General features: G+C 46.5%; 2 protein-coding genes across 16 annotated transcripts; one reads left to right on the top strand and one right to left on the bottom strand.

The window, feature by feature from the left end:
- Window positions 1-726: 726 nt before the first annotated feature.
- On the top strand, window positions 727-38483 carry DCAF15 (DDB1 and CUL4 associated factor 15). 3 transcript variants are annotated; one of them, XM_053296473.1, is made up of 13 exons: window positions 728-938; window positions 4465-4562; window positions 4707-4842; window positions 10945-11051; window positions 11878-12014; window positions 12461-12631; window positions 15060-15638; window positions 20186-20277; window positions 29506-29634; window positions 31704-31789; window positions 33631-33735; window positions 36583-36698; window positions 37729-38483. In XM_053296473.1, exons 1-13 carry the CDS (start codon window positions 822-824, stop codon window positions 37782-37784), a joined length of 1929 nt encoding a protein of 642 aa, XP_053152448.1. In that variant the 5' UTR covers window positions 728-821; the 3' UTR covers window positions 37785-38483. The 3 variants fall into 3 exon arrangements, with proteins under 3 accessions (XP_053152450.1, XP_053152448.1, XP_053152449.1); XM_053296474.1 differs by lacking the exon at window positions 728-938 and adding an exon at window positions 1652-1945; XM_053296475.1 differs by lacking the exons at window positions 4465-4562; window positions 4707-4842 and having other exon boundaries at window positions 727-938.
- A 1583-nt stretch (window positions 38484-40066) lies between these two features.
- On the bottom strand, window positions 40067-119501 carry RFX1 (regulatory factor X1). Of its 13 annotated transcripts, XM_053297550.1 has the most exons (23): window positions 119476-119501; window positions 106064-106392; window positions 90128-90237; window positions 89682-89765; window positions 79259-79351; window positions 70483-70578; window positions 66293-66388; window positions 65324-65707; window positions 63588-63682; window positions 60986-61191; window positions 60834-60946; window positions 58934-59115; window positions 57271-57390; window positions 56904-57019; window positions 55017-55135; window positions 53165-53274; window positions 52133-52284; window positions 51689-51786; window positions 51181-51330; window positions 49798-50006; window positions 49487-49640; window positions 48339-48384; window positions 40067-44993 (listed from the first exon to the last, which is right to left on the bottom strand). In XM_053297550.1, the coding sequence occupies exons 1-23, from the start codon at window positions 119484-119486 to the stop codon at window positions 44827-44829; spliced, it is 3240 nt and encodes a 1079-aa protein (XP_053153525.1). In that variant the 5' UTR covers window positions 119487-119501; the 3' UTR covers window positions 40067-44826. The 13 variants fall into 13 exon arrangements, with proteins under 13 accessions (XP_053153525.1, XP_053153522.1, XP_053153526.1 ...); XM_053297547.1 differs by having other exon boundaries at window positions 60834-61191; XM_053297551.1 differs by having other exon boundaries at window positions 53207-53274; window positions 60834-61191.
- Window positions 119502-122276: the final 2775 nt, after the last annotated feature.

Raw genomic sequence — 122276 nt, 5'->3', positions numbered from 1 at the left:
TACACATGCAGCAATAAAGAAACTGAATGGAGCGGCTGATTTTACCGTGTCCTCTGAGACTGAGAAGGCAGGTGGATCACATTTTTGAACGCTCTCTTTTTTCTTGTTGTTAAAGCGCCCTGCAAGTAGAACATTAACACAGCATACTCCGAGTAGGTTGGCTGGGTTAGAACCTTTCTTCGTAATGCGTTTGTTTTCTACTCGCAGAGTGGAATATTTATTTTAAGCGGAAGCGGGCATCCAGAAAGATGGTTCTCATCCCATGCGGTGTATAAAGTAGTACCGTCCATTCTATCATCACCTCATCAGGCTTGTCTTAAAAATCTTCATCCGGCTGGCTGGTGCAGCAGCCCTCCAGAGCAGCATGTACAGACGCAAACCTTGTTGCCACAGCAACATACACACCGTCGTCCTACACTGGGCGGGTAGCGCTAGGGCTCCGGTGAGGCGGGCCTGACGTGTGTCTCTTTCCCTCCCAATAGCAACCAGGCTATTTGTAAACTGAAAGACGATCCCGCCAATCGGCACTGAGGAAAAAGACCGACACGCGTGGGTGCGGAATTAAATATTGTATTGCTTTTGCTATCACTTTCCGCTTCGGGGGCAGGGAGGGTATAGTCGGTGATTGATGGTCGCATCCGCCAATGGTGACCTTAAACTCTACGGAGATCCGAGGCAAGAGCCAATAGGCGCCCGTTCACGTGTGAGGGCTGGCCAGTAAGCAGAAAGTGGCGGGCGGGACCCGGCGCGAACGCTTGCCGGAGGGAAAAGAGAAGGGGAGGGGGTGCCGTGGCGGCGACCAGCGGAGTTAGTGGAGGAAAATGGCGCCGAGCTCGAAATCGGAGCGGGGCGGCGCCTCGGGTGGAAAGCGGAGCTCGGCGGAGTCGGGGCGCGGTGGGAGGAGGGAGCACGTCGTGAGGCAGCTGGAGCGCGTCAAGGTGAGCGGGCGCGGCCTGGCCGGAGGGAGAGAGAGGGGAGGGCAGGCAGGCAGGCAGGCGAGGACCACCAGCGCCCGCGCTGCAGCAGGGGTGGCAAAGGATGGAGGATGTCAGGGAATGCCCCGCTGGTGGGAAGGGAAGGGAAGGGAAGGGAAGAGGGGGCTGCGTGGCCCCGGGGGCGGGGGGCGGGCAGGCGGGCAGGCAGGCAGGCAAGGGGGTGGGGGGCTCGCTCACAGATGGGGGGCTCGGAAGCGAGCGAAGGGGGATGGAGGGCTGCGTGTTGCGGTCCTGCTGGGAAGGATGCTCGGGCCAAAAGGCGAGGGAGGAACTTGCTCTTCTCCCAAGTATCATGAGGAAAGGGGCATGTGTGTGTTTCTTTGGGCGGGGGGGCGGCGGCTATATACTGGAAGCTGAAAGGGCTTGGCCTGGTGGCGGGCGAGGGGCGGGTGCGCGGTAGCCGGTGTGTGCCGTCTCAGGAGGCCGCTTGGTGCCTCTGAAGACTTGGGCTGCTGCTGCTGCCGCCGCCCTCCGCGGAAGCTTCTGCCCCAGGGAATCTGTTGAGCTCGAAGGTGCCACCAGATCCCGGGTGGCTTTTGCTGCGAAGGGCTAGCACGGCAGCCTCCCTGGAGGAACTGGGAACGCCGCGGTGAGGTGGCCGTGAAGGGAAGCGCGAGTGGGCCGCCGGGAGGGTCGCGCTGCTGTTTGTGTGGTCCTTGGGGAAGTTGGCACATGAGCAGAAGAAGAGAGGGCGGGTGTGTGTGTGTGTGTGTGTCTGTTTTAGTCAGAGGAGGCCTTTCGTCGTGCTGCTAAGAACACTTGAACCAGAAATGGGATATACATTTATCTTTCGAAGTAAATTGGAGAAGTAGTGGGTGTGAGGCACTATATGTAGGGGCCTCAGGCTATGTAGTGGTGAGAAAGGACCTTTCTTTGGTAGAGCGTGTGAGATGCCGTTAAAAATGGAGAGGCTGAAACAAAGAGTGTAAACTGGAAAATGTACCTAAATGGTAAGTGTTGCAGGATGTATGGAAATACTAGGAGAGCCATGTGTGTTGAACCTAGGTGGGTAAGGGTAAAAATCCCTGCTCTGCCATGGTGCTCTGGGTAACAATTGGCCAAGCATTCTTTCTCCGCTTAAGCTGCCTTCCAGGATGCTTGTGAGGTTAGTAGCCAAGGGAAGGGGCTGTGCATGCTGCCCTGAATTCTTTGGAGGAAGGCAAGATAAAATGTAGTAGATAATAATGTATTTATTATTAAATTTATACACCGCCTTTCATTAAAAAACAATCCCTAGGCGGTTCACACAGAAAAACTAAAATAAGACTATAAAAATACACAATTAAAGGTTGTGTGTCTGTTAGGAAGAAAGGGTGTGTGAATGGGGGGGGGACAGTGGTAGAGAATGAGAGGGGATTGATGCTGGGAGTAATAGGCAGGATATAATTTTGGGAGGATTTGTAGTACCATGTGTATGTGCACACATGCCTCATAGTGAGTTGCACTGAGACCAGCCAACAGGGGCATTCAAATTCAGCCTCAGCGGTCAGCCTTGGTTAAACGATTAGCCAGCTCTGTAGAGGGCTTCATCATGGATTGAGTGAATTCCAACTCAGTTGCACTCTCTTGCCTCAGTGGTCCTCAGTAGCCATTTTCATATGGAAAATATGAAAATGCTGCTATATGGAATATAATGACCAAATACCAAATGGTGAACAATGAAAATCAGAGAAGGAGAGGAAATTGTGCTTGTATAATCTTGGTCCCATGTGGAAACTATGTTGGCTTTCCTGAAACTGGACCTTAATGTGATTTTATTTTGAGGATACTCTGTTTTGTAAGCTGCTTTGACAGCTTACAAAAGGCAGAATATGAGTTTTCACATAATTTCCTTGCTAGATCAAGCCCAAGGTTCATCTAGTCCAGCATTCTTTGTCCAGCCAAAAGATACCACTGGAGCTGACAATCAGAGCTTGTAGACAACAGCTCTTCCCTGGTGTTTATTTCCAGCACCTGGTATTCAGAGGTATATTGCATCTATTCATGATGGTTCTATTTTCTGTGATGGCAAATAGCCATTGATCAAGCTTGTGTTCCATAAGCTTGATGAATGTGTCAAATCCTTCTTAAAATAATCTAAACTAATGGCCTTTACCACATCTTTTAGTACTTAATTCAGTTTGTATACAGCTGAACCCTGTTATCCACGGGGGTTCCGTTCTCTGCTATAACCGCAGATAATGGGACATTGTGGCAATGGGAATGCAGGGGCGTTAGGTTTCTGGATGTTGGGAAATACGCAAAAAATCCCCCTCCCAAACAAAACAAAACAGTGTCCTATGATGTTCTGAAGGTCTCCAGCTGTCCAGGAATGCTCCCCACCTGTGCCAAATTTCCAGTTTTTCCATGAAAAATCATGGGGAAATGCTTTTTTAAAAAACCAAATGAGCCACACAATGGCTTCTCTTTAGAAAATGGTGGCCAGAAATAACCTCTGAGGTGATTTCTAGCCATCCTGAAACCGCGGATACGTGAGTTATAACCCTTTTTGTATCAACAGATAATGAAGTCAGGTGACAATTAGGTGGCCGTGGATACATGGAACCATAAATAGCAGTACTGCAATTAACAAGTTTGACCTGTATCCTGAACTTATTACCAGTCAATGACATTGGTTGCCCCTGAGCTTTAGTCTTATATAAGAAGGAACAACATTTCTTTGTCTATTCGGTCACTATTACTTTTTGAATCTTACAGATGGAGAATTAAGGCTGACGGGGGGGGGGGGGAACTATTTGCCCAAATCTCTGAGTCCATGATGAGCTGGAACTTGAACATGGCAAGTTCCTTCTGAATAGCTTCTCAGTTGTTGTTGTTGACTTGTAACCAAAGGCCTGTTATGAGATGGATGGAGATGAGGAAGTATTTTTAGTATGTCCTTCCTGGACAGTGTGGATTCTTAAACAATACTGTACATTGAACAACTGAATGTTGTGTGATAGAGGAGAAGAAGTCTGGCAAGTGTCTTAGTCACTCAACCTTGAAAAGTACTATGGTGTGTTTAACAATTGGATGGTAGGGAGGAATATGGCAAGTGTAATGTAAGTCCCAGAAGAGTAAGACTACTGACGAAAGGCACTCCTTGAATTGCTGGTACCTACCATTAGAAAGGGTTGCTTTTTCTAGTGATCATAAGGTTCTCTTATGGTTGAAAATTGTCCATTTTAACTAAGCCCACACCTGTTCCTTTATACCATCCTGTGATAATTAAGAGAGGCAGTGACATTCATATCGAAACAGAAAGGTGTGGCTGATCTGCCCAAGAAGGCCTGCTGTTGGTTGGCCCAAATAATTGCATCACTATCACTGCCTGATGTGTATGCTGTTTTTGTTTGAGCATCTTGGACTTTCATGGGACCTGGATGTGATTTGTCTGTGTTTTCTCCATTTTGTAGCTTCTTGTGTATTTTAAAGATAGTCTTGAGCTCTTTAAAAGAACCTCCTTTGATGACTTTGACACCCTTTGCAGATCAGTGGACAGCTGTCGCCTCGCCTCTTCCGTAAACTGCCACCGAGAGTTTGTGTCTCCCTGAAGAGCATTGTTGATGAGCATTTCTTATGTGCAGGGTAAGGTTATGGTGTGTTATCAATTTTTCTATGAGCTGTCATAGTCCTGACTCCTTTGTAGAAGAGAGCGGTTTCTTGCACATATGGACTGTATGTATGAGAGCCCTGTTGTCTGAGGTCTGCTTCATTTGTTTTGTACTGCAGGCACATTTTCCTTGGCTTCTCTAAATGCGGGAGATATGTGTTGTCCTACACCAGCAGCAGTGGTGATGATGACTTCTCTTTCTACATCTACCATCTTTACTGGTGGGAATTCAATGTCCACAGCAAGCTAAAAATGGTATGGACCATGCCTGCATGTGATGGAAGTGGGATTGAAAGAGTCATTCTTTTCTGTGATCATGAGTTACAGCAACTGACTTAGCCCATGGCATCAAACAAGACTTGGCCTGGCAATGGTGGACTGTGTGGTGGACGATTAGACAGTTTTAAGTAGTGGACCTGAAAGTTCAGGGAGGGAAGACCTTACCCTAAGGTCACAGGATGACTTAATCCTGAGGTTCCAGGAGGAAATGGCAAATGTCATCTTTGTCTGCTATGGAGTCCTATCTAATAGCTGAGATGTTCTACATTTGTCATGTGGGACACAATAAAATAAGGTATGGTACTCCTACCTAGAAGCCAGTAGAAGATGGTGAAGCCTTGACTCCTCCTCCTTGATCACATGAGGACTGATTGCATCTTGGTACTGAAGCTTCTACTAGCTACAGTATCACCATGTGGCTAATGAAGAGACTTTGCAGAGACCTTACAGCAGGCCTGCTCAACTTTGGCCCCCCAGCTATTTTTGGACTACAACTCCCATAATCTCTAGTCACAGTGGCCAATAGCCAGGGATTTATGGGAGTTGGAGGTCAACATCTGCAGGAGGGCCAAAGTTGAGTATCCCTGCCTTACAGTTACAAAGGTAGGTAGTGAGGTCTGATGTCTTGTGTAGTTTGTGTTTTGTTTACTTTTTGGTTGGTTGGATTTTTGGTAACAGATGCCTTGTTTGTGATACAACCCATGTGCATTTCTGGGATACTTGTATTTATCACCCTGTACCTAGATCATCAGTTACAGTTGTGAGGATTTTCTTATAAGACACTGCTTTAGTGTTCTAACTAGAATTCAAAATGGATAAGGAAACACTTTTTGAGCTCCTTTGTTTAAATATTTTCCCATCAAATTTTGCATGCGAAGTCACTGCCTCCAAAGCCATCCTACTTTTAAACAAAGTTTACATGGACATTTAGCAAAATATAGATGAGTACAAGCATAAATCTAAAAATTAAATATAGCATTAACTTTGTATTTTTGCTTGCCTGCCTGTAAGCCAGTTAATAGAAACAGAAATATAGGAATATTTTATATATTGGTCAAGGTATTTTAAATATACCTTGGAGTGCCTTTTAACAGCTACAACTGGTACACCAGCTGTGACCCTACTTGGAGAAACCAGATTTTTACCTCAGTCGCTCCTGCTTTGGTAGCATCCAGATTGGACTACTACAGTGTGCTCTATGTGGGGCTGCCCTTGAAGACGGTTGAGAAGCTTCAGCTGGTTGAGAATGCTGCTACAAGGATGCTTGTGGGCACAAGCAGTTTCATGAATGTCACACCCATCCTGCGGCAGCTTCATTGGTTACTGGTCTGCTTCTGGCCAGATTAAGATGCTGTTCTTAATCTTTAAAGCTCTACATGTATCGGGCCCAGGGTACCTGTCAGACCACATTTGCCCATATGAACCTGCCAGGGCCCTCCATTTGTCATCCCAGGCCCTGCTCATGGCCCTGCCACTAACAGAGATCTGGTTGGTGGGGACTAGAGACAGGGCCTTTTCAGTCGTGGCCTCTCGGCTTTGGAACGCCCTCCCCAAAGAGGTTTGCCATGGTTCTTCCCTCAGTGTTTTTAAGAAACAAATAGAAACATCTTTTAAAATATGCTTTTAAATGTTTTATCTGCTGCTTATATCTGGTAGGTTCTTTAGTTTTTATAGTTCTCTGCTTTCACTTTTTAAATAACTCTTAATTTGAAACCTTTTTTTTTAAAAAAATGAAATTTTGATTGTCGTTTTAACCTGGGCTTTGTGTTTAGTCTCATGTTTTAGTATTAGTCTTATGTTTTACATTGTATCTGTTTTATTAATGTTGTGAGCTGCCCCGAGCAGTAGTGTACTGGAAGGGCAGGGTATAAATATTTTAAATAAATAAAATATTTCGAATATATGTATATACTGTTTTTGAACTGGAAAAACATTCACAAAATGGTTTACATAGCAAAAGAAATGAAGAGATGAATCCCTGCCCCAGAGGGGCTCACAATCTAGTATGTGCATGGGGAGGGCAATAAGGAGGAGGAGAAAATAACATTTGCAGAGAGAAACCTCTTTTAAGGAGAGAAGAGATACAATTGCTTTGAACTTTTCAATTTTTTGGAAACTTCCTTAAATAATCATGAATAAATGATTGCAGTTAGTTTTCTATATATTTAACATACAGGTGAAACTCGGAAAATTAGAATATCGTGCAAAAGTCCATTAATTTCAGTAATGCAAATTAAAAGGTGAAACTGATATATGAGACAGACGCATTACATGCAAAGCGAGATAAGTCAAGCCTTAATTTGTTATAATTGTGATGATCATGGTGTACAGCTCATGAAAACCCCAAATCCACAATCTCAGAAAATTAGAATAATTACATGGAACCAAGAAGACAAGGATTGAAGAATAGAACAATATCGGACCTCTGAAAAGTATAAGCATGCATATGTATTCAGTACTTGGTTTGGGCCCCTTTTGCAGCAATTACTGCCTCAGTGCGGCGTGGCATGGATGCTATCAGCCTGTGGCACTGATGAGGTATTATGGAAGACCAGGATGCTTCATTAGCGGCCATCAGCTCTTCTGCATTGTTTGGTCTCATGTCTCTCATCCTTCTCTTGGCAATGCCCCATAGATTCTCTATGGGGTCAGGTCAGGCGAGTTTGCTGGCCAATCAAGCACAGTACACTATATACTTTTCAGAGGTCCGATATCGTTCTATTCTTCAATTCTTGTCTTCTTGGTTCCATGTAATATTCTAATTTTCTGGGATTGTGGATTTGGGGTTTTCATGAGCTATACGCCATGATCATCACAATTATAACAAATTAAGGCTTGACTTATCTCGCTTTGCATGTAATGCGTCTGTCTCATATATCAGTTTCACCTTTTAATTTGCATTACTGAAATTAATGGACTTTTGCACGATATTCTAATTTTCCGAGTTTCACCTGTAACCTTATGAAAGAATGCTAACAATTTTTTTCCAGCTTGACATATCTTAGATTTCTGATTATGCAATATAATCATTTAGCCAGGAACCTTCGATTAAGTTTGACATAGTGAATGGTCCACCACCCATTGGCAAGTGTTGACAAGCCCCAGCCAAGGTGGGGTCTCCTCTCACAATTGTGCCGTGCTTCTGTGGCAGTCCAAGGGCCTCAGAAGTGCGAACAAAATAAGCACAAGCCTCAGCCTTCCTGTTGAGCTGAAGAGCAGGGTTAGAACTTTTCTTTCTTGAATAGCACTTCTAAAACACCTTGAAATTACAGTATGACAACAAATAGAGATGGTTGGTGATGGCTTGAATGCAGATACTGGTGTGTGTCTGTGTGTGTGTGTAGATCTGGGTAGAGTTCTGCATATGGAATGCCTAGGTCACTCTGCATAACACTTTGGGAATGGGTATGATTTCTCTTTTCAGGTGTTCAGAAACAAGATAACTGAGTTGATAAATGAGTACTAAGACTATTCAATTGGCTTGAATAGTCCTAAAATCTTATTTAGGAACTACGATGGCCCCACCCCAATATTTCAGGTTATCTGTGCCACAAACTGCTAGGTATGTATAGGCAGGGAGGATAGTCGAAATGTATGTATGAATTACTAGCATCAACTTGTTTACAAAATTGTCCTACTTTCACTATGAGTTCCCCTTAAGAGAAGAGGCTTGTTTGAGGTGAGACAGCAGGTTGGAGCAGAGCCAAGACTGGGGAGACACATGGGCCCTTTCAGCTTGCTGATTCTTTAACTGTAAGCCACAAAAAAGGGTGATGCAAATCACCCATAAATTTTATGCAAATGACACCATAAAGAGTGCAAAATGTATTCAAACTAAAGTTCCAGTGCACTTTAGCTTTGATAGTCAGTGGACCACCTTGAATCTAAGATGGTAGTAATTACTGGGAAGCACCTAAAAAGTAGATGCTGTACAAAACAGATAGGCACTGCCCAATGGGCATACATTTTAATGCAGACAAAACCTGAAATTGAAATGTTTTTCCTTTATAGAGGAGGATATTGTAGAACAGTTTCAATTGACTTGTATATTGATTAGGGCTGTGAACTTATTAAAAAAAAATCTGATCTGATCGGATCTGATTTTGAAAATATCGGAATTCGGTTCTTAGGCCCCGGGGGTTGTTGGATGTCAGGTCAGAGTCTATTTCAGGTTGGAAATCTGACTTAACCCTGGATTGTTCCATATAGAAGTCAATGTGGAAATGTAAAATAAATAAAGAAAAATAAAGGGCTGGGCCTAGGACTTCAAAATTCAGCACAGGTGACATACAGGATGGAAGTACTCTGTGTAGTGAATTTGAAGTGAATTGGACAATCCTTTGATTATTAATGTGTGTTTTTGTTTAACCAGATGCTCTTGTGCAAGAGCACCATTCTGACAATGAGAAAATGGTGCTCTTGTGCAAGAACACCTTGTTAAAAAACAACAACCCACACACTAAAAATCACAGGATTGTCTGATTCACTTCAGATTCACTACAGAGTCCTTGCACCCTGTACTTTGTCTGTGCTGAATTTTGAAGTCCTAGTCCTAGCCTTTTATTTGTCTCATATATATATATCCCTTTTGACCTTTATGCAGAACAATATGATCTTTGGTTTTCAAAAAGATGGTGTCCACCATTTTGTGCTTCTGATAGTCTGACATGAATTCTGATATGAATTCCAACATGAAATCTGGCAATTCCAATCAGAAATTGGGGATCTGGTATCGGATTGGAATTTGACTGATTTTTTAACTGATCGCCTCAATGTTGGATCAATTCCGACTTTGCACAGGCCTAATATGGATTCTTTCCATGCATTGGTTTCCTATGAATCCATCATGTCAAGCAGTGCTAGTCTTGCTTAGGGGCGTGCACGGACGGCAGTTAGATCCGAGGTCTGAATTTGGAGTGGTCTGTGGTCCAGTGGACTGGTTCAGGCAAATCTCGAACCAGTCTAGCAGTTCAAGGCGGGGGGTGGGGTGGGGGATGGTGAGCAGCACCTTTAAAAGTAAAGCCACAGGTCCTTAGTGATGCTTTACTAGCATCATCGCTGCTGCAGGCAGCTTTCTGCAGAGGCAGTGCTGCCCCCAGCTGTCTGCCTGAAGCGTGGCTCTGTCACCCACCTGGCCTCCATGCATGCATAGAGGCCAGGTGAGTGATGGAGCCGCGCATGAGCTGCTGGGGGGGTGGAGAGCTGCCACTACAGGAAGTTGCCTGCAGCAAGGCAAGGTGATGCTGGCAAGATTCTACTGTGGCTTTACTTTTAAAGGTGCTGCTTGCCACCACCCCTACCACCCCCGCCCAGTGCTGCCTCAAACCACCAGACCCAGTTTGAGATTCGGCTGATCTGGGCTGCTGGACCGTGGACCAGTCCCGTGGTCCATGCACACCCCTAGTCTGGCCTAAAAGAATTCCATTCTATTTAGATATGAATATAAAGTAGCCATTCTTACAAATATAGGAAACAGTTTTGGAGGAGGAATTGGTTCACATAAAGGCGTCCACTACTTGTCCTTGAATCAGTACTCCTAAATATGCCAAAGAGAAACGACTAGCCATTTGAAGGGCATTTACCCCCTGCTGCTGGGATGCAGAATTGTTTTCTTTCACTGCAGTAGTTTTGCTGTGCTTGTGCTTCTTAAACCAATGGAGACTATTGCTTACCACCTCATGAATTCTGGAGTAGATGGAAATTGCGCTCATGTATCAGATCAAGTTTAGTCCCACTTAACACGCCCAGTGAATAGTGGTAATACAACAAGCAAGAACAATATTTGGGTTGCACTAGCTAGCTATTACTAGTGCCTGTTTGAAATCTTTTCATGTAGCTACATAGGAGAACAAATATTCCTCCTGAAGATGGGTTTTGTATGTGCTATAGGGCATTGGAATTCTCATTTGTTAGTCTTTAAGATTTCTGTGCCTCTTTTAATTTTTTAATTTTTTTTTGCATTTCCTATAGTAAATCTCTTGTGGTCCCACCATGTCCTATCCACCCATCTATTTATTTATTATATTTATATACTAGCTGATATATGTGTATCTAGCATGTGTCTTGTCCCTTCTTCAGGTACGTCAGGTTCGATTGTTCCAGGATGAGGAAATCTACAGTGATCTCTACCTGACAGTATGCGAATGGCCTAATGATTCCTCCAAGGTCATCGTCTTTGGTTTCAAGTATGTTTCTTTGAAGCTTGCAATTTCATTTTTAAGATTATGAATGTGATTTCAATCCCCTGACTTTTCCACTTTCCCATGAGAAGAAGGAGCTTGTTTCATTTGCTTAAGGCATTCTGGACTATTCCTTTCTGAAGATCTAAGGGAGGCATTTTGGGGTTATACGCTGACGAGAAGTTCCGGAAATGATGTGATGACTTCTGAATTGCTTGACTTTTCAGTGCTTTTGAAGGAGCCTGGGGCACCTTAGTCTGGCAGAATATGAAGCGGGTGATGCTTTGCTAGTTTTGTGCTCCTAGATGAAATAAATGTATAATGGAGAAAGTGGTCATGGGATTTCAGTTTAGGAGGATGTTCTTTTTGCTGTTGTCTCTAGTGTGACTCCTTCTCTCATTGGGTTGCCTAGCTAGTTTCATCACTGTGACAATATAATTAGAGAAATGTCCTTGTGTCTAATTGCAGTTCTAGTCTTTGAACTGGGCTAGGAGTGAGCAATAATCAGTTTTTGGCTGCATTTAAACTGGAGATAAATGTTGATAAACTGAGGGAGATATTTTAGCTCTGAGACCGTCTGATATTTATCTTCTGTTATTGAAGACTAAACCTGCAATCTCCAGCACTCTTACTAGGGAGTAAATGCCATTAAGTTTGGTAGGACTTAACTTCTGAGTTTGAAAGTATTTAGGTACATATTATAAAAGGCTTATAACAAGGTAATTGAGCAGATGTTGTCCTCCATTTGGATGCTAGAACTGGCAGGTGGGTGGGCAAAAGTATTTGTGGCCACCTCTGAAAATGACTGCTACTGCCACCTCTCTCCTGGTAGCACCCGTTCGGCCAATGGCCTGCTCATGAACATGATGATGAGTGATGAAAACCATCGGGATATCTACATTAGTACAGTTGCCATGCCTTCCCTTGTGCACTGTCCCAACTGCAGGGACATGGCCATTGCACATCCAGGTGAGTGAGACAAAACTGGCAGGGGGGAATCTTTTCTTGCAGTATGCCCAAAATTATGGAAAACCTTAGAGAGACCTGATAAAGTATTAATAGGATAGATAAGAAATATAACACTTGCAGCCTGACTAGGGGAAATAACATAAAGGTTCCTTTTTGTGAAGCCAATAATTGAGAGAAAATGAGAATGTTTGAGAAATAATTTCTGTCAACAGCTTTGATGTACACTTTTAATTTTAGAGCCTGTCTCATTTCAAGGCTCAGTATGTAGTTCATTCTGGAGAAGTGCCTGTTTCTCTCACCTGGAAGTAAGAGTGACGCTGTGAATCCTTAGGAAGAAAAGCACAACTCTCTGCTAAGGATTTTATGGAGGGCAGCTTCTTCCTGATGAATGTGTACAGAACCTGTCCTATGTTGGTGTTGATGCTGTTTTGCATTCCCTCTCCTAGGTGACCCCAATGCCAAATGTCTGCAGCATGGTTTTATGCTGCACACAAAGTACCAGGTGGTGTACCCTTTCCCCACATTCCAGCCAGCATTCCAGCTCAAGAAGGACCAAGTGGTGCTGCTCAACACTAGCTATTCTTTAGTAGCCTGCGCTGTTTCTGTCCATACATCAGGTAAATGTCTGGGCGGGTGTATATGTGTAAATAAGGGAGGATGTGGCAGGAAGGTGCTGAGATAATCTGCTCAGTCCCCATCTGAGTCTGTGCAAGGCTTTTTAGAGGCTGAGGGATACTGGTGGCCAGTCTGGTTTGTGCTCGGACTGTCAAACTGGCCCAGTTCGTGGAGGACCGGTTCACAATCAAATGGTCTGTGCACATCCCTAGAAGAGGGCAACCAAGATGACCAGGGGTCTGGAGCACCTTCCTTATGAGGCAAGGCTTCAGGGTCTGGGGCTTTTTAGTTTGGAAAGAGGTGACTATGGGGCAGCATGATAAATGTGTATAAAATTATGCATGGAGTAGAGAGAGTGGTCAGAGAAACTTTTTTTCCTTTCTCATAACACCAGAACCAGGCGTCATCCCATAAAACTGAAGGCCAGGAAATTTAGGGCCGACAAAAGGAAGTGCATTTTCACATAGGACATAATTAGTCTATGGAATTCTTTGCCATGGGATGCGGTGATGGCCACTAGCTTGGATGTCTTTAAAAGGGGCTTAGACAAATTCGTAGATGACAGATCTCTCATTGGCTACCAGTCTGGTAGTTATAGGCCACCTCTAGCCTCAAGAGGCAAGATGCCTCTAAATACTAGTTGCAAGGAAGCAACAGCAAGAGAGAGGGCATGCCCTCAGTTCTTGCCTGTGGGCTTCTCAGAGGCATCTGGTGGGCCACTGTGTGAAAAAGGATGCTGGACTAGATAGGCCTTGGGCCTGATCTAGCAGGGCTGTTCTTATGTTCTTGCCCAGGAAGCTCCTTTTGTTTTTCAAAGCTGAACAAAAGCCCTATTGTAATAATCTGTTTCAGTGCTGCTGTGCTTTTATGGGCAATCACCTGCAATTTTCAAAAATTTTATTTAAGCTCTTTACATTTTCCTTCTGTTTTCTTTGTTTATTGCATTCACCATGTTTCACTGAAATTTTTTGTACATGTCTCGCTTCACAGCTGTATCCAGGCAGCACAAAATTCCTCTTGTTACTTGGTTTATCTCACTACTGACAGTGAAAGCAGTATATCAGAAAGGCTTATTTAATCCTAGAAACTTGTGTTCAAACTAAAAAGAATTTTGTGTTTGCCTGAATACAGCATATCCAGGTTGCTAATGAGGTACATCAAAGAACATGAAAAGGGGCGGAGTTGGGAAGGGTGGTGAAGATGAAAGGACTCCTCTCATGGTGAGATGTGAGATGGCATCAGCTTTCTTAATCTGTTAGAATCATTTGAGAAACTGGTTCCACAGCTTTTATAGTCCTGTGTCGAGTTCAGGGCTTCCACACAATGAATGTGGAGTCCTTTAGGTGGCTTCAAAACTTCCTTTTCCTACAGTTCTTCAAAACTGGGAGCTTCTGTCCTCTGGGGTGAATTTCTGTGGAAGAAAACCAAGTCCATATTTGAGTCTTCTGGGAGAAATTGATTAGGCTGCTTTCTGAAGAGTAGGTCCCCATGCCAAGCTGGCACTTGCGTCTTATTCCAACTTCTGTTTTGGAGTGCTGTATTATACTAGAAAAAAATCCATCACTATGATGGGTTTGTGTGTTTTCTGTATTGCAAGAACCTTCTGCAGCGGGTGGGGGGATGAGATGCAGCCTCTTTTGAGATCTCTGTGATGGTTTCTGAACCACTGAATGCCAGGAGTTGGGGGTAGATAGATTTTGGCTCCAATGTAACGCTGCCTCCAAGTGCAGCACTCCCCTCACCTCCCTACCCACCCCCCCGAATGAATGACAACTTTGCTTGTGAGAGAAAATAAAGGGATGTACCTGGACAACATTGGGATAAAGGGCTAAATGTACTCCCTACCTCTGGTGACCCAGCTATCAAAAAAAAAAAAAAAAGGACTGATCATTTTTGGTTCATCTTGGACTGTGTTTCTTGGTCAAACGACAATATAGACCATAATAATTCAAGGTAAAGAGTTGTCTAATAGCTATTTGCAGCATTAGTCCATGTAGCCCAGTACTTTCCTCTCTGGCTTGCAAATCCTTAGGTGGAAATGTCAGGGATTGAACCAGAGAATGATGTTCAGTGTGTGTGTTTGCTCTGCCACTGAACAGTATTAATTTATGGGCTTGCTTGATTATTGCGTTCTCTCTGTCATAGCTGTGAACTCTGCATAAGAGAGGAGACAGGCTTGAGGACTGGCCAATTCTGAATCCCAGCTGGTCTGTGGGAAGAGGTGGGGGGAGGGAAGCTATCCTATAAGCATTGTATTATTTGCATCTTACCACTACATCTAGTCTCCTTCCAGAATGGGAGGAGAATCCAGAACTGATATCTCTGGTCAGACTAAGTTGTTTCTGGTGATTAAAAATGTTGGTGCACACTGCTGTAGAAATGTTGAATGTGCAGTGGGTTTTAATTGTTTCCTTTGCCACTTTCTTCTAGAAGACAGCAACTTCTGCCAAATCCTCTATGATAGGAGGAGTCAGCCCTGGTCCTCTGCTGGTGACGTTTGCCATACACCTGTTGTCTCGCAGTGCCCCATGGGCTCCGAGGAAGGGCCGGAAAGAGAGAGCTGCTCTTGCCGGAGTGCAGCTGCATTACAGCAGCCAGTCCCTGTTCCTCCACAGGACACAGAAAACCACATCTCGCCTGCTGTAGCTATGGCAAAGGAATTTGTTGCGGACATCTTCCGAAGGGCCAAGGAAGCAAAAGGCACTGGCCCGATGGAGGAGGTGGCAGGCAGTGGGCTGGAGGGCCTTCTGGACTTTGATGGGGCCCTCGGCCAGGGCACTTTAGCCTCTTGTAGTCTGGGGAAGAATTTGGGGTCTTGCTTGCATGACAGTGGCACTTGCAGCTCTGCATCTCCTGGAGCAGACAGCACTTCTGACATGGGAGGGTCCCCCAAAGACTCTCCCATTGGCGACACTGAGCTGGAAGGTCAACCCGCTGAGCCAGGCTATGTGAACTATACCAAACTGCGCTATGTCCTGGAGCCCAGCGATCTCTCTGAGGCCGAGGATGGTGAGTGTTCCTTTTAAAGCAAAGCTTATGTAAGGAAGGAGCATGTTGTAGGATCTGAGCTTCTGACATCTGGATCCACAGGCATAAGCCGAGAGGCCCAATAGCAAAACCTCTGTGGTTCTGCTGCTGATGCCACATTTTCCCCCGGTGTGCAAAATGTGGCAGCCCACACTGCTTTTGGCTTTTATTTATTTATCAAATGTGTATGTCGCCCCAAACCTCCGTCTCTGGGCGGTTTTGTATGTACAAGGGAAAGCTGCTCTCTTGCCTGTGAGCTTTAGGAATGTTCCTTATGCTGCCCCATTGTATAGCTGCAATCAGTTATTTACTTGATATGCCACCTCCATTCCTGTGGGTTCCTCCTAGACCAGGGGTTCCCCACAGGTAGAGTGGTACTTGAAGGGCTCCTGAGGGTACTCCTGCCTCCTTGTGTTACAGCTGTGCAGTTTGTTCCCCATCTGAGGATCACTGGCTTGAAGCCGATGCATCCTCAGCAATGTGTCCACTCTGGAGGAAGTAGGAAGAAGACCCTCCTCCTCTGTTCCTGATTGGCTGGCTACGTGCTGAAACTTGGCTTACCCCTCCCCTCAGTTGACTGACAGGCTTCAGAAAATTAGCAGAGTACTTCCATTGAAATAAATGGGACATTAATTTCAAAATCATTAATTTCAAGAAGACTGCATATGAATAATTTAGTGTAGATGAGAGCTAGTGACTGTAATAGCCTGTTGCCATAACTGTAACACTTAATTTTTATGTATGTGTATGCATACACAAATTTAAATGTTAGTTATGCGTTGGGCTACTCCAGTCACTGACTGGTTTACGTCCAGATTATGTTACTCATAAGCAGTCCTATTGAAATTAATGGGATACTGAGTCAGGCTATTGGTCCATCTAGCTCAGTATTGTCTACCCAGACTGGCAGTGGCTTCTCCAAGGTTGCAGGCAGAGTCTCTTTCAGCCCTATCATGGAGATGCCAGGGAGATAACTTGGAACCATCCGCTCTTCCCAGAATGGCGCCTCCATCCCCTGAGGGGAATATCTTCCAGTGCTCACATATCAAGTCTCCCACTCAAATGCAACCAGGGTGGACCCTGCTTAGCTAAGAGGACAAGTCGTGCTTGCTACCACAAGACCAGCTCTCCTCATCTAATAGTGAGGAGTTCTCATGAGTAACTTAGTCTGGATGTAAAGTAGTGACGAGAGTAGTCTGTCTCATAACTATAACTTTAAATTTGTGTATGTGCTTGTGTGTGTGTGTGTGTGTGTGTATATTCTAAGAAGCCATTTGCAGCCAAGCCGGAAAAGGGGAAGGGGACGGCAGGGAGTTCTCCTGCCGCCCTCTTGCAATGGGAAGGGATTCAGCAAGAAGGGGGCGGCAAGGGTCTTGGGGGCGTCAGGGGGTTTGAAGGGGGCGGCCGCCAGCCGAGCGGGGTTTTGAAGGGGGCAGCAGGGAGATATCCTGCCGCCCGATTCTGTATACAAAAGGAGGAGCCGCCGAGCGGGGAATGAAGCGGGCGGCAGGGAGATATCCTGCCGCCCGATTGCTCAATAAAATACGGCACGGTTGTTGGGAGGAGTAAGTAAAGCCCCCCCCCGTCCTTATTGGACCCCCCCACCCCAGTGCCGGACCGCAGCTCCGCGGTTCCGTGCACATCCCTAGTAGTAGCCACGGGGGGGGGGGGCGGGGGGGCGCTGTGCTAAGTTCAATAGGAGAGTTGCTCTTCCCCTTCTAAACTGAAGAGCCACACTCTTAAAAAGAGATCTCTTTACCCAGTTAGCAGAGGTTATGCAGCCGAGTGTGTTTACGTCTGCATCTGTAAGTATATATGGGCCTCTGTCACATGCACGTGTTCTTTTACCTGTGTCACGTGGGCATGCTTGGGCCCTTGCTAAGGCTGTGCTGCTTCTGTACTAAACAATTAGAATTTTGTATGGCTATGTAAGCTCTGTGACTTGTTACAAGGGATTACTCACCAGGTGCATTTGGTGTCTTGCCCACTAGAATGATCTGCAGCAACTGAAGGTTTTGTCAGTCTGCTTGGGTGCTCTTTTAGTGGGTTCTGGTTGCATTAAATGTTTACGTTTCTATCTGTTGCTGGACAACTGCTTTAGACTGAGATCATGAGATTGTACACTTTATTTTCCCCGCCCCACATCATGGACCTGGCATCTCCCATGAGTAAGAAGTTTGAATGAAGTCTTCACCAGAACTGTGTCTGCTCTGACTTTTGCAGGTTTCCATAGGAAGAAAGGCAGGGGCAGTGGAGCACACAGATGTGAGGATTAATGTAACTGTTTTTCCATGACAGTGAGAAAACTGTGGAACATGTGAACTGAGCAGTTCAGTTAATCTGCTGCCATGCACCTAGCAAGCTCCATTTCTGAGCCTTGTTGAAAGGACAAGCAAGTGGTTTCTGAACCAGATTCCATTCTATATAGTGTTACTAAAAAAGGTTATTTGGCTGGGGGAAGGCATTCTGTGTAAATCTACTCTGAAGAGCAGCCAGAGGTGCAGAAGCACTTTGATACGCTACATGTTGAGCCTTGACATCTTTCTGCTAAATGTGGGTAAAAGTAAAGTGTGCCGTTGAGTCAGTGTCGACTCCTGGTGCCCACAGAGCCCCGTGGTTGTCTTTGGTCAAATACAGGAGGGGTTTACCGTTGCCATCTCCGCACAGTATGAGATGATGCCTTTCAGCATCTTCCTATATTGCTGCTGCCCGATATAGGAGTTTCCCCTAGTTGGGGAAACATACCAGTGGGGATTTAAACTGGCAACCTCTGGCTTGTTAGTTAAGTCATAATCTTAGTTCAGTTCCTTCCCAGCCATGTCCAGCTGGCTCTGCACGTCACTATCTGTAAACCTTGCCTACCGCACAGTGCAGTTGTGAGACTAGGTGACGAGAAAATGATTTAAAAACGGTTATAGAAAAATGCTACAGAACGGATCTTTTATTTTATCTCTTCATTTTTCTGAATTGTAACTTGTCCTAAGCCTTGCAGTGGGGCCAGGGATCCAGAACCCTGGGCTTAGCTCACTAGCCAGCCTTTATTTGTGGTTGCCAACAGTCTTCTCTTCCCTCAGATCCTTTTCTGGCACATGGGCTTAGGAAAGAAGTGGGCCTTCTGTCATTTGCACTGGGGTAATACCACTGGAGGTGGTAAGAACAGTGGGGGTCCTCTCTTGCTGCTCAGGAAAGATCCCTGCTGTTTCTTACCTTCTCAGAAATGGCAGCAAAAATTAGACGTCTAGGGAGATCTGTGTGGTGCTGGGTGTCCTGCTCACGAGAGGGCTGGGGGCACTTGCCACTGGGGAGCTGGCAAGTGGATTTGTAGATACCTGGATAGGACAGGCTCTAGAGCGATGATGGAAATATATGCAGCTTCCTGCTATGGGCTTATTTTTATTTACTTAAAAAAAAAACCCTTTTACTCTGCTGTTTAGATCTGATTTGATGTAAGCCAAGGTGGCTTACATCAAATAACATTTTTTTAAAAAAGATTTCATAATAAAATAAACACTCCGAATTAATGTTACTGACTTGTCCAGAGCCAAATCCTTGCCAAAATAAATAGATGTTTGCTCTTCACTAGCAAAAAGGAGGAGGCCCACTTTTGTCTGAAAGTTAGGTTGGTTGGAAAGTACAGCTTTAGCCTTTGGGATGCTGGAAGGGAAGAGACCAAAATATTTCTTTTCGAAGCATGCTGTTCCCGGAGTTTGGGTTTTGACCCAAACCTTTTGTTTTGTACGTATTAAGAAGAGTGAAAATAAGTAGAGCCTCCTGGACAGTCAGGGGCGGATTAAGCCTGTTGCCGCCCCCATCACTTCAGCGAGGGTAGGGGTGGAGGGAGAAAGCCCCCCTCCCCCCTTAAAAATTGCTGCTGTTCATGGCGGGATAAGTGGGATGAGGGGAAAGTTCCCAATTTTAGCAATGCCACTGCACGGGTGGCGAGGGAGAGCTCTTTCCATCTCCCCTCCTCCCTCCCAAATGACTGCACGTCTCACCTGCAGTCCGTCCATTATAGGCCTTTTTCCACGTGTTGAGAAAGGCCCATAATAGACTGCAGATGTGGCCTGCAGTCATTTGGGAAGGAGGAGGGGAGATGGAAGGAGCTCTCCTTTGCCGCCATGCAGCGGCATTGCTAAAAGGGAAACTCCCCCCTCAGCCCCTTACCACCCTCCCCTCTACAGCCACTGCCACCCTGTCTCCTGCGTGGCATTTTAAATGTAAAAAGGGGGGGGCTTTCCCCTCGCCCCCCCTCCCCACAGCCACCGCTGTGTAGCCTTCACTGACCTTATCCTGCTGCACACAGTGGCGGTTTTTAAGGAGAAAAAAGGGGGGCTTCCCCCTCGCCCCCAGAGAGGGGTGGGAATATTTGAGGAGTGGCAAAATGTGTTGCTCCTCAGACTTTGCCTCTGTAGGCATGTGCCTACTCTGTCTCTGCGTAAATCTGCCCACTGTGGACATGAGGTCTGTCTCGAAATCAGTTTCTTTTGGCTTTCTGTGTAGACTTAACCTAATGCTGTGTTTCCTTTCAGAGTATGAGGATGACAAGATCTCCTTGCCATTTGTTGTGACAGACCTGCGGGGAAGAAACTTGAAACCTCTGAAGGACAAGGCTGTTTGTCAGGTGAGAATAGTTTATGGGCATCCTTGCAGAAGACTATGATGCTCTCTTAATGGGGGAATTACGAGCCTTCATGTCACCTAAGTTAGAGATGCAGGTTTTCTGGAAATTTTGGTTTGGAAAAATTCCCCTAGCAAATTTCCACCTCACTTGCATTCATTTTTTTCTTAAAAACAACAAAAAACTATACAAATTTTCCTGATGCCCTAAATAGATTGTGATCTGATTTGGCATGTTTGAACTATTTATATGGTTAAAAAAACCAACCACCTCCACCATATTAATTTCCCTTCACTGAATCTTTGACTTTTTTTTAAAAAGTAGTTAAGTAGAAGTTTTAGAAATGAAAAATTTTCTAAAGAGAAACCAAGAATGGTAAATTTTTTCACCCCACATCTCTGGGTTAGATGATAGAAGGTATAAAACGTATATGATCAGACAGGTGCTGTGCATCATTTTGGTATCAAGATGGTGACTTCTGGAACAAGAGCTGGATTCCAGCTTGCCAGATCCTGGCCCCCAATATCAAGCTTGTGATAAATACGGTGCATTACTGTTGTGCCAAATTTAAAGTGGTCTTTTCATAGGAAAGCAATCCTTGGCTCTGTGTTTAATTGAGGGTCATGGATTCTGAATTCTTAAGTGTAGGCTTCTTAAAAACATGTTTATATTAAATTCAGATGTCAGTTTGCCACCCAGCCAAAGAGAAGCTTACTGCAATGGTTTTTTGAAAAAGAGTTGGCTTTTATCAATCCCAGAAGCAGTTCTATCCAAATTCAGGAAAACCTATATTATAGGTGAAATGCAAGGCAATATGCAAAGAGAGAGGGAAGCATAGTGCAATGTCAAATCTCTTCTTACTACATTAGGTAGCTGTTGTTTGAGGTTATGGGGTAGAGAAACAGTAGACCAGAATGCTCTTCTTGGTTGCTGAGGCCAGGGACATCTCATGGGTTATCCTCTCTCAAGAGCTCCAGGCAGGACAGAAAGTAAATAGTTTAAAAACTGAGCCACACCCACTAGAGCCTGAGGGGGATAACCCCGCCCCAGTTCTTTCTGTCCTCAGCAAGCTCCACGGCAGCGTTTTTCTAGCTCTCTCTATTTTCTGCTGATATTACTTCTCTAATGGACTTCCTTAACTACAGCATTCCGTTCTCCAAATCCTTTTTTCTGTCTCTGATCCTTATTGCTTGCTATTACCTGAAAAGAAAGAAAACCACCCTTCTTTCGTCTGTTTCTCTCCCCACCCCCACTTCTCTCCCCCCCATCTCCTCTTTCCTCTCCGTTGCTTGGAGCCAGGCAGAGAGGTACAGAGCAATTTCTCCAACAAGGGGAAGAGATTGAGTGTTTTCGGCCTGGGAGGCTTCAGGGCCTTTTGTAGGCCCCATTGGCGCAGGCTGCTGCAAGCCCTGCATAGCAAGGCTGCTTTTCCGACCTCCCGAAAACCGCCCGAAAAATTTGCCAGCAGTGAGTTGACGGTCCGTGATCGGCCGTCTCTCATCTATGGGCTACGGAGTCCCCCCTGGAAGGGCGTAATTTTACCGCGTCGGTGACGGCCGCTCTCGAGCCGCCCGTCCCGATCGTCGAAGGGGCCACGTCGAGTCTCCTGCCCTTGGGCTGCGAGACTCGCACTACCGCGGCCCGGCGCGCCACGCTGCTGCAGGCAGCTTGAAGTGGCTGTGAAGAGCGCTTTGGGAGGCTCCCTATTGCCAATGCCCCACCAACCTCTGAAGAGATTAGGCGGCTTGGCGAGCTGGCTAGCAACCTGACCAGCAGGGCAGTAAGGTCATCACAGGCATCTTCTGTTCCTAAGATGGCGACGGTTGCGAAGAATCCCTCCATTTTACCTAAAGGAGCCGGGAATGTAAAAGGGAGACAGTCTCTAAAAGGGCGGGAAAAGCCTAAGACTGTGATTATGGTGTATGGCCAGCAGGGGGAGTCTGCTGCAGAGACGGGGCCTAAAGCATCCAGTTCTAACTCTGCTGTTTTACCTAAGTCTGTGCCGCCACCTGAGTAGCAAGCATGGTTTCGCAATGCAATCATTGGCACCATCTACCAGGTTAGGCCCCCTAAGAGGAGTAAGAGATCCACAAAGGGGAGAAGGCATAGATCACCCAGTGTGAGCTCCTCACCTAGCGAGTTTGTCAGTCCTTCTCCCAAGAAGGCCAAAAGCAAGCTTAAGCATAGTGAGCTGGGCAAGTTGGCTGGCAAGGTGGCACGGGACCATTCCTCTGATGCTTCCTATCAGACACTGGGGGCCCTAGGGGTTTACTTGCACCTTAAAAAAAAAAAAAGTCATTGCAAACTCAGAGAGGCCTAATCTGCCTTCTGACCCTGAAGACCCAGTTAATGCAGGGGGAGGTTTTGATCCGGACCCAGAGACTCCGTTAGACAAGGATGATGGGGAATAGTCTGGAGGGGAGGACACTGGTGATGCCTCGATGTCACAGCGCCTCTTTGTGGCAGAGGACTTCAGCCCACTCATGTCCAGAATTATTAATACAATTGGACTGAAATCAGAGGCTGGGCAGAGTTCTGACTCTTGCGCCAAAGGGGACTTGGTCTTTCCTAGAGCACGCCCCAAGGACATGCTGATGCCCATGCCAGAGTTGTTTGTGGATGTAGTCAAACAGGAATGGTTGACACCAAGCTTCCAACTGCAAGGCTACGTCCATGGCTGACAAACTTTATTCTTTTCGGAAAACCACTACAGATATGTTGAGGACACCAAATGTGGATGCCCAGACTTCGCAATTGGTGTCGGATTCCCTGGTATCTCGAGAGGGTGAGGTTTCTCTAAAAGACATAGCTGACAAGAAGGCCGAGCTGTCATTTAATCGTGTCATGAGAACGTGTCCCTGGTGATCCGTGCAACAGCGGCAGCATCCAGGGCAGCCCGTGCCCCCTTCCTTATTATAGGTGGTCAGTCTTCTGAGTGATCCTCCAGGGGACCCAGTTCAGATGTGACAGCAACTATTAAAGATCCAGAAAGTGCAGGCCCTTATGGCCGATGCCAATCTTGATACGATTAGATTCTCAGCGCAAGTGGCGGCTTCATCATTTGTTGGCAGACGCCACTTGTGGCTCAAAGTTGGACAGTTGGTTCTACCTCTAGGCTTAACCTCGCCACCGTCTCTTACGACGGCAAGAAGCCTTTTGGTGAGTCTGCCCTACAAGACATTCTTGTAGAGTTGTCTGATAAGTGAAAGACACGATGCCTTCAACCAGTAAAAAGACTGATAAACAGCCTTTCAAAAGGCCCTTCCCTTTCATAGCTTCTGGCCCTTCATGGGCTGGGACAGAGATACAAAATTCCAGAGGGGATCTTGGAATCGTCAGAGAGCACCCTTTAGAGGGTTTGGTACCTACAAACAGCAAGCTGCTCAGTCAAAGCAGCAAAAGCCACAACAATGACTTGAAGCATTTCAGGCTTGGAGGGCATTTGTCTCACCTCGCCCCAGCCTGGGAAGATTCAACCTCAGACAACTGGGTTCTGCAGCTGATCCATCAAAGCTACAGGATAGAGTTTCACTCCTCTCCCCCTGCTGCTTTATCCCCACTCCAAGGTCAAAAGCATTCTCAAAGCATTTGCTGATGGTCCAGGCGATCCAACACCTCCTGGACATTGGGACAGTGGAGCCAGTGCCTCTGGCACAGGAGGGAGAGGGAGTCAAAACAAAACAACAACAAAACAAAACACTTCTATCCTATTTACTGTCCCAAAAAGGGACGGCTCAAGGAGAGCTGTTTTAGACTAAAAAATTTTTGAACAGATGGGTCCGCAGAACTCATTTCCAGATGGAAACTCTTAAGAGCAGTTTCAGAGGCACTCTTTCATCTGGATGTGCTGGCGTCCATAGATTTAAGGGAGGCCTACCTGCATCTTCCTATACACTCGGAAAGCAGGCAGTACCTTCGGTTTTAATATGCTGGAAGGCATTTTCAATACAGCAGCCCCTCATGTCTCCACAAAGTTGTTGGCGCCACTGGTGGCTCAACTCCGTCAGAAAGGGATTCGTTTATTTGCATATATAGTCAATTTGTTGCTGCTAGCAAGATCTCTCCCAGAGGCAGAACGGGACATGGCCCTTACCTATCGGGAGAACCATGGTTTCATCATAACTACTGCAACACTCGGGAACCATAGTTTCATCATAAATGGAGAAAAGAGTCAACTGACACCATGCCACAGACTGCACCATTTGGGGGTAATCATAGTTACCTTAGTGGACCGCCTCTTGCTTCCACCGGACAGGTTACAGACTATCCAGACAGAGGTTCACCTGGTTCTAGCGAGTCCAAGAGTTCCTCTGGCTTCCTTGTCAAGACTGCTGAGCTTGATGGTGACCGCACCGGACTCGGTTCCGTGGGCTTGACTTAATCTGCATGACCTCCAGTGGTTTCTCCTACCCCACCAGAAGGCAATCGTAAGGAAGTGTAGACTGCTTCTGAAGTTGCCACCAGACCTGCGTCGCTCTCTCCGCTGGTGGATCAACTCCAACAAGCTGAATTGGGGAAAGACCTTCTTGGACCCACAGATGTTCATCATAACAACAGACGCAAGTGACAGGGGCTGGGGAGCCCACTGCCTCAACCAGTCGGCGCAGCGGCTATGGAACAAGGAGGAGCGTTCTCACAACATAAATTGGAGGGAACTCCGTGCAATTCACTTAGCGCTACTAGCATTCCAGGAGATCATCCAAGGCACCAACGTATTCGTAAAGACCAACAATACGACGGCAAAGGTGTATATAAACAAGCAATGGGGGACCAGGTCCAGGTCACTTCACCAGGAGGCTGTCCTTCTGCTGTCCTGGGCAGAGAGCAACCTTCCTTCCCTGATGGCACACCATGTCAAGGGAGAGCTGAACCTGGTTGCAGACTGGTTAAGCTGGGCTGACATTCAACTGGGGCTCTAAATCCATCAGTTTTCACCCAGATAACAGAGAAGATGGGCATGCCCGAGGTAGACCTCTTCATGACTCTGAAGAATGCGCAATTACCAGCGTTTATGACTAGATTTCCATGCAGGGAGGCGATGGCAGTGGATGCCCTATTCAGTCCATGGCCAGACACTCTCCTTTATACGTATCCTCTGACACCTCTGTTGGCCAGAGTCCTGCAATGGATGTGTCTTCGAGCAAGAGTACTCTTAGTGGCACCATTCTGGCCCAGGAGACCCTGGTTTCCAGAGCTCCTCCATCTGGCGGTGGAGCCACCTTGGGAGTTGCCTCAGACCCCGGACCAGCTCCATCAGGGTCCAGTTTTACACCTGGATCCATGTTGGTTTCGGTTCACCGTTTGGAAACTGAGCGCTGAGTCCTGAGCCAACATGGCTACACGGAGGGAGTTCTCAGCGCTATGCTGGCATCGCAAAGTCCATTGACAGAATTTATCAATATACATGGCAAGCACTCCTTCACTGGATGTCATGCAACTCCGTTCCGAAGGGCACGGCTAAGTTATGTCATCTCCTGCTCTTCTTACAGGAAGGGTTCAAGAAGGGACTATGTCCAAATACCCTGAAACGGCAGGCGTTGCCATTGGTGGAGTTGCTCTCAGCAGAAAAGGGCAAAATATCTCATTCACATCCTCACCAGTCTAGGTTCTTATGAGGTGCCTCGCTGATGTCACCTCCAACAGTGCATAGGTTACCCTCTTGGGAACTACATACTGTCCTCAAGGCATTGCACACTCACTCTGGTGAATCTTTGGCAGCTATTCTGATCAGGGTCTTATCGTTTAAATTGGCCTTTTTTGGTGGCCATCACTTCTGCAAGGCTCATCTCGGTGCTGCAGGCGCTGTCTGTAAAACAAGTCATATCGTATATTTCAGAAAGAGGCCGTCAGGCTCATTCCAGACCCCTTCATGAGGCCAAAGGTGGCGCCCCCCTTCCACCCATCGCAAGATGGGTTCCTACCTTCATTCTGCCCCAAACCCGTCCATCCTATGGAGCGGAAATGGCACAAGTTGGACGTTAAGCAATGTCTTAAGGTCTATATTAGATGCTCAGCCTCATTCAGATTGTCAGACGCTCTGTTTGCATTCCATGGGGGTCCCAGATTCCTCGACCACGATTGCAACGTGGATTATAGCGTGTATATCGATGGCCTACGAGGTTCAGAAGTTGAGGCCACCAACGCATCTCTTTGCACATTCTACAAGAGCAGCAGCAGCGTCAGTGGCGTTTTCCACTAATTGAAGAGATCTGCAAGGCGGCCACCTGGGCGTCGCCTTCCACTTTCACCAACCTTTACAAGATTGAGGATTTCGCGTCTGCCCGGGCAACCCTTGGCAGATGTATCTTGCAACAAGTTCTTCCTCGCTAGTAGACCAGAGTGCTCCCACCCGAGTTGGACAGCTGTGGTATGTCCCATGAGATGTCCCTGGCCTCAGCAACCGAGAACGGAGCATTGGTTTCACTTACCGTGAAGGCTTCTTCTGGTTGCTGGGGCCAGGGACATCTCGCCCCACCCAGTTGTGATTTTGCGCTCTGGTCTACTTCTGTTGAAATGGTGGAGACTGACATTTAGTTCTACAGTTGGTTGCTACAATCAGTGATTTTGGACTCTTTAAACCTGTTTATTCTGACCTGCTGTTTTCTACTGTTTTGTATTGCCTTTGTCCTCTTATGTCTCGGCCCCGAAAGAACTGGGGCGGGGTTATCCCCTCAGGCTCTAGTGGGTGTGGCTTAGTTTTTTAACTATTTACTTTCTGTCCTGCCTGGACCTCTTGAGAGAGGATAACCCATGAGATGTCCCTGGCCCCAGCAACCAGAAGAAGCCTTCACAGTAAGTGAAACCAGTGCTCCGCTCCCTGCTGTGCTATTTTTTTACAGGTTAGGGTCTTTTGACATGAGGGAGCAGTCAAATATAGTTTTCCCCATCTACATTCTGAAGTTGTACAGCGTCTGAAAGCAGAGAGATGGTTTTTCCAGGAAAAATTCTCATGCAATTTTCCTTATTTATTTATTTGTCGAATTTGTACACCACCCCAAACTTTCGTTTCTGGGTGGTGCATGAATATTTGCATAATAATTTGAACTGACATTTATTGAGGAGGAAAATCAAAAGGTGCTTAATGTGATTTAAATGTTCTGAGAGAAGTTCAAAGCTTTATGTGGAAAGAAATATTTTTTAATTGAAATTCCCAAGCTTACCTAATACTGCGTTGGTATCCATTCATTGTTAATGAATTTTATGAAACCATTTTTAACAATTAAATTTCAACTCTGCACTTAAAGGCTGAATATGCATTTTCTAAATCTTTCTAGCTTGTATGGATCAGCCAGATTACACAGCAAGTCAAACGAGCAATGCACATCCCTAAGGTGTGCTTCCCCAGGGACTTGCTAGCAATCTGGTCAATCTGTGTGACTGCCTTTTTACATATTTTATAGCTGCAGTGTAATACCCCATCACAGAGAAGGGTTTTTTGGCAGCAACCACACCGTACTCAAACATCTGAAGCTTGCCTAAAGGAGTCTTGGAAGGGTAGGAACACTTTGTTCCTCGCACAGAGATACTCCATTCACTCAGTGTGCTTTCTGAGCCTCATGGAGCTTCACGTCAGAATCTGGCTAGTTTGTAGGCCAGTCCAATGTACAGTTGCTGAATTTTTTCTTGCTGTCAACTCCTTAGTGTTGGTGCTCTTGATCTACAGAACTGACATACTTTTGGCAGCCTTCAGCACTGCTGATTTTGAGCTCATACCAGGAGAGAATAACTAGGAGAATCAGCTGTTCACCCCCATCTGCAGTATGCTTGCCTCTTGTGGTGATCATGTCTCCCACCTGCTCTCCAGTGTTGTTTGCATTGTGTTCCCTACTTTGGGCCAGATGGAAGCTACTTAGATACTAAAGGAGCGAAGCAGGTTCTCTGTCCTTCATCAGTGAGTGGTTTGTGATGAGACACTGAATTCTCCTAATAAAGCTTCTTCCTATGATTAAATGTTACTTTAGATTAGTAGGCATTTGCAAGTAGTCTGAAAGGCTCTGTCACTGACTCCTTTGCTTTGGGTCTGGAGCACCTGAGACATGAACGGATGATGGCGCGCTTATGATCGGCACGCACTTGAACACTGAGGAGTTTCTTTGCAGAGTGGTAGCCATATTAGTCTGCAGGAAAAACAAGTGTCTTGTGACACTGCAAACAGGTCTGGATGGTGGTTGGGTTTTTTGTTTTTGTTTTGCATTTATATACCACCTTTTGTCTGCAGACTCCAAAGTGGTTTACAGCATCAGTACAAACATACAACATAAAATATAAATAAGCCACAATAAAGTTACACTATGAGCTTAAAAAAAAGTAGCGTAAATTCTTATGGACTACAGCCCATGGAAACTTATCCTCTCTAATAAAAGGCTCTGTGGACACCAAGCGTCTGTCCGTGCCTCCCTGGGCTGTTCTGGGCATGCGCGGAGCGCATGCCCAGAACGGCCAAAGCAGAAACAGACACAGGCAACAGGCGGCCATGTTGGATCCTTGCCTGGCCGCAGGAAAGGGCAGAGGCGGCCGCAGGAAAGGGCAGAGGCGGCCGCAGGAAAGGGCAGAGGCGGCCGCAGGAAAGGGCAGAGGCGGCCGCAGGAAAGGGCAGAGGCGGCCGCAGGAAAGGGCAGAGGCGGCCGCAGGAAAGGGCAGAGGCGGCGGCGGCACCAGGCCAGCCGCGGCCGCGCCGCCAGGCCAGCCAGCCGCGCCGCCGAGGCCGGGCGGGGGGAGGAGGCGGCGGGGGAAGCCGGCTGAGGCGATGGCGAAGCCGGGCGGCTGGGAGACCTTGGGGCCCTCGCCCGGCCGGGGAGACCGGCCGCGGCCTGGAGACTGACGGCGGCGGGAGGGGGAATGGCGGCGGGGGACCCGGAGCGCACAACTCCACTAGCGCCCATTATTTAACAGGCTTAAAAACACTAGTGCTTCAATAAATCTGTTGTGCTAGACTTCTAGTTTCTTGTGATTACTATTTATGTGGTGAGCTTTAGGATTGTGGAAGTGAGCCAAATGTGACTTTGCCAGTCGGACTGTAGCTGCCTCTTGGGGAAAATTGAACTGGTGCAGGGGTGGGGAAAGAGTTGAAAACTCCAGGAAAGGGGTGGCTAGAATGAGGAGCATGTTTTTGTGTCTGCTGTAAATCTCTGAGAATCGGGAACTGTCTGGCTGAAGGTTAAGTGGTAGGGAGGAACTGGAATTGCAGATGCCTTCCCTCTTCTCCAGCCACATCTTTTCTTCCCCTTCCAGGGCCAGTACTTAACAGTGGAACAGTTGACTCTGGATTTTGAATATGTCATTAATGAGGTGATCCGGAACGATGCCTCATGGTCCAGGCAGTTTTGCTCCTTCAGTGACTATGACATCGTCATTTTGGAGGTAAGGACTAGGGATGTGTACGAAACGGCCTAAACATTGCATTGGGACAGTGGTTGGACCAGCTATTTTGATGAAACAAACTCAGTACATTTCTAGTGTTTTGGCCATAGGGAACAATGGGGAAACTCTAAAAATTCCATTGTTCCCCATGGGTAGCTCCTAGGGACACCAAAGTGGGTTGTGTGGTAGGGCATGATGGGTGCTACCTACCACCCAGCCCACAAAAGAAATGGAGAAGTGGGTGATTTTAAATAAACTTTTAACCTTTCCCCAATGCCACTCAATGGGAATTTTGGGGAAAGGTTACAAATTTTATTTTAAAAGGTTTTAAATGAAGTCAAAATGTTCTGCAAACAACATTCTGCACATCCCTAGTAAAAACATGGTGGCTGCGTACTCCAATTGCTAGTGCCTTGTTCTAGAGCAGAGGGGACTGTTTATTACTTGACATTGGGAGGGTGTTGCTTTTGCTTCCTGGTTGCCTGCAAGTTAGCAAATTCCCACCTGCCTGCTTGAGAGTCAAGGAATGGCTTTGCTCGAGGCCAGGATTTTTCTGGCTTGTATGCCGTGCTCCCTGCATTGATCTGCAAGTTTCACTTTCTTTAGGCAGTATCTCTCTCCTTCAGTGGGAACACTGGGAAGCAAGCTGAAAATGGATTAACGTGGTATATTACATTGGTGTATCAGTTAATTCAAGACTAGCATTCACAGCACAAGTGCTTAATATCAAGAGATGCTTTTAAGATCATGTGAGGTTTTCAGTAATATTGCTCAATGATAGTGCATGCAAAAGAATTCAAGAGTAATAGTAAAACACACACTTCCAGTTAAATTCCCAGTGCCTGGTGAAATGAAAATGTTTTTACTCCTCTCTGAAACAAGATCAAGGAAAAACATGCTTGAACCTCTTAAGGGAATGTGTCACCACTCCAGAGCTAGAGGCCAAAAGGCTCCGATCCTAGCAGAAGGCAATATTGGCACCTGGAAAGATGGCTCTTGGAGCAGAGCTGAGAATACTGACTATGTCTGCTCATATGAGAGAGGCATTTCCTGAGATAGTCAACAGCCATGCTGTGGAGGGCTTTAATAATCAAAATTAGCACTTTGAATCAGGCTGGGTGGAGGAGTGGGGGAAGGGTAACCAATATACAGTAGATAGGTCCACTACTAACTGAGGCACCTTTTAAAAGTGGCGATTCTTTTTATTTAGCAGGGGGAGAGCAACTGGCCCTATCCATCCCCAGCACAGCATCCCTCCAGTGGCTGATGCTGGTGTCTAGCTTAGGTTTCTTTTTTAGATTGTGAGCCATTTGAGGACAGGGAGCAACTTTATTTATTATTTATATAGATCTATGTAAACCGTTTTGGGAACTTTTGTTGAAAAGCGGTATATAAATATTCTTCACCGTTGTTTCAGAACCAGTGTTGTATATTTTTGCCAGTTCACAAAGTGGGTGGTGGCATTCTGTACCAGTTGGAAGTTGCTAGGCCACTTTTCAAAGGCAGTCTGCATGGACATTACAATAGTCCAATCTTGGAAGTCATGAAGGTATGAATGACAGTAGCTAGGGCTCTCTCTGAAGTTGATAAAAGGCACACTTGGCCACTGTCAGGACAACTAGGAGCAATGCTCGCTCCAAGGGTGCCTGCAAACAGTTCCGCTTTTTAGGGGAAGAGTGTGATTCCACCCAGAACAAGCACTCCCCCACTTTCTCACCTATTCTCCCAGTATAATCATTTGGATTGAGTTCAAGTTGATTCACTTGGAACTTGGAGAGGAGGAGGATGTCCTACCACCACCCCAGGGGTGTGCCTGTGTGTGATGGAATTCAGCTCCTGAACAACTTTTCAGGAGAATCAGCTTCTGCTCTTTTCCTCAGAGAAGTTAACAGAAGTTAACCATTGCTGGCTTCCTGCTATTTATAAAATGCATTAATTGCATGTATGCAAGAGTATCAAGGCTACCTATTTGAGAAGGTATTCAGCCAACAATTTATCTGCTAATTGAACTTGGAGTGCAATCTAGTCCAAATAGCTTCCTTTGCCAACTCCTGAATTTGTTTCTTTAGGTGTGTCCAGAAACCAACCAAGTTGTCATCCACATTGGACTCTTACTCCTAGCCTTCCCTTCCCCCGATGAAGAAGGACAGCTTAGGTGAGTTCAGTCTTCTGGCAGGCCCTTCAGTCTGGCTTTTATCTTCTTCCTTGCCCTGAAGAGGTTTTGATGCATAGGATTTTGATGAATACCGGGGAGGACCATCTTTTGGAGTTCCTTACTGGAGCAGCAGGAAGCATTAATCTATGGGGCGGTGAAGCCACACCCCTTCCAAGTCAAAGTGAAGCTACAGGGTTGAATACTGAGACAACCTTGCTATTGGACTAAGTAGCCATTGCCTAAAGCCTGCTTGATGAGACAAGGCAAGGTGACCTGAAACTCCTCTGTGGTAACCCTTTTAGGCAAAATGGACTGAAGTCCATTTGAATTGTATCCACACTGTACAGTACGTGTTTCAAGCAGAGAAAAAGATAGAGAAAATTGTGCCGCTCCGGGGGTGCTGGTGTGTGATCAAGTGACATTTTAGTGCTATTCAGCTGGCTCAAGATAGGAAGCCAAGCGTGCTAGAGATGAAAGCAAGAAATACCCAATCTGGTCTGACGCCTTCCTGATTGTGGAGAACAGCTCGATCAAGTAAAACTTGGGAGATAATTTGATTGAACCTTATGCCACGCCCAACAAAAAGGGGTTCTTTTAATAATGTTCCTATCCCTTACAGCTGCTTTTAGAGGGATTTTATAACCAAATGGGGGGACCTTTTTGGTCAGCCTGCTCTTGCTTGGTTTTTTGTCTACTTTTGGGCATTGTTGAATGAAATGTTGCAAAACTTCAATCTGGCAATATTTCAGACTTGACCTTTGAATGGGAAATCTTATTTCATCTTGAAATTTGACTCTGAAACTTGGTAGATCATGATTTTTAGCAGGAGTCGAACACTCCTGCTAAAAATCTCCTGCTTGAACATCTCAAGCTGCCAAAATATTGTCCAATAGCCAGTATAAATTGCATGTCATACTGCAAAGCTTGACAAATCACAGGCACCAGGGAGATATTCAGAGATAGTTATTGAATAAAATCTTTATTTTCCTCAGAACCTTGTTTCTCTTTATTCCCTTTACAAGTAACATACTTAGACAGAAGTTCATTTATCACCTCACCCCACCCCAGTCTCCATCACTAAGTCCAGTAATTTTGTCAAGTGTCCATTTTGTAGCTCTTAGATTTTTGGGCTGGCTCCTAGATCTAAAGAAAATGTATCAAGGTGTGTCATATTGAATGTTCAGTACCATTGCATCCCATCTGTCAGATATGTCCCAGTAGCTACTCAGGTACTGAAATTAAGTCTATATGAAATAACAATCCAAGTTGAGTATTCTGAGTGTATCTGGTAAATATATGATATTAATGTTTGCAGGGGAGATTTCTTGGAAGCAAGCAAAATTCAGCTCTGGTTCTGAGCATCTAACTTATTTTGTTCCTAGAGACAAGCCCTGAGTATGGATTGATGTTGTAGAGTCTCCAGAGGGCAGATGCTGAAATTTGTGTATTCTTAGAGTAGCTGACAAGACATTACTGTGTTTCAAAGTCTCCAGTGAGGTGGGTGGTGACTCGTGATAGGGTCTTTTGGGTTGTTGCATCCCAACTCTGGAATGCTCTCACCAGGGATAGAGTTTAATCCTTTGGGCACTAAGTGAAGACTTTATTTTCCCAAGCTTTCTAGTGTAGGCAGTTTATTGTGTGTCTTATCTGGTATACCATCTTATCCATTGCTTTGCCTTTGTATTATGTGTGCTGCTGGTTGTCTTAGGTAAATCACTTACCTGAATCACTTCAGTCATTTTTCCAACCTCATACATACACTGTTACTTGCTAAATGAATCATCTGTTCCCTAGTGACTTACAGAGCTGTATCTCTAAACTTCCTTTCCCCCTTTCTTCAGGCCAAAGAGCTATCACACCAGCCTCAAAGTAGCATGGGATCTTAATACTGGAATCTTTGTCACAGTCAGTGTGGGGAATCTCACTGAAGTCAAAGGGCAGACCAGGTAAGGTAGGAGCTGCTGGTATTATGTGACCTGCCACTGAAGGAAGCCTACATCTTGGTTGCTAGTCAAACAGTTGCTGCTGAAACCTGGTGTCTGAGGCTGCTGGTGGCCTGTGTGAGCAGTGAAGGGGGAGGGGAGGGGATGGCACCTTGCAGTGTCGTGGTCACCGAGACGGCACCCACCCCATCTTTCAAACAAGTTCTCAAGACCAACCAGTTATGATCAAACGGACTGTGGAATTCTTTACCTAGAAACTTATTCAGTTGCCATAACCTTTATTGTGGTTATGTAACTTGATTTGAAGGTGCATTGGAATCTTTTTGGCAGAATTTGGAATAGCTTACAGTGTCCTTATAATAGGTTGAGGAAAGGTGGTAGCCTGCCAGGACAAGGAATAGAAAAATAGGTGGAGGCATAAGGGCACAGGGACTTGATGTGGGGAGGGGGCAGGGGCAGAGTTGAATGAACCACTGCTTAAAAACTTATATTTGATGACGTGAACGCGAGTCCATGAAAGCTTATTTTGCAATAAATTAATTAGTCTTTATTAGGGATGTGCATGAAACAGATTTTATGGCCAAGATGTTTTGTCGGAACAGCGGTTGGACGGGATGTTTCAATGAAACAAACTCAAAATGCTTTGAATGTTTGGTCATAGGGAACAGTGGAGAAACTTGAAACACCCCATTGTTCTCCATGGGTAGCTCCTAGGGACACCAAAGTGGATTGTGTGGTAGAGCATGACGGGTGCTACCTAGCACCCAACCAGGGTGATGTACTAAACTAGAACAGCATCAGAGAATTAATTAATTAATTAAAAAGATTTCAAGGGCAAACACCTGATGGAAAAGAAATGTCTTCAACAAAGTTTTAAAGACTGAAAGGGAGGAGGCAGACTGAATCGGGGTGTTGGGGTGTTGGGAAGAGAATTCCAAAGTGAAGGGGCAGCAACAGAGAAAGCACTTCCACAGGCCCTAGTACTATGGACCTCTCTGAGACCAGGGACTGAAAGAAGGGCAACCGGAGAAGATCTCACAGGACAGGACAGGCTGGGAGAGGTGGTCCTGAAGGTAAACAGGTGCTAAGCCCTGAAGGGTTTTAAAGGTGAGAACCAGCACTTTGAATTGGACCCGGAAGCAAATAGGTAACCAGTGCAGTGACCGCAAGAGAGGTGTCACACGATCATATCACCTAGTGCCTATAAGTAGGTGGGCCACTGCATTCTGGACCAACTGAAGCTTCCGGGTTGTCTTCAAAGGCAACCCCGGGTAGAGCGCATTACAGTAATCCCAGCAAGAGATGATGAGGGCATGAGTTACTATTGCCAGGGCCTGCCAGTCGAGATAGGGCCGCAATTTGTGGACCAGCCGAAACTGGTCAAGGGACCTCTGGTCACAGCCTCCACCTGCTGTTCAAGCAGGAGCCGCGAGTCCAAGAGGACCCCCAGGTTGTGGACCACCTCCTTCAGGGGCAGCACAACCCCATCCAGGGAGAGACTCAGACTCAGCACTTGGCCAGCTCAAGGAGTAAGCAAAAGCTACTCAGTCTTGGAGGGATCAAGTCTGAGCTTGTTTTGGCCCATCCAGACCCTGATGGCATCTCTGGGGTGGCAATATACAGCTCAGTATCATGGGCATATTGCTGGAATCTCACCCCAAACCGATGCATGACCTACCCCAGTGGTTTTCTGTAGATGTTAAAAAGATTGGGTGTGAGAACCAAGCCCTGAGGCACCCCACAAAGGACTGGCCACAGGGCAGAGTACTCGCCACCAATACACACAGACTGGAAGTGCCCACTAAGGAAGGAATGGAACCACTGCAAAACAATGCCCCCAATATCCAACCTGTGCAGGCGCTCCAGAAGGATACCATGGTTGATGGTATCTTCTTCTCATTGATAGTAAATAAAAGTTGTTATTGCCTGTGTTGTGATTTTCCAAGTGCAGAGCTTAACTTTTTCCTATGGGACTGAATGGCAGACACTCATTAATATGGAAGAAAGTAAAGGAGCCTAGCTGGAGATAGCAGTGGATATGGGTTAAATCTGAGTGAATCCAGTTGGGGAGGAAGTTGATTTTGTTCCTTTCCCCAACTTCATTTATTTTTTTCTATAGGATTCAGTATGGAGATCCTCCATCAGGCTGACCAAGGCAGTATCAACTCCATAGCCCACTCAAAAGCCAATTGGAAATGGGTCTAGATAATCAGTTTCCTACAAAACTGTCTGGAGCTGAGAGGCCACCACCTTCTTGATCACTGTGCCCAACCATATGCCTTACAGATGTTGAGAACTTGCCCTTTTTGGCTATCCAACAGGGGCATTGGTTACAGGTTCCTACATGGGGTGAAATATTATGCTATGAATGAAAATAGGCAGAACAGCCACCACAGCTGTACCTATTTCAGTTTCAGAGAGGGAGCTCTGTGCTTAAGAGTGGTGGCCGTTGACTGGGGTGAGCTGATGGTGGAGGGATAAGTATTCCAACTCGTGTAGGTCTAACCACCCTTCCAAAAACCCTGTGGTAGCCAAATACTATCCAGGTAAATAAGCCTGTCCCCTGCTTGGAGTTGCACAATCTGGAATGAGAAATCTTATTAAAGCCATCCCTGAGCTGCTCTTTCAATGCTTTTTTTTGGGTCAAATACTGCTCCCTGAATCCCAAGATGGGCTGCAGCGCCGAACGTGAAGGAACATGCTGAAGGCTCACAGGCTACAGTAGATAAAGCGTCCTGTGAAGATTGTGTGACTTCTCCATTTTCATCACTGTGCGCTTTGCAGAGATAGAGCAAGGGCCCTGCCTGTGGACAGTGCTTATTGATCCCTCTCCCCCTCTCTATCCCTTAGTGGCACTGTGTGGAGCTCCTACCGGAAAAGCTGTGTGGACATGGTAATGAAGTGGCTGGTGCCAGAGAGCAGCGGTCGCTATGTCAACAGGATGACCAACGAGGCCCTTCATAAAGGTAACTTTCTCCTCATTGGAAGCTTGGGGCAGGAGGGTGCTTTCTCAAGGCACAATGAACTTAGCTGCCTGGCCAGTGCAGATGTGGCAGCCAGCTTCAAGCCAAAGCATATGGCACATGCTGCAAGGATGCTCATGGGCGCAAGTCGCTTCACGAGTGTCACACCCATCCTGTGGCAGCTTCATCGGTTTTACCAGTCCACTTCTGGGCTTGATTCAAGGTGCTAGTCTTGACCTTTAAAGTCCTACACAGCTTGGTGCCTGGGTACCTGTTGGACTGCATTCGCCCATATGAACCTGCCAGGGCCCTCCACTCATCATCGCGGGCTCTACTCATGGCCCTGCCACTAACAGAGATCTGGTTGGCGGTGATCAGAGACGGGTCCTTTTAGGTTGTGCCTCCTCAGCTTTGGAACGCCCTCCCTGAAGAGCTCCGCCATGCTCCCTCCCTCAGTGTGTTTAAAAAAACAATTTAAAACACATCTTTTGGGTTCTTGGGTTTTTATAGTTCTATGTTTTTAGTTTTGTAAATGTCTTTTAATTTGAAATCTTTAAAAAAAATTGTAATCTTAAATGTGGTTTTAGCCTGGTAATTTAACTTAACGTTATTAGTCTTATATTAATAAAACAGATACAAGGTTGTGAGCCACCCCAAGCAGTAGTATACTAGAGTTGTGGGGGTATAAATATTTTAAATAAATAAAGCAGGTGGTACTTTCTGTGCTTGACACTTGGAGCATCACCTTGGGGAGGGTGGAAGGAATATGGCATGTCAGATCTCTTCCTTGGCTTAATTCTCATATTTGTGCTTAAGTGTTTTTATATATATACACACACACACACACACACACACACACACACACACACACACACACACAGACGCTTTCCTGCTGTTAAGCTTTAGCATCATGTCTTGCTTCTAGGACAAAGGGCAACTCCTACCCCTGCCCGTGTTTTGAAAAGGCCCCTCAGACTAGTATGTAGCTCACTTCTTGACTTCCTTCTCCTCCCCCCCCCCGTCCCTTTTGCAGGCTGCTCCTTGAAATTCCTTGCAGACAATGAGCGTTACACATGGATTGTCTTATGAGGCCAGGCTCGGAGAGGAAGCCCACGTCAGTAGTTCATTTCCTTCCATAATTGTTGTGTCGGATTCAACTACCTCCTTGTTAAGAGTTGTTTTTAATTCCCCCATTCTTTTTGACTGGTCACTTGTCCAAATGGCCTTGAGTGCATTTGTTTTGATTTGTGGACAGAACCGCATTCTCCGGTTGGCTTTTGTGGCATGTGGGGTGGGAACTGCAAGGCTGGTCCAGACACTGAAAAGCCTACCTCTCCCTGTAGGCGAGTCTGGTTGTTTGGACTGCACTGGCTCCAGCCGAGCGAGAAGAGGGCTCCCCAGAAAGCAGTGGCTTCTGCTCTGCTGGGATCCTCTGTAGAAACCACACTTGTTTGTACTTGGTGGATCTGTGAGGAGTCTCCAGCCGGTAAGAGTCTTTTTACAGGGTTTGCCCTCCCTGATGCTAGGTGAGGTGCCATGGCATTGATGACTTCAGGGCAGTGATTCTGCTCAGGAGGCACACACTCCTGCCCTGTCAGAGTGTAATTCAGTGTTTCAGGCACACTCACTCCCCCCGCCCCCGGCCGGAAGAGTGATGCTCTTCCACCCCCACCCGAAGCATAGATGCCATCTCCATTTTGTGGATGAGCCACAAATGTTGTGGGTTTTTACTTCAGTTTGTTTCAGGCAGGATTTCTGTTCCCTGCAATAAACATTTACATTTGAAAACCTCCTGGCTCTTGCTGCTTTTGTTGCTCTTTGAGAGGGGAGGGGCTCAAGGAGGAGTCTGGGTACACAGCTAAGGTTGCCACATTTGTCAAGAGAATATCCCTAGACACTGGTCAAAGGAGGGTGTGTGCGTGTGCAACTTCTACAATCCTAGATTTCTGACACAGCAGATCAAAAACAGGTGTGTGTTACGGCTTGTGCACCCTTGCATTTCTTCCTGCTACTCCACACAGGAGATGCTTCCTGTTGGCTAAGGGGGCCCTCTCAAGACTGCAGGTGTTGCATCAGACAAGTGTTCAAGGGGAGAAATGAGAACCCAGCAATGTCACTAGAGAAAAGAGAGCTTCCTCACTGTCCATATACATCACAGCTAAACCCCGAGGGCTACCACCACCTTTTCTAACTCCAAAAATAATCCAGAAAGGAGGAAGGAGTTCACGGAGCTGTTCATAGAGAGCCAGCCTTGCCAACTGATAGCACTGGTGCCAGAGAAAGGGCAAGAATATGGAACTTTTAAACACCGATACCATGCGGCTAAAATGCCCAGAGAAGAGCACAATAAAAATGGGGGAAAATTCTTTAAAGCAGTCTTGCCACTCAAATTCCTAGACATTTAGTATCCAGGTGGTCCCTCCCTGCATCCTGGACATGTGGCAACCACAGCCACAATTGAGAGTTTACTGTGTGACAGCAAAGCTCACTGGGTGGACTCAAGGTACTCCAAAGCAACTGGCTGTGATTCAAAGGAACTGCTTATGCAAACTTAAACCTGCTTTTTGTCATCTGCTTTGCTAGCTGCAATAGTAGTAACCACAGAGAGCATTCTACCTGTCACGTGCATGCATACCAGGGCCTTTGCATCACAGCAGCTGAAAACATAGGTCAGATCCTATCTTTCCCCCATTAAACCAGATGCTGGATACATGGGATTCCCAGGCAGTCACCAAGCTCAGAGTTGTTTAGCTTCAGCAAGGTAACTATCATATGCTTTTGGACCATGCCCTGTGTACTGTGAACCTCTACATCTCTGTTACAAAGAACATGCTGGCTTTTGATGGAACAGTCAGTAACTGGTAAAAAAAAAAAGCCATTATGAGTGCATTGTTGGGGTTGGGTTTTTTTTGTAAACTGCAGCATACATATTGAAGAGAGCTTTCTAGGAAAAAAGCCTAAGTAAGTAGCAGTTTCAAGGCCTTGCATCTTTTTTTCTTGAGGAAAAGGGAAAGCCTGCCCCTTCCTCTGAGCAATCCTGTGGTTCACAACTCATGTGTAGGAACAATTTCAAATCACTGTTGAGTTAATAGTAGTCTTGGCATAAAATAGCTGTGGTGAAAGAAGCCTTGTGCAGAAGAATTGTTTAAAATTCTTTGATACAGCAAACAGGGTGGTGAATGCAGACATTTGGTATGTTTAAATGAGGAGGTCCCAGTAACTTCTGTGCTCGAAATGGGCGGTTTCAGATTCAGCCAAGGCACAGATATGATGTGTGGTGGGGCTGCCAACTAGAGATTGTACAGCTCCTAGTTAAGCACGTGTAGCTCAAAGTTGACGTTTTATTTTGGCAAGAGTAAGTAAGCAGCATCCTAGGCAAAGAACACGGCTGAATTTATTTCTTAAGAAAGAACTACAAAAGGTAGAAAACAGCTTTTGCACTCTAGACTACACACACGTACATCATCTGACCACAGGCACTGCCCATTTCATGGACCCAGGACACCTACAAAGCTCTTCAAACCACTTGAAGTCTATAGTGCAGCTAAAGCTGCTGCTGCCGCACAAAAGATTGACACAAAATATATATTTTATACAATATGTAGATTTTGCAATAAACATCTATATCACAGGTTTAAAACACTGGAAAAATTGAACAAATAAGGCCATGATGGTTGAAAAACCCAAAAATATCAAGTAATTTATCTTCACCAATCTCACAATATTTAGGTGGTTTATAGAACAAGAATTAGTAATTACATATAAAAGCACAGATTTTTTTTTCCTGTTTAAAACTAGAATATCTAATATTCAGTTACAAACCAGAAGTGATTACTTTCTCAAGAGCAGGAAGTAACCAAACCTGTTTGCTTACTATCACAGAGAGGGAACAGAGAGGACTGGTTTCTTTTTAAAACTGAGGGTTATGTTCTCAGTTACCACGTATTTCTACAGTCTGGAGCAAGCAGACTGCCATGAACCTGTTGATACCTATCCTTAGCTGCTCTGCAGCCAATCTGCTTGTTGAATAGAGGGGATCTTGGTTCAGAGGGGGAAAGGGTTTTTGTCATTGTGTAAGGCAGCAACTGAATAAAAAGGTAAGCTCATTTATGTTGAGTCCTGCGTGATTGGTGGCTCCAGCATTCTGCACAGTTCGAGGGAATAGCTAGCTCACAGAAGCAAGGCTTTTTTTTTCCTTCTTGTTTGCAAACAATGTTCCATTTTCTTACCATAGGGCTTTCCTAAAGCTAAAAGAAATGCCAATCTGCACACATTTCAGAGAGCAGGGATGGGGGCAACATTAGAGCAGAGGAGTCCATTTCTTGAACCTTGATTACTGCCTGTCCTTATAGCTCATCCCCTGTTGGGCTATGACATAAACCCTTCCTCACTGCTGGGCACACCTAGCTTTCTGAGGTGTGTGGGTGCATTCACTACGCTGGCAACTGAGCCGCTTATTTGATGTAAAACCAGAAATGGCATTTTGTAGAAACTGGTCATAATATGTGAGCTGATGCTGTGAAACTGAAAACTGCAGAAGAGGCAGGTATAGTAATTAAGGTGCTTTTTGAGATGCGCTGCTCTCTGGGGGTGAGGTGGGGACTGGCTGTGAGACCTCCAGCAAGGGGAGAAAAGATCCCCTTTGTCACCTGCATCTTCAAGATGCTGCCTATCTGGTGCAGTTCAAAACTAACAGGTGCTTTGTGCAAAAATCTTTCTCCCGGGCAGCATTTTGCTACAGGAGCAAAGCAAAAAGTTTGGCACCTGTGTTCCTCCCATCAGTGACGTGAGGAGAAATTTTGCTGGCTTGGGCAACAGGGCTTTTAAAAAAATTATTATTATTTTTGGAGAAAGAGCCTACTTGTACAGAAGGGCTGATTCAGATTGCACTTTAATAAGGAGCACAAAGTGGCTAAGTTCCTGTTCGCACTCCCTGCCCCCTGCCGACACTGAACACACTCTGCTGTGCTGCAGAAAGAAGCTAGGCAGGGGCTAGTCTGCTCATTAGAAGTAAAAGGGCAAGACCTGTCTGTGACCCTGATGCACTCAAAATTACCTGCAACTATGCAACCTGCTCATGTGTTTGTGTGACTGGGTCATCCTGGAGGTCCTGAGTGCTAAGCCATCATGGCAGCTTGAAGCAGTTGGGAACTTTATAAACTGCTTTATAAACTGGGTGGGAATCAGATGATGCGGAAGCTGCAGCTGTGAATCTCCATTGGTAGTTTCTGCTGTTGAATCTGATGGAGATCGCCCTGTTGCATGTATGCTCAGCACACCTGTTCTCCTAGCAGGAGGAAAAGCAGGTATGAGCTATCTGCTTGACCGGCTGCAATGAGCTGAACAACCTCCATCCGCCATCTGTGTGCCTTTAGGTAGCAACTTGGATCAAAAGGCCCATAAACATCTAGCAGCAAGCAAATGGATTATTGGGAATTATGGGGATATAGAGGCAGGCCCTTTTTCCTCTTCTCCCATTGCACATCCATAATTCACAAAGGCCCACAGACACGTCAGAAGTTGTCCTGGATATAGGTAGTTCTGAAGAGAGCTGATTTCATTAGTATCACTGTTGACTGGGATTCACGGGGTGGAGGATGTTTAGGGCTAGTGCCTGAAAGCCTCTTTTGAAAGTCAGAGATCAGCAAATAATGTTTGCACAGGTAGGCGCAATCTTCCAGATCTGGCAAGATTAATGTGCTAAGGTGAGGAATGACATCCAGCCTGGTTGCAGAATAAAGCAGTAGCGACAGCTACTAGAACCACAATCTCTATACTACAAGTAGTGGGGGGTTTTGTGGGGTTTTTTTTTTGAGTTGGTAGGCTGTGAATCAAAACATACTTGCAACTACCACTCACTCCAGCCCTGGCAGTCAGACAGGAACATGAGCATTTGCATTCCTGGCCTCAAAGATAGCTCCCCAACTGAATCTTGCTTCTTCCAAGTGCATTTGAGGCTGCTTTGCTCCCTCCTTTCTGAGCCTGCCTGCCTGCCTGCCTGCCTCTTGGGACACTAGAGAGGCTGTATCAGTGTGACTAGTGCAGATTCAGTCCACATCCTCTGGCCTAGGCACACTGCTGTGTGGCTGATTTGGGCTGCAACATGAGATGAAAGTGCACACTGCTGCTCTGCTGCATAGATTGTAGTGGCTCCTGCGGTGGACTAACCCCAGCCCCCAGCACTAGAATGGCTGGGTTCAGCATCCACGGGAAGAATGCCAACTCCTTGGCCAGGAGCCAGGTGCCCTGCTGGCTGCTGCTGCAAAGACTAACGCAGACTTGCCTGCCAGCCAGTGTCAGTGGTGCTGCAAAGTAAGGTTTCTACAGCAAGCAGGCGATTGGCAGGAAGGGGCTTGGAGGAAGAGTCTCTTCTAAAAAGGCCTCCAGCTACTGCCATGATTCGGCACACCAAAGGAGGAGCCTCGTGCTTAGAAAAGCCAGCAAATGCAAGAGAGGGTGTGGAACGTACTCTGGTGTCTGGACTCTAACATGACTCTGTCTCAACTAGGTAAGGAGCAGGGAGCCTGACTTGCTGCTGGTAGCGCTCAAAGGGATCACTTGGACTGGCTTTCTGCTGACAGCAGGCGAGACTTCTTGATTCCTCGCGGAGAGCAGGCTCAAGACAACACCTGCTCAAGAGCCATAAGCCGCTGGCCTGTTGCCTGCAGGAGGAGGAGCACCCATTGGCCCCAACCGACATACTCCAAAACTAATCAGCAGGGGAATAAAGCATCAGAGAATACAGCTGCTCTCTCTCTCTCTCTCTTTCTCCACCTGCCCCCAAATGGACCAGCAAGAATGGCAACATCCAAAGCCTTTACAACAGACGCTCCGCTGCACTGTAGGGAGGAGGTATCTTCAAGGACATGCTTGCTATGAGGCCAGTTCCATTTTGTTTCCCCAAGCCTGGACAACTTGCTTCTAAGCAACTGAGGAATCTGAATGAGTTGAGTTCTATTACGCACCAAGACTGTTGGTGCTGCAGGCTCAGAGCTCCTGTCTTTTTCATGGCGACCCGGCCAATTGGCTTATCGGCCACCGGTGCACTCTTTGGGTTATGATCCTGCCAGCTTACAGAGGCAGGTGGAGCAGATGGCCCCCTTCCCCCAATCCATGCACACAGTCGTCAGGCACATGGTTGTGGCACACAGGAACTTGGACACCACTACGATTGCACAGAGCACATGCTGCTCGCCTCAAAATTCTCCTCTCCACGCCTAGAGTGGCATGAGGCAGCCCAAAGTCCAGTAGCACATTGTACTGAGAAACCTCACTGTTGGGTTCAGCTGCTGCCCATCGTGACCCAGAGCCCAAGCTGAAGCTGTGAGATTAGTGCAGCATCCCACCTCCAAGCTGGCCCAATTCCTATGGATGTGGGTCATCCAACCCCCAAGCACTAGGTCCTCCCCCGGCTCCTTGAAGCCCAAACCCTGTTCCCAATAGCCTCCAGAAGCACAAAACTAAGGCAGACACCCAGGAATGATTACTCCCAGGCAGAGAAAAGGTTCCCCGTAATACAGTGACATTCAGCTTGAACGAAACAGGTGGACTCCCACTTGCCAAGCAGCTGTCTCCGTGGCCCATCTGGGCACCCACCGGAAGTCGCCGGGCTTACCAGATACTGGGCATCTCTTTGTCCGTGCCAAGAGGCAGAGAGCGCCAGCTCCCAGGTAAGCCTGCTCCAGTCTTAGGGTTTAAAAGCCCTCCTGCACGGATGAGCAGAGAGCCAGGGGCTGGGACCCACGTATGGGCAAGCACGCTTCATCCCCGCCAGTAGAAGTCGCCATGGATGAAGGGTGTAGGGCACTCACGCTACGCCAGCTTTCTCTACCCTTGGAAATCAGCGGGGCAACTGGGCAGTGGCAGAAACCATCCCAGACAGACAAACCAAGACGAGGCCCAGCACCCTCCATGCCGCCAGAGACGGGGCAGGTCTCTGGGGGGAGCGCTCCCCACTGAGGCCCTGCCTGGGCTCCCTGGGGGCAGGGGGAGGTGTGAAATGAAAGCGCGTTGCATACCACTCGGAGACAGGGAATAGCTCATCTTTATCGCAGGGAAGTGTAGCACAGCATGAGATGCAGCCCAGCTTCCGGCGGGCCACTGAGCAGTCCATCCCTCCCTTGCGGACTCTCTAACTGGAGGGCAGTGCTTGCACAAAGATGCCCCGTGAGTCTGTCCGTGCCAGCTTCGAGGGTGGCTCCATGGGCTCGGCTGTTAAGCTGCTGGACTCGTTGGAGCTGAGAGAGAGTTCCTGGGGCATCTCCTCGTCACTCTCTTCTTCCTCCTCCTCCTCCTCATCTGAGTCAAAAAGAGAGCCGGTTAACAGCAAGCTGGGGACACACAGTCCTATCGTCAGCACCGGAGAGGAGCAGAATCTGCTGTGTTTCCCCCAGGTCAGTACTGCACACAGCCACCTCTGGGCCAAGGAGACAGAGGGGCTAACCTTGGAATCCCAGGCCTGCTAGTGGTGATCTTCGATGAGTGGGATTAGAGAGGCATTCATGGAGATTAGCTAGCATAATTAAGTGGAACCTTTATGTACAGAGGCAGGGTACCTCCAAATATCAGTTACAAGGGATAAACAAGAGGGAAGAGCCTGTGAGGCTGTTCTCATGTGCAGCCAAGACGGGGCAGCTAAGCCCGGGCTTGGCTGCCCATGGGAACTGCTGGGAGCCACTTGGCTCCTGGTGGCAAACCAGGCTAATAATAAGCCCGGCTCTTAAATGAGGTTCAGGAAGCAAGTGCTCCCTTCACCCTGTTCAACCCTGACCGTGGGTCAGTGCCGGCTGCTGCTTTTAGCCAGCGCTGGAACACTGATGGGTGCCCACCCATTGCTGGGGGGATCCCCACAATGCAGTGTGCACTCACCCAGTGCATTGTGGGATTTCCAGGGGCTGGTATGATGCACCCTGAGCCCCACGCGGCCTGTGGCAGCCGTAGACTGGGCGTGCGATTCGTGTGCCCAGCAACTCCATGTTGCTCGTCTGCGGGGAAGGTGAGCTTCTGGTGCCTTCCCCGCCACCCGCCCTCTCACTCAGTGAGAAAGGGCTTATTGATTTTTATATATTTTTTCAACTAATCAGATCTGTCCTGCCTTGGAGCTAGTGAAGAAGGATAACCCATGAGACGTGCCTGTCAGCACCAACTAGAATGCTAGATCAGAGAGACATTTGGTTTGATGCAGCAAAGACATCCTTCCACCAATTTTGGCTTGGTGTACTACCATTTGTAGTCACCTCTGATCTTCTAGATGGCTTGCTTGTGTTCTTTTGACTTTTGGCAATGCTTTCAACAAGCAGCCTTTCCCCTTAACCCCATATCCTCATCCCTAGAATGGCTGTGTGCTTGATGATTCAGGCTGAAGGCTCCAAACGTCAGACTCAACAGGGCCCTGAGGAAATCATTTTTGCATAAGTCTGGGTGTGTGTCCTTTCCAGCCCCCAACTTGGATCTTGTGCACCAGACATTGTCCAAAACAGCATTCTCGGCCCCCACAATGCTGGGGGTGGGGTGGGGGAACAGAACAGAAAAGAAAGATCACCAACTTTCTCAAGCTCAGCTCCTTCCCTGCCATCTCCAAGAGAAACATTCAGGAACTCTCCAAGATAGTTTACTTGAGTGTGGGGGGAGAAGAGGTGGCGGCCATGAAGCTTTTGCAAAAACTCCCTTTCTCTGGCCCGGGGGCAACCAGTCACTCCTCAGTGAGCACTCGCTCCCTGAACAACCTTCCAAGCATCTTGTCCAGGTTATTGTCCCACAAGACCCTGCTCTAGTACAGAGATGGATCTTTGCTGATTGATGCAAAATCCCAAAGGCCTAAAAGGGTCATGTTTGGTTTTGGTTTTCAAGGGATAAGAACAGCCCTGCTGGATCAGGCCCAAGAAGGCCCATCTAGTCTAGCATCCTGTTTCACACAGTGGCCCACCCTACAGGGAAGAAGAGGTGAGGGCATGCCCCTTGCCCTGCTGCTGCTCCTCTGCAACTGGTATCGAGAGACATCTTGCCTCTGAGGCTGGAGGTGGCCTAAAGCCCTCTGACTAGTAGCCATTGCTAGACCTGTCCTCCATGCTTGAGTGTGGGGGCAAATGGGCTAAATGAGTAAATGACCCCACATGGGCAAAAGGAAGCCAAATAAATCAAAAGATTTTTGGGCCACATTTCTAGAGCTGTAAGACAACTAGCTTTTAAAGTGCTGGTTAGGGGAGGATCAGCACCATGCTTTACATCCATTTTTTCATATAGACAGCAGTTTGTCTTTGCAAGAGTCCTATGAAATGGGTGAGTTCCATCTATTTTATAGATAAGAGAACAGAGCGAACGCAACTGGACCAAGATGACTCTGTTAATTCACGGCTGTGCCCAGTATGAAGCCATGGCCTCCTGGCCATGCAGGAGTCCTGGGTTTAATTCTGTGCCCTCGAACTACAGGTGAAACACGGAAAATTAGAATATCGTGCAAAAGTCCATTAATTTCAGTAATGCAAATTAAAAGGTGAAACTGATATATGAGACAGACGCATTACATGCAAAGCGAGATAAGTCAAGCCTTAATTTGTTATAATTGTGATGATCATGGCGTACAGCTCATGAAAACCCCAAATCCACAATCTCAGAAAATTAGAATATTACATGGAACCAAGAAGACAAGGATTGAAGAATAGAACAATATCGGACCTCTGAAAAGTATAAGCATGCATATGTATTCAGTACTTGGTTTGGGCCCCTTTTGCAGCAATTACTGCCTCAATGCGGCGTGGCATGGATGCTATCAGCCTGTGGCACTGATGAGGTATTATGGAAGACCAGGATGCTTCATTAGCAGCCTTCAGCAATTCTGCATTGTTTGGTCTCATGTCTCTCATCCTTCTCTTGGCAATGCCCCATAGATTCTCTATGGGGTCAGGTCAGGCGAGTTTGCTGGCCAATCAAGCACAGTACACTGTATACTTTTCAGAGGTCCGATATTGTTCTATTCTACAATCCTTGTCTTCTTGGTTCCATGTAATATTCTAATTTTCTGGGATTGTGGATTTGGGGTTTTCATGAGCTGTACGCCATGATCATCACAATTATAACAAATTAAGGCTTGACTTATCTTGCTTTGCATGTAATGTGTCTGTCTCATATATCAGTTTCACCTTTTAATTTGCATTACTGAAATTAATGGACTTTTGCACGATATTCTAATTTTCCGAGTTTCACCTGTACATCTGGACAGCAGGAGGACCTGCCCAGCCTAATAGGACATCATATGTAGAGCGGGGATGCACAGGCAAACCAAAGCCAGTGCAAGTGATAGCCAAGCTCAGCACTTTTTGCATTCCGGCGGAAGGAGCACCCCGCAAAGATGGTTGGCTGAGGCAGGCCTCTCCAGCTCAGGACATGCAACTCCCTGGACTTCCCAGTGTTATGAGCACAGTGGCTCTTGGGAGGTGTGGGCTAGACAAGGCAACAAGCTTTGCAGCTGGAAGGCCTGGCTGCCGAACATGGCGCAGCCCCGGACTCAAGTAAGCCTCACTCTCTGTTCCTCTTTTGCAGTGGTTAAAGGACACCCCCCCCCCGGTATATGAGAGTATGTGGGAAATGCCTCTAACACCCACCCGCCGCTGACAAAGTCGTAAGCAAGTGGTGGCTGGACAGTACCTTTATCGGGATCCAAGGGGTTCAAGGAGCTCGTCAGGTTTGCAAACTTCAAAAGAAATGAGAAGTGAGTGTAAGGAAGGATATTCTCCACACTACAAAGTGCTCTGCACACAATATGAAGATCTCTGCCCAAGAGACAGCCCAAGCAAGCCCTTTTCTTAGTCAAGTGGTCACTGTCCTTTCGCCCAGACCCAGACGTAAGGTGGGCAGGGGGAGGAAGAGGCTAGGGCTTCTCCTCCCCAGAATGTGTCATTGCCCACTCTTTGGGCCTTAAGAATTCCAGGGGCGTGGGTGGGGCCATGCTCCTGCTTTGAAGCTTGTTGATTTCTTAGCCTCCCCACAAATGGTGACAAGGAGACCCACCAGTTAATGCAACTCGGGTGGCAAAGGCTTACCCTAGATAGGCTAGACGTTGGGCATAGCTTCTCTTTATTGGGCATAGCTTCTCTTCTCTATCAGTGCTGGACATATGGAGGTGTGTTATGTCTCAACCAGGGGCGGTGCCACCATTGTGCAAATGGTTCAAAGAACCCAGGCCACCAATGGAAAGGGCTGCCGAAGCCCGCAGGGGGGCGTGGCCTCATGCTCCAGAGAGCCCGTGCAAGTTTCCCCCGTCATCTGCTGCCTGAAAGCATCCATTTCCCTTTCTCTCCCTCCAGCGAGGGAGAGAAAGGGAAATAGATGCTTTCAGGCAGCAAATGCTGCCTGAAGAGGACAGGGGAGCACTCACTTGGGGCTCTCTGTAGCCTTGGGAGTGGGCGGGAGGAGTTCTCTCGGGGCTCTTTTGGAGCCTGAGTCACGCCCCGTGTGGGTGATGTCACGTGCACGGGACATTGCTAGAGGGGCTGCCAGGCGAGGCTGGACCCAGGCCACCGGCTGGAATCCAGCATGCTGGACTCTGCATAGAGACAGAGACACAGCTGAGGTAGCTTGCAGCTTCAGTGGTAGAGTACCTGCAAAAAGTCCCAGTTCCAATCCCCGGCATCTTTGGTTAAAAGGCTCTTAGGTGCTGCTGGGAAAAAGCTAGAAGCACCTTCTGAGTTCGCTGACTCCCCAGCCAAGGAGGCGTTACTCAGAAGGGATGTGGCTCTTGAAGCAGGGGGTCGCACATGTCCTTCAGCCTTGAGTCCCAGGGCCACAAGACCTACCTCTCCCATGACGGCAATGGGGGTTTCGCCTTTGGCCTGGGCCACCCGGTGCTCTATCAGGTAATACATGTACTCATCATAGAGGAGGCGGATGAGATGGAAGGAGCCAAAACTGGCCGCACTCCGCAGGGTCAGATCCCGAATCACCATGGAGCTGGGGAGAGGAGGAGGAAGCGCTGCCATTACCATCCAGGCAGCAGAACCAGGGTCTGCTAAGCAGTGCCAGCCCACCGCTACCTGAAGTGTCTCTGGCTGAGCATGAATCGAACCCAGAACCAACCCCAACATTCTTCTTCTCACCTTCCACTTACCTGTAGAAGGACCACTTGAGGAGGAAGAGTTTAGCGGCTTTGGGGAAGCCGGGGCTGCCATGGTAGGGCTTGAGCACCTGGCTGACCACACCATCCAGCCACAATGCCCACTGCTCCAGGGAATTCTGCTGCTGCAGAGTCATCTTAAAGTCCTGCTCCAGGCGCTGCACCACACGATCCTCACACCGGCACACCCATGAGGCCTGCTCCTATGGGGCAGCAAGGAGAGGGAGAGGGGCAACCAGTGGGGCTGCTGCTCCCCCTCTGGACAAGCCAAGAATCCACCTGAAGCTGCTTCAATGAGTGTTTTGGAAACCGACCAGCCAATGTAACCTGGCACTGTGAGGTCTGAAAGGCTGACTAAACACACTAGCAATGTGAACTGCTGTGAAGATGAGTTCTGCCCTGTTCAACGGGTCCAAGGAGGACCTGGGTGGCTCACCGAGCCTAGAACATCTGTCACTGGAGAGGGAAGGATAGGAGGCTGCAGTGCCATAGCAGTGGGATTTGTCCCAGACATGGCCAGAAACTGGCACCACCTTGTTTCCTCTGGCCATCACTGGGCACCCTATCAATGTTCATATGGGGGAAGAGCACACTTTCCCCCACAACACATCATTCACCTCTGGAACTTGCTGGTAGAGGATGTGCTTATGGCCACTGGCACCAGACACAGCAAGTGACAAACATGCAATTGCAGGTAGGGTCTAGTTATACAGGGGCAAATGTGCCTGGAAGCCCTTTGTGGGAGTGCGGGGAAGCAGCCGGCAGGGGATAAAGGGGAACAGAAAAGTGGCAGGTGGGGAAAAGATTAAGCTCTCAATCGTGATCTGTTGGCATTCATGATAACTGATAATTATTAATTATAATGGATGACAATGGATCACTTCCAGATAACCAGGTACAGGTAAGCGACCTGCTTTAATTGCTCCCTAAAGTCACTCCTCTGCTTCTCTTTGAGTTTGCTTTTTCTGGGGGAGAGAAAGGAGATCACTGGGGATGAGTTACACACACTTATACGTGGCAGCCATCATACCTAAAGGAGCCTCCATGCTCAGAGCCAGCATACTCTGAGGACCAGGTGCTAGGAAGAACAAGGCGAGGGCGAGTGCCTTCACACCCTGCTTGTGAGCCCCACAAGCCATCTGGCTGTTGAAACAGAGCGCTGCACAAAGCAAGGCAGAGTTGTTCTGTCTGCATCTGACACAGCTCCTACCTTGGCTGCCCAAAGCTCCAAAAGAGACAACAGGCTTCGGTGAACGGAGTCCAGCTGGTCCGTAGGAAGGGAAGGTATTTGTATCTCTGGGTTACAAGTGAGGGAGACCGAGAGGGTGGCTGAGCCTGGGGCAGTTTGAACCAGGCAAGGGTTCTGGGGGTCATTACCTGGACATTGGCAAAATCCACCCGGTTGAGGTCACTCAGCATCTGATTGATTTGGGCTGTGTTCTGTAAGACGGCCCGGGCAGCCTGGGCAAGATGGTTCAGGGAGGTGTAGCGCCGCAGGGTCTGGGCAAAGGCACTTGCTGCTGCCACCTAGAGGACAACATGCAGATTAGACCTCTCTTTCCATCAGAGCTGTGTGGAGAGAAGGGACTGAGGAGTGATGAGGTGATCCCTCTAGCTGGAGAGTGGGAGGAGAGGAGGAGTGGCTCAGAGCCCTAAGGAAAGGGGTCTGAGTGAGGCACCAAGTGCTGGGCTTGGATGCAGAAAGCCTCACCCAGTGTGGCTTGAAAGCCAGATGGCGCCGTCTGCCTTGGCATAGGCAGAAGGCCACAGAGAGCCCACCTGAGAGCTTTGACTGCCAGGGAACCGTCAGGCTAAGACCAAACATCCCCCACCCCCATCTGTCTTGCCTCCCTCCACACCCCCGATTTCCCTCCCTTTGGCTCACCTTCACACGGACCATCTCTTCGGGAATATTCATCATGGCATTCGTCAGCCAGCTCTCCAAACTTTTTGCAAAATTTCGGATTGCTTGCGTCAAGGCACCTGGGGCAGAACGGAAGTGCAGGAGTTACACTCCTCTTGGAAGCCAGTGCTTCCCCCAGGGCGGCTGGCAGTCCCCTCTTCGTGGGGGAAGGTAGTCAATCCAAGGGGGACCCAACCCTCGGGGGTGGCTTTGATGCCACAACATGAAGGCAAAGGTTACAGGCAGGGTACTTCCCACCCCTACCCACATGCTGCAATGAGGTCCATGTGCTGAGCAGGCAGAAGTGCCAGGCAGAGCCTAGCGGAAGAGCTGGAGTCCCCTCCTTCCACCATCAGTCCTGACTGGCCCAAAGTCTGTGGGAGCCCATTACAGGCCTCCCATATGAGCTGCACAGGCAGGGCTTACTCGGAATGGGCCGAAGCACGTCTGGGACCAGGACCTCCACCAGCCCCTGGTACAGCAGGTTGTCACAGTCCTTGGCCCACTTGAGGACAGGCTCGTACTTGGACAGGGTCACCAGGCAGCTCTTTGGGAGACGCTTCTCTGCTTCGTCGTGGCTAGACAGAAACAGAGAGGCCAGGTCAGAGGGCAGCGTCACAAGATCAGAGGCTCAGGCCCAGCACCCCTGACAGCAGCTGTTCCGGAGGAGCAGTCAACAGAAGATTTAGAAACCTTAGCAGCGGCAAAGGTGAAGATCTGATGGTAGAAAGTTAAGATGGGAGAAGTCTTGGTTTCCCCTGAAATATCTCAACGTTCTCTCCCATGCGAGCAACCTTTCCACAATGGAGTATGGCAAGTTGTAGGAGGCACACAAATAACTCTGGACTTTCCTCCCACTCATTGCCCCCACTTTACCCTTTAAGATCCTATAAATGCAACCTATTCATAAATATATTTTAGCCCTCATACGCTGATGTGGTAACACCAGCCCAAGTCTGTGAGCAGCCTGAATCAACAGTCTGAAAGAAGGGGACTATCCTAGGAGGTCAGACTATTCTGCAGCCGGTGGGGCAGGGGAAACATGGGCTCATGGCAATAGGGAAGCAGAGAGTTTTGGGAGATCTTGGTATAGGAGCAGAGGCTCAATCCAGCAAAGTTTGAGAAGCCCTAAATGAAATCAAAATCATGCATCAGTATTTGTCAGACTTTGCACAACTGTGAGAAAGGACTTGTCCACAGTACGAGACAATACCATTCCAGTACATATGCCGCACCATCACCTGTCCCATTCCATCGTGTGTTTTAGTTCTAGTCACATAGGATAGAAGGCATAGCTCGTGCTAGAAAGCCAAGCAAGGGCATCAGCCTTAACAACCAATGTCCCCCGCAATGCCCGGCAGTCTGGGGCTTTGCTCAGTCAAAAGTCCAACCCCACTGGCTTTTCTGAAGAAGTCCCTTGCAGGTGCCCAGGAAGGACAACCTCTCAGCCATACTCACACAACGATGGGGTTGGCTTCACTGGGCTGGTTCATATTATACCTCCAAAAAGTCTTCCAGAGTGTCTCCACCAGTGTGAACTGCAGGTTTACCATCACATCAACAATGGCCTGAGTAGAAGAAAAAGGAGAAATAGTCGGACAGTCCAACCCTAGATCTGTCCAGCAGAAAGGGTGGGGTTTCCCCAGCAAACTTCTCTCAAATTGACTGGGAGCATGCTACAGACGGCCTGTAATGTTAATCCAGCTGCTCAATATTTTTCTGTCATTCAGAGCATTCCATTTTGATCTTATGGTTGTTGTAATATTTAAGCAACAGATGTTACACAGTGGATAGAGCTTGATGTGATACGATGCCTTTCAGTCTGAATTAAGTCCTAGATTAGTGAATTTCACCTGTGCTGCCTCAGAAAATGAGTCCCTGCCCAGAAGGGTTAAATGTACCAGGATCTACTTACATCTGTAGGCTTGCTGCTCCTTCACAACTAAATCTCATTATTTTCAATTAACTCATGGATAGTATCCCTTCTTTTGCTATTTGTTCATTCATTTTTTAATCTCAGTTTGCAAGAAAGGTTTCATAGGAACACAGGCAGCTGCCATATACCGAGTCAGACCACCAGTCCATCTAGCTCATTATTGTCTACACAGACTGGCAGAGGCTTCTCCAAATTTGCAGACAGGAGTCTCTCTCAACCCTATCTTGGAGATGCCGGGGGGGGGGGGGGACTTGGAGCCTTTTGAATACAAGTATGCAGATACTCTTCCCAGAGCAGCCCCATAAGGGGAATATCTTACAGTGCTCACATGTGGTCTCCCATTCATATCCAAGCCAGGCAGACCCTGCTTAGCAAAGGGGGCAATTCATGCTTGCTACCACAAGACCAGCTCTCCTCCCGCTTTGCCCCATGTGTGTATGTATGCATCTTCATTGTCAACTTCACATACCTGATGAAGTAACCTATAGCCCATGAACACACACGCAATAGATTTGCTAGTCCTTAAGAAATATATGCTCCTGAATTCTTATCGTGTTGCAATGAGACATCTGCACTTCTTTTGTTAGGATCTTAGGCACTGCCCTGTCTTCTGGGAGCTCTCCCAGAGTTCATTCATTCATTCAAAAATGCACTCTGCTTCTCTCCTCTATGGAAAGAAGGCACCTAAAGCAGCTTATGCAAATTATACAACACACCATCAAAACAACAATAAACATTAAACAATCCACTTAACATCCTCCTTCACACAATCAGCTTAAGCAGCCGGCTTAATACAGCCATTGCTATTTAAGCCTTCAGTTAAAAGGTGTCCCTGGGGAGCCTTTTCACATGTCCAGGCAATTCCATCTTGATTTATTTATTTCTCTTAACTACCCTGGGCCCAAGCCATTAAGGGCTTTACAGGTAAGAACCAGCACTTTGTATTTTGTCCAGAAACCTATTAGTAGCCAGTGTAGTTCTTTAAAAACCAGAGTAATAGGGTCTCTCTGGGATGTCCCGGACAAATGTCAAGTACAAAGTGAGTCTCAGATTACAAGGTTTCAGAGGCATCTGCCCAAGAAGTCTGGAACAGGCAGAGGCGCTGCAGCCATGAGCAAGGGAAGTCATTTGGAACAGGAGATCCAAGAAGCTCAAGTTGGCCCAGTTCTGCTTCCACTGACTGGGCTTCATCTGGAAGCAACCAGAGCAATGCCAGGCATGCCCATGACACTGCACTGCACAGGGTGGCCCCTTAAATGCCAACCTGCTTGGGAGCGGCATCCGCGGCTTCTCTCCAAATGCCTTCGCCTAAGAGGCCTTCAGCAGGACTCTCTAGAGCCCAGTTCCCTTTCCCAAGAGGCTCCACTTGCATACCTCACAATGCTCTCGATAGAGCAGCTGGAAAGCCTTCACCTCCTCGGCCCCAATGCCCTCTGGGAGGGCCTTCCCTTGTAGGTCTACCTCTGCAAAATCAGGCAGGCTGCGAGAAGCATCTGCAAGGAGGAGGGAGGGAGGGAGGGAGAGGTTCACTGGCTTATGGCATGACCTTCCTAGCAAAGCCTGCAAGGCACCAATGGGATCCCTTTTTACATTTCTATTTCCCCAGGGATTCCAGCAGGTTTTGTAGCGGGTTTTAGTGGCTTACTCTATGGCTTCTGCGCTCTTTAATATTTGATTGGATTGGTTTTGTTTTTCTGAGTGAAGGAGGTCGTCCACCCGACCTCACGCCACTTCTGGAGAGGTCTGTGGGGAAAGCGGGACTTCTCCTGCCTTCCCTGGGAGATGGGCGGCGGCCTCTTTGCCTCCCCCATGCTGCCTGCCCACACCGGCGGCAGTGCAGTGAAAGGGAGAGCAAAAGCTGAGAGGGGGAGGATGCTGAGAGGGGGAGGACTTCCCCTCCCGCACCCCAGTGTGCCCCACACCATCAGCATGGTGGCTGCCTTCATTAGAGCCGCTGCTGTGCTCGGGCCAGTCGCTCCTTTCCCCCAGCTCACTGCCAGAAATGGCGCCAGGGGGAAGCCGATTTACCTGGGGGCGACTGTGCACACGGCCGCCTACCGAGGCAGAACGAACCACAGGTAAAACCCCGGGTTCAAAAACAGGGCTACCACGTTCTGGAGCAGCCAGGAGTGGAGGACTCACAGCGCTCCAGGCATCATGAACCGCCTGGGTTACCCCAGGTGGCTCGTGTCGCGTGAATAGGCTTAGTGTGTGAGCTGCCCTGGGAGTTTTATGTCAAGGGCTGCCTATAAGAATAATTAACACACACCTCTCTTTATTTATAAATCCCTCCAAGATCCACTCTGACTCCTAATGAGCAGCCCCACTCTGCCATCATCCAAACAAATCATTCTTCATCCAAGTTCAAACTGAAAGGATGGGATACATTTGGACCAAGACCTCTAGATTCTGAGGGGACTGAGGAACCGTCTCTCTATTTTGATCCTTAGCCTTTCAGGCCAAGGATCAAGACTTGAGCTGCCGCAAAGTATCAGGGAGTGTGTGGCTGTTGGTGAAAAACATTCCTTTGGGGTAAGGGCTCAACGCAGAGGTGTACAAATGGCTCCCCACCAGTGGTCCCTCTAATTTTTTTCATCTCTATGCGGAATAAGTTTTGTTCTGGGTGGGAGTATCAAGGCACTGTGTGCGCACCTGCATTCAGAAGGGGCCTTCCTAATTCAACCCGAACGGGATCTAAATTGAACTGAGCGCGGACCCAAAAACTTGTGAGCATGTGCACATGCACACGCCTTAGAGCAGGTCTGCTCAACTTCAGCCCTCCTGCAGATGTTGGCCTACAATTCCCATAATCCCTGGCTATTGGCTGCTGTGGCTGAGAATTATGGGAGTTGTAGTCCAAAAACAGCTGGGGGGCCTAAGTTGAGCAGGCCTGCCTTAGAGGGAACAGTGCTTTCCACGCACACTAGTTCAGTCACCTCCCAGGATAGCTCTATGCCAGCCCTGCACTTTCCTGCAACGTGGAAGCACTCCCTAGAACTGAGGTCAATCTTTGCAGTGGCGGCCAAATGAAGCCCCCACCATACAGAAGCTGAATGGTGCATGGCAGTCAAGTCATCCATGTCACAGATGAAGAGGCCCTGCCTGGTCTCCACTCAAATGCCCTTTGCTGGGAGCCAGGTGTAACTCTGAAGCCTCTCTAGCCACGGCATGTAAAGGCTGGCACCATATCCCCCTTGGCTTCCCTCTCAGAGACCTCGCGGCCTGAAGTCTCCCGGCCCAAAGAGAACGGCGCCTTCTTACCCAGGAACTGCTGGTACTGCTGCACTTGGGCACTGATATCAGACAGTCCTGAGGCTTGCTGCTGCCCCACAGCCACGCCATTGGTCATGCCCTCCATCTTCTGAATGGGTTTGAGCCTGCAAGGCAGAGCAACGCAGAGTCATGGTGTGTCAGAGCCACAGCCGTTATGCGCAAGTGTGGCTGGGGACAGGGGTGGAGCTGCCTCCTGCCAGAGCTGTGAGATGCAGAGAGAAAGGGCTGCACAGGGACGGTGCACTTCCGAAAGTGAGTGGTCAGGGTCCCGGGCCATCCAGAGAGCGACCATGGGAGCTGGTTGGGCACAGGCAGGTGGGAGGGAGCCCAGGAGAGGGCCGGCACTGTCGCCTACCTTTGCTTCTGGGAAAAGGGCTGCTGCCTCATGGCCAGGTGCTGCTGGTCCTCCATGAGCCGTAGCAGTGGGGAGTTGGCTTTGATGCGCAGCCCATAGTAGTGGTACTTGGAGTTCCCTCTGCGGGGAAGGAGAGAGTGAGAAAAATCAGTGGCGTGTCAATTCCCTTTGGCTACAATGAAGGATGCAACTTCTGACCCTGCGTGCTGCTGGCACAGAACTGTAGCCACCTCGTGCTGTTCCCCAAGGGCACCTTCAGACACGACATTTCAACAGGGGTCAGCAATGGTAAATCACTCTCTGGGGCCGTTTGTTGGAGAAACATGAGAAAGGCCTCTTTGTTCAGCAGTGGCTTCACTTCTCCACTGTGACTAATTAATGCTCACACGATTTCATTTTATTCTACTGTACAGTTCCCAACCTACCTTTTTTGATGCAACTGGGTCCTCAAGGCAGATTACAGCACAACATAATATAGCGATCTATGTTGATAGGGAACACAGGCACAAGGAGAGTGCCCAGTGCAATGTAGTGGCTACAAGTCTGTGGTACAAATCAGGAAATGCTTGATACAAATTTTGCCTCCAACATAGATTCAGTAGGTGGCTTTAAGCAAGCCATTCTCTCTCAGCCTGCCCCCCTCCCATCTGTGATGCCGGAATAATACGACTGACCGACTCTACCAGGTTGCTGTAAACGTTAATGATATGGAATGCAAAGTATGTTAAATGGCTATATCACCACCAACACCACCTGCTCAAGTCCATCAAGGAAGTTCATGACTGAGGTGAGATCTGAACCTGCACCCCTTCAGCTGGACCTCACTGTCTCTCCATGATTACACAGAAAACAGGGAGCTGCCTTATACAGAGTCAGACCACTGATCCACCTAAATCAGTATTGTCTACCCTGACTGGCAGTGGCTCTCCAAAATATCAGGCAGGAGTCTCTCTCAGCCCTACCTAGAAATGCTGCCAGAGACTGAACCTGAAAGCTTCTGCCTACAGATGCTCTACCATTAAGCTACGGCCCCATCCCCTAAGGCAGGCCTGCTCCATTTTGGCCACCCCCAGCTGTTTTTGGACGACAACTCCCATAATCCACAGTCACAGTGGCCAGTAGCCAGGGATTATGGGAACTGTAAGCCAACATCTGCAGGAGAGCAAAAGCTGAGCAGACCTGCCCTACGGGGAATATCTTACAGTACTCACATGCAGTCTCACATCCAAATGCAAACCAAGATGAACCCCGCTTAGTGAAGGGGCACACACACACACACACACACACCCTTGTTCCAATGTATTTGCCTCTGTATTTCCTCTTGTATTTGCAAACAAGAGGAAAATACAAATGTTTTAACCAATTTGACCACTACAAAATGCTGCTGCTACAGTGCACAGGAATTTAGAGTGTAGATTGGTTGAGAAGCTCCCCTTTAGGAAATACTTTACTTCTTTATGAATGTTCTTAGCAAGCATGGGGCTTTGGATGTGCCCTGCCCTCCAGATCTGCTCAGGCTGACACATGTGAATGGGAAGCCAGTTAGGCTTTGGTGCTGACAGCAACGATCTCCCCAAAGCTCCAGGGAGATGCAGAGATCTCAGCGCTTTGCAGCATAGGTCTCTCCACTCTCCCATGCTTGCTCTGTAGTCCTCCTGTTTACCTGGTTCCAAGCCGGCGGGTGCGGAGTCCCATAAACACTGAGCGGATCAGTTTGCCAAAGGATGCTGCATTGACTGGCTCCAGTTTCTGTTCCTGGCAGTGCAGGAGGTAATGGCAATACAAGGTGCTGCGTGGAAGGCTTACACCCTCTGCAGTCTCGTAGTTATCCAACAGCCACTGGACCTGCAAGGAAACAGGGCTGCGTGTTACAGGCCTCCAAACTTCTAGAGCGTTGTTTGCTGTTCAGAAGTCCCTTCTGAGTCTTGATGCCTCTCTTGGTTTGTTGTTATAAACGGTCAGAATTCTAATTTCTACCACAACTGAGTGGAACAAGCCCTGCCACCTGCAACTGGGAGGCGAATGCTCATCAGGAATCCAGGTGAGGGTTCAGTCTCCCCACATGCCTACCTGGTACAAGAGAAGGCCACACTGACACCACAGACAGGAATCCAGGCATCACGTCTCAGCCTTTCCCCAGCAAAGACCATAAACCTCTTTATGGTCCTTAAATAACTTTCCCAACCCAATCCTTGTTCTGTCAAATGGAATCACAGCACATGGAATCACAGGACGGGAAGAGGTTAAAAGACAGTCCAGCTCCACTGCAAAACTCCAGCCCAAATCAGGACCTGCCCCACATCAGCCCGCCCTACATTAACCCACATCACAATTCATCAAAAGCAGAGCTCGGACGGTTCCATCACACAAAGGGGTGAATGAAAGGAGGTGGGGGCTCTGCTCAAAACTAGGGATCTGTGGTGAGGTGTGTGCATGATACGCATGTGCTAGTAGACATCATCTGGGGAGTCAAGTGGAGCAGGGGAACTAAAATATCACGCTAAGCCTGAAACAGGACCTAGAGCAAGAGAGAACAGGCACTTTTCACTGCCCTTCGACTAGACCTTTGATACCTCATAATGAGATACAAGCTGGTCCCAGACAGTAAGAGCTATAACAATTAAGACTCGGGGTAAGATAATCCAAATGGCACCCCACCTCTTATGGGTTAAGATGAAGCACAACCCACCAGGAAGTTCTCCTGTGGAAACCATACAGAAATGAACAGAAGCTACACAAGAGCATGATAAACTAAGCCCCCAGGTGAGACCTGTCCAATTCCACTCTGTCACTTTTGAGAACACTCAAAATTTGTCACTTGAGTGGCTGCCTCCCTTTTGTCTTGTGTTTGCGGCTACCTCTGATAACACTTTTGGTTGATAACAGCTTCCACAGAGGCGAAGTATGTTTTCAAGTCTGCCAAGATATCAGTGTATAGTAGTATGATAAAAAGCTATAGAGGCTGTTCACACAAGCAGCCTACCCAGGTTTGGGCAGTCCTACCTGGGTTACAAGACGTTCAATTGTTCCACCAGACAGAGCCCAAGTCCTACTAAAGAGCCCCATCACCTAATTGTCCCCAAGGAAGAAACAACTACTTGGGACAGAGAGACATCTGTCAATGTTTAATTCCCTAAATCAGTGGTTTTCAAACTTCCTACCTTCAGGGAACCTTTCCCACCTCAACTGCACCGTGCAGAGAATGCTGGATTGTTTTCTGGTACATACACTCAGTTCACACAGGGTGCTGTCCTTGCCTTTTGGGCCTCAGGGTCACTCCGTATGGTCTGAGAATGCTTCTTAAAACTGCCCTAGGCAGACGATGATCAGTAGTGGGCAGGCAAGCTGTCTTTCAGGGAAGCTTCTCTGAGACTACGGAACTTCTCATTAAGGAACCTGGGAAACCTCCAGGAAACCACAATGTTCTCTGGAACAGAGCTGAGGAAACTACCGCACTAATACAAGCACTAGAATGGGCTGCTGAGTAAAACCCAGAATCCCCCTGCCTCCTAATCCCGCGTCATGATCAGCAAGGCAATCTAATGGGAGACATGAAAACGTACTGTTGCTGGGGAGGCACGGGTGGTGTGCGAGTAGGACTGGCTTGAACTTCCCAGCATGTAACCTCCTTGAATCACGTAGGTCCCTGTACTGCCGCCACCGCCACCACTGCCACCTCCTCCTCCGGCACTGCTGCCACTGCTGGCGCCACCACCTCCTCCTCCGGCACTGCTGCCTCCACTTGGGTTGGCTATGATTTGCCCTCCAGAGACATACATGGGCACCGATCCACTGCTGGCCACTGTCTGAGAGGTTGCTGGGGTGGAAACCTGTGTTGGGGTGCCTTGTGATTCATAGTAGTTTGCTCCAGCGTTCTGTGTATAGAGAGGGGTCTCCGTATAGGGGTAAGTGTTGGAGCGTCTGAAAGAAAGAAACACAGTCAGGAGCTGGTGGCATCCCACCTCTTCACATGGGAAAACAGCCACTTCCAGTAGGGTGGAGTGTGCATGGTAAATATTGTATTTACATCACCCCACAGCAAGACTGTGGTAGCTCTCCCTTCCCCCCAGCCCATTTACAACATTGTTTTGTTTTGTGTTTGTTTGCTTAGACCAGGGAGATCAAGTGGTGGTCCCTGGGCCAAATCTGAACCCCAGAGTGATTTCATCTGGCCCCTGGTGGCCCTACCAAGTTTTAATCAAAGCATGTGCACACTTTGGTGTTTTGTTATCTTGCTTTTCAGGAAACAGGAAAAACATGCTATCATTCATGATTTTGACATTTACTTATTTACTTATTTAATTATTATTTTTTTAGCCAGTGCAGTGAGCAATCCTAGAAAACTGATGAAACATCTCCTATAGCTGCTTGGTTCTTGAGAGTGTGAGACTGGGAGTCTAAGGAAAAGATCACTTATCAACTTATCAACTTTCAGCTCCCTAAAGGACTAGCTAAACTTGATGCTATCAAGTGAAATAGCTTTGGCTCTTATTCTGAAAGTTAATGTGTTATGAAAATGTTATGAAATATCCTATAAAATATGCTTTTTACTGGTTCACATAGCTGTCATTCTGTGCTTAATGGTCTTCACTATAGATTCAAAAAAGTTAGTGAAGTTAGTTACAAGAAAAACAGCAAAGTTACAAGAAAAACAGCAAAGCGTCTTAACAGATTTACTATGGCAAGAAATTGGTTAACTTTTAAGGTGTCACAACTCTTTATTGTTAATTAATAACTAATGTGTCAAAACAAAAATTAAAAGTTTATAGGAACAAGTGTGCCCATAGTTTCACATGAAAGAAAAATATATTTTCAAATTGTGAGAGGTATAACCTTAATATTGCTGGCTGACATTCAGAACATCACATCCCTTGTGTTTACACTAGTGCAAAAAACTTTAAACTCGTGCAAAACCTTTGTGCTATCTAGTAGCTTGTGCTCCTGACTAGTACGGTGCTACTACAAGCTTGCTTGTGGTTGCACAACTGCAGCACACTTAATTGATTTCAATGGGAATTTTTGTACAAGAATACCCAGTTTGCCCTGGGTATGGGCAAAGAGGCACCTTTTTAATATGGTGATTCTATTTATTTTTCAGGGGGAGAGTAACTGATCCTAACCACCCCCAGCACAGTACCTCCAGTGACTGTTGCTGGTGTCTATCTTATGTTTCTTTTAAGATTATGAGCCCTTCAAGGACTGGGATCCATCTTATTTATTTGTTATTTCTCTATGTAAACTGCATTGAAAACTTTTGTTGAAAAGCGGTATATAAATATTTGTTGTTGTATTGTGCTCTTGAGCTATCCATTTGTAGTGCAACTGAGCTAATGTCTTACACTACTGCAAATTTGCTCGTTCCACAAATGGTTCATTATTCCGGATGTCAGCTAGTGGTGTGCACGGAACTGCACCTCCGCGGTCTGGCATTGGGGAGGGGGGCTCTTTAAGGGCGGGGGAAGGTGTACTTACCCTTCCCGCTGCTTTCCCCCCTCCAGCTCTCCTGGTTTGTAATGCATTTGGGGTGGCAGGGTACCTCCCTGCCGCCACTTCCCCCGTCCCTTGGCAAAAGGCTTCAAAAGCCTGACTGCAGTGTACATGCTGCACGCGAGCCAAGTCCGTGTGTCACATGCACACGCGCAGTCAGGCTTTTAAAGCCTTTTGCTGAGGAACGGGGGAAGGGACAGCAGGGAGGTACCCTGCCGCCCCAAATACGTTAAAAACTGGGAGCTCTGGAGGGGGAAAAGCAGTGGGAGGGGTAAGTACACCCTCCCCTGCCCTTAAAGGTCCACCCCCACCGGCATTGATCCGCCGAACCGGCCCCAGGTCCGGAGGCCTTTAGAATGGGCTCTGGACCGGTCCATGCACATCACTAATGTCAGCCGCTACCCGTCTTTGAATTTTGTATGTAGTGTCTTTGAAAGTTTGTATGTACTTTGAAAGTTTGTATGTGATGCCCAAATACAGGTGCTCTATACCTGTGAAGTCCTTATTGCTAGGTGGCACCAACTGTATTCAATGTGCCCACTGCGAAGGAGATCCGTTTAAATGGCTAATAATATTTCCATTCCCCAGACCATTATCGGCAGAACACAGTGACCACTGAAAATACAGAAGTTGGCCACCCCTGGCTTAGACACAGAATGGAATATCAATTTGTAAATGTGTGAGGAATCCTATTGTGCAATTAGAAATGCTCCTTTGAGCTGTGGCTCTGTCAACCTGAAGCTGACAGAAGTCCGTATTCCACTCCGTGCAAACTCAACCCTGAGACAATAAAAGTGAGGCTCTTTCCTTCTTCTGAGGCATGTGCTTACATGGTACTTGCGGTGTAGCTGGCATCTCCTCCTTCCACATACTGCACCTGGTTGGGATAGACATGCTGCACTGGTACCTGCTGGAGCTGCTGAACCTGAGGAGGCAGGAAGCAGCAAAAAGAAGAAAGGCAAACTGAGGTGAGGGAGAGAGGATCTTTGGCTCGACTTTCCCTTGTCCCTCTTGCAAGTTGCTCTGGGGGAAAGGCCAGCTTTGGGACCTCCCACTGCAGTGCAACTGTTAAAACTGGCTTGTGGCTAACTCTGCTTATCTCATGATTTACATCTGCCCTCCTTCCGCATCTAGCATTACGCTCTCATGGCTCCAGTCATAATGACCCAAAGTTCTGGAAGGATTCTTTCTACGGACTAAGAATTTTCTTATCAGTCACTGGCAGTTCCTTGATCACGGAAATCCAAGGATCAGGCTCTGGGTCCTCTCTAATCAAGGCAAAAGAAGCACAATGGCACTACATCACAAAGGGAATGCCCAAAGGCTCCGTCTGGGAAGGTGGTTCCAATGGATTTCCCCAGGTTTCCATTTAGAATGCTAAGGCACAAAGCGGCACACAATTCATTCCAGTGCTCCTTAGGGTCACTTCACACATTACATTTCTTAGGTGTTCACCTAAGATGTTTGTAATGCACACCTAAAACTGCAAGATGCATTTGTGATACATTGCAATTGTATCATACCTGTACCTTCATCAGGGAGCTGTGGATGTCTGAAGTTCCCTGTTGAACGCACATTCAGTCGCAATCCTGGGTGTGGCTCTTTGTAATGTGTGAAATGGCCCTTGCTCAAAGATGGCACAGTGCTGCTTTCTAAACGGGTGTTATGGCGGTATCTGCTTCATGGTACAGCCCTGTTTTATAAATCAGAGGCCATTTGCTTACCATGGTGGTTCTAACACTAATATACAACTCAGTTCCCACTCGGCTACACTGCAAGCGGTACTGGCTCAGGAAGCTGCCTCTGTTGAGCAGCAGCTGCATGTAGGTATGAGGACAGAAAGCCAAGAAGTCTCTATGTCATCAGCATTGCTGAACCCAGCTTACCTAGACTAGTTCACTTACTAGACAGTTCACCAGCCCAGTAGCAGTGACCTGGGCTCTTGGCTAGCTATGACAGGCCTCTGTCCTAACTCCCATGGGCTGAGGTAAAGGTAAAGTGTGCCGTCAAGTCGATTTTGACTCCTGTCGCCCGCAGAGCCCTGTGGTTTTTCTTTGGTAGAATCCAGGAGGGGCTTACCATTGCCTCCTCCCGCGCAGTACAAGATGATGCCTTTCAGCATCTTCCTATATCACTGCTGCCTGATATAGGTGTTCCCCATTGTCTGGGGAACATACCAGCAGGGATTCGAACCGACAACCTCTGGCTTGATAATCAGGTCATTTCCCTGCTGCACCATTAGGTGGCTCAAAATGTAATATAAAACGGAGCACAACATCCTCAGACCCCACTCCCTCTAGACGTCCACATTCAAATCCCACATTTCACTTAAGTACACTAAAGCAAAATCAAATCCAGTGCTGGAGAGGTCCAAGAATTTCAACTCGTCTGGCAGGATGCAAGGAAGGCAGCATGGCTGGTTAAACGGAGAACCGCATTTGAGGAGGGAGGGGAGCAGGGAGAAGGGGAACGGCCCTGGTTCGCTCCACTGTCTGTCTCTGGGAGAAGCAAAAGGCATAGAGCTTGCTATTCTTGGATCTCCGCAGGTGCCCTCTGCAGGACCTACTTTAAGAGCTGTAGCTGCTGTTCCAAACACTAGCACCTGAGGGACTCTCTGAATCTTGACTCTCTGGTCTGGGCTGGAGTGATGAGAGGAGAGGAACGGCAGCTGTTCTATCACCACCTTCTGTTGCGGCAGGAGGAGCGGCTGAGGAAGCATGCGGACCAGCTCCACCCACTGCTCCGAGGCAGACTCTAGGGAGTGCAGGTAGTGCAGCCTGTGCTCCGGACTGGAGAGGCAGCAGCTGGCCAGCTGGGGTGCACTGCTGCTGCTGCTGCTGCTGTTGCTGCTGCTGCTGCTGCTGCACTCTAAGGAGAGACCTTGCTGCACTGCTTGCTGCGACTGCTGCTGTGACTGCTGACTGCTCTTAGAAGGGCCACTGTCTGCGCTCTAGACAATAAACAGAAAGACTGACGCAATCAGAGCTGGTGGAGGAGTACATGCCCTAGTGGGACGGGAAAGCCAAGGCTGAGGTCAGAAGCTCTCCATATTCTGACTCGGCTACATTTTATTCAAGGAGCCCAAAGCATCTTACACTGGTAGGAAAGGAGACACCTTAGGAAGCTGGCCTGAGAGCCTGCCCCCACATCCTTCATTACCAGCCAGAAGGGTCCCTGAGGTAGAGGAGGACATAATCCATAGAGGAAGGAGAGTTCTGGGTGACTGCTAAGCACATCCTCAAGAGAAGAGGACTGGAGGGACAGGGAATATTTAGGAAGTTAGTCCAGGATGGAGAAGACTGCAACAGGGAATATTCAGAAAGTTAGTCCTGGTCGGGGTTAACTTATCTGGAATTAAGCCAAGGGCATTTGCACAAGGGAGGTGTTTAAAGCAGAAAAGGGTAGAAGATGCTGAGGGGAAAGGCTCGCATGTTTCTGGCATTAGGAAGCAACAGGTCTTTCTAAGTTCCTCCATGATTAGACCACAACAGCTGCCAACAAGGGGCAGCTAGCAGAGCAATAGACAGACTCTTACCTCTTGAGTAACATGAACCTGCTGGAGTCCTTGTACTGCCAGCTGTTGCACAGTGCCGGCTTTGGGAGTCGAGGAAGTGGTCTGCACAACTGACCTCTGTGGAGGCAAACAAATCCAAACCCATCAGTGTCCTTTGGGAGTCAAGCATCCAAGCACGTTTGAGAGGCAAAAGGGTTCCTGACAATACCATCCCCCCTGCCCCCAGGGACAGCTGTACCCGGACTTGGAATGAGGCAAGTTGTACACAGGGCAAGACACTTTCCTTTCTGCTAATGGCTTCCCAAAGAAATCCAAACAGGGCCCTACTGGTTTCCTGGCAACTAGGGGTTTCTTTTCTAGTCTGTGCTCGAGGCACAACGCTCAAAGGGAGAGTCAGCCCACTTTACAGACACACTGGCAGCTGGTTGGAGGTTTACGCTCTTTCCCAGCTCTCTTATCTCAGTTTTTAAAATAGGTTGTCTGGGAAGTTCACTGCCCCATCAGGTGTTTCTTGTGCCTCCACAAAGTTCCCTCTTGGGCAACCTAAAAGTCCCCCCATAGGCACCAGTGGCTCAGATGCTCCCTTTTACCTTTGATTTGCTCTTTGTGACAAAGTTTGCAAATCTCCGTCCTAGAATATCACTGTCTTCCAGCAGCTGCAAATTTTCACTCTCCTGCACAGATCATGCAAGCAAGCTTCCCCTGAATGGCTAATATTCACCAGCTGGGCCACTGCAGAGGAGTTTCTGAAAATTCACTTGCTGCTTCTAATGGCTGACTAGTAAGCTTACTATAACCTGAGTGTGAACAAACACTGGCTTATATATCAATGAGAATTTTGTCTCTAAAAGGAAAATCTGTGGCCACCTGCTGACAAGATTGAATTAGCAGAGTAAAGAAACTATTTGACTTTTGATTAATGAAAAAATGGTCCAGTTTAACAGCATAAAGCACTACAAATTAATAGTGCATAGGAATAGAGTAAGCTGCCTTATTAGTCAGATCACTGGTCCATCCAACTCAGTATTGTCTGCACTGAGTGGCAGCAGCTCTCCAAGGTTTCAGGCAGGAGTCTTTCCCAGCCCGACCTGGAGATGCTGCCAGGGATTAAACCTTAGATCTTCTTCTGCATGTGCAGCAGATGCTCTGCCACTGAGCTGTGGCCCCACAGTACAGGAATGACCTAATTTCTGGTTAAGAAGTATGTGTATATATATATATATTTACAATTTTCACAAACAACATGGGGTTTTTTTTGGACACCCAAAGCATATTAAAAAGAAAGCAATTCATTGTATATACTCAAGTTATGAGCCCACTCCTCAAATGGAGAATGTCTGGTTTCTGAAAGTCAGCCATTCCAAAATCTGTTCTCTAGGGATTCTGTGTCATTGTTCAAAATGACAACATGGGCTGGTTTAGATGCTAAGGAATGGGCTTGCCTCCCATGGGCTCAGACACTTCTGCTTCCATACCCTATCTTCTTCAGAGACCAGAGGAGGAGAAAGAACATTTTTGCTTTTGCTTTAACATAAACCAGCATTCCATATTAAATCTCGCTGTGGGTGGCCTTCATTAGATGGCTTTCCACACCTTCAGCATTCTGGTCATCCTTAAACTTCTTTAGCAAACTAAGGACTGTGAAAAGCTCCAATTAGAGAGGACATCACTATGTGAGGCTGAGTTACTAGGGTATTGCATCAACTATTTCAAAGATAAGAACCCAAGAGACAAAGTATATATTAAGATTCAAGTTTAATAGAAGTTCTATAAGTTAACTAGAAACTTAGTATGAACTTTGTCTCTTGAGCATACATAGAATGCCAATCATAGACAAAGCATAAAACATCAAAACAATAATGATTACAGTGAGCTTTATCTAAAAGATAATTTCTAGGAGCTTAGTCCTTCTTCAAAATCTTATCTACAATTCCTCCAAGCTGCTCAGGTGCCTGGGGGACATCCTGACTATCCACGTGAGAATGCACTTTTAAAATTCTATATTTTCTCATGACCATGCAAAAAGTCATAACTAGAGAAATACGTCAGAATTCCAACCATCAAAAGGAAATAGAGATGCAAGCCAGGGCCTTTTCCCAGCGAAGTGAGCATAAATTGGGCGCTCTATTTTTTTCTGGCTTGCTTCGTAAATTTAAGGCAATGAGGGCAGGAATCTCTCTTGTCGGCCTCGACGAAACACAAGAGGAAATGCAAGTGACATTCTGTGGACAGGAGTTTGGCTTGGCAAGCAAAGCACCTTTTGAATGTTACACCTTACTAGCCATACAATAAGTACACCATTCATTGCTCGATTGGGGAAAGGGGGGGAAATTGGAGGGGGAGGGAGTCTTTTACTCCTTCGCCTTCTCTCTCTCCCTCTCTCTGGTCTCCCTCTGATGGGGTAGGGATGGGATCCGGAGAAGAAATGAACACACAAAACTTACAGTCAGAAGGAAAACACTCAAGAGAAGCAGAGAAGGAAAAAACAAAAGGAAAACATAATAAGCGAAAGGGGTTTTTTGTTTTTGTTTTAGAGAGCAATGAAAGGCACCTCGAAGATAAGACCTGTTGATCAGATGGCAGACAATGAAGAACTCAGGGAAGACAGACGCTACATTGCAAAGGGGTCAGGGCTCTCGCCAAAAAGCAGGAAGGATCAAGAGCTTTGGAAGGTTCCCAGTGGAGCATCTGAGGTGGCGCGAAACTCCATCAGTGTGATCAACAGAGACCACGAAGAAGAACTGGATTATTCTAACTGGTTTGTTATCAAACCAGGCTATCAAACCACAGTTAGAATAAGCCACAGCTCCCCAAGTTTTGACATAATACAGAACTGTTGTTTATACTAAAGTGAAAGCAAAATGCTTTTACTCTCCTCCTCTGGTGCACAAAGGAGGAGAGAAGGGCAGGATGGAGTATGCAAGCACACAGAGATATTGGACTGGGTCTCACGATCAGTGAGACCCGGTTTCTCCTGGTGAGCGGAAAGAGCGGGCTAAGCCCGCTCTTCCCACTCATGAGCGGGCAGGGAGCCCTGGGCGGACGGATCAGCCGCCCACACGATGGCTGGCTCCGAGACAGAGCCGGTGGGGTGGGGGGGGCCACGCGGCCCCCGCAAGCCCCAGTATGCCCTGCGCAACTGCACAGGGCATACTGGGGAGACCCCCGAGCCGGGAGGCTGCTTTTAAGCCTCACGGCCAGGGGTCTACTCGTGAGTAGGCACGGCGCAAAGGCACGGCGCGGCTACTCACAATCGTAAAAAGCAGGTTTGAGGGAGCACTCGCTCCGCAAACCTGCTTTTTACCAGGGGTTCTCGAGCGGGTTACCCGCTCAAGAACCAGTGGGCCCGGCTGCAAGCCTGGTGGTTCTTACGCTCACCAAAAATCAGGCTAGCCTCTGCTAGCCCGATTTTTGCTGATCGTGAGAAGCGCCCCATTGGTTCATTCACAATAATAAACCATGGTCTTGATTGGGGTGGGCAATCTTGGCCCTTCAACTGTTGTTGAACTACAACTCCCATCAAGTTGTGGCTGTGGATCAGTGTTCTCTCTAATGTTTTTCTTCTGTGTGCGGAATGAGTTGTGTTCTGGGCGGGAGTATCAAGGCAGTGTGTACACACATGCATTCAGAGTGGGACCTTCCCGCTTCAGTCTGAGCAGCATCTAAAATTAACTGACTGGACATCACAAAACATGTGAACGCATGCACACGTGCATGCCTTAGAGGGAACACTGCTGGGAATGATGGGAGCTGTAGTTCAACAACAGCTGGAGGGCCAAGATTACTCGCTCCTTGTTTAGATGAACGTCTGAACCAGCTCAATGTTTCACAAAACATTTTCATTTGATGTGAAATGGCAGTGGGGGAAATAAAATATTCCATCTGGAGCTATGTACATGAATCAGGAAGAGGCCATAGTCTGACAGGTGCCCATATACCAGTCTTTTGGAGTTGTGCATTCTGGGAGTCAGTGCAACATCTCCACTACAAAACAAAGTAAACTATGGCAAAATTCTCAACTACATTACCAACCAAGTGGTTGGTTGGAGTGCAGTAAAGATTCTGGTGCGCTCAGAAACTCTTAGCAAACAGCCATTTGAGAATCCAGAGTAAGACCTTGACAAGTTTGTGCTCTTGCCACTCAAAGACTCAATTCAGGCTACTGAGACTGGGGAGTGACCACAAGTGCATTGCAAGCAAGCATACAGCACCTCTTGTGCAACAGGCACTTGCTGGACTCCGTGAACCTGGAGCTGCTGGACTTGTCCCGGTTTGGTGGCAGAGCTGCTGTTCTGGACTGGGGAACGCTGAAAGGCAAGGAGGAGGAGATTACTCTCTGGGGAGAGACAAAGGAGCAAGGCGCAACTACCTTCTCAGAATTCATGCTCCCTTGCTCTCAGCCTGAAGCCAGGACCTTCCCTCCCATTGAGCACAAATAACTTATACATGCCACCAAGGTCTTTTTTATTAACATGTATTAAGAAGAACATTTTATTTTTCATAATGGCCACAAATCATTTGAACAGAAGGTGAGCAATAAGATCAAGCGCAGGGAAGGGGATTTAGAGGGGAGTAAGAGAGAGGGAACCAGACCATTCCTACTATTAATGAACCAAACTCATATCTGTCTTCTAAATATATTTTGTTTGTGTTGAAGACCAAATATTCTTGGGAACCTGCTTGTCACTTAAAAAAAACCAAACCATCACCTGCCATTCATGTTCTGTGATCTACTTAGGACAAACAGGGGTGTAGGAAAATAAGTGAACATAAATTGGGCAGTAAAAGAAAGGCAACACATAGAAATCAGTGTCTGGGCATTGCAGGCTCCCAGAACATGCATTGTCCAGCACTAAGGTCGCCTTATTTAAAAAGGGATAGATAAATTGCTAGGTTGCTAAATTAGATTTCATTAATAAGCCTGATGTTGTATGTCTTGGTCTGAAGCTAGGTTATTGGTGGTTAACTTATTACCAGGGATGTAGCTATAATTGAGTGAATTATTGGGATTCCCCCCCCCCCCCAATTTCTTCATTATCTCTCTCACTCTGAGGGGCCACTGACCCCCTCTCCCCTAGCTATGCCCCTGCTCATTACCCAAATGTTTAAAATCCAAGAGTCCCATGGTACCTGCAGACTAACAAGTACATTGTGATGAACTTTTATGGGTCAGAAGCATCAGATGTATGAAGTGAGTAATGAAAATTATATGTATTTCAACAATCTCCATTTTTGGCATCATTCACAAAGACCATTGGTTAAGGTAATGACTGGGTTATTATTCTATTGTGGTAAAGTGTCCTTAAATTTATGTACTTAGGCTATGGGGAAGAGAGCAAACTGTTTTATAACGTCAAAGAGATGGACAAATGCATTAAGAAAAAACAGAGACCCCATCCATGAGTTAAACAACTGAAGTTGACAAGATTCAATCACCAGGGGTCAGCAAGGCAATAGGTGTCAATTGGTTTGGACACATTCAACTCTTGTGCTTAATTTCCATGGCAAAATTAAGAGAATCGGTGTCAGAGAATCAGGGGCCATACCAACCTAAGTCTCCATATAAGCCAGAAAAAAACAGTGAGGTGCTTCACACAAGCAGTGTGAGCCAAGAGATTTGCAGGGAAAGCGGGGTTGACCCACTCACCCGTTGCTAGGTGGGCAGATCGTTTCGGGCGCTCCCGTGCCCAGTGGTGCCACCCTCCCCCCACCCCCGGAGCCCCAGTAATGCATTGCGCAAGTGCGTGGGCATTTTGGGGATTCCCCCTTCCCCCACAAGTGTGCAAGCAGCCATGGCTGCTTCATTAACCTCGTTTAAGGGCGTGGCTACATAGGCAGGCTTGCCGCTGTGGAGCCACTGGGCTCACCCTCGAGCCCGGTGGTTCTCATGAGCAAGCAAAATTGGGCTGGGCTCCCTCAGCCTGGTTTTGCTCGCTCGTGAGAATAGCTTCTGTGTCTTATCTGTCAATGAGCTCAATGTAATCATTTCTACATGTGGCCCTATACAGACTGAGAGTTAGCTGCAAGGGCCAAATGTGATATCCCCACTGATATTGGAGGGCATGTTGAAACGATGGTGGGAACTTTACGTTATTGGAACATGCATTGCATCTGTGCTGCTAAGCTATGTTCCTTTATTTTTTCCATCTCATCTGGGAAAACAATCTCCCTCCCATGGCTGCATACATGCATGAATGTGTGCGTCTCCCAAATACATCCACTTCATATATCTAATGAGATACGGCTCTTCCTGCTGAAAGTTCATGCTTGAAATGCAAGTCTTTAAGGTGTGTCAAGACTCTTCTGGAATCCACAACAATGGTCTTTATTAATCCTGCTCAAAATGGAGGGTGCTGACTTGCAAGCAGAATTATTCCAGAGTTACGTTAAGAGGCAACACAAGAACAGCCTACAATAAACACTGGAGCTTTCTGTATAGCTGTGACAGATCCTGGCCCACAACTGAAACCAGAGCATGGGTCCTTTGAGCACTGTTGCAGATAATGCTTTGGTGGACCCCACCAACTTCACATTTTGGATGTAAAAGGAACTCTTCAGGTTTACTTCATTGTTAAGCCCATCTATCAGTGTTCACGTAATGTAATTTGGCAGAGAGAGAGAGAGAGAGAGTGTGTGTGTCTGTGTGTCCCAGCCAGTCCCAGCTCCATCTCTCAAGCTGTGCATGCAGGTGGCAATAAGCCCTTTGCCACACAGGTCCTTGCCAAGAGGCAATGGCTTCTCACCCAGCCTGCTTTGGGATCCCAAAATATTCAGCTATCAATGGAGGCAACAGAACATCTCATCTTTCCCTGTTCCTTCAACAACCTCTTGGCCAGCCTGTTTTGTCCAGCCTGCTACATAACTCTTGGTGGATCAGGACAGCCTCAGTCATGAGCATTCAGGACAGCCCCTGCTCAACTCTCCTCCCACTGGCATCTGCTCTCTCTTGCCTGCTCTGGGTCCCCTACCAGCACAGTGCTTCAACACACACCAAGTCCAACTTTTTTACAGTGCCAGAGAGGTATGGCTGCTGCTTCCCTGTGGCTTCTTCCTACAACACTTTGGTAATACAAAGTGTTGTAGGAAGTACAATAATAAGTTCATCTACTGGTCATCTCCAGACTTGACTACTGCAGTGTGCTCTATGTGGGGCTGCCTTTGTACGTAGTCCGGAAACTGCAGTTAGTCCAGAACGCGGCAGCCAGGTTAGTCTCTGGGTCATCTCGGAGAGACCATATACCTCCTATCTTAAAACATCTACACTGGCTGCCGGGCAAAGTACAAGGTTTTGGTTATAACCTATTAAGTCCTAAACAGCTTGGGCCCTGGGTCTTCTTTGCTATGAACCACACTGCCCATTGAGATCATCTGGAGAGGCTCGTCTGCAGTTGCCACCAGCTCGTCTGGTGGCTACTCGGGGACAGGCCTTCTCCACTGCTACCCCGAAGCTTTGGAAGACACTTCCTGCTGAAATAAGAGCCTCCTCATCTCTTAAAACTTTTTAAAAGGCTGTCAAGATGCATTTGTTCACCCAGGCTTTTAATTAGATATTGTTTTAATTGTGTTTTAATAGTTTTAACATTTTAAATTTTAATTGTTGAAACTTTTAATCTTTTTATTGGTTGGTTTTTATTGTTTTGTTGTTAACCGCCCAGAGAACATGCGTTTTGGGTGGTATTGAACCGTTAATAAATATATAAATATATACATAAACAAAATTCAATATTCACTTGGGGGCTGGTGTGGTTTTCTCCCACATCATCCACCCCCACATAAGGACAGAATTTAGTATACAGGATTCAGAGTATCATGGGGAGATGTCACAGGGAAGAAATAATTACACTGCTCTGACAATGTACAAATTAACTCTATAGAGAGCTGATGTAGCCTAACAGCTAAGAAACCAAGGAGGTTTCTGGCCTGAATCTCACCTCTAGAACAGACTCACTAGGGACTGGTTTGGACAATCGCCCACCAGCTCACACAAAACGGTTGGCAACGTGCCAAGAGCATGGCCACCCTGACAGCACTCCAGGATGTCACTATGCGCTCTCAGGCATCCCTTTATCAAATGCATCACCCCTCTTCACATCCTCTGGTGGGAGCAGGGCTGTTGGTGTGTCCGCAACCTTATAACGTGTGCTGGCGGACTATCATCTGAAACGGCCCTAGGTGGCCCCTCAGGCAAATCATATCATCCTCTCTCAGCCTGATCCCCACTTCTACAGTATGGGGTTAATACTGATCTACTGTACAGGGCAGTTGTAAATATTACTACAAAATAACGTTGCAATAAGAAATTAAAAAGTGTTTTTGACACTCAAAAGCATTATGTACATTGCTAAATATTATTATTAAGCCTTCTAACGACCCAAGTCACAATGGAATCTGAAGATCTCCGATGAAGTAGTTGTTAAGCCCCCAGCTCCATTCACTTCAACAGAGCTGATGGAAGAAAATTACCCAGGAGACTGTTCCCTCTAGGTCAGAGCTGATGGTCTTGCACTATGTTGCCCTTAATCACACTCACATTCTTCTGTCTGGTGTGGTCCCTTCTGCCTACCATGTATGTTATTCCATTGGCTACCCAAACAAATTGTATGGTTAAGTAGCCACATGAAAACTACTCCTAGCTGGACTAGAAACCATGGCGTGAGGATAAATATTGCCCCGCACTTTCTTTCAGTATAAAGTTTAAGACTTAAGACCGTCATTCAGTCATGACTGTGCTACACAGAATAGAATATACCATCCTCCAACACAGAATTTTAATGGTGATAAAACCACCTAGAGCCTCCAGAGTCCGGCAGTATATAAATTAATTAAATATTTATTACTCCCATTTATATATTGCCTTTCTCTGAAGGAGTACATGGCATTTTACACAGATTATGTCCTTTTATCCTCACAACAACCCTGCGAGGTAGGTTAGGCTAAGTGATAACAACTGGCTTGAGGTCAGCCAGTGAGTTCCATGACTGAGCAGGGATTTGAACCCATGTGCCCCCTGTCCTTGTCCAACACTACCAAGACACCATACTGACCAGAGTTCACAACAGAATCTGACAGTGACACTGCAATCATCCCGTTTTGCTTTGGAGGAGGAGAGAATAGCATCCTGGTAGCTGTTAAGGTTGTGGGGTGGGGGGAATCCTTGAAGACACATCGGGAGACAGCACCAGAGGCTGAGAAGGCAGAGGAGGGCTGGGTGAAGCTTCCAGGGGACCATAACACAAGACTTTTTATATTTATTTCTAAAATGTATATCCCCAATTCACAAGGGCTCTTGTAGAGGCTCACAGGTTAAACATGCAATAAGATGCAAACCACTGTAAACAACTGTTTTATTGATTATTTAATATTACTATCCTGCCTTTCAGTCCCACTGAAGGGATCGACAAGGTGGCTCACAGTAAAAAATTAGAAGAGTTCAGTATAAAGAACAATCAGATAGAGAAACCCACTAACTCAAATCCACTTAAAAAAAAACAATCACCCCAATAAAATTCATTTTTAAAACAAAAAAAACAAAAAACAATCACCCCAATACCAGCCATCTCCTAATACCCTAAATGCCTCCTAGGAGTCATAATTCAGTGCAGCAGTACATGGAACAATGTTAAACAAAACAGGACCTTGTTTTTTCTTTTGATTGGGGGTGGTTATTATTGGTTGCATATTTTTATACATGGATTTTATTGTTTAATGTTTTGAATTACTTTGATTGTTTAAAGGGAAAATAATTGTTTTATATACATGTTTCAGTTAATGTTTAAATTGGATATAGTTTTATTGGGACATATACAAATGTTTAAGATATGGGGCCCATTCACACGACAATTGAGGGTGGGCAGGAGGGGAGGAAGGCTGCAGTACCTCCCCTTCCCTGCAGAATATTACCATGATGATGCTGGACGTGTGGATCGTATGCCCAATTGGTCTGCTGCTGCCCCAGGCAGTGCAGAGGTATGGGGGTCAAGATGCATCATCCTGGCCCCCCGGAAATCCCACAATGCACGGAAGTCCCACGAGTGCAAGAATGCAATGCGCAAATGCACAAGGCACTGTGGGGGTCCCCCTGGGGACGGCTGGGAGCCCACTCTTATGCCGGCAGGGAGCAGCCAGTGCTCGCACACGAGCAGTTAGCCCGAGTTAAGGGCATGCTCACGCCCTTAACCTCGGCTAACTGGCCTAGTCCGTAGGTGGGTCTGCTGCCGTGGCATTGCCGGGATCCACATGGATCCCGGCGGTTGTCACAGAAAGCCAAGCCCGGGATTGGCTGCCTTAGCCCAGTCTTGGCTGCTCATGGGAACAGCCTCATAGTCTTGTTTTGGATTGTTTACAAGGAGTGGGAGATACTCTAGTGTGCCACTGAAGAAGACCCAGGAGTGGCTGAATGCGTATGGCTATCAAGAACTGTTGAAGAATCATCTCCTTGGAAATGTCTCTCTCATTTCCGATCGTTCATGGGATCTTCCTCCCTCTATAAGAAGACTACGCTACACAGTCTTGCATGGGGACTCTATGCGTCACTGTTCTGGATTATAGGACTCTAAAATGTGGGGACCTACTTGGTTTCATTTTTCACAACAGGCTTTATAAGTTGATTATATCACTAGGCTTTACTCCTTTGTGATGATTTTTTAGAGCAATAGTTTTATGATCTGAATTGAGACTATAGTAGAGAAACATTCTAGAATGTTGGAATAATCTTTTTAGTGGATGTTGGCTTCTGGTTTTTGTAAAAGTCCCCCTTTCCCCCTTATGGGCTTGAGGAAATTGACTCTTTTCCCCCCATTTTGACCCCCACTTTTACTTCTTAATGCAGCACAGGCGCAATTTCTGGCCCTTGGCACTTTGACACATCTTTTGGATCACAGCACTCCCAGAGCATGGAACAGGCTCCTCTTCAGGAATTCTGCCTACTCCAGCAAGCAAATGCTAAAGTGTTTTTGATGTGCAGTGCTTGAACCAACTCTGAAATATAGCTGCAAGAATAACCTTGCCTCACCCTTCAGCTATATTTTCCAGCTGTTATCTAGTTCAATACTTTCTTGATGGATGCACCAAAAGGAACAAGTTTTTAATATTAAGGGATGTGCATGAATGGCCATGTAGCCGTGGTTGCAACAGGGGTTGAGTCCTTGAAAAAGCAGGTAAGCAGGACCTATCCAGCTCCTCTGCCATTCCACTGCATTTCTGGGCGCAGTGCTTGCTGTTGAAAAGCCAACGCAACACGCAGGCTGCTGAGAGCAGCACTCAAGACATGCACAGCCTCTTGAACAGCAAGTGCCACACCTGGAAAGCATCCTGCTTACCTGTTTTTTTTTTTTTTTTTAAAGAACTGACCCCTGCCCTGCTGAACTGGTTTGAATGCCGGCACCCGAACCAGTTCCATGCTTCCCTAAGGAGGCACTGAACCGGTTAAGGCACATCCCTATTTAAGACCTCTTTTAGTGCACAGGTAAAACAAATAAAAGAGAAAGATCTTACAAACCTGAGCTTTGTCATGGCTCAGACTTCTGACTCAGAAGAGTCAGAGGAGGAACGGGAGGATTCGCCTGCTAGTGAGGGCTCAGAGGCACAGCAACAGGATTTGGCAGGGAGAACAGACCCTGGAGCTGAGGAATCGGAACAGCTGCCAGACATGAATCCTGATCAGGAGCAGGCTGATCAGGAGGAGGCTGGGATTTCACCTGTCTTGAGAAGACATCTCAAGAGCAAAGCTCAGTGGGAGACATGCAGGCGCAGGAGATCACAAGAGAGAAAGCAGAAGTGCTGACTCAGGGAAGCCTGATTGGCTGCTGGTTCTCTTGAGCCATATATCAAGCAGTCTGTGATTTCCACCTATGCTGTTAGCAACTTTTGCTGACCGCGGACCGTGTTCTATTTTGAATTCTCAACTTTTCCGAGTTCCAGTTTGCCCTTGTTCTGTTCTTTCCTGCTCTATGTTCTTGTTCCATTAATTCCTTGCTCTGGTGTCCTTTGTTCTTTTCCATTCCTTGCTCTGTTATTTTCTTTTCAGTTATTACTCAGTTATTGTTAGAGGGGGTACCTAGTTCAGTTCAGGGGGACTTGATTCATTTACCATTTTCTTTGTGAGCCTTTCACTTTCCTTCGTGCAGCTTTGCTTCTACTTTCTGTTAATTCACAGGGGGAGTGCTGAAGGGGGTTGTAAATCCTGTTGGGTTAGCCGAGCTAACAGATTTACGACAAGCTTACAGAATGTTAAAGCAACAAATAGAATGAAATCCTGTGAGCACAATTACCTTGATCAGCAATCCTGATTGCAGGGAAGTGGGTGGATATTATTTATTTTATTTATTTACATTTTATATCCCGCTCTTCCTCCAAGGAGTCCAGAGTAGTGTACTACATACTTAAGTTTCTCCTCACAACAAAATAGAACTGTGAAGTAGGCTAGGCTGAGAGAGAAGTGACTGGCCCAGAGTCACCCAGCTAGTTTCATGGCTGAATGGGGATTTGAACTCGGGTCTCCCTGGTCCTAGTCCAGCACTCTAACCACTACACCACGCTGGCTCTATTAGGATTGAAAAGATTAAAGTCAAGTCTTTAGCATATGATGATTTTCTCTTACAAGACAGGCTGATCTCCCTTCTCTGGCTTAGGTGGCCACAACTCTGTAGAGCCTCATCATGCCTCAAAATTAACAGCACAGTTGGTGCAGCAAGAACAGAAATTCCCTCAATCCTGAAATCTGAACAAGGCCTAGGACCACATAAAAGGCCAGTTTGAAACACAACATTAACTCTTCAGCTCCTGATTAGAAAATGAAATTAAAAGTTTGTAAGGAACTATGAAGGGGCTGATGAGTTCTGAAAGGGAACTGGATTGGGCAGGCAAATGGAGAAATGAACACCATCAAAAGACAATGAAGGTCAAACTGCTGTTTCTTTTATGTGTGACAGATGGAACATCTAAGCATGCGTTCTCCAACCTGCCAGGTCTGAACATCCGGCCACCCACCTCAGGTGAAGAGTGGACCTGCTGCACACCATGGACGGCCAGCGCGACCGGTCCTCCTTTACTAGCCTGTGAAGTACTCTGTACCACCAGCCGCTGAAACAGGATGACACAAAAGAAGCAAGCCCTGGTTAATCACCATACTTCTGGGAGAAGAGTGCCAGGCTAAACCAGCTGTTCAGAAGCTATATTAGTCAACAGGCTATAAAGAAACTGCTCACTAGCCACACACAGCCTCTTCACACAAAGTGGATTAGGATAGGAATCATTCTTTATTAGCCATTCTTCATATTGGCATTAAGGGTTGCCTATACACAAGGCTGGCCCAAGAAATTTGGCTGCCTGAGGCAACAATGGCATTTGTTGTTACAGGGCGCAATTGACTGGGAAATTCTCCCACAGAAAAGAACAGAGTTGCTACACAAGAGCGCTACCATGCTTCCCAGCAGAATGAGTGTGTTGTTTAGATCTGTCCATCTCCTATTCTGCCATCCTTATCAGTGCCCAAAACACAATTCCACAAGGTGGCTACTTCACTTTAGGGGTGTGTCCGAACCGGTCCGGAGGCCAATCTAAAAGCCTCCGAACTGTCCGGACCGGTTCGGACCTGGCCGGTCCGGGTCCGGGTGGGGGGTCTTTCTTTAAGGGTGAGGAGGGTTTACTTACCCCTCCCGCCTCTTTGCCCCCTCCAGCGCCCGTATTTTACCGAGTAATTGGGGCGCTGGAAGCCAGCCGCCCCCGCCCCCCCCCCCGCGAGCAGATTAGGGCCAAAGCTACTACTGCCGCCGTCGCCCGCCCGCCCTCCCTCCCAGCAGCCCGCCCTCCCTCCCTCCCAGCCGCCCGCCCGAGTCCTCACCAGATGTTGTTTTAAAAAAAGAGAGGAGCTCATGAACAGAGCTCCTCTCTCTGCAAAGTCCCGGACGCTACTGAGGCTTTGCGCGTGCGCCGCAAAGAACACCTGGGAGTTCCGCCGGAGGCCTGGTCTACCCGGCCTCGTCCTGGCGGGTAGACCGGGCCTCCGGCGGAACTCCCAGGCGTCCTTTGCGGCGCGCGCGCAAAGCCTCAGTAGCGTCCAGGACTTTGCAGAGAATGGAGCTCTGTTCGCGAGCTCCTCTTTTTTTAAAAAACAACATCTGGTGAGGACTCGGGCGGGCGGCTGGGAGGGAGGGAGGGCGGGCGGGCGACGGCGGCAGTAGTAGCTTTGGCCCTAATCTGCTCGCAGGGGGGTGGCGGCTTGTTTCCAGCACCCCTATTACTCGGTAAAATACGGGCGCTGGAGGGGGCAAAGAGGCAGGAGGGGTAAGTAAGCCCTCCCCGCCCTTAAAGAAAGGCCCCCCTTCGGTGCCGGTCCGGACTGCTCCAGACCAGGCACATCCCTACTTCACTTTGCTTTGTGGTAGAGCTGCCTCCTTCCTCACAGGTATAGTTCCTTCACAGAATGTGTGACTGTTGAGATAGAACTCAAAACAGGTCTTAGTCTCCTGGAGAAAGCTGTAGTCTCCCCATTATCCAAGAGTAGGCAGCACTGTTAACGGCTGGGACAAACCCCATCCTGGTTGCAAAACAAAGTTAACACAAGACCTTTTCTCTGTTCTTATTTTGGCTGGGTGAGAGTGAATTCTTCAAGGGCCTTGCCAGTTCTTCCTAAGTTGGACTGCAGTGCTATAGGATAAGAACATATGAAGAGCCCTGCTGGAACAGACTGAGGGCCCATCAAGTCCAGCTGTTTCCAGACAGATGCCCCCAGGAAACTTACAAGCAGAGTATGAAGGCAACAGACTCCCCCACTGCGTGCCCTCCAGCAACTAGTACCTAACACTGTCTTTGTCAATGAAGGGGTCAATAAACTAGCAAGGCAAATAGCCACTGAGAGGCCACTCCTCCATGAATTGACCTAAGCCTGTGGTCATCCCCACACCTAGGCCAGTGCCCAGAGAAAACCGCCCAGAGACGTAAGTTTTGGGCGGTATAAAAACATGTTAATAAATAAATAATTACTAAAATAAATAAGGCAATGGTTATCACCACACTTCTGCGGCAGTGAATTTTCATAAGCATCACTTCGACTAACAACAGGCTGACCACAGACTTTTATTCTAACACAAATTCTTTTTGAATGCAAAAGCAAGGAGTAAAAAAGGTGCCACGTTTAAAGCCTGCAGTGGAACTTGAATTGGCAACCTGAGGGAAATTGGGCAGGGAGGAAGGGATTCAGCCCACATGCCACCAACTACCTCTAGCTAAAGAAAGGACCAGCAGGGAGACCAGCCATTACGAGTAAAAAAGCCTCTTAACAACAACAGGCCAGAGCAGGACGGGGTGCCCCATTATAAAGGCTTGGAGTCAGGCTTGCGTGTGGGTATGAAAAACTAATCGAGCCTGCTCCTGCTGCCAACTGTGCTGGCTAGTGACAGCCTTCACCTTGCTCTTCCTCAACCTCACCTCTAGGGTTGCCAACATTTCATTGCCAGAATGAGGGACACAAGTTTGTGGAAGCTGTCTGGGGGTGGGTGGGCTGGGAGGTGTATGCAGTGGTAATCAAGAGCCTCAGTATCATTGAGGCATATGTAACTGAATTATATGCTATTGAATAAATGAGAGACAAATGCTGTCCCTATAGGGACCAAAATTTTATCCCTGAAATGAGGGACATCCTGCGTAATGAGGGACAGTTGGCAACCCTACTCACCTCACCTTTTTAACTTGACAGGAACTGGGTCTGACAGAGGACAACTACAGCATTTCCCCTATGCTTTGCAGATCAGCACTCCCATGCCTTCTTGGTTCTACTTTCAGGTGTTGCCAGCCCATAAAGCCCCTGGGTGGCTTCATTTCCTCTTGTCACAAAGACAATCCAGGACATGGTTTTCTATTAGGTGCAATTCTTTTCTCACTCAGCTGTCAAGGCAGCTGCACCAGCCAAAGAAAGGCTTTCCAGACCACCTTAAGTATAACAGGACATTCCACAACGGGGGCAAAAAAAGGGAGCACAGGTTGGAGGAGACGAAGTCAGGTGAGAAAGAGAGGTCTGTTGGTAAAGGTAAAGTGTGCTGTTGAGTCAGTGTCGACTCCTGGCAACCACAGAGCCATTTGGTTTTCTTGGTAGAATACAGGAGGAATTTACCACTGCCATCCACACTATGAGGTGATGCCTTTCAGTATCTTCCTATATCACTGCTGCCCAATATAAGTGTTTCCCATAGTCTGGGAAACATACCAGCGGGGATTCGAACCGACAACCTCTGGCTTGCCAGTCAAGTCATTTCCCCGCTGCGCCATTAGTTGGCTAGGACCAGGTAAAATATGGAACTGTTTCAAGCTGGATGATGAAAAGCAATCTGGACGGAACATAAAAAGAGGAACATACCTTCTATTTCAAGTTTATAGCTAGGGAGTTTCTTTTAGGTCATCACAAGCAGGGGTGTGGCTATGCTAGAGCATGGGGCGGGGGATGAATGGGCTGCCACCACCTCAAGCACTTCCAGGGGTGGCCAGACACTCATTCCCTGCTCTTTCCACAGCCGTCAAGCAGAGAAAGAAAACACCTAGACAGTGCTTCAACAGAGTGCCGACTGGGAGCAGCAGGGGGCAGGGTATGATGTCATATACAGGGGACGTGACCACTACTGGGAATAGGGGCCATGCAGCCCCTCTGCTGCTCCCAGCGGACACTTTGTTCAAGCGCTGGCTGGGTGCTTCTTTCTCTGCCTCACACTCAGCAGAGAAAGAAAACACCCAGACAGTGCTTGAACAAAGTGCCAACTAGGAACGGCAGATGAGAAGCACAGCCCCTCTTCCTGACAGTGGCCAGGCCTCCTGCATATGATGTCATATGCAGCGTGGGGGCTGCTGGCAGGAGTGTGTCCCATGGCCCTTGGTGAGCTCCCTACGCCCCTGAATACAAGGTATCTTCTAAGATTGAAAACACTAAGATATATCACCAGAACGAGATGATTTTCATCTACAGAGTATAACTTAAAAAGCCTAATCTATCAGAAGGTCTAAATAACCTATTAAAGAATCTTGACAAATATAAATTTGTCTAGAAATCCCAATACAGACCTCTCCAGAGAGGAGATTCCCATCTCCATTCAACTTCCACATGGTACTTTAAACCTTCTAGGCACTGCTATGCTTGGTGCAGGCATAATGCTGCTGCCCAATCCCCTAGCCGTGCTTAGGAGGCTGGGAACACCTCACAAGCACTCTTGGTCTTCCCCTTCCTTTCAGAGCTGACCATGGTGCAGCATTACATGTGCACAGCCATGTTTGTTAACCATGGTTAACGGAAATGCATTTCTAACTTGCAAGCTAACTTCTAGCCACCGCTGCATAAATTGCTGTATGATGTTGACTATGGTCAGTAAAAGTGCAGACATATTCCTGCACAGTGATAAGCTCTGAAAATGAAAGTGGGGGGAGGAATTTGGGCACGACAATGAAGGAGAATGAAGGGGGAAGGAGCTTTATTATTATTATTTTTTTAAATTACAACAGCTCTTTAGGAAGCATGAATTCCCCCCTTTGCTAAGCAGGGTCTGCAGTGGTTTGCATTTGAATGGAAGGCTACATGTGTGAGCACTGGAAGATATTCCCTTTAAGGGATGGGGCAGCTTTGGGAAGAGCATCTGCATACTTGCATGCAGAAAGTTCCAAGTTCCCTCCCTGGCCTCTGCAAGATCAGGCTGAGAGAGACTCCTGCCTGTAACCTTGGAGAAACCACTGGTAGTCTGGGTAGACAATACTGAGCTAGATGGACCAATGGCCCAACTCGGTATATGGCAGCTTCCTATGTTCCTATGTCCTCCATAGCAGCTAACAATAAATCAATCAATAAAACAGATAACATTATAGTTCAAAACAATAAAAGCAGAAACAGTCAATTCCAAATTACCAGCTAAAATAAACAGTTAACAGCTTTCCAGAACAGCAGGGTTTTGACTGCCTGCTTAAAAAAAGAGTGGGAGAGAGGGAGCTTGACATATGTCCCCTGTGAAGGAGCTCCAAAAATGAGGTGGCTCCACTGAAAAAGGCTTGTCCCTCAAACCCGCCAAATGAATTTGTGTCAAAGGCAGATAAGGATCCCAGGAGCCAACAACAGGGCACAGGTACGTTCTTGCAAACCCATGGGCATTCTGTCTCCTAACCACAACTGAGCAAGTTGTACAAAATTACAGCTGTACCAGACCTTTGTCTCATGCAACTCCTCTTGGAAAGTATACTAGGAAATCCTAGAAATAAAGAAGAAGCTGTGTTTCATTGGTTTCTCTCAGTAATATTCTGCATTCAGATAGAGATACATACAGTATCAGCTGAGAACTTCATCTGAATGCTGACAAGTTGTTCTAGTAAGATCTAATCTGCCTACTTTACTTTCACTATAATCTTAATTGATCATTGTTATCCTCACAAGTTAGCCCACTTCAGCCTTAAACGTCCACCATCTTGAACTGGGGTGGATGACATAATCACAAACTACATTGAGGTATCCCTTTGTGTCACTCACTACAACTGAACCAAATTTGGTTCAAATCAGTTAGGCAGTCCACAAGTTAGCCCACTTGCGCCTCAAATGTTCATGCGTCCACCATCTTGAATCGGAGTGGATGACATCATTACAAACTATGCCCTTGAGACATCTCTATGTGTGTCTATAACTGTAGAAAATTTAGTCGAAATTGGTTAGGCGGTTCATAAGTTAGACCTGTTACGCCTCAAATATTCATGCATCTGCCGTCTTGAATGGGATGGATGACATCATCACAAACTATGCCCTTGAGCTGTCCCCATGTGTCACTCACTACAACTGTACCAAATTTGGTTCAAATCGGTTAGATTTGCCCATTTGAGCCTCAAACCTTCACACGTCCACCATTCTGAATTGGGGAGGATGGCATCATCACAAACTATGTCACTGAGGTGTCCCTATGGGTCCCTACAGCTGTAGCAAATTAGGTTCAAATGGTTCAAATAGGTTAGGCAGTTCACAAGTTAGCCCACTTGTGCCTCAAATGTTGCATTGGGGTATTTCCCCGCAAGCTGGGCACTCTAGGCACCAGCTCTGTGTCTCCTTGAGCTTCAGGCAGTCTGAGCAGACACGTAACTGGGATCCTGGGTAGAAGGGCATGCTCACGCCCTTCTACCTGGCTCATAGCCTGGGGGGAAACCTCGTGCTAGATCTCAGTGCTCCAAACAAGCAGCCCTACCTGGGTAGGGCTGTACAAGCCTGGGATAAGGCTGCTCATGTGAACAGCCTCAATGATATCTTACACATCTTTACTCAGAACTAGGGAACACTAAGCAGAACTTGGAGGAGTCTCTTGCTTTGTACAAGAGAGACATCCCCTCCCCACATTGTAGAGGAACAGCAGAACCTAATACGGAAGCCAATGTGGAAGTCAACTAAACCCATGATGCTTAGCAGCTAGGAGATAATAAGAAGTCTTCGCATGGTGGACTGCTTTACCTTTACTTTCTCTAAGATGCCCCTAAGGCCATCTCAAGCACTATGTCCTGTTCATTCATACAACCAGCAGTCACCTGTTTGGTTTAGTGGGTTGAAAACTGGTTAACAAAAAAGGCAAGATTAGAATGACTTTGTTGCCTGGCACCATGCTGCAAGGAGGTCACTAGTCAAGTGGAGACCAGAACACTTGGAAATCAAAGGCTATAAAGAAGCACTGAAAAAACTGGGCTGCGTGGTGGTGGGTGGGAGGGTACTCCAGAACAATTTTCGCTTTCACCAACACCAGGACAAGAGTGATAAACCAAAGAAGGAAAGATCAACACAACTATGATGTTTTTTAAGAAGCAGAAACATTCCAGTAGTGGATCACAACTTGCATAGGAGGTTATGCAGTCCTCATCAATACAAGTAGGACTGAATATCATCTCATCCAATACCTGCACCAAGACAAAATTTCAGGTAGAATATGACAGAGATATACACAGACATACCTAACTAAAACTGACCCAGCTAAGGACCTACAATTTTTGGCTGATTTTAGAAGCCAAGACGAAAGTTGTGGATGCCAGGATCCTGCCTGTCCCCTGACTTTGTGCTGCATCTTCATGAAAAATCTCCCAGCCCCTTCCCAGCTCCAAAGTTTGGAGCTACCAAGCAGGATAAGGATTGTCCCTGCCCCGTCCCCCCAGCTCAAGATAGACTGGAGCTTGTTTTGATGCTGGACTCCTAGGGAGCTTAAGAGTGTCTCACAAATCAGCATCAAAACAGCAAACCCAACCTTCCTCTCAGCTTAGAGCTGGAGAGGGATTGGGAATCTTCCCGGCAGTTGTGTTGTGCTTGTGCACAGTACGTCTGTTGTGGTGATCCCTCCTGCCTTTCTAGTGCCTCCAAGCTGAAAAGAAGACAGGGCCTCCAGAAGACAATGGAGCACTTGCCATAGTGAGTGGAACTGTGGACTCCTGGGCATAGCCATGCCTCCCATTAATTTAACAGGCAGAGAATAAGAGCAAGCAAGATGTTTGGAGGATAAAATTAAGATACCCAGACTGTAGCCCAACACATCCCACAGGTAGGTAACAGGTGAATCACACACATGAGCCCTGCTGCACTTCAAAGTATAAATTAGCCATTTCCACAGTTATCAACCAATCCAACTGTCACTTGGGCCAAATTCGTTCCCTATCCCAACTACAGTAGTGGGTCAGGTCTTGAAGCGAGGGTTGCCATATTTCAAGCTTTCCAAATCTGGACACCCTAATTTGCATTTTATGCAAATTAGATTGCAGATAATTTGCGTTATGCAAAATAACTGATGCGCTGTCCATTTAACTTGTATTTGCGCTGGATATCTACCAACAACAGTTGGTGGGGGGGATCTCTTTGCCAGACCATTTACCTGAGCATTAGATACCCAGACCTTATATCCCAACACTTTCTAATATACAAGTTCAGTTTTTAAAACTTGTCTAATTAGCTGTGTGTAGTGCTGTCATGAATTCCAGTACCAGAATATGTTATTTTTTTTATGAAGGTGAAGATACCAGACAAGATTGGTCAAGATACCAAATCGAAGCTCATGCTGAAGAGCAAAGCTGAGTGCATTTTCATCACCACCAAATTCTACAACTGACCACAAAACGGGTGCTAGGGATTAAGGCTTTCATGCGTGAGCTTTGTCATGGTCATCATTTACATCCTGAGATAAGTACATAAAATGTAACACTAAATGACTCCTTTTGATTTAGAATACTAGTACAGTGGAGGAAACCAGGGGGCGGGAGAAATTCATGGTGGCTTAAAGCAAAAATGAACACACAAACAAAAACAAAACAATATGCACAGAAAATAAATGAAGACTATACTAAGTTTGAGATAATAGCAGCAATAGAACAAAAAAATACACTGAACTTTTCAGTTAAGGCTGCAGTCCTATACACACTTACCCGGGATAAAATCTGATTGAAACTAGTAGTAAAGGTAAAGTGTGCCGTCAAGTTGATTTCGACTCCTGGCGCCCACAGAGCCCTGTGGTTGTCTTTGGTAGAATGCAGGAGGGGTTTACCATTGCCATATCCCGCACAGTATGAGATATTGCCTTTCAGCATCTTCCTATATTGCTACTGCCCGATATAGGTGTTTTACTTCTAAATAGACATGCATAGAATGCATTGCACTAAAAAGCCCAAAACCTTAAACATTACAATACGCAAGTGGGCAGCGATTTACATCAATATCAAGCTATTCTCTTAGTTGCTAGATAAGAGATCCCCCACTGACAAAAACAAAGGCAACATTCCTCAGGGCGCTTTCCAGACTGTGGGAGGAAGTGGTGTAAAATCCCATGGCTTTTACTTTGAAGCAGTAGGATTTAGCACCACTTCCCTCCCAGGAGGGAAAGAAGGGGGTGGGTGACTGACAGCTTCCCCTCACCTCCCCCCACCCCTCTGGGGACTGCTGCCCAGCACCTCCCCAACCCCCACACGTGAAGAAGATTGCAAAGCTGGGGAGTTACGGTGGAAGAGGAGAATTGTGGAAGGGTGGTGAGGGGAGAAGAGAACTGGAGAGAGGGAATGAGAGAAAGGTGAGGGGAGAAACAACCCCCAAACGAAGCTGGCAAATCGGGGAGGGAGATTGCTGGCAAAGCTGGGGAGTTGCGGTGGGGTGGCGGGGAGAAGAGAACGAGAGAGAGAGAGAGAGAGAGAGAGAGAGAGAGAGAGAGGAGAAAAGGAGGGAGAGGCTTTCTCTCCCCTCCTTTTTTGAAACAGGGGAGCAGCCCTCCTAAAATGGGAAAATACAGCTTTTCTTTCTTTTTTTGGCAATGCTACATGCAATGCACTGGGACACAAAGCACTGGGACACAAAGATAAAACCTGAAAGAAGGAATTGGATATGTAAACGGCACCTTGCTGACAGCACAGGGACTGCGCTGTCAAAACAAGCAGTTACAGAAGCACACTTAACAGATACATGGTGAAACTGCTGTAGTGTGCTATCTGGAAAATGCCCAGGCAGATTACTGATTGTGTGAACCTCTCCCAGCCGGCTTCCTGTGCTTCAACTGCCTTTCTCGAAGTCCAGCGGTGGAACAGAATAGTGACTGCACATTTTGCTCTTTAACTCTGCTTCTAAAAGCTTAGCTTGTTTTTAAAAATTGAAAACTGGGAATCCAGGCAAGCTAATAGGCTAACCAGCCACTGGGGAACATGCTTAAAATCTGCTAAATATCCTGAAATCCAGCAGAGATGGCTACCTTAACTGAAGCGCAAATGCAAAGCCATTTCACCAGACCTTGAGGGAAGGTGTTCCTGAACTCTACACCACAAACTCACCCTATGCAAAAATCATCTTCAGGATTTTTTTTTTAGGTATAAGGATGTCCTGTTTCAGGTTAGGAAGACAGAACAGATTCCCCTGAAAAGCACCTAGAACTTTATGGTACTATCATACTCTTCATTCGGAATGAGTGATAGGATGACCATGTGGCTGAAACTTCAGCTAGAACTACAGTTACTCTTAGAAATTCTCTTAAGGAAAGGGGGAAAGGTGTAACCAAGATCAACCCCACTGTCCTAAGACATGCAATCTTAGGCTCATATCATCTTCCATAGGCAATTACACAACCTTTTGTGAATCTTAACAATATAGTTGTCTTATTAATTGATATAGCTATTTTTTCAAAGGAACTTTGGGAATTCTAGTTCTGCTAGGGGACCAAGGATATCTTAATGAGAAATTCTCAGGGCCCTCACAAACCAATTCACAAGTTTCTTGGGGGAAATCATGCCAGTTTGAGCCAATAGCATAGATATGCCCCCTTTTCCATGCCAATAAGACAGCAGTATCTACAGAAACAGTCTCAGGGCATGGGTAGCACCCAAATGCAGGCCCAGGGGTAGTTTGCTGGGCAAGAGTTGGTTTGAAACTACCTGTAGCTGCATCGCAGAGACAGATCAGACTCACCTGTTGGGGTACTTGCACACCTGTGAGCTGCAGAGGGGATACTGTTCCTGGCTTAGTCTGCACACTGGCTTGGACCAATAACCTCTGTCAAACAAAAGAGCCCAGGATCAAGGCAAACAAAAACAATTCACAGCAATGCCAGGCAAACATGTTGTCCTCAGTCACTCTCATCAACTAGCACTCTCCTTCAAAGACAGCGAGGCTTTATACAGTTCTGGTTCCTTCTCTTTTGTACTACATCCCACTGCCTCCATATAGTCGGCAATTGTATGCAAAAGCCTGCTTCGTAGCTCCCATTACGTATTACTTTAATACTACTGTATTCAAAACTCTTTGCTCCCTCCTCAGTGTCAAAGCTGTCCTGATTAAGCAATATATCCTGATTGCTGTGTCAACATCTACCTATGTCACGCACCACCAGCAAATTCCCTGGTTGACCCACATACCTGCTGAGTAGCCTGGACTTGCTGGACCACCTGAGTTGGTACCCCTGACTGTGTGGCTGCAGAACCTGGACTGGACTCTGAGACCGTGTCACTGGGCCTCATGGAGCCTTCTGTAAAGAGACAAAAGAGAAAAGTTTACTCCAACAGTTCTGGAAAGGAAATCAAAGCAGGGTCCAACTCTCCAGCCACCTCACTGAAACATCAAAAGCAAAAGGGAAACACAGACCAGTGCATGGAGTACAAGACTGAACTTGGGGCCCTCTGAGTGATGTGGTAGCGGTGGATGTCTAGCAACTCAGGCACTGGGAGTTCAGGTCTCTGTGGGCCAGTTTCTAACGTAGATATGTAAACAACTGAAGGCCAAGAGTCACAGATCCCATGTGCTATTGCTAGCTCTGTGAAAGATATTTGCCATAATATCATAACATAAGATATTTGCCACACCAACCAGCTGCATCACCTAATGAAAGAGCATCCTTTGCACAAGGGACACTGGGCTACATTTCTCAGATTGCACTCTGTCTTCACTCTTGCTCCTAGAAATACTGCTTGTGTAGTCAGGCTGGTATTGACTTTGGAGGAAAATGCATTCTGGGGCACTGGAACCAAAGTACCTTTTCACTATTATCTTTCTTTGGGACCAGACTACTCTATTCTAATCTAATCTATCCACCTACCGATAGATAAATCTATAATATACAAACAAAAAAATACTTCATCTCAAATCTGAAAAAAGAATAATGCTTAGAAGCAATTAAACACACAAAGGATTTGAGATGTGCATGGACTGTCTGGCATGGTTGTTTGAAATCGGACTGAATTGCGGGTCTGTGAGTAGATTCAGTCTAACCGAATGGCTAGGCCGGTTGGTTTGATGAACCACCTCGAACCGGTTTGCCAAAGTGGTTCGCGATCGAACTGTTCGAACTGGCCTGGCTTGTGGCAGACCGGTTTTGCACATCCCTACAAAAGGAAAGATTTCATCTTTCATCCCAAAGATGAAATAGGCAAAGCATCCTTCTCAATTACAGCCAAGCTTCCCTTTTCTCCCATTATTCTGCAACCTCCTAAGGGGTCTTCAGACTATTGTTATTTTGTGCAATCAGTGTACAGCTGTTACTCATTTGTTGCAAGGGATCAGTATATATCCCCCATAGCAGTGCTTCTGTTGAGAGGACATCTCACTTTCCCAGCACTCAATATGCAATATTCAATTAATGAGGAATGCAATTCTTCTTCACCCCCAACCACATATCGCTAGCATGTCCACTGTGACAGGGAATGCTATGTGGGATGGGCTTGTGTTAGCATCATGGCAACATTGCTAGTAAGAATCAGTGCAATCCCCGCCAACGCCTGCCATTTTGGGAACTTTTTACTTATTTAGAGGTTGGTTACACTTTTGTTGTATGCTTAGTGTGAGTGCGCTCACCCAGCTGTTTCACAACAGCAACAAAAAGTGACAATTCCTTCAAAGTCACAAGAGTATCCCACTATTTCGTAAATTTCCTTTTAATTTAATTATTTGGAAGCTATCCCAGCACTGGAATGTACATCTCTCCTGATTCTTAAATGTGGCAAAATGTAGTATTGCTGCCCCTCCTGTAACAAAGCTTTCTCCCCTGCCCTCACCCCACCCTCCACTGATGTCAAGACGATACTGTGCTGCTGGTGTTGAGTCTATACCAAAGGAAGTATCATGCTAAAAGGGAAAAAATGCAGGATTTTCTTGTTTTCTGGAAGGGTTTCAAAAACAAACAAACTCCTAGGCAGCTGATGCAGCTTTCCCCAAAAGCAAAGATGGACCATATGAGTAAAGCAACAACTGTAGTAAATCAAAAAGCTTCCAGTGTTGAGAGCAGAATCCCCAAATCCTGATGCTCAAATGTGTGCTTGTAACAATTTTCTGGCTGAACAGAGCTTGCTTCTTCTCTGCTGCAATTCCACTGAACACAAGAGATTTGCAAGAAAGCAAAGAGAACAGGTAACTGGGGAAGCTCTACCTCTGACACAGCCTGGCAGATCCTAAGCAGAAATCCCTTCACAAGTACTTACGGTCAAAAGGCATTGCATAAAGGCAATCATAATACATGGTGAGGCTGCCCAAAGGGTTTCAGCTCTAGCCGTTCTTTTCCTTCAGAAGAAAACAGGCAAGGCTTTTATAACCTGGAACCTTGGTCAGCTAATCCGTGCTAGTTCCTACCAAAGCTCGAGGCTGGTTGGTTTTGAATAAACATTCGCATCGTAGTAGGTACACCCTCTGTTCTTCTCAGGATGGGATGGCGGATGCCGGCTGTTCACCCGATTGTAATCATGAAGCAGGAGTTCACATTTCATGAGTGTCTCATTTGACATGCTCAATGGGAGCGGGAGAAAAGGCAGGGAAGCCACTCTGGGCCACTTGCATTAGGCTTCTGGGATTTATTTATTTATTTATTTATTTAGAGAATCTAGTATCAGTTATAGGCTTTCAAAACTGTTCCCTCAAAAAGCTGAAGTTTCTGTAACATGAAGAATCATGTAGTGATTCCGGAGCAATCAGCACTATGTAACCAATACAACTGTACCACCTGGGTGAATCAGGGACTGATGAACCACACTGCAGATGTTTCAGGGATGAACATATTCCATCCACAAGAAAGCTGGGGAAAAACAACAACTTTCCATTCAGTTCCTTAAAGGCACCTGCATCTCCTAATGCACATTTACAGAGTTTGTACCATTGTGGACTTTGGGGAGAATCCTATTTTGCTGTATATCATCTGATATCTCTAGCAGCAGTGGGCCTTGAACTCTAGGACCTAGGCCAGGTGTCCTTTTACAAACACAAAAATGTCAAGTCTCCCTAAAGGCAACTGGTGAAAATTCTACTACTACTTTTATACTGCTTACCAACAATAGTTCTCAAAGAGGTTTACACAGAAAAAATAAGAAGAAAATGATCCCCGGTCCCCAAAGAGCTCACAATCTAAAAGAAACACATGGCAGACACCAGCAACAGCCACTGGAGGGATGCTGTGCTGGGAGTGGATTGGGCCAGTTGCTCTCCCCATGCTCAATATAAGAGAATCATTACCACTACAAAAAGGTGCCTCTTTGCTCAATTAGCAAGGGTCACCTTAGTTTCAAAGCTGCTCATCTCTAAGGCACGAGAACAAATCAGATCAAAACAAGTGGGGGAAAGCAGGATAAGGAACGAGGGCAGAAGGTTTTGCCTTCTGCAAAATGGGCAAAGAGGCACCTTTCAAAGTGGTGATTCTCTTCTATTTAGCAGTGGAAGAACAACTGACTATATTCAACCCCAGCACAGCATCCCTCCAGTGGCAACTGCTGGTGTCTGCCTTGTGTGTTTCTTTTTAGATTGTGAGCCCTTTAAGGACAGAGAACCAACTTCTTTTTTTTGTAAACTGCTCCAAGAACATTTCTGTTGGAAAGCAGCACAGAAATAACAACAACAACAACAAGAAGAATACATTAAAAGAGGGCTGAGCCTGCAAAAAGTAGCCTTTGGACTTGACACACTCTACAGTGGCTTGTACCACTGTCAGATAGGAACTTATTTGAGCAGGTTGTAAGGTTATTTTCTGTCAGTGCCCAATACCTCAATTTCAGTCAACTCTATGAGATGTCAATCATGGAAAAATGGATTCATTCCCTCTCTAGCAGGCAGCTAGGTTGCCAAAACCGAAGGGGTATACTCGTGGGTCAAATGGGCCGTAAGCCGAAGTTTGGCTTTTAAAAAGCCAAACCTGCCAACCCTGGCAGGCAGAACCTTTCCAAGCTGCCTTCCTCTCACTCCACTCCATTTCATCACAAGGCCAGAAGATAGAGGCTTGTGAAAGATGGTCATGTAACAGCTTCCCTGAAAGGAGAATGTTTGGTTCCTTAAACTGGGTACCATTATTATTATGCCCATATTGCAAATGGGAGGCAAGATTGGGGAGAACCTCACCTAAAGCCACAGAAGCCTGCTGACAATGACTACTGTCATCTTGTTAAGAAAAATATATGCTCATCAAGCATCTCTGTGTCTTGATGCTCACCAAGCATCTCTGTGTTCTTTTCACGGTATCTTCTGGAGTACTTGATTATTGCCTCCATTTTCTGCACTTCTCCTGGGGTGAGGTAGGGGAGCTGTACTCAAACTACAGATGAACTTGCTGCCTACATGCATCCAGATATATATTTCTGTTTGTTTTCTGCTACAAGCTCTTCTTTCAGCTTGAAAAATGGGTTCGAGGAAAATGGTCCTCAAATGGCCTGCATTAGCAGATGGATTCAAACTAGTTAACATATCACCACTAGGCATCAATGCTTTCAAAAGGCAACATCAACTCCACTGAAGGACACAACTTAACTAGAACTGCAAAACGTGAAAGACAGTCGTGGCAATGTTATCCAGTAGAATCTCTGAGCCAACTCCTCAGTTGCTACAAACTGGTTCAATTCAGCTCTACTGAAATATAAGCATGCAACTGGCTGAGTGAGGGACTGGCCCTTTATCTTTTCCATGAACCAGAAAAGAAAGTGATGATAACCACAGAGAGCCATTCCTTTGCCTCTTCAGATATGCTCCGGATGGCTCTGCAATGGCAAATGGCACAGAAAACGGCAAGGAGGTTATGTGAACTTTCTGAACACCCAGGCAGAACTTAATTAGAAAAATAATAATAATCAAAACCATTTAGCAGAGTACATGAAGTAACAGAGCTGGACTTCTGCAGAATGAATTTTAAAATGGTGCATGTAGCCAACTCTCTCTCTCCCCCCTTCTAAGTATAGCTGAAAATTAGCCATCTATTCAATTTGCTGTATGAAGGGGACTGCATAACTCAAAACCTCACATATTCCTACATCAACAGGAGGGGGAATTGCCTTATCTATGTGATGTCTCTTATTTTGCCCAAGAGAAACGTTTACATTAGCAGTTAATTAACATAATTAAATTATATTCTGACAACAAACAGAAAAGAAAATCTAAGATGAATTCATTATTTTTAAGTGGTTAAATTCAGATAAATTAAACCTGCCCAGCTAAGTAAAAAAATGAAACAAACTGAGTAAAAGGGCAAAAATTTATAATTTGCCCAGCTATCACCTATGGTGTGCACCTATGGCATATGGTAAATATATGCCATATAGGCACATGGTAAAACACCTAGGGTGTTTCTCTTACATTTAGCAGGGGGAGAGCAACTATCCTTATCCAACCACAACACAGCATCCCTCCAGTGGCTGTTTTCTGGTTAAAGAGAAACTTTGAGGCTCTTCTCACGATCAAGTGAGAAGAGCCAAATCGAGTTTGTGGGGAGAGTTGGCTAAGTCCGCTCTCCCCGCACACTATCAGTAAGCCTTCCCTGGGCAGCCGCAGCGGCCACCCACACAACTGCCGGCTCCATCACAGAGCCGGCAGAGGCTTGGGAGTTCGGGGGCCGTGCACCTCCCAGAAGTTCCAGCATGCCCTATGTGAGCATGCAGGGCATGCTGGAGAGACCCCTGAGCCAAGAGGCTGCTTTCTAGCCTCCTGGTCGGGGGTCTACTTGTGAGCTGCCATGGCGCAACATACGATTTTTAAAACCCGGATTGCAGAGCACTCGCTCTGCAAACCCGGTTTAAGGGCAGGGGCAATTCAGTGGGTTACCCGCTTGTAAACCACCAGGCTCGCCTGCAAGCCTGGTGGTTTACACAACCAGCGAAAATCAGGCTAGGCTCTGCTAGTCCGATTTTCGCTGGTCGTGAGAATAGCCTCTTTATGTTTCTTTTTAGATTGTGAGCCCTTTGGGGGCAGGGGACCATCTTATTTATGTAGTATTTATTTTTCTATCTAAACCGCTTTGAGAATTTTGGTTGAAGAGCGGCATATAGATATTTGTAGTAGAAGCAGAGTAAGACACTGATGAAAAGTAGCAGGATCTGAGAATAAAATCAACAAAATAATTACAGGGACTCAAAAAAGAAGAGATCTTACATCTTTCTACTAAGGTCCTAATTAAGGCTTGTTGCTCAGGGTCATGATGACCTTTGAAGAAAAGTCCATTGGACCTGAGTTTCAGAGATAATGGGATCGGGTTGGGGTGTTATCTGGTTCAGGGCTGAGAAAGATTCTTGCTTGCTGCAACCTTGGAGAAGCTGCTGCCAGTCTGTGTAGACAATAATGAGCTAGATAGACCAATGGTCTGACTCAGTATATGGCAGCTTCCTATGTTCCTAATGCACCAAATCCAGCAGGAACTCAATAAGCTCATTCACACAACCATTGCAGCCCGGAGGGGAGGGTATGTGTGGGGGGAAGGCAAGATCGATCTTACCTTACTCCCAGACAATCCGGCTCTTTGTGTGCAGCACATGGCTTGCACGCCCACACAATCCACACTGCTCCGAGCAGCACGGATCTCCGGAAGCTGGGAGAATGAGTCCTGGCCTCCAGGAATCCCAAAATGCACTGTACAAGCAGTACAGCTCGTGTACAGCAGTACAGGAGCACTGAGGGATTCCCCCTCAAGCTGAGCACTCTAGGTGACCGTCTCTGTGACTGCTCAAGCTGCCTGCCAGTTGAGCATTCACACAACACCAGTCCTGGGGTAAAGTTATGCTTGCACCCTTTAGTCCAGGTAAAAGCCCAGGTTAAAAAAACACGGGCTACCGGGGGAGGCAGTATGGGGATCGGCCTTTCCTGGCACTTCACACAAGCAGCCCTACTCAGTTAGGGTTGCCCACGGCTGGGTAGGGCTACTTGTGTGAACAGCCTTAATAGCTCAACAGGTCTCAATAATGCCAGAATGAATATTGCTCCCTTTCCCAGAGTTTTCCATTGCTGGAAAAATCCAAGCTCTAGGGCAAAACTCCTGACCACGACATGAATCAAACAGCTCCACTCAGCAGCTTAGTCGCTAGCTGATTAGAATCAGAGGCAGGCCAGGTTTCTTTGGATAATGTTTCAGGCCAGATGATGCACTGCATTACACCGCCGAAGCCAGCAGGAATTCTATCCGGCTGTTTGCCTTGCCTTCTTCAAGATACAGAGGGAGCTCCACCATGACTCAAGGTGAAGCAGCGGATTTTGAGAGCTGGTCAGGGCACCAGAAGGGAAGACAGGCAGATCTGACCCTTGGAGCACGCTCCACTGTGCTCCATGCAGCTCCAGTTCATTTCAACGAGTTTGCATAAGAGAAATTCTCAGTGGGTTGTAAAGGTAAAGGTAAAGGGTGCTGTCAAGTTGATTTCGACTCCTTGCGCCCACAGAGCCCTGTGGTTTTCTTTGGTAGAATACAGGAGGAGTTTACCACTGCCTCCTCCCGTGCAGTATGAAATGATACCTTTTAGCATCTTCCTATATCGCTGCTGCCTGATACAGGTGTTCCCCATAGCCTAGGAAACGTACCAGCGGGGATTCGAACTGGCAACCTTCTGCCTGTTAGTCAAGCATTTCCCCACTGTGCAACTTAAGGTGATTTTCCAGTGGGTTGTAGCAGGGGAGATTTGGATTTTCTGTCTTGAGAAAAATATTGTGGGTCAAGCTAAACAAGAAATGGTATAAGAAAGTGTTACTAGCAATGGCTCCCAGGAGCCCCCTCGGTTGTGTTTGAGTCTCCAGGCTTGGAGGTCTCACTCTGTACATGCTCAGGAGCCTCACAGTATTGTAAGCCCTCTATTTATATACATGGGGACAGGTAATTTAGGAACAGGGGGCCAGTTGCCCCTAGATTTGGCTCTCAAAACAAGCAAATTGTAAAGGAGAGTAGATGCACACCCTCCCTAGTTCTAAGTAGACCCCAAATTTTAACTAAAGCAGGTTAACTCTCAGCCAAGGCCACTCTGCACAGGGCGAACCATCTTGTCTTTCCCTCCTTCCACAAAAAGGATAGCAGTCAGCTAATGGGCCAATTAGCTCAACAGGAAGAGCATAGATAAGGCTTAGGTAGGTAAAATTCCCCCCCTCACACAGGAGGCTGAGCAAGCCACGAACCTAAGAGATGCACCCATTAAAAGTACTAATTAGATTAATGGACTTTCCTGTTTATGAAGATTCCCTTTCTCGCGTCTATGCACTCTGTTTTCATGACAAAAGCCGTGGCATTCCTCGGCAATTCCCACATTGAACACCCAGGAAGAAAGTTCAGCAACAATGGGATCCCTGCGGGTCTCTCCCAACACACCAACAGTCACCAATAGCCAACAACAGTCAAATGGAATTTGCCCCCAGGATATGTTTTGGGGTAAAAAGACCTCCAATTATATGATAAGAACATAGGAAACTGCCATATACTGAGTCAGACCATTGGTCCTTCTAGCTCAGTATTGTCTTCACAGACTGGCAGCAGCTTCTCCAAGGTTGCAGGCAGGAATCTCTCCCAGCCCTATCTTGGAGAAGCCAGGGAGGGAACTTGAAACCTTCTGCTCTTCCCAGAGCGGCTTCATCCCCTGAGGGGAATATCCTGCAGTGCTCACACATCAAGTCTCCCATTCATATGCAACCAGGGCAGACCCTGCTTAGCTAAGGGGACAAGTCATGCTTGCTACCACAAGACCAGCTCTCCTCTCCATTGTGCTCTCCCATGCCTTTCACTGGGGACTCCAACAAGTGCTCCCTTGTACCCCATCAGCTTTTGAGCAATTTACTGTCTACTGGCCACACCACGCAAGGTGCTGGTCAGTATTTTGTGCCATTTTCCCAGTTGAATTTCTTGCCTAACCAGATCTGCCCAGTCTTCCTCTCTAAGCTGGGAAGCTGGAACCAAGGAGGAAGCACCCTAACCCTGGAATCGCCTCGCCCTACTAATCCCTTCAACCTTCCTGCCTCTGACCATGCTGAACCTGAGGAGGGAGATTCTGCAGTTCTTCCAGGAGCCCGGAGGTCTTGTCATCCAGATCAGGGGATATGAGCCTTCTAGGGTGGCCAAATGGGCTGAGTGTTGGCCAAAATCGGGACACTGAGAGCGGGGTCTGTGGGGGCAGCGGAGGCGGGGCCACCTAGGGGCAGGACTTGCATTCACTGCCCCCCCCCCAGGTGGCAGCTGCCGGGCGCACTTACCTGGTGGTGGTCACCACCACCAGGTCCAGATGGTGGCTGGCGGCTGCTCCTGCTGCACGGTGGCAGCTGAGCAAGGGAGGATGGCGGTGAGAGCTCCTCCCGCCTCCCAACTCGGTGAAGTTTGCAGGCACACGCAGGCTGCTGCTCTTGGGGCGCACACGCTAAAAGGCACGCTGAAGGCAAGGGACTGCAGGTGGGGCTTAGGAGAAGGCAGCAAAGAGTCCCTATCTGACCCACCTTCCTCCCCCAAATGAAGCTATCTGGGCCGGTTTCAGGTTTCCGTGCACATGCACGCATGTGAGTTCCCAGGCAGGCAAGAGGCTTCTTAAAAGCCTCTATCTCTTGCTGGCCTGGGAACTGACACAATTGGGACTCTAATCTAAAACACCTCATTGTAGTTAAATGTATTTTTGATAGTCATATTGCTTTAACCACATTTCTCTTCTTTGTACCCCTTCCTACAATAAATATCTTCTTTTTATTTTGAAACTTAAATCTTGTCTCAGTCCAGTCATTTCTTGAGTCCAAATGTTTGCACAATTTAAAAATGATGTGGAACTGATCCCCTTTAAGAGCTAATTCCCCCACAAAGCCCAAACACTGGAGTGCTGATCAAACACCCCAGGGCAGTTTCATTAACAAATGTGACTCAAAGCTTATGTCAGAACACCCCTGACCTAGAAGAGTTAAGGGCTTGCAACTAATTGTTTTTTCTTTTAGTCTAGGGGCCTCAGTCACACAAGGAAGACAGCCTTATTAATGTGTTTCTTCTCACTGATTATTCAGACAAAACAATCTGCAAATTTGATTGCAGAGATTTTGCACCTAAGTTTGGTCTCCATCCATGTGATCCAGGGAGAGAATGGCATCCTAGAAAGCTCAGTGCAACATCTAGCAGCAGTGACTGAAACTCAGCCCATTTGGAGCACAATCCAGCTGGTTAAGCCTTTTCAGGAATCATTAACATAAGTCTGAGAGTTAAGCACGGGCTTAAATGCTTTGAAATCATTAAAGGTAAAGTGTGCTGTCAAGTCAATTTCGACTCCTGGCACCCACAGAGCCCTGTGGTTTTCTTTGGTAGAACACAGAAGGGGTTTACCATTGCTTCCTCCCACGCAGTATGAGATGATGCCTTTCAGCATCTTCCTATATCGCTGCTGCCTGATAAAGTACCAGCATGGATTCGAACTGGCAACCTTCTGCTTGTAGTCAAGCATTTCCCTGCTACGCCACTTAAGGTGACTTGAAATCATTGGGACTTCCAAATTGACTAGAATCTCACCTTTGATCCATAGGCCTGTGCTGAGCAGAGCTCTGATGTAGAGGTCATGTCAGGTCTCCCAATATACTGTATACAGACTGCTACTACGGAATAATTATAAAATGTATAGATAAGTCACTATCATAAATATCTGATTAGTGACAGCAAAGTCCTGTTGTAGGAGACTAAGCTGGATTCTGTTCTGACTGCTACACCTAAGTTCTAAATGCAAATGTTCATTGTTGATGCAGGAGCCAGAAAGAATTCAGCAAGAATCTTCTATCAACTTGCAACTCAGTCAGTACACACATTCCAATTTTTTTAAACATATAGTTCCTTTCTGAAGTGTGATTACTACTCCTCTATGGAAATACACCAGACTAGGCTAAATGCTGCTGTTGCAGCTTTAAAAAAAAAAACCAGCATGAAGCAGCAATGGCCTCTAACAGATGCAAGAGACGATTGTATTGAAAAGGTCAAATAGTGGTCCCTCTCTCCCAACACTAGAACCAGGGGTCATCCCATGAAACTGAAGGCCAGGAATTTTGCTTTTTGACACAGTGTGTAATTAATCTATGGAATTATTTGTCATGGGATGTGGTGATGGCCACTAGTTTGGGATGGCTTTAAAAGGGGCTTAGACAAATTCATGGAGGACAGGTCTATCAAGGGCTACTAGTCTGGTGGCTAGAGGCCAGCTCCAGCCTCAGAGGCAAGATGCCTCTATTTACCAGTTGCAGGGGAGTAACAGCAGGAAAGAGGGCATGCCCTCACCTCTTGCCAGTGGGATTCTCAGAGACATCCGATGGGCCACTGTGTGGAACAAGATGCTGGATTGGATGGGCCACGGGTGTGATCCTGCAGGACTGTTCTTATGGTCTCGATATATTTTGAGCCTTTGCTCTTCATTAGGGGACTAGAACATTATACAAAGAACACCGTAAATATCAACATACATTACTTCCACTGCTTAACCATGTATAGTTTTGCTCAATCTTTTATTCCAGCGGCTGACATTCTGATTAATGATGCAAGAGCGCTGTGGGAGGCTGTGTCCTCAAGCAGTGAGAAATCTCACCATTCTGCTGCATGTTGGGGGGCGGTGGCTAATTTTTGCTGATCTTCCCTGCCTCTGTAAATGCTCTATGCTTTCCAAAACCATGTAGAGGCAGAGAAGATAAGGGAAAACTGCTTCCCCCCACCATGACATGCATGCTGCATGGAAATGGGGAAACCTCCACCTGCGTTAAGAGCAGATTCCAGCTGTGAGGACACAGCAGGGGCTGTGTCACTTCATTAGACAGGATGTCAGCCAATGTTTCTAATGTCCTTTTTATTCCAGTGACCTTTAATCCCTTATGATTGCAATGTTTATATTCCATACATACATACATACATCTTTTTATTTCTATTTAAAAGGTATGTATTTTTTATTTTTCCTATACAGGTGGCCCTCGTTATCAGCGGTTCCAGCAACTGCAGTTTTGCGTATCCATGGCGAGGTCCTAGAGACCTGGTTTCCATATCCATGAGCGCAAAAAAGAAGAAAGCGATTTTCACCTATCTATGGTTCCAGGGCCACCAGAAATGACTTCCAGAATCATTTCCAGGCTGAAAGCAGTGTGGAGCATTCTTGTGGCTCTTTAAAAAAAATAAAAAAATTCCTGTGATTTTTTGCTAAAATTGGAGGAATTGGGGCTTTGTGGTGTCATTCAGTGGTGGAGCCAGAGAACGGAAGCCCAGGTTCTATCCTGTCCCTGGTGGCCCTGCCACACATGAGCCCTGAGTGCCAGTGACACCCCTTTGCACTCCTAGCCAGCATTTGTGTAGTCAGCGTGGTGTAGTGGTTAGAGTGTTGGACTAAGATTGAGGAGACCCGAGTTCAAATCCCCATTCAGCCATGAAACTAGCAGGGGGACTCTGGGCCAGTCACTTCTCTCTCAGCCTAACCTACTTCACAGGGTTGTTGTGAGGAGAAACCTAAGTATGTCGTACACCACTCTGGGCTCCTTGGAGAAAGAGAGGGATATAAAATGTTAATAATAATAATAATAATAATAATAATAATAATTTGCTGGCTATATACATTTATTTCCCCTTTTCTCCCTTGCTGGGGGGAGAGAAAGGGAAATAAGTTCAGCCAGCCAGAAAACGCTGGCTGGGAATGAGCCCTGGAGGGTTTGCATGGGCCCTCCAGAGACCGGGCCATGCCCATGTGCACATGATGTCATGCACAAAAGGGGCACGGCCTGGTCTCCGGTGGGCCTTCTGGGCTCGTGGCCAGCTTCTTTGAACCCATCCTGCTGGCTCTGCACCTGGGGGCATTGCTGGAGACCTTGAGAGCATGGTAGAGTACTTTCTTTCTCTTATTTATGCTCTCCCACCCCATTTTTAGCCTTTCGTATGTGTGTAGGAACCTAACCTCTAGATTTCCATAGGCGTAAGGTTTCATACCCATTATTCTATACAGAACTATAACCATGTCAAGTTTGGCTTTCCTAAGCTGTCTGAAAGATGGCTATGATATAGGCCTATCCTTCTCTACAAGAAAGGATCAACTACGTATATATGATATCATTAATACCCGGGGAGATGAACTTCAGAGAGACCTGATGATAACAAGAGACCTGATGATCAGACATCGAGTCCATTCTAGTCCAGCATTTTGTTTCAAATAGCAACTAGATAAATGCCTTCAAGAAACCTACAAGCAGGGAACAGGGGAGGAGCCACCATTAAGCAAATGGACACAAAGAACCCAGACCGCCACCCCTCAGGGGCGGTGCCTTGTACCCCAGACACGCCCCTATGTCTGATATCAGATGCAGGGGGCGTGGTTTAGCTCCCAAACGGGGCCTCTCTCCATTTGGGATTGGGAGTTAGATCAGCCAGCACTGCAGCTGCTCTTATATAACACAGCGCTGGCCAATTTAATTCTCGAACAGGACTGCACAGCCCTGTTTGCGAGCTAAACCATACCCCCTCATCTGACATCAGCTGATGTCAGACGCAGGTGGCGGGCCTAACGGGGCCACGGTGGCAGAACCCAGGCCGCCGCTGGCCTCCCTCCACACCTGGGTCATCATGACCCTGAACAACAAGCCTTAACTAGGACCTTAGTAGAAAGTTTTTTGTTTATCCATGTCTTACACTACTTCTACTACAAATATTTATATACTGCTCTTCAACCAAAATTCTCAAAGTGGTTTACATAGAAAAATAAATACTACATAAATAAGGTGGCCCCCTGCCTCCAGGGACCAGAATCTGGAGCGCCAATGCCCTCCCTCCGCTCCTAGCAAGGAATGAAGGTAACAACCTACTGTTTATGCCGTAGCATCTGGTATTTAGAGCTATATTCCCTTAAGAGGCTCCACTTAGCTATTATGACAAATTACTTTTTAAAAAAGCTATTTATGTAAGTGGCCAACAAATTCTATAAGTCAATATGCATAGAATGAAGGACTTTCTTTTGTTTGTTCTGAACTTACTGCCAATTAACATCATGTTCTATGAATAAGAGAGAGAGAAATCTCTCTACTCTTACCACACCATTCAGAATTTTTATAAATCTCTCTCATATGTGCCTTTAATTACCTGAGGAATTTAGAATTGTGGTAGTTAGTGATTGCATATTACAGAGAAACTAACAAGTAAAACTAGAAAAAATAAAAATAAATCTGCTCTTACTTCTTTTTTGATATGTGGTGAAATTCAAACTATTCAGATGACTAGTTTGTTGCTGCAATCCTAAACACACTTACCAAGGGAAAGTCCCACTGAATACAGGGGGTTAACTCTGAGCAAACAAGATGGTGTTGCATATCTCAAGTTTAGAGACATGACTAGCAATGAGAATGGGGGATGCACAGCCCCTTTCCTGTGCCTTCCCAGGCAGTGCTTCATTTGCCGGCTGGGTACTTACTTTCTCTTCCTCCTTCCCTCAGGGCCTTGTACTCCCAGCTTCCTTTGCCAACTGGGTGCAGGAGGAGGGGCGAGGGAGCACCATGGCCAACCCCCCCACCATGGTGACCTGGGGACATTTGTCCTCCCTTGTCCAATAGTGGCTACATCAATGTTCTAAATATAGTTTGAAAAGCACTGGCTTCAATCTGTGGCTTATTTGGACAATTCTGCTACAGTGCATTATGGGAACTTGGGGTGAACAGTAAAGTGGCCAAGTTTGTGGATAACACAAAATGATTTAGGATGGTGAAAACCTGAGCAGATTGTGAACAGATACCAAAATAATATTTCCAGCTGGTTGAATGGGTAACAAAATGGCAAATGAGATGCAACGTAAATGTAATATAATACAGATTGGGGCAAAAATGTCCCAACACCGAAGGGGTCTCAATTGGCAATGACTAATCAGGAAAGAGATCTTGGATTGTGGTCGATACATTACAGGAAAATGTCAACTCAGTGTGTACTGGTAATGAAAAAAGCAACTTTTCTGTTATGATTTATTAGCAAAGGGATTAAAAATTGCTAGTATCGTAATGCCTTTATGTAAATCTATGGTGCAGCTGCATTTGGAACACTTTGTGCAGTTCTCTTCAACTAAAAAGGGGATACCCTAGCAATAGAAAAGCACCTTCTCTATGGGAAAAGATTAAAATGTTTGAGACTTTTCATTTTGGGGAAAAAAGATCACTGATGGTAAACATGATAGAGATTTCTGAAATTCTGAATAGAATGGAGTGAATGGTTAGAGATCTCTCTCTTTCTCTCTCTCTCTCTCCCCCATAACACTAGAATTCAGAGTTACCCATTCAAAGTGATTAGCGGTAAATTCAGGACAAAGGTTCTTCACACAACACAAACAAGTAATGTGTAGTATTTGTTGCCACTGGCCTAAGAGGCAAAGTGTACCTCTAAATATCAATTGCAGGGGAAAAAATAGTGGGATAGGTTTGAAGCCTTCAGGATGGAGTGGATATTCAAAAGGTTTGTCTAGTTCAAATGCAATTATCACAGAAGGGCCAATGGAGATAATACAAGGAACAGTTCCAAAGCTCAATGGAGGAATCATACTATCTGTAATTGTCCCTCTGGATCAGAGAGACTTGGATTAGAGAACTGTCAAAATCACCTGACAGATATCTGAATTATTTTCAGATGTTCACTGAAGATACACCAAGAAGCAATGGAATGCAAACTATGCAAATGTAAATTTAAGGCAAACGTCTGGGAAACTTTCCCAATTATAAAGTAACCCAAAAGAGAAAATGCTGTCTAGGAATACTATGTCCAGGCAAATATCTTTCAGAGATGTTTTCAAGGGCACAGTGAAAGGCTAGTGCCCCTTCAATCTTACTTAGGGAAAGAAAACCACCTCCTGGCTAGTTTCTGGGTGTGCCTAGATTGGTCAGAAAATTGCTGTTTGAGTTCCTTGAATCCCTACTTGCTATTGCTCTGAAAGGTGAAACTAAGAATAAATGAGGCAACCCTTGATTTCTCACAGGCTTCCTGCTTGAGTCTGTCCTTGGAAGACTGAAAAATACCAAACAAATGGGTAAAGCCCCCTTTAGTGTGAGAGTACACACTGGATCACAACATGGATACACTTGCTCGACCCTTGCAGGTACCAGGACCACTCTCTGCCTGTCTCCTATCCACCCTCCCAACCCTGCACACTTACCTGAGACAGTCACGACAATGTACTGCTGTGGGGCTGGTGTTGGTGTTTGCTGGCCAGTGGGTGGAGCCTGTGTCTGAGGAGGCGGAATTTCTGAGACATACTGTTTTGGAGCAGGTTGTGGCTGCTGGGCACTTTGCAATTCTGCCACATACTGCTGTTGAGCTGTTGCTGTCACAGGTGTCGCCGTGGCTGGTGTTGCTGCTGGCTGTGGCTGTGGCTGCTGCTGCTGTTGTGACTGTTGTTGAGCTGCCTGTAATTCCGTAACGTACGCCTGTGTTGCCATGCCAACAGTGGGGAAAATGATAATAAATAAGGCTTTTTTTTGCTTCCTTTCGTTGAAGAAAAAAGAGAAAAAACAAATAAAACAGAAAAGAAAGAAAAAACAATTAATCAATTATAAAGCGTTCCATAGGCAGAAAGAGCTTCCTACAGTTCTATTCACTGAGCACTAACTTAATAACACACCACACTTAATACCTAATTGTGCTCAATTACAGAAAAGAATAGCAGTAGGTGCACTGATTACTCTGCATAGAAGATTGGAAACCTGACAGTCCAGAACAAAGCCCCTTGTATTTACCCAGGTGTAATCTGCATGCCTGCTCAAGTCACATTTCCAGAGTTCTCTCCCTCTCCAACACACACACACCCTTACAACCTCCTGAAATTAGATATTCTTCCACCAGCCCACAGTTTCAGCTCACCCGTTAGCTATTGGGCACTGTGCACAACCCATGGAACCCAGAGAAGGAAACATGATGTGAGCATGCAAAGCCCAGGGCCACACTGCTCCTTCTCTTGGCAGGTAGCGGCACACACCCCCCCCCCATGTTTCTGGTATTGCGTAAAGAATGGAATTGGGAGCACACGACGTCCCTGTGCCAATGCATCCTGACCCACTCTGTGAACCGCAACAGCATTCTGCAATTCTATTTGTGAAACTAATTCAGCACAATACTTTCAAAACAGCTTTTGTTTGATTTTGAAAACTATCAGACTGTGTGGCTGAATACTTGACACATCAGACCTAACTCCAGGAGTGCTTTGTTTAGCCTTGCACTTTATCCTTCAGCTGCCTCTTGAGTAACCCAGGTTTATCCTCTAAGGCAGGGGTGCACAACTCAAAAGCTCCAATGGGCCGGAACCAACCATGACTTGCTGCAGGGGCCGAGGCCAATTTTCAGCATGTTAAATTATTACATTAAACTTAATTATTGAATATATTAATTACTGAATATGCTAATAAAAGTGAAGGGGCAGAGGCCTGGAGTCCCGGGGAAATGCATGGGGAGATAGGGATGGTATCAGTAGGCTCTAGTCCAGGGGCGGGAAACATCTGGTCTCAAGTGGCCAACTGCATTGAGTGGCTGCCGCTCAACAATAGGAAATGCATGGGGAGATAGGGATGGTATCAGTAGGCTCTAGTCCAGGGGCGGGAAACATCTGGTCTCAAGTGGCCAACTGCATTGAGTGGCTGCCGCTCAACAATAGGAAAGGCCACAAGCTCTTAATAGCTCCTGCTGTTGCGACAGGATATTCCTACCTGGGAGCAAGCAAAACAAAAAACAAAAAAGCCGGCCCATGGGCCTTGTTGTGCAAGCCTGCTCTAAGGCTAGAAGGACAATAAAAAGAGACCTGAGCACAGTCTACACAACACTCCTCACTTCCTTGTCCAACACAAGGCTGTGCTATGGTAGCCCTATCACAGTGGCTAGTGGTCCAGGTGTAGTCTGGACCCAGTTCTGATCTGGCACCTAGTACAAAGTGACAGGAAGAGAGTAAGCAGCAATTTCTGCAGCACTGGGAGGAAGAGAGAGAGGAGCCAGTGGTTCAGAGATGGGAGGACAGCTCCTCCACCTGAATCTTTAGTCCACCTAGCTTTCTGAGCCATGAAATACTGTCGCTTCCCAAATGTCTAGAGAGTTCAGTGTTTTCCGTTCTCTCTGTGCGGAATGCTCATTAGGCGAGAATTCCACAATCAGTGCACACTGCTCGAACCATAGCACTTTGGCTCAGGATCAGATTCTGCCTGACGGCTCAATGCATCTTCAAAGCAGGAGAGGATGGTCAGGGGAGATAGAAACAAAATACAGCAGACCAAATTTTGTTCTCTGTGACAGTAGCACAAAGGGAAATATATAAGGCAGGAGCATAACTCTAGTTTTATGCAGAGGAAGATGTTGTCAAGAGGAATAATACACCAGGCCTACGGCAATTTACTAGTTGAGTAAGACAAAAATTGAAATGAAACACACAAGAGCTCTTTAGCAGCATGGCCAGCTGTTCCTCTGGGATTATCTGCCCCAAATCCAGAAATGAGATGCATCTATTCTCCTTCCCCTCACCTGCAAGACACCAGTCCAAATAGACTAGCTCATAATAAAATAAATAAATAAAATAGCTCAGCTATTGTTATATTTATATTTACACTCCTATATTTTCATTAAAGGCAAAATAATTCATTCTTATTGCCACTTTTAAGACAGAAAATTAAGGTTTATTTTGGGTATACAGCTGTTTTTAAACTGTGATCCAGCAGACCCAGGGTCCCTCACTAAGCAGCCCAGTAATGACAGACAAGAGATAGCTTGCCTACCATTGCCAATGTTCGCCTATAATATGCTGCTTCAGGAGAGCACTGGAGATGTTTCAGGGCACACTCTCTGTTCACATAAGATGACAACATGAACCACCTGACCAATGCATGCCCAAGGTGAACTGAGGACCACTTCACACATTATACATTTTAAGCGTACAACTAAAAAGGCAAGGAGTAAATAAGACTATAGATGTATGTAAATATGTACATGAGACAAAGATACATTTACAAACATTTATGTCCTGTATACACACATCAACATTTGTGTCATCATACACTCAATGAGCCACAATTGGCTTTTGAGCGTACAGCTGGGAAACCTAGTGTGTGGAATGACCCTGTGTGTGCCCTAAAATATACCCACAAATCTTCCACAATGCACAGGAGTTCCATGGCAATCAAGTCTACATAGAGCCTTTGCTGAAGGTAGAGTGTTTGAAAATCACTGTTCCACATAATTAATGCTAATCTTAAGTAGCTTGCACACGATCTCTTGTAAAATGCCTCTTGAATGGTAGATGTTAAATAATATTGGTTAACATTATCTCTGATGTTGCACATGTGCAGCAAAGGAAACATGCATGCAGCTGCTTCATTCCAGAGTAAAGCAGTGCAAACAGTTACATGGAAGGGTGATTGTTGCAAATCTCCCCTTCCCCCTGAAGTGAAATTCGCACAGCCCTCAAGGACCTATTTATGGGTGGCACAGTACAGAGTGCTTCAGAGGGAATAGGAGACTGGCAAAAATCCCCCTTCCCCATGCAAGTGCCCGAGCTGCTTTACTGTGGATCACATAATCAACTTGTGGAATTCTCTGCCACAAGATGTGGTGACAGCCAACAACCTGGATGGCTTTAAGAAGGGCTTGGATAACTTCATGGAAGAGAGGTCTATCAGCGGCTACTAGTCGGAGGGCTACAGGCCACCTCCAGTCTCAGAGGCAGGATGCCTCTGAATACCAGTTGCAGGGGAGTAACAGAGGGAGAGTGGGCATGCCCTCAACTCCTGCCTGTATGCTTCCAGCGGCATCTGGTGGGCCACTGTGTGAAACAGGATGCTGGACTAGATGGGCCTTCCTGGGCCTGATCCAGCAGGGCTGTTTTTATGCAGTAGCTTGACATATGCTTCCTTTGTTGTACATGCACAGCATTAGTCAGGATGGGTTTTTTTGCCAGATGTATTACTGCTGTTGGTGAAAGAGTAAGCAGGTTTCTGAGTTATACAGAACTCTTTGTAGAACTATGTGAATGAAACCATTTAGCTCATTAAAACTCAGACTATGAGCTCGGAAAATTATTATGAAAAAGAACAAAGCTGCCACTGCAAGAGAACATTTATCCCATCACATCTTTCTCCCTTTGACCTCTCAGTCTTTTCCTTAATAGCAAATCTGTACAACAGTTTTAAGCAACATTCCGTAGCATTATCCTTCAGAACCTTCGTAAATTCAAAAGACCAGTGGCATTCCAAAACATTTCACTTAACAGGATGAGATGCAAAATAGGAAGCAACTATGACACAATGTAACAAAATGAGGTGGCTTTTAACATATTTATTTACTTTAGACAGAGGAACGTTTTAAAAATGACTATCTGAAATGGTACAATCCTTTCCTCTATGTCACAACAATCACCTCATTCTGTGGAATGTGTCAATCAAGCCACAGTTGCTTCAAAAGTACCTTTGCATGAAGCAGAGAAGCAGCTGCCGTTTCATTCCAGTTCAGGAAGAATTCGGTGCAACTCAGTCACTTGCAAATGGGCCCAATAAAAGGTACCCATTTTTCTTATGCTGAACCTCATACTTCAGGTTCAACATAACAAACATATGCAGGTATACACTCAACGAAAGCCAGAGATATGCAAGAAAATAAATAGATCAGATCCCATTTTAGCTGGTATGCGTTAAAGCAAAAAATAAACAGTGATGGGCACTACTTATTTAAAGTAGTTAAAATTTAAAGATGCAAATTTAAAGATGCAAATCAGTGGCTATTATCTGAGATCATCAGGGCATACACATCTCAGGGTTCACTATGCCCCTAAGATCTAACTATAGGGTGTGTATGACAAGAAGAGAGTACCCAATTTTTGTCCTGTAGCTGGCCTCTATGGCATCTGTTACAGAGGCAAAATGCTGTGCCAAATGGACGTTTATTCTATAAGTACATTCTTACCATGAATAAATCACTGATAGGCCCGAAAAGTATTTGTTAGGAGAAAAAGAAAGGAGAGCGAGCAGGTATTGTGGCAGCAAGCATGAATTCTCCCCTTTGCTAAGCAAGGTCCACTCTGGTTTGCTTTTGGATGGGAGACCACATGTGAGCACTGTAAGATATTCCCCTTAGGAGATAAGGCCGCTCTGGGAAGAGCACCTGCATGCTTGCATGCAGAAGGTTCCAAGTTCCCTTCCTGGCATCTCCAAGATAGGGCTGAGAGACACACCTGCCTACAACTTTGGAGAAGCCACTGCCAGTCTGTGAGGACAATACCGAGCTAGATGCACCAATGGTCTGACTTGGTATAAGGCAGCTTCATATGTTACTATGTAAAGAAAAAGAAAGCAGCTACCTAGTAGTGGTGTGTGACTGAAATCAACACAATAGCAGTACATCAAGACTAGTTATTGTCTCAATGCCTTATTATTTTCAACTAAGGACATTCCTGGTGTCTTCCCTGAGAACTAATAGCAAGGCTATTCTGGCAGCAATGTCTTTCTTCACCCCTATTTTTATCTAGTAGGCCTAAATACATTCCAGGGCCAGGAACAACACAGCCCCAGAGTGGTGTATGGACTGCTAAGCAAGATACAGTTCTGGGGGCAACGCCAGTTCCACCTTTGGCACCTCATTTGCTCCATCTGTGTATCTAGAGAACCTTGACTGAAGGAAATGGACAGCTCTTCATGCAATGCAAAGGAAAAATACAGCTTTCCGCCTCCATGCTGAAGTCCATGTCATGCTCTGGAAGTCTCTTGACTTGGAGTAAACCAAAACTACCATTCTGTACTGTAGAAACTGAGGGCATTGCCCAAATAAATCTTTGTTCTTGAGGGCTGTTTGCCAGCTCTATTTGTGACTGGCTCCCCAGCTGCAAGACAGGAAGCTAGGGAAAAACCAATGTTCCTGCTGTCACTCCTGGGATGAATCCCCCACTAGAAAGCTACATGTTCCTGCCTACAGCACTCAGCACTACAACAAGGATGCTCCTCTATCTCACTCACACCAGGAGTGAAACTGCCATCCTCTAGAAGCATCCAGTGGACGACCTCAGCATGGTACTGCAGCGAGAACCAGGTCAGAGCAGCTGCTATTGCAGGAGATTGTGTCTTTTTCGTGGGTGAGCTCTCCTCTGGAATGGAAAGTGCAGATAGGAGGACTAGGAACATTTTGCTTGTGGATTCTGAGCCCAGCTTGAGAAGTATTCTTCAGTGGACTCTAGTGGGAACATAGATACAGCAAGGATGGAAAACAAAAAAGCTGGGTTGGCTGCTTTGTTATGGAAAAAGAGGTAGGATTCTGTTCCTTGCTGAGGGAGGACTCAGTGGCTCAGGCTCAGAAGCAGTCACTTGCCTTGATCCCTGTGGCAATTATTGCTCACTCCCAGGCAAGCAGATAAAGAAGATTTTGTAAACTGAACGAGACTGTTTTCCCCCCTCTTCTTTTCTTGTAGGCAGTTGATGTGCCACACCCTAAATAACATGTGTGGGCAGATAAGTTAAATTAGTAAAAACAAATAAAATATGTTAAATAAATAATAAATGAATAAATGAAGGCTAGTAATTTTTGTGGACAGGGCTGAAGAGACTGTCTATTAGCACTGAGATTTGTGGGATTTAGCCTCCTGCCTGAGTGGGCTTTAGCAGAATTATTCTTTTGACCGAGATTAAAAACAAACAAAAGATTGGTGATGACATCCAAACCAACCAATCTTGCCTTATTCTAACCAACTTCCCTAAAATAAACCTAGACCTGAAACCCACTTCAGATCTAGGTTTATTTTAGGGAATTTGGTTAGAAACCAATAATCGGTCGGTTTAGATGTCACACCAATCTCACTTTGTTTTTAACCATATCTGCCAGCATGTCCCTATTTTCCCATTCAGGTGACTGGGAAAATAGGGACATCTTGACAGATATCTTTTAATGTCAGTCAGAATAAGAATTTTGCTGAGGCTCATGCGGGCAGGAGACAGGGGAGTGTGAGCTACTGAGGCTCAGGGTTGTTGTATGGAACCAAGATTTCACCATGGTATGTCTGAACTGGTCCACTAAGATCACTGGTCCATCTATAGCAAGGCTGCATGACTCTGGCTCTCCTGCAGATGTTGGACTACAACTCCCATCATCCTTGACTATTGGCACTGTTGCTGGGAATGTTGGGAGTTGTAGTCCAACAACAGCTGGAGGGCCGAAGTTGTGCAGTTCTGATCTATAATCTAGTATTATGTAGCAGCTCTCCAAGCCCTCAATCAGAGAAAAGATTTTCCCAACCCAGGTTTGTGAGTATGCAAGCTATTTTTTGGTATCTCAGACCTAACGGGTGCTTAGAAATCAGATCCAACAGCCTAGAAATTTTTGGAAGTTGTCTCAGCAGAGCTGATATCTGAAAACTGTAATGGAGGCTCCTAAGAATCCAACTAATTGGTTTTACAGTCCTAGTTCTATTCAAGGATCTCTTTAGGTTCCTTCTCCCACTTGGAAATGTACTGTTAGCCAAATGTTTCCCACATGCCGAGGGAGTCGAGAGAGAGCCAGGATCACTTTCCTGAAGGCAGGCGCTGTGTCATCCGCAGCATGGAAGCATTCTGCTTAGGCTACATTCCAAAGGTTCCTGTATACTTGGTCACTCCTTATAACAAGCCAGACTTGGAAATGACCTGGCTGTTTTTAGACCTGAAAGGATTCAGAGGGTCACAGCAAACAGCAACTGGGCTCTTGATCCCAAATTGCACACTCAAGTCCCTCACTGCAATATGCAGCCATTAGCTTTGAAAATCAGATTTCCAGCAAGTTGCTAGCTACAGGGCCTCTACTGACACTATTACTTACCACATTTAACATGCATATTTCTCTTTTCCTTCCCCAAGAACAAGCAAGCACTCCTATCCACTGAACTCCACAAAAGTGAGGAGGAAGGAAGCCCTCCCTGGTCTGTAGCTCACTTCCCCCATGATTCAAGTAGAAGTGGGGGGAGCACCCGCTGCTGCTGCTGCTGAAGGGGAGGAATGTTCCAGGACATGAGTGAAGATCTACCTACCTACTTCCTGGGCAGAGCTCTTGGGACACCATCACCAAACTATCTGCGAGTGAACTCTAGCCCTGCCCAGGCTGCAAATGCCATTGCCCATGGCACTGCTGTGCTGGAGGAGAGGAGCAGTCCAGCATCTACTTCCCATACCCACCTCATGTAAATCTCCTTCTCATCAAGGCTTCAGCTGCTGGGAAAAGGCCAGAGAGAGCAAAGGGAAGATATGCTATTCCACGGAGGAGGTTCCTACACAAGTCCCCCACTTCCTTCAAATCCCCTTCCCATCTCAATCTGGGCTGCTAGTAGAATGCCAAGTGAGCAAGGTACTGGTGAGAAATGAGGGAAGAGACCAACTCAGTCCTGTCTTGCCTAGTTGAACCTTTTATCAGACCATGAAGGGGATGGGCAACAGCCTCTTTCTGGCAGCAGGTTAGTGTAATTACCCACAGGCAGGACAGCTGAGCTGAGCCAACAGGACCCAATCAGTTTTTTTATTAGGACCACTGTAATTTCATTGTTTCAGTGCTTCAGAGTTTCCACTGGGAACAACAAGGAAAGGATGTAAACTGAGTCAATGAATGAGAGCTTATTTGTGGATTATGTTATTTGATCCTTCCAAGAGGAATGCAAGCATAGGACAAGCATCCGCCACTCAACTGAATCAGATATCTTGCTCTGTGCCAGAGCATGAGAGCAACCAGTCGGAGCACATGTGAACCAAATGTAATATTGGCTGCGGTCTATTCCTTTTAGCACTGGTCTTTCCTGTTGTGACACTCTGTCTGTGGAAGTGCACGTGGTACCATGCGGTACTAATATTCTTTTTGGCACAAGGAGAAGACATCTATTTGCTTACATGTTAGAAATGTTTTATGCCAGAACTTTAATTTGCTTTTCTGTCTCTTTATAATTTTAAATGCTCTATTGTTTTTAATTGTAAGTGCTATAGGCGAAGAGTGGCATATACATTTAATAAATAAATATTCTCAAAAGTATTCAGACACACATTTTTACTAGCTTGAGTGCTCAACAAGTTAGTTTTTTGCAGCGCATCAAAGGCTTGACACAACTCTCTGTTTACAAAAGCTGGACGGACTGCTAGAGCAGATTTTAACTTGCTGCAAGCACCTGTTTACAAGCCTGCATGGATTGATGAAAACTTTTCTTCTATTATTTTTATAATTTAACTGGCAAACAGATTTGGACTGTGAGCCCCTTTGAACGAGAGTTTGAACCATTTATTCATTTTTCTATGTGAACTGCTTTGAGAATTTTGCTGAAACGTGGTATATAAATATTCCTAATAATAGCAGTAGTAATTTAAAGTCCATTTCATTTACTCTTCCCAAACACCTGTGACTTAGGTAGCACTTATTCTCATTCTGCAGATGTCAAAATGAGCACAAAACTCCAGCAAATCCACAACGGTACAGCTTGAAACTTAGGACACAAAGGAGGGGGAAGGAGATTCTTGTACAAAATTTTACTCATTACTGGCTCTGTGAGCTTTTTATTTTAAAAGACACATTCAAGAAGTTATTAAGACTCTCCTCTTAAAGCAAACTTACTTGTAAGCAAGAGTCATTGAAATCAAGCATGCTTACTGTCAAATAAAAGTGTTGAAAATTAGGCTGAATGTGAAACAGAAAGATGTTAATGGGCTGGTTCTCATGATCACCGTGATGCTGTGGAAGTGGGAAACAGGAGATGTATTACGCATGCACACTCATGATTTCTGCTCGTAAGATCCCAGAAAATTTTGATGTCAAGTTCGTACCATGTCAACCCAACACTTAATGGAGAATGGTAATCTAGGATTTGATCGTGAGATGAGATCCAACCCAATGAAAGGGAAATCTTTCCTAGAGCACAACTGAAACTCTCTGCTACTGGAAAAGTGAGGTTCAAAGGCAGAATAAATACTCTTTGGGAGAAGGTTGCCATCTGATCAGGAAACAAAAAAGGCATAGCCTGCGCATTTGACTTTAGCACTAGTTTGATGTACAGACATCAGGAGGTGAAGTTTTGCATAGAACAGACGTAAGCATTATCACTTGTCAAATATTTGCACATCAAGCTGTTGTTAAAAGTACAGCTAGAGTGGCCCGTTAACAAGCTGGCAATTCTACCTAGGTACAAGAAAGGGCTTAAGAATGTCACAAGGTTCTTAGTGCATGAACCAAGCAACATCAAACAACTCTTAGTAGCTTGCCTTGTTTTCCAGATACATTTCTGTATCACCATTCTCACTTGCTTTCTTGCATAGAGATCTCCAAATTCCTGCATGGGAATTTATGCAGATGTCACACACAGACCAGGAGCCAACACAAACATACATCATTGGAACAAGAGGATACAAAGGAGGAACACCCACACACGATTTGCCCCTTTCCTAATTTGCTTGAATTGTCCCAGTTTTGTTGACAGGATTCAGCTCTCAGAAAACATTCCCAAGCCTCAAATTGTTCTAAGAATTGCAGCTGCTATATGGTCTATTCTGGTCACAGTAGCCAAAAACTACTGCTCCATGATGTAATCCTGAAATATTATTTTAAACCACATCAATAACACCAGCGCAGCAGCACAACATCATGTTATATTGTCAACATGTCAGCTACCAGATTTTAACATGTCAGAATGCTGTCATGTAGAGAAATGGGCCTCCAAAATTTTGTCTTCATGCAACCTGCCAAGTGGTATACGCCACAAGAGTGTGGAAAGGAGCTCACATGTTAGTGGAAGAAAGGAATCCAACAGGAGCCGAAGACAAGGCTGTATACACTGTGAAGCTGTAGCTCCACCCATACCTGAATGGTATGGGTGCATCACAATCCTGCCCAATTTTGGAAGACACCTCGCCTGCTATGTGTGTGGGGGGTTACAGCCAGGGCTGCCATGAAACAGACTTCTGCCCCACTACAGCGGCTACGCACAAGTAATGAGGTGCTTTTTGACCACTGGATGTTTTAGAAATCGTATTTTGGCAGTGCATAACTAAGACCTTTTGGGGGTGGAACAGTTCTTATCTATGCCCAAATTGCATCCTCTGGTAAAAATTATGTAACAGCATCTTCTTTGGCATGAAAAGAAATGTTGGCAGTAGACTGAACTGGCCTGCACGACTATAAAAATGTATCAAAGACAATATTATATCTAAGTTCAAAATAAGTAGCAAATATTCTATTCATTGCTTCTCAAGGGATATAGACCAAGTAATATTTGTTACTACTACAGCAAATATTTATATACCGCTCTTCAACCAAAGTTCTCAAAAGGGTTTACATAGAAAAATAAATAAAACATAAAAAAGATGGTCCCCTGACCCCAAAGGGCTCACAATCTAAAAAGAAGCTTAAGGCAGAAACCAGCAACAGCCACTGAAGGGATGCTGTGCTGGGGCTGGATAGGGCCAGTTGCTCTCTCCCTGCTAAATATAAGAGAATCACCACTTTAAAAGGTGTCTTTTTACTCAGTTAGCAGATGTCTTTTGCTCACTTAGTTTATATTATTACTTTTCCAAATAGAATATCACACAACTCCATATTTTAGTCAGCCTCTGGATGCCAAGAATAAGCCTTACTGAACTAATATGGTCATTCCACAAAGATTTTCTTTTCAACGTCCCCTGAAACATAGGGTCACTGTGAGGCACAACATACTGGGCAAGGCAAGGTTAATGGTCAACCACAGGAACTTGGAGTAGGGTTTGTCATTTTGTAGCCTGAACACAAGTCTTTAAAATACAACAACTAAAAAGCATGGAACAAGACAGCTTCAGCTCCTCCCTCTCTCCACAGAGAGATGTAATATGTTAAAAGGATATGTTTCTCCCTCCTGTATGGCACACCTGGAGTCTAGCCCACCACAGCAGGTGGAAGGGAGGACAACTGGGCCATGGAAGGGATGCATGGGAACTGCCTTGCCTCCTGCTAAAGTAAGGTTTATATCCAGGTTGCAAAGAGGCAACCCTACCTCTGAATAAATAACCACATGACACACATTTGTGCAATACTCTGTTTGAACAAACCAGAAAGCAATCAATTGAAGCTGAGCTTCAGTTGTAAGGACAGAGCATGCAAACACAGTGCTTGTTCCCATAACACCAACCCATGGCTTGGCACTATATGGGAACCAGCTGACTGGTCCATACAGCCCATTACTATCTATGCTGATTATCAGTAGTTCACCAAAGTCTTTCTCACTCTTGCTACCTGATATCCTTTAATTCAGGGACTTGCATACTCTGGTCCCCAGATGTTGTTGGACTACAACTCACATCATCTCCAGCTGAAGGGAGTTGTAGTCCAACAACATCTGGGGACCAGAGTTTGAGAACCCCACCTCCTGCCTTAACTGATGTTGTCAGGGTCTGTTGCTGGGGCTTTTGTATGCAAAGCATGTCTTCTACCACAGAGCCACAGGCAAAGTAAGATTGGATCCTACAGGTCCAACTGTAGGATAGTCCCACCCTCCTAAGGAAGGAGAATATAGGAAACTGCCATATATTGAATCAGCCATATACTGGAATATATGGAAACTGCCATATATTGAACTAATCGAATTCTAAAACAATTCTAATCTAATTCTACTAAGCTAATTCTTCAAGATTTCAGGCAGAGTTTTTCAAAGCCAATTTTAACTGGAAATCGAACTTAGGCTCTGAACACAAAACATATGTTTACCAATGTGAGTCCCTGTATGGCATAATTATGATATTACTCTTCCTGCTACTACACAAATACCACCACGGTTTTTATTACCTCATCAGAAAAACTACCAAAACCGTGATGTCACTCTTGTTCATATTATCCAATCATATATCACGCTTTTCCATTATAAGGATCACCAATTTATTTATTATTGTTCTGCGACGTCACAGTTACTTTTACCCAGGAAGAAATACCTGATGCCCGTGACGTCACCGCGACTTATGACGCGCTCTGAAGTCAACTATTTTTTCTCGAGGAGGGGAGCTGTCCACGCCCGTGCCACACTAACTCTTATTGGCTGCACTCAGGTTCCTGGCCGCCTCCTATTGGCCCGCTTGCCCACCAATCACCGGGGAGCGAAGAAGCCCCGCCTATCAGGGCCTGGGCCCTTTCCCGACAAACCCTGTCCTGAGTAGCCGCGGCGGCTGGGCCCAAAGCCCGGAAAAAGCCAGCACTTCCCCGTTCCTCCCTTCCCGATTGTGTTGGGGAAATAAAGAGAGGGGAGCACTCGACTTCCGCCATTTTGCAGGGGGAGGGAAGGGAGGGGAAGCGGACTCGGACCCACCTGGACCGTCCCGGCCCCGCGAGGCCGCGTCCCCTCAGGGGGAGGGGCAGGGACGGAGTCGCGACTATCGTGCCCTCTCCCGATTTTGGCGGGAATCGCGTTGAGGTGGGGAGGGTGGGCGGTAGTTGTTGTTGTTGCCGGGTTTCCTGGTCGCCACGACTACGGTGGCTATGGCGCCCTCCGTGTTCCCTCACCGGGGCAACTGTTGCTACCCACCTCGGCGCGGGGAGGGGGAATGGGCGGTGCCCGGCGTTGATTGGACGGTGTTGAAAACCTATTGGGCTTTTCACCTGACAGTCATTCGCAAGCTCGTTCTCCGTCCCTATGCGTTTAGGTCGCACCTCTCGCCGGATGCTTTGCCCTTCTATTGGCCGTTCTCGGCATTCCGGTGTATGGATTGGACTAGTCGTCTGCCTGTCTGGCGGAAAGGGTGAGTCGTAAAAGCAGAAGAAACGGATTGGAAGCTGGCAGTCTATTACTGGCTGGAAGGCTTGTCAGTAACCTGTAGGGTGTGTTGAAAGCCTTGCCTTAGATAGCTACGTGACACGCGTGCGCACACCGGAGCTTGCTGGGAATTGTAGTTCGCTTGTAGCTGAGACCGAGAGGCTTTTCCTTGTCTGCATCAAAAGCAGCTTGGTGGTGTGTTCACCCAGCCGACTGTTAACTGATTATTGTGTGTGAACGCGGTAAAAAATCTGGCCTTTTTAAAGGAGGATTGTTAAGTATACAGGGCACACATGCATCAAAACAGGAGAGTAGAGACAGACTGCAGGAGGGTGAAGTGTTTGGCTCACAGTTTCAGGCACCCCAGGCAGGCACGCAGCCACAGTGGGTGATGGCGCTGGGACAGGAGGTGGCCAGGCCAGGGCAATGGCTTAGTTCTCCCAGAGACAGCTGTTTACGTGGGTAGTCACAAAGCAAAAGATAGGCAGTTGTGTAGGGGAATATGTGATTGTCTTAGAAATGGACTCTCAAGTGCCTGTGCTTATAGCCTTAAAGAGGCACCTCTTAGCCCAAAAGATTCTTAAAACTTCTGCCTTCACCCAGGAACAGATATGAACCATACTTGGAACAAAGAAGTTGCAAAAACCTAGAGTTTTAGAACAGCACAGGCCATGATAATGGCAGACTCCTCTCCCAACACAGGGCATGGCTGAACAGGTGTAAAATAAGGGAGAGATTTCAAGAAAAAAAGCTGTTGGAGGAAGATCAGAACCACTTGCCCGGTGACTGCACCATCCAGACAACTTCTAGCTCGGGCTTATCTTTAGTCTTGGAGTCCGGCAAGGAGAAAAGTGGTGATGAGGGAAGAATTGAAGGCACCGCTGACATCCGTCACCTTTCCACTTGAAAGCACCCAGCTCATCTCTACTTTGCAACTGTTAGGCATAATCTGCACTTGTACACATGGTTTTGCTACTGTTGCATCCAGTTCCACTCTTAGAAAGGAGGGGAAAGTGTAATATATTCCAGTGATGGAGAATTAGGCCACTACAGGGGAAGGGAAGACAGATGCAAAGAACTCATTCAGCTTCTCTACAATCTCCTTATCCTCCTTCATAATCCCTTTCATACCCTCATAATCTAAGGGTCCAAATGCCTCCCTGGCAGGTTTTCTGCTTTTGATATATGTAAATAGGTTTTTGTTATTCCCCTCAACACTTCTAGCTATATGCTCTTCAGACTTTCGTTTTGCATCCCTTATTGGCTCCTTACATTTCTTTTTCTGACAAAAGAAATGTAAGAAGACAATAAGGGATGCAAAACAAAAGTTTGAGGAGCATATAGCTAGATGTTCCTTTCTGTTCTCTTCGTTTGGGCAGGACTTTCATTTTTCTGAAGGAAGTCTTTGTCCCTTTTATAGCTTTTGACTCTACTTGTTAGCCACGCTGGTATCCTCCTGAACTTGGTGGTTCCTTTTGTCCTTCTTGGTATACATTCCAACTGAGCTTCTGTTAAATAAGTTCGATGCTTTCTGGAATGATTTGACCCTCCTGACTTCCCCTTTCAGTTTCCTTTTTACCAGTCCCCTCAATTTTGAGAAGTTTCCTCTTCTGAAGTCCAGCACATCTGTGTTGGACTTCCTTGGCAGTGCTTCACTCACATAGAAGCTGAATTGGATCACACTATGGTCACTGTTCCCCAATGGTTCTATAACTCTGACATCTTGCACCAGATCCTAGACACCACTCAGGAGTAAGTCCAAGGTTGCCTTCTCCCTGGTTGGTTCTGTGACTAACTGATCTAAGGCACAGTCATCTAGCATGTCTAGAAATTTGGCCTCTGTCAATATCCGCACATGAATTTGCCCAGTCTATGTGAGGGTAATTGAAGTCACCCATTATTACAACTCTGTCTCTCTGATTTTCTCTCTCTCTCCAGCTCACTCTCAGCATTCTGATCTGGAGGGCAATAGCACGGCTCTAGTAACACATTTCCTTTCAGTCCTTGTATTGTCACCCATAGTAATTCTGTGGAGTACTCCGGTCCTCCTAGGTTTTCTAGCTTGTTGGATTCTAGCTACTCCACCCTCAATCTGCCCATCCCTGTCCTTTCTGTAGAGTTTGTATCCAGAAATAACAGTGTCCCACTGATTCTCACGGTTCCACCTGGTTTCTGTGATCTTCACTATATCTATATTTTCATTAGCAACCAGGCACTGCAGCTCACCCATTATGGGTTGGAGGTTTCGGGCATTGGTATATAAATACCTATACGTGGAGTCTCTTACCATCATTTGACCTTTTTAGCCAGCTGTCATATGTTTCCATCTGCTCTACTCCTGGTTCTACTCTGTCCCCTTCTGGTTTATCTGAAAGGTTTGCACGCTTGCACCTTAAGTGATTTTGCTTGCTGAACCAGATACCACCCAGTTCCTGTTGGCAATCCCCTAGGCATCGGTTTACAAGTTGCTATGCAAACTTTTTTATTTTAAGTGCCAGCAGGCAGGCTCATACTTCGGACACATTATGTAATTGAGTCCATCCACCTTGCTGCTGGCCATCCTCTTCTTCTCTTTCCTTCAACTTTCCCCAGCATTATGGACTTCTCAAGGGAGCTGGGTTTTCGCATAATGTGTCCAAAGTATGAT

The sequence above is a fragment of the Hemicordylus capensis genome, chromosome 2 (genome assembly GCF_027244095.1).
Source record: "Hemicordylus capensis ecotype Gifberg chromosome 2, rHemCap1.1.pri, whole genome shotgun sequence".
In the NCBI taxonomy this organism is placed as follows: domain Eukaryota; kingdom Metazoa; phylum Chordata; class Lepidosauria; order Squamata; family Cordylidae; genus Hemicordylus; species Hemicordylus capensis.
Note: the sequence above shows the minus strand (reverse complement) of the source record. Positions and strands in the feature narration are given on the sequence as shown.

Bases quoted from the DNA above. Each gene is read 5' to 3' on its own strand.
- DCAF15 (XM_053296473.1), top strand. From the start codon at position 822: ATGGCGCCGAGCTCGAAATCGGAGCGGGGCGGCGCCTCGGGTGGAAAG. The intron at 20,278-29,505 runs GTGAGAATAGTT...TTCCCCTTCCAG, and splicing joins AGGACAAGGCTGTTTGTCAG to GGCCAGTACTTAACAGTGGA. The intron at 29,635-31,703 runs GTAAGGACTAGG...TTGTTTCTTTAG, and splicing joins ATGACATCGTCATTTTGGAG to GTGTGTCCAGAAACCAACCA.
- RFX1 (XM_053297547.1), bottom strand. The intron at 50,007-51,180 runs GTAATGACCCCC...GCTGCCCCATAG, and splicing joins TGGATTTTGCCAATGTCCAG to GAGCAGGCCTCATGGGTGTG. The intron at 49,641-49,797 runs GTAAGTGGAAGG...TCCTCTCCCCAG, and splicing joins CTCAAGTGGTCCTTCTACAG to CTCCATGGTGATTCGGGATC.